At 41.3% G+C, this 144179-nt stretch overlaps 4 protein-coding genes across 5 annotated transcripts; 3 read left to right on the forward strand and 1 right to left on the reverse strand.

The window, feature by feature from the left end:
• The first annotated feature begins 13572 nt into the window (after positions 1-13572).
• Positions 13573-19965, forward strand: LOC139660538 (protein shisa-like-2A). The gene is made up of 3 exons (XM_071538713.1): positions 13573-13754; positions 16164-16300; positions 19781-19965. Exons 1-3 carry the CDS (start codon positions 13573-13575, stop codon positions 19963-19965), a joined length of 504 nt encoding a protein of 167 aa, XP_071394814.1.
• A 6392-nt stretch (positions 19966-26357) lies between these two features.
• Positions 26358-30714, reverse strand: gpx7 (glutathione peroxidase 7). Its single transcript, XM_071538705.1, has 3 exons — positions 30515-30714; positions 27483-27744; positions 26358-27016 (listed from the first exon to the last, which is right to left on the reverse strand). Exons 1-3 carry the CDS (start codon positions 30644-30646, stop codon positions 26853-26855), a joined length of 558 nt encoding a protein of 185 aa, XP_071394806.1. The 5' UTR covers positions 30647-30714; the 3' UTR covers positions 26358-26852.
• Positions 30715-33733: 3019 nt separating this feature from the next.
• On the forward strand, positions 33734-47985 carry tut4 (terminal uridylyl transferase 4). Of its 2 annotated transcripts, none has more exons than XM_071538703.1 (30): positions 33734-33842; positions 34458-35017; positions 35170-35321; positions 35515-35631; positions 35764-35941; positions 36216-36304; positions 36842-36893; positions 37266-37335; positions 37942-38068; positions 38734-38853; positions 40069-40263; positions 40532-40706; positions 40799-41355; positions 41614-41764; positions 42271-42357; positions 42461-42564; positions 42670-42727; positions 42828-42931; positions 43055-43144; positions 43252-43365; positions 43495-43572; positions 43790-43967; positions 44086-44133; positions 45071-45153; positions 45289-45404; positions 45551-45705; positions 45990-46087; positions 46250-46817; positions 47153-47347; positions 47472-47985. In XM_071538703.1, exons 2-30 carry the CDS (start codon positions 34540-34542, stop codon positions 47558-47560), a joined length of 4626 nt encoding a protein of 1541 aa, XP_071394804.1. In that variant the 5' UTR covers positions 33734-33842; positions 34458-34539; the 3' UTR covers positions 47561-47985. The 2 variants fall into 2 exon arrangements, with proteins under 2 accessions (XP_071394804.1, XP_071394805.1); XM_071538704.1 differs by having other exon boundaries at positions 47153-47323.
• Positions 47986-89573: 41588 nt separating this feature from the next.
• On the forward strand, positions 89574-107734 carry rhpn1 (rhophilin, Rho GTPase binding protein 1). Its single transcript, XM_071538711.1, is given in 17 exon segments — positions 89574-89597; positions 89811-89903; positions 92020-92135; positions 100224-100352; positions 100819-100850; positions 100853-100893; positions 101330-101407; positions 101861-101985; positions 102503-102669; positions 102885-103072; positions 103172-103328; positions 103975-104100; positions 104392-104586; positions 104677-104753; positions 105156-105302; positions 105794-105946; positions 106074-107734. Coding segments are annotated over 17 exon segments (2058 nt in total). The 3' UTR covers positions 106284-107734.
• The last annotated feature ends 36445 nt before the right edge of the window (positions 107735-144179 follow it).

Raw genomic sequence — 144179 nt, forward strand, 5'->3', positions numbered from 1 at the left:
GTACTAGTTATATACTTCTAGCCCACGTTTTAGTTTAAGAAAGTACACTTTTAAGTACACTTTAAGTGTAAGAGTAGTAAACTTAGAAGTAAAACGAGTACACCACTAGTTTACATCTAAGTTTTATTTTGTACTGCAACTATACTGTGAACTATACTACAAGTGAACTTATAGGTATACTGTTAGTGTACTAGTTATATACTTCTAGCCCACTTTTTAGTTTATGAACGTACACTTTTAAGTATACTCTCAGTAAACTACTAACCCTTGCTTTTACAGTCCCCTAATTACTAATTATTTACCTGGTAAATATATGGTAAATTATAGTATATTATTGGGTAATTACCACTGTAAATAAGTAGGTAAATACAGAGAAACTACAGCTGAAATACTAAGAAAAACCTCCACTATTACCCATCAACTCAACTAAGTACTGTGTAGGCTAGTTGTTGTCCCCCAACAATGTCCCCCTTTGAAATATGTGACTGTATAAAATTACTACAACTCAACACCAGATACTTAAATGCAAACAAATTGCCTTTAGTTATGCAACTAGCAAGATGTGAAATATAAAAACAGAAAATAAAAAACAACTTACAATTATCAAAGCAAATACCCAGATATTCCAATATCAATCTTTACATTCCACAGAGGCTTTAGCTTATTCTCAAATGAAATACAGCAATTGTGGATACACACCAAGGAGGTTCTATACACACACTCAACAACAGTCTTTGGAATAATAGTAGGCCTACAATAGGCCTTAAATTAATAAAAATGTCCAAATGAAATAATCGTTGCAGGCCTGAGTCGTTGCTGGGGTGTAGAGGTCTTTAAAATGAAGATGATATTGCGTCCACTTCACTTGCTCCGAGCAAGGCAAAAACAAACTCACGACTTGATGACAGAGTTTGTGATGGTAGACCTGATTAGGGCGATGCAGGAAAATGGCGCATGAGGCCGACTGCAGGCGGATCCAAACAGGCTAACGTTGTCCTCCCGAAGCGAAGCATGTGGAAACAGCTGGAACAGTTGTGTTGTCCTCCTGGCCCACGGAGGATTTCCTGCTGCTTTCTCTCCCTATGTGGTACAACAGTCCAGTTCATAGTATATGCATAAAATCCAACTAAAAATCAAGTACATAACACAAGGATGTATCATAATATATTATTAGCTTACAGGCTATCTGCTGGCTCGTTCACATAAACAAATAGCCAAAGCTATTGCTATGCTAATAACGCTAGCCGCGATTAGCATTTCTTTTGGTTTAAACCATAACATTTAGCTACAGTACCACACTTAAAATAATAAAGTCATGCTTTACCTTAACAGCATTCACACAGGTCTAACATGTCGTCAACCCAGTTAGGAATATTATGATGGTGTTTCCAGGACGGATAGTCCTTTCTCTGCTGCTTCCACATGTTCTCCGCGCGCTCTACCTAGTTTCTGCAGTCAGCGCTAAGTCCCGCCTCTCTTAAATTCCGATTGGAAGATAGCAATTTAACCACCAATGGATTTAAAATATCTACCCCTTTGGCAGTCAGTGGGTTAGGCTGTAGGCTACTACACACATGCAAAACCAATTTAATTTCAATCCAATTTAGAATTATTTTATAACTATATATATAACTTATTTTTTTAATATAAACTAACTAAAATTCACCCTGGGCTACACCCTCCCCCTTCTAATTTTTTTTCCTTTTTATTTTTCTTACTTAGTACTTTTCCTAGGAAGTACGCAATTATATCTTTATTTAGTTTATTTAGTTATTACCAACCTAAAACGGTCACAACTACACAGTTGAGTTGATGGGTAATAATGGACGTTTTTTTTAGTATTTCAGCTGTAGTTTCTCTGTATTTACCTTCTTATTTTACAGTGGTAATTACCCAATAATATACTATAATTTACCATATATTTACCAGGTAAATACTTAGTAATTAGGGGACTGTAAAAGGAAGGGTTAGTAGTTTACTGAGAATATACTTAAAAGTGTACGTTCATAAACTAAAAAGTGGGCTAGAAGTAGGCTATATAACTAGTACACTAACAGTATACCTATAAGTTCACTTGTAGTATAGTTCACAGTATAGTTGCAGTACAAAATAAAACTTAGATGTAAACTAGTGGTGTACTCAAAGTTTACTACTCTTACACTTAAAGTGTACTTAAAAGTGTACTTTCATAAACTAAAAAGTGGGCTAGAAGTATATAACTAGTACACTAACAGTATACCTATAAGTTCACTTGTAGTATAGTTCACAGTATAGCTGCAGTACAAAATAAAACTTAGATGTAAACTAGTGGTGTACTCGTTTTACTACTAGGTTTACTACTCTTACACTTGAAGTGTACTTAAAAGTATACTTTTATAAATTAAAAAGTGGGCCAATTTAGTCCCAAGAAGTATTGAAGTAAGTATATAACTAGTACACTAACAGTATACCTATAAGTTCACTTGTAGTATAGTTCAAAGTATAGCTGCAGTACAAAATAAAACTTAGATGTAAACTAGTGGTGTACTCAAAGTTTACTACTCTTACACTTAAAGTGTACTTAAAAGTATACTTTCATAAACTAAAAAGTGGACTAGTATTACATAACTAGTAAACTAGCAGTATATATATAAGTTTACTTGCAGTATATTTAAAAGTATACTTTCATAAACTAGAAAGTGGGCTAGAAGTATATAACTACTACGTCTAAGTTCACTTATAGTATATTTCACAGTATAGTGGCAGTACAAAATACAACTTAGATGTAAACTAGTTGTGTACTCAAAGTTTATAATATAATAATATACTATAATTTACCATATATTTACCGGGTAAATACTTAGTAATAATAATAATATATATATTTTATATGTATATATATAAAATATATATGTATATATATATTATATATATATATATATATATATGTATGTATACATATTCTGGTAATGGCTTATAAATGCTTGTAATGGCTGGTAATGGCTTATAAATGCAGCCAGTATGAATCAATCTGTTACTCTCACACCTTGGAAGAATTGTCAATAAAATCAGCCAAATGTTTATCTGTGTCTGTGTGGGTTAATAACACTGTGTACATAAAATATCAGGTTCAGTTCCACCCATGTACTATTTACTCTAAGCTATTCCACCCCAAAGCTGACTTGTAAACTTCAACATGTAAGTTTATAAGATAGTATGTAAAACATATGCTGAAGTACTACCTCAAAGAAGCCAATATGTGTAAAAAAAAGTATTTAATAGGCTACTCTATCAAAAGAGTAAGCACAACCTACAAGCCAAGTATACTTAAACTTTCTGTATAAGGCAAGAATACTTAATTATACTTTTCTTAAGTATATCTCGATCAAAAGATTAAGCACAAGTATAAGCCAAATATACTTAGACTTTTCTGTATACTTTTCAGTATAAGCCAAGTATACTCAAATATACTTTTGTTAAGTATATCTCTGATAAGTACATAAAAAGTAAACTGAAAGTATACTCTCTTATTTTTTAGTTTAAAAGAAGTATACTAATAGCACACTTGAATAAACTTCTTTTTTGTAAGGGTGCCTTTGTGATAAGTAATTACAGACCTATTTCCAATCTCCCTTTTATTAGTAAGATCCTGGAAAAAAGTTGTCTTCAACCAGCTTAATAACTTTTTAATTTCAAATGCCCACTTTGACCATTTCCAATCCGGATTTAGACCTCGTCATAGCACTGAGACGGCTCTTATTAGAGTTGTGAATAATCTTTGTATAAACACAGATTCAGGCAAGCTTTCTATCCTTGTACTTCTGGATCTTAGTGCTGCATTTGACACTGTTGATCACACAATATTATTAGATAGACTATAAAATTGGGTTGGACTCTCTGGCCCGGTAGCATTCACTACCACAATTATGCAGATGACACTCAGCTCTATATATCTCTTTCTTCAAGTGACTTTGGTCCTGTAGATTCTCTGATTCAGTGTATTGAGGAAATTAATGACTGGATGTGCCAAAACTTTCTTCAGCTAAATAAAGACAAAACTGCTGTAATTATCTTTGGTACTAAGAAAAAGAAGCAGACAATTAGGGCTCACCTTGACTCCCTGTCTCTCAAGAGTAAAGACCAAGCTAGGAATCTTGGTGTTATTATGGATGCTGATCTCAATTTTAACAAACATACCAATACCATTACAAGATCAGCCTTTTATCATCTTAAAAATATAACCAGAGTATGGGGTCTTATGTCAAAACCTGATTTAGAAAAGCGGATACACGCTTTCATTACCAGCAGGTTAGACTACTGCAATGGTCTTCTCTCAGGTCTCCCGAAAAAAAACTCTGGGGCGGTTACAGCTCATTCAGAATGCTGCTGCCAGAGTTCTGACTAAGACTAAGAAAACAGAACACATTACGCCAGTTCTTAGGTCACTGCATTGGCTTCCAGTGTGCCATAGAATTGATTTTAAAATTCTGCTGCTTGTCTTTAAAGCGCTAAATGGCTTAGCTCCAAAATACATTTCTGACCTGCTCCTAGGATATGAGCCACCCAGACCTCTGAGGTCATCTGGGACCGGTCTGTTAGTTGTTCCCAGGGTGAAAACTAAATCAGGTGAAGCTGCTTTTAGTAATTATGCTCCCAATTACAGGAATAAACTTCCAGAAGCACTGAAATGTGCTCCCACTGTCAGCTCTTTTAAAAGTCGGCTCAAAACATTCCTTTTCTCTGTGGCCTTCTGCTAAATCATCTGTATGTAGATGTAACAGGTGTTATCTTTATTTATTTATTTGATTTATTTGATTTATGTTTTACATATTTTATACAAAATCATTTGGCATCACGAACAGGATCCCAACAGGAGTCTAGAGGAACTCTGGTGAGTAGTTTATCCGTTCTGACGGGATCCTCAAACCTGTATTGAGAATTTAAGGATTTCTTGAAGTTTATAATTGTAATTGTTTAGATGATCTGTGTATTGTTCTAAAGGAACATTTACAAGTCCTATAGGGGCTGTGGGGCCTGCCTATAGGGTGGGGTAAGACCACTGGAAAGACTCTAGGCTCCTTCAAAGAATCCTTCAGGATCTCATCTAAATTGATTTGCTTTTGAGAGGAAAAATCGAGGGAGTCACTCTCAGAGAAGTTATACTGGCTGACCAGAGGTGTCACCAGTGTGAGAGTGACTGCTCAATATCTTTCTTTGTTTCGTTTTTAATGTCATTTTATGTATTTTTTCTGTTTTATGTGAAGCACATTGTATTTGCCTTGTGTATGAAATGTGCTATATAAATAAAGTTTGCCTTGTCTTGCCTTGCCTTGGCAAGTAGTAAATATATTACATTTTAGGAAGTTTTTGGAAGAAGATATCCATTGTTTTGACAAATGTACTTTTTTCCATTCATTCACAAGTACAAAATGTCCTGCCATTACAGAATCAGCCCAGAGCTGAATAGCTGCTAGACTTTTAACCAAATCTAAGAGTCGACAACATATTACGCCCATACAAGCCTTCCTAGACTGGTAGCCAGTTCGGCTACATATCCAGCTACATATCCAGATACATATTATAATCTAAGTTATTGTGTTGCATTTATTTTGTAAGGTCTATTATATATTTAATTATGAATACATTTCAACTTGATTATTTGGATTATTATATAGACCATACTAATTGTTATAATTATTATTATATCACTACTAATATTATTAATATTATTATTGTTATTATTAATATTATCATTATTGTATAATTATAAGATTTTATTTAGTCAGTCCCCCAGAATAATTTTAGTTCCTACCTGTAACTTGTGTGTTGGGGACATTGTTGAAGAGACATGAGATTCTCTGTGCACATGTGAGAAGCTAATGCTGAGTTGTTAACTGCTACTGACATTGCCGTTTTGGCCCGGTATTAAAAAGAGGATCAAACAACCACTGTAGCCCGATTATTGCCCACAGCCTGGAGACTGGAGTCTTCACATAAAACTTAGGGTTACAGACTGGTAGCAGCGGTTTTTCTTCTTCATATTACGCCGAAGCCAGGGCAAGCAACTACGTACGGCGGTGAGTGATTATCACAGTGGAAGCTGTGTTCGCGCACGTGAACATGGGTTTCGACTTTCCAGTTTGTATTGTATGAACTGTTGGAGAAATACACGGACAGTTTGTGAATTAAGTAACACTGACGGAAGACAAACACAAAAGCCTTCCTACCGCCTGTTTCTAAGTTGGACAGTAGAATAATCGACCATGTCGTTTGCATCGTTCGTGGATGATGTCGAGGAGGATGAAATAGATTAACCTGGCCATTTCCTTGGCTCGACACAACACCAAAAGAGTCATTCACTACAAAGTGAAGCTGCCTCTGTGTTTTCACAGGGATAAGGACAAGGAAAGTTTTTCTCTGTGGAAAGCTAGATTGGAGCTTGCAGATAAAGCCTGTGCAGATGGACAACAGCAAAATATAGCCACTGTTCTTCCTACTAGACTTAGTGGGGATGCCTTGGAATACTGGCTATCATTACCACCAACAGTGCAGCAGAACTATGAGGAATGTGCAGCCAAGTTGAATGACGTTTTTGGGAGAAAAGAATTTCTGCTACATTTCCAGATTTTTGTGAATGCAAGGCAACGCCGACCTAAGGAGCCATTGGAAGTGTATGCAGCTGAAATCACAAGGCTTGTACTGGAGGCATTCCCCAACTATGGTGGGCCGGCCATCGCCATGGAACATTTCAGACGGTTCATAGCTGGTATGGATCCAGTTCTTCAAGCAAAGTGTCATGAGCATGGAGCTACTACACTTGAGGAAGACTTAGCTATTGCATGCAAATGGGAGCGGGCTCAGGAAGCTTTGGGGCTTCTTCCCCCACCTGCTCTCATGCCAGCCTGCACACAGGGTGTAACTTCCTCTGTCCCTCAAGGTGAGCCACTCTCTGCTATGGTGTCCACAAAGCATGGTGTATCTCACTCAGATCAATCTCCTTACCTTAAGAATGCAGTCGAACAGCTATCAGATGATGTCTGTGCACTCAGACTGGAAGTTACTTGTCTGTGACAACACCGTGACCATTCTGCCACTTGCAGTTCTCACTATACAGACTCTTACAGAGGCAGGCCTGACTCATCTGATTAGTCTAGGTTTGAGCGGGGCAGAGACAGACATCGCTACTCTCCACATCGCCTGTGCGTTATTCCCACTCTTCTGCTTCCAGCCATCATGGATCTACCAGGCCAAGTGGGGACTATCCTCACCGCAGCTACTCGCCTGGTTACCGTGTGAGACATTGCTCGCCTACACCTCCATCTTCTCCAACTCCTAGTCTTGAGTATCATCCTACTGGCAGCTATGATTGCTTCTCACACTCCAGCCCAGATCGGCAGCGATACTCCAGCAGCCCTGGCTCCAGCTATCCAGAAAACCTTGGCTCGCACAGACACTCCAGCTATTCCACATCAGAGCCAGCCAGGACCAGGTATGGCTCACATGGCACCTCCTCTTCACGGAAGAGGCGACCCTTGTCCAGAGAACGTGATCATCATGTGAGCTTCGATGAGGACATCTCTCGTCAGGGAAATGCATGGTAGCAGGTACTACGGGCCAAGTGTCTGCTACTCCTGAAGATGAGGCCCCACAACAGATACCAACACCTCAAGATGACACGCCCACTTCTTATGTATTTGCTGTCATTGAGAACATTGCCACCACAGTTTTGCTAGACTCAGGTTCAAAAATATCTCTGATCAGTGAAGCCCTGTCAATTCCTTCCCTGAGAACAATGCCTATTCAAAAGTCTTACCTGTCTGCAACGGCAGTGACTGGTGACTATTTAGACACATTGGGCACGCTTTCCATTACCATTAGGTTAGGTGATGAGATTTCCATTCACAATGTCCAAGTAGTCAGAAACACTACACAGTCAGTAATCTTAGGATGGGACTTTCTTCACAAACATCATGCCATTCTTGACTTGAGGGCAGGCCAGTTGAAAGTGGGGAGTCATGCCATTGTCCCTCTCCTACATGCCACCCAAACTGCTCCCCTCAGTTGCAGTGCTGTGCTGTCACTTTAGCTCCCATAGTAGTCCCTGCTATGTCACAGATTAACATTATAGCTAAAGTCCAGCCCACTACTTGTGAGCCTGATGACATGTCCAACTACACTGGCATCTTAGAGCCAGGACCCCCTAGCTTACCAGGTTTGTTGGTAGCACACACACTGGCTCCTGTAAAAACAGGCATCACTTATGTTAGAGTAATGAACCCCACCAATAGTGATTGCCATGTACCATGTGACACAAGACTAGGAGATTTTCACTCACTAGGCAGTCAGGAGAGTGAGGAATTCTCCATAGAAGAGGTCGCAACAGCCACAGTAGCTGAAGTAAAAAGCCAATCCCAATCTCAGTCACTTCCCAGAGTTGATCTTAGTCAGTCTGCAGTTAATGATGAACAGCGCCAGCAGTTGGAGGCCTTACTTCTGAGTTACTCGGATGTTTTCAATGCACATGATCAGGGTTATGGGTACACTAATGTAGTCCAACACAGTATCAAAACAGGAGATTTTTCGCCCAGCAGACAGCGAGCATACAGGACTTCACCCCATACCCGAGCTGAGATAGACAGGCAGGTTCAACAGCTCCTTTCTCAAAACATTATTGAAGAAAGTTGTAGCCCTTGGGCTTCCCCTGTCGTTCTAGTAAAGAAAAAAGACGGCAGCTACAGGTTCTGCATTGATTTTCGGAAATTAAATGCAGTCACCATCAAAGATTCATACCCGTTGCCACGTCCTGCAGATGCCCTGGATAGCCTATCTGGTGCATGTTGGTTCAGCACCATGGACCTCTCAAGTGGGTACTGGCATGTCGAGCTCGACCCAAGCGACAAAGAGAAAACAGCGTTAAGCACTGGAAGTGCGTTATACCAGTTCAAAGTCATGCCGATGGGTTTAACCAACGCCCCACCTACATTCCAAAGACTGATGGAGCTTGTGCTCCATGGCCTTCCCTGGAAGGAATGCCTGATTTACCTGGATGATGTTCTGATGTTCAGCCGCTCCTTCACAGATCACCTGAAAAGCCTTGGAGAACTGTTCAGCCGCTTCCACTCAGCTGGCCTTAAGCTGAAAGCCAGAAAGTGTCAGTTTGCATGCACCCAAGTGTCCTTCCTTGGACATGTCGTGTCCAGCCAAGGTCTGCAGCCAGATGCAAGAAACCTGGATAAAGTCTGTGAATGGCCTACACCCAGAACGACCACGGAAGTGAGAGCATTTGTTGGATTATGTTCTTACTACCGTAGGTTTGTCAGGAACTTTTCAGTCATTGCTTCTCCACTCCATGCCCTCACACAGAAGGCTTTATTCAGATGGACCATTGAATGTGAGGATGCCTTTCAGTCACTGAAACATGCCCTGACTAATCCTCCAATCATAGCACATCCCGTTTTCACACAGCCATTCCTGTACACAGATGCTTCACAAGACTGCATTGGATCTGTGCTTGCTCAACATCAAGACAAGAAAGAGTGTGTGGTTGCCTATTCAAGCCACACCCTCAGCTCTTCTGAAAGGAAATGGTCTACCTATGACCATGAGCTCTGGGCAGTGGTTTGGTCTGTGATACACTTCAAGCATTTTCTATCTGGCACCTCTTTCACAGTAATAACGGACCACAAGCCTCTACTCAGCCTCAGGAAAAGCCCAGTGGATAATGATCTCACAGGTAGATGGAGTCGCTGGATACTTGAGCTGGATGTTTATGACTACAACATCATTCACAGAGAAGGAAAACAACATGCTAACGCGGATGCTATGTCCCGATGGCCGACCAGGGAGACACACACTAAAGCTGTTCAGTGTATCATCACTTCTCACAGTCCCAGTGAAACAGTGCCCTCCTCTGGCAGGAACGGGAATGACACTTCTACATCAGTCATTCTTGACATATCAGCCCCACACTGTCCATTGACTTGGATGAACTCCGCCAACAGCAAAGTGCGGATGAATGTCTCAGCAAAGTCATGGCTTGGTTGGGGAGAAGTAAAAACAGGCCACCACTTGGCCGTCAACCTCTTTCCTCTGAGGGATCAACGTGCCGTACAACAGTAGCTAAATGTATTTTTGAGGACTATATCGGACAGCATGGCATTCCAGAGCCAGTCCACACGGACCAAGGCAGACAGTTTGAGTCAGACCTGATCAAACATCTCTGCAGCTCACAGGGCATAGAGAAAACTCGGACATCTCCCTACCATGCCCAATCAGACGGTATGGTGGAGAGACTGAATAGGACACTCAAAGACCAACTTGCTAAGTACATGTATCAGAGTGGTGGTGAATGGGACCAGTACTTGCCACAGGTGGAACTCGCCTATAATTCCGGCATGTAGTACTGGATTTTCACCTTTCTTTCTAGCACATGGGAGAGAGCCAAACCTACCAGTAGATATCATGTTGAACTGTGATCCTGCTTTGACATCTTCTACGCCAGGTACACCAGCAGCATACGTCAGGGATCTCACCATGCGTCTGTCACATGCTTTCAGGGACGCAGCTCAGAAGTCTGCTACATCCAAACTACACCAGAAGCACCAGTATGACAAAAAGGTGGTGTTTCACCCTCATAAGGCAGGTGATCTTGTGCTCTTGGATGATCCAGCTCATCGGATGCACAAGCTTGCCCCCAGATGGAAGGGACCGTTTGTGGTTCTGAGGAGAATGAGCAGGGATGGCAGCCCTGGTGTGACCTATGAGATCACAGATCCAAAGAATGAACATTCAAGGAAATAGATAGTTCACCACAATAGACTCAAAGTTTACACAAAGTTGCCAACCTTACCTGTCAGCAGCCCTGTGCCCTCTGTGCCAACTAAAGTTGGTACAGCTCTGACACCAGCCCTTCTGACTGCTTTGTCAGGGGCCCTGCCCTTTCGCCCTCCTACCCCTCCCCATTTACCTGCAAGGACTGTTAAGCCCAATGTCCACCAGATGCAGCACGGAAGCGGAACCGCTGGGGCACGGGATCGGAACGGCTCCGGAACGGAAGGCAATGTACACCGTGCACGTTTGATTGAGTCGTATGCATCACCTGCAAGTCAATAAATGCATTTTCATGTTTGTCAGATGCAAGCAGATCCGGCAAAAATAGACCAGATGCGGGGAAAAAACGGAGTGGCAGAAATTGCCGTGCAGGTTCCGGACGGCTTCTGTGCCGCTACCGCAACGCATCTGCACCCGGTGGACATTGTAGCGCGAGTCTGTTCCGGCACACGCATAGCTTCCGTGCCGGAGCTGTACCGCATCTGGCAGACACTGGGCTTTAGGTGGCCTGCACCTGCCACTGCTATGGGTGCCCCTCAATGCCGATCGCAGCCCCTCTCAGCCCCCCCTGCTGTGTCTCGCCCATCCCCCTTGCCCTCCCCCTCCCAATACCAAGGTTCCCACTGACTCTAGCGGGCTCCCCTCATCTGCCCATGCGCCCCTCCCCTCACCCTTGACATCCCGCAGTGGGTGCATGCTTCGACGGCCCTCGAAGTATAGAGACTTTGTCACTTAATGGGTGATGTTGTGATTCTGCCACTTATTTTTGTTTGATGTGTTTGGTTTACTGGGTACAGTCCCTTTGTTAGTTGGCATGACAGCCCAGGGATGACGAGATGTTTTACTTCATGAGACACTATGTTAAAAAAAACAACAACAACACACATTTGGAGATGGTATCCTTATGGCCACTCAGTGAACACAGGGAGAATTGATGTTTTGGGAATTCTTTTGGGAATTCTGAATGCTTTTGGTTCAGTGCATGTTATCTTGTGCATAATGTTATCAGTTTGTCATGGACAATTCATAGTATGTTCATTCTTGACAGTGCTATACCTTATTGATTCTGTTTGAAATGTGGACATTTCTTTATGTAGCAGGGGAAGACTGTAATCTAAGTTATTGTATTGCATTTATTTTGGTCTATTATATATTATTTGGATTATTATATAAATCATACTTATTGTTATAATGATTATTATATCACTATTATTATTATTATTATTGTTGTTGTTATTATTAATATTATTATTATTGTATAATTATGAGATTTTATTTAGTCAGTCCCCCAGAGTAATTTTAGTTCCTACCTGTAACGTGTGTGTTGGGGACGTTGTTGAAGAGACACGAGATTCTGTGCACATGTGAGAAGCTAATGCTGAGTTGTTACCTGCTACTGACATTGCCGTTTTGGCCCGGTATTAAAAAGAGGATCAAACAACCACTGTAGCCCGATTATTGCCCACAGCCCGGGAGACTGGAGTCTTCACATAAAACTTAGGGTTACAATATTATGAGCCAGTGCACAGCCTCAGATCCTCAGGGGGAGAACGCTCCTGGCCGTTTCAAAGTCCAGGCTAGTCCAGTTTTATCTTTTAAATATCACATTAAAAAGCATTTTTATGGACAAGCCTTTTTATAATTTCAATTTTTTTCTTCCATTTTATTGATTTCTCTCATGGTCTGTTTACTTTCTAGCACTCACGTACAAGCCTTTTCTAACTGAAAATTGTATAAATTAATCTTGTATTTACCTTGATATTTATTTATTCACTTGTATTTTGCACTTGATGACTCTTCCCTCATCCTTATGCTCTAAAGCACTTTGTACCATTTGTTTTGAAAAGTGCTATACAAATAAAGTTTGTTTGTTTGTGAGAAGCCCCTTTGTGTCTTAAATTAGATGATTGTTAACGTCTTATTATTGGAGAGAAAGAGAGATAGAGAGAGAAAGAGTTTATGAAGACTATAGACAACATAAGTTGCATAACTCACCACAATGTAGCCTATAGATTTTAGTGAATAGACATACTCACATTTCTTAAAGGTCTCATTTCAAAACTTTAACGACTACTTTAACTATTCTATAGGCATGTGTATCTGTGTGAACCTTCTGCTTCTGAGCACAGATATCAGTAGGCTACTGGCTAATTAATTAGTGTGCATGTGCCCTCAGTTTTGGTATTTATCTAGATTTGTCCAGTGGTTAGTTTTCCTGCTTGCTACCTGCTAACCCTAACCCTTTATTTGAATGTATTATGATTAGATTACCATAGGCAAGGAACAAGGAGGAGGAGCAGTGCCTAAATACCAATGCCATGAAACATGTGAGACCAACATTGCCACTTACTTTTAAGAGTATTACTGGTGGGTTCTTTTCATGAGATACATAGTTAGGGTGGAGAGAGGCACAAAAACTATATTAAGCCTATATTTTGTTAAGGATACTATACAAGAAATTGGTCCATTATAGGGATATTTTAGTCAGTTTTTGTTAGAATAATAACAATAGATGGTGCTTCTTCAGGACATTGGACAGCTCCTTTCTGGGAGGGGGAGAGAGGGAGAGGGAGAGAGAGAGAGAGAGAGGGAGGGAGGTGGGCTGTAAAATTAGACGAATCAAGTCAGAGTCCTGCAGATAATAAATAAACAGTTTCACGGACGGGCGATTTGACCTTCGCGGCACGAAATGGATGGGGTGGGATTTCACTTTAAATGAGCAATTCTGCACCTCTTATCTGACTGTGGAATCGATTTCCCAGTATGAGCTCGGACTGCAAGAGTTATTACAGCGCAGAAAAAGTGTTTGTGGAGGGCTTCACGTGTCCGAAACCGGACAGTGACTCCACGGCACTTTTCTGCTGCGGCTTCAACGACATCAAGTATTGCTGTGATGACCCCAACAGCTTTTTCCCCTACGAATATGGATACATGTGGTGGTTGAGGTAAGAAGAAGAAACCAAACTGTTGCTTATAATTTTCAACACGGGTAGGCTATATGCTAAATTACAGAGATGCTAGTGGAGGGTAGCTAAACTCACCTAAACTAATGGACCCGCGTTTTTACTTGCCGAGTAGTTTACCATTTTAGGCTGATGTAAATCTTTATGATGTAAATTTATCGTATGCCTCATAATGAGTAGTATAATAGTGGTTATATGGGCATATGGTGTTTTAACGGAAAAAGCAAGAATGATCGATTTTCTGAAAATACAATTTACTTTGTTTATATTGATTGATATTTTTTGAATGTCATAGTTTATCCATCCATTTATCACTGATGCCAGCAGTAGCCAACCTGTTGATTCACTGCTTTGGTTGTTGATGGCATTTCGCTTCATGCTGTTGAGATCCACACTTTATGAAGTGAGATCTCAAGGGGTTTGGAAGAAAGACTCCTTTAATGTATATAGGTAGCCTATATAGGTATGTATGTATGTATGTATGTATAGATGTATAGATGTATATAGGTATATAGGTATGTATCCTATATATATATATATAGATATAGATATAGATATAGATATAGATATACATATGAAACTCAGTAAATAGACTACAAAAACATTAAGGACATGTCTTGAAAAATTTGTGGGTGTGGGTAGTTGTGATCAGAATAGTAATGACTTTTATTTACCATATATTTACACATTATACCAAAACTGTAAAAAAAAAAAAAAAAAAAGCATGCAGGCAGGTTAAAAATATACCACAGAAAATACCATAGGGTAATACCATAGGAGATCAAACTAAATAATAAAGCACAATAAGGGCACCATAAACTCACCATTGAGTACCACAGACACACTATAAAGTGGGTTAAGTGCCTTGCTCAGGGGCACCTCAGTGGTAGATGTCCCTCAGTCACCCGACTCAGATGTCCCAGCCTGGATTCAAACCAGCAACCCCCCAGACACAATCTCACTACTCTAAACATTAGGTTACTGCCAGGCCCACTTGTTCAGCAACTTATTTCTCTGCTCAGCAGTGCCTTTTCTCTCTTTTACATTGTACTTACAGAGCATTTCTCCCATCTTCCTTCAGAGAGTGCCCAGCAGCCGGCCATACCCAACTACACATTAATTTGCAGTGTTAAAAGCAGACAGAATCTGGCCTAAAAGTTAGGCACCCTGCGTTTTAATTCTTTCGATTTGAAGTGAGATTTTGTTTGTTTTCTGTCTTTAGCTGTAATGGAGGGAGGAAAATTTTTGTGATGTGCCACTGAGAAATAAATTATGGCTTAGCTACTTTCCAGGGAGGATTTGTATAGAGTGAAATGTGAGAATGCGATCTTCATTGAAGATGAAATTGGAAATGAAACAACCCTTGCTAGCCCCTCTTTCACCCTTACTTCCAATTTGCAGACCCATTGTGCCATTGACTTGACCCTCAGAATATGGGAGGTGTGATGTTATAAATGATTAAAAAAAACATAGCACAAAGGATATCTGGTAAGACTAGATGCTGTGTGTAATATTGACGTGCTGATAAAGTAACAGTGTAAAGCCAATACTGTATGGAGAGAGAGAAAGAAAAACCAGGCCTTTCTGTAAGTGTTTTCATCATCAATGGAATCAATCAATGTTTACACTTGTATATAATCCTACTGAACCCCAGTGTGGCATTTCCTAAAATGGTGTATTTTATATCACTTCACAAGGCTGGACAAAAAACACAAGCATTTATATGTATTTCAGCCAAACATTGAGCACAAGGTAAGAATTTAGGGAGCTGAACACTCTACTGTATAGTTAATGATATGATAATACATTGAATGTAATTTTCTGATGCTTGCTTGATCATGTTTTCTAAGAAAAATGTATCAATGCTTCAAATGGTCTGATAATCTGTTTATAATGGATCACAATGCAATTCAAGTAATCGGTTACCGAATCATCTCTGTAGGATTTTTAGGCCATTGAAATTAGGCATCATACATCTGGCCATTATGTGTCATTATGTGTCATTATGTATCATTATCTGTCATTACTGCATGTGTCATAAGACTTCCACTGAAACACACTAGTGCTTTTACTGGGGATCTCAAGATGTTCCGTAGTTGTTTACTTGGTAAGACACGGTTGCAGAACAATGTTTATTTTAGTATGCTGCTTATTTTTTTAAACACCACTCTAACCAATAGGTGCAGAAAGAACTTTTTCTTCCCTGTTCCCTGTTCCCTTCCTTCCCTTTTCTTCTGTTTTAGTTTTAGCAAACTCTAACAGTCTTATTTCCTCTTAAACCTTCATATGAATACCACCCCCCGGTCTACACCATGCATTGTACAGTATATTGAGAAGATAGGGGAGGTGGTACATCTACTGTTCTGTTCTTCTCTGCCCTCTGTCTTATAGTGTCGGAGCACTTGTGGGCCTCTCCATAGCAGCTGTGGTTCTCCTCGCATTCGTCATCACTCTGTGTGTCCTATGCTATTTGTTCATCGCCACTAAACCCAGAGGCTTGGACAACGGGCTGCCACTTAGAGCACCAGGTACTGAGAGTGGTTCTCTTTGTTGTGGGACAATTCTACCAACATATCTATACAATACAGTGGATACACAAAATATTAGGGACATCTTGCTGATTTTGAGTTGCAGCCCATTTTGAACAATCCACATTTCAATTGTCTCAAAGCTTAAAAATCCTTCTGTAACTCATCTGCCTCTCTTTATCTACATCTCCTCCTTTGTGATTGGTATAGATTTAATAAGAGAAATCAATAAGGGATAATGGCTTTTACCTGGATTCACTTCATCAGTTCATGAAAAGACTATGTGTCCCTAATATTTTGTACATTCAGTGTAGGCTAAATGCTTTCAAAGTACCACATCTCAAATGCACATTTCACACACTGAAAGATTTTGTTTTGGTAGGACATTTTCACTCTTTACCCTGCACACCTCTATCAGACTTAATGAACTTTCAACCACTGATATTGACTCCTCTAGATCTGCAGTCACCACCACTCCCCCTTCTGAAAAACTGAGTATCTTCTCTAAAAATTATACTTCAATCAGAAAAAATCAACTGGAGAAAGACACTCACCTAACCTTGTATTTTTCCATATACAAGGCTATACTTCAGATTTGAAATGAACATGTTTGCAAGAGTGGAGAGTAAAAAAGTGAAAATATTGCCAATATTGTTTTTTCCTGAAGCTAAGCGCAATATAAAGAGAACTTTTAAATTGCTGGTGCAATTTAAATATTGTTTCTCCCTGAAACAATATTGTATCACTCTGACGCTAAGAGAAATATAAAGAGAACTAATTAGTAACTTTGCAGGGTGCTACTTAATTTGTTTTCATGAGGACAACAAATAAAACTACAGCCACAGCTCTTTGTTAATGTGATGAAAGGCTGTGGAGATTTCTTAGCTTAGGATGCTAGACCTTACTGTGAGGTCCTTTTACAACAAAAAGAGCATAATATTGACAGAAATCAATTTTCAACTGCAAGGCATACTGACATAACTTCCCCAACTTTAGGGAACTTCTTTTAGTATCTCCATGTGTTATCTGTAACTTGATAGTTCTGAATCCAGACACACAATCACTTTAATTTAAAGTAATATATTTCACCTTGGCAAAAACACAGAAGATGTACATTTCAGTATTTATTTTTCAATCCAGTTTCTTCATTGACCTTCAGTGTAGAATTGGACAGGACAAAGTGCACTTGTGTGTTGTAATGGGAACATGACAATATATTTTTCCATTGAAATTCCTGGAATCAAATCCCATCCATAGATGATGCTGGTATTTCATACTATTTCTACTATTTCAAGAGGATGTATAGGCTACTGCTATTCTGAAGCAGAGGACATGCAGTCCTTTGCTTTAAAATCCCATTTAGATGTATTGAAAAGACGTAAGATGTCCTTGAAATAAAAATTATGAAATGTTTGATGAATGAACAGATTTGTGCCATTGACACAATTATGCCCAACTGGGTCAAGGGATAAACACTTTTAGATGTTTTAGCATCAAAAGATGAGAAGCTATTAATGCATTACAAGTAAACATGAAGAATATTGCTAGTTTGCTGAGCTTGATAGCAGGGCAGACAACCTTATTAAAGGTAAAGCAAGCTAGAAAATCATTTTACAAGCATCTCTTTTAATTTGTCAAGTCTCTGTTCATCAACGAGAGGGGTGGTAAACTGAAAGCAACAAAGCGGTAGGCAGAAAATCACCTAGAAAGACACACAATGGAATGGCATAGAGAGATGGGACTTCCTTCAAATATCCCATAAATCAAAGAGAAAGGACACAATTTGGATGTTAGCCCACCAAAATGGAAAGAGGTGCAAAGTGCAGTAAGAAGTGCAAGAGCATTTTCTGCCCCTGGGTCACATATGTCCCCTAATGGTTACACAAAAATGCACCATATCACACTTTTATGGAGGCTTATGAAAGGAGCATATCAGGAGCAAATAATCCCCAGGAATTGTCTTTTAGCAAAGATTTTATTTAGTGAGATAGTACAGAGGTACAAACTACTGGAACCAGTTATTTGATACATCAGTGCAATATGCAGAGGTACCAGACTTCTCGGGGTGTGCAGCATTTAATTTCTTTAGACTGTCAAATATAATCAAAACTGGTTAAAGCCTTTTTCCTATTTCCATGTCATGCAAATATGCTTCATAACATTGAAATTTAACCCAGGAGTGCCTGGAAATTGGTATCATGGCAGACTGCACAGTCTCAAGGCAATTCCAACTAAAGTGAAGAAGCCTGTCAAATGTTTAGGAAGACAGTATAACAAAGCTCTAACAGATAAGACAGTATTTCCGGGCAAGTTTAAATTACTGTCTACTGTTCCAGATGGCTCCTTGGCTAATGTTGCCATAGATGGTATATGAGATACCCATTAGTAAGATAGAGAAGCAAGTGGATGGCTAGGAGTCCCAGTTGTCTTAGAGATGTAGCGCTGAAATGTGAGGGGTGTTCATATACAGGTACTGTATATAAATATATACATATACACACACAAACACAGTGGCTATAATGTGTTTGTGATATCAACAGAATGAATGATCCTTAAGTTTTAAATCTGGGATGCGTAACCACACGATTTGGAGGGTCCAGAGTATGTACATTTTTTTTGTTTTTTTTCTTATATATAGACTGTACTGTGGCACTGAAATCCAGTACCTTTAATTTCAAGGCTGACCTACTGTTAGGACCGTGATCAGCTTAGCAGGTATTAGGTATTTTAGTGCTTGGTCTAGCTGTATTGATCCTTAAAGTATCAACCCTTTTGAAAGTGTCTGTCTGTGTACCATAGACTTTGTTATCGTAGCACAACACAGAGCAGCTGGCACCCTGAGCAAAGGATTGAGGGTGTCCTGACCCTTTGTCTGAGATGCTCCTCTCCTTGCGGTGGAAGTTCTCCAACCCAACTAGTGACGGGTGGTTTTCTGGATCCTTTTTGAAGCCCCTTCCTAAATCCCCATTATAAATAAAATCCTGTGTTTTTGCCAAACCCCTGATTCTGTGTCAGTGGTCGCTGAGGTTGACAGAAGTTTGCTCTAGAGTCTAGACAGGACCCGAGTCCTGCTGGTGCTCAACCTTGCCATCAGGTGGCGTAGTTGTTTGTTTAACTGTCTGTGTGCCACATACAATATCTTGGATGCCGCTGATAGGATTTTGATGAAACTTCGGGGAATGATGCATGTCATTGCACTGTTCTGGCATTTTTAAAATTACACTGATTGGCCTTAGGTGGGTGCTTTAATGTTTGTTTAATTGTCTGTATGTCATACACAACAACTCTGATGCCACTGATCGGATTTTCACGAAACTTAAGGGAATGATGCATCTCATTACTCCGTTCTGGTATTTTTTTTTAAATTGCACTGATTGGCCCAAAGGGGGACTACGTCATTCGTGGAGGTTGACATGTTTAGTGCTGCCTTGTTTTTCAAATATAATATCTATAATATAAAACACCTTTTCTGCATTCCAGGCACTGTATCCAGTTCACAAGAAGGGCCAAGCCAACCCGCTGCCCCTGCTGGTCCTCAAGGGTTTAGGAAACACTTCTTGAGGGGAAAGCTGGACTGTGACAACCAGCCGCCAGACCCTGACCACCTTTTCCAGCGTTGTTTCATGGCCACTGTCACAACCATCAATGTAGAAGGCCCTGCATAGACTGGCTGATAGTGGAAGCCCCATGGCTACCAGGGGCTTTGCTTGTTTATGCTTTCTTTCAAAGTAATAATCACTTGAATAATGGAGGTGTTGTGATACAATGCATAAAGCAAGAATGGCTTAAGTAAAATGCAGTTGTTATGTAAGTGAAATGAATTATGATGCTCCAGCTAGCTATCTGAACTTTAAACTTTAAAGTGGTGACACAACCTTTTTGTCCTGCCACTTCATGTTGATTGCTTAACAAACCAAAGAGGCATGGTGGCTGCCAACCTATTACCACTATACTTTAACATTCCTCACTGGAAGCATACATGTTGGGTTAAATAAAGATCTCCAAATAATCAAACACAGATGTACAAGTGATAAGAACTTTGAGAACTTCAGTTGTATATCATAATAAGAAAAAACTGTAGCAGGCGAATATGAGTGATGGAGAATGTGACCTCAATACAGTTGTTTTAAATTCGTATTTTTTTTATTTTCAACTGGCTTTGGGGATATATAAATATAAATATGTGATTGCATGATGTGTGTGTTGCAAAGTATCAAAGCAACATGTAAGTTCTCTTGCTCCTGTGCATCAACACACACTGCAATGAGAAAAATAACCTTTTATCAGCTTTAACTGCAATTTGTACATTGTGTTTGTCAGTGAAAATGCTGTTTATAAAGTCTAACTCTCATTGTTGTGCTGTCTGTCGCAAAATGAGAAAACGCATCAATGTGCCATTGTTTCAGAACAAAACTTCATTATTGGCATCTTCAACAATAGGCAACAAAACGTAACAAGGCTTGAACTACAGTATGACCAAATACGCCATGATTGTGTCGAATACCAAATATTTTTATGATGGTAAATCTACTCAAGAAAATCTCTGGAAATTTTGTGACACTGATTCGAAAACGCACAATAATTGCAAAATTACAAGATCATTTGAAATGTATGTTTTTTTTATCTTCTGAGGAATGTTGGCCTTGAGATAGAGGTTTAACTAAAATGTTGTAATAAATGATTATTTCCAAAGAAACAAACAGTCCAAAGGTTGTTACCATCTATTATGCATGCTTTTTATAACAGATTGCTCTAAAACTGCAAATAAAGTATGTAGAATTCACCCCTTGCTTTCAGAATGTATCCACTGAGAAGCAAACATGTTATGTTCTGTATTACTGAATGTAACCAATTAGGTCACAGCATGAGACTCAGAAGACTCAGAAGTTCCATTTTTAAACCTAAGAGACGGAGTGAGTCAGACAAATGACAGATTTCACAATGGACTGTCTGGCTACTGTTACCTTAAACTCTTGGCTCAGTAAGTTCACCCTATTCACACACGGACCTGTATTTTCAACTTTTTAGAATTCGATTTTACAACCTGTGTTTGTTCTGGTTGGTACTCATTTAACTCGCAGCTTCCAAAAAAATTGTGCTGTCACAGTGCTGTTGAGATGATCAAGACAATGCCAAGTAATAGCTGTTTGTGTGTGAAAATCTCTTAAAAGGCTAATCTTTCCTGAAGCATAATTCATCCACATTAAGTATGAACAATGACATGAACAAATCCTTCCCAAATCTAAAAACAAGAGATCCAAGACTCTAATTTTTGCCTTAATCAAGAGACAAAGCTTAAATGTGTTTGAATCAATGAGAAGCTGACTTTTGGACACTGAATGTAACCTGGAAGATTTCCCAAGGTTTCTGGTTCAAACTTGTTGGCAATTTTATGAAATAAACTTCATTAGAGATAAAAGCTCAAACAAACCTTCTTTATTCTAATTTATTGATGAAACACATATGCCTTCACTGTTGTCCACTTTTTAAAGTGTGAAAGCCAGTGGAGAGTTATGGATGAGATACAATCTGGATGCATCCCATACCTCTATCAAACTAATCTAGCTATCAAACTAATGCTGATGTTTTGGGGCCATTTGTGTGTGCTGCTATGACAGTATAAGATAAAGAAGAAACAATTGCTTAGCATATTGTTGTGGTAGCAGTGAACGCTGATATTGGTGCTATGCATTCTCAGTTCAGTTTAACACATCACAGATTACACATTAATAGAATGCATGAGGCTAATGGTAGTGTAAAGCCACTGCCAATACAGAGAGTGGATTGTGTGAATGAGCCTTATATCTCCAAAACGTCAGTCATCTTATATGGAGCAGCTACAGAACCAGACCTGTCTCTGGATGACATCACAGATTAAATGAGTGCCGTTCAGGACATTCTTTTTCTCCGTTCCATCTTTTATACAGAGGTTGAGGGTGGCATGGGTGTAAAAATGCATCCACATCTTAGATAAATATTGTAAACTTGTGCTGATGTAACAGATGGTGATGACATGTATGGTGATGGTGATAATGTCTTATTAACTTGAAAGGTGAGACAGGAATTATTCCATCATGTGTCTGTGCTGCATTTGTTCTCTGTTATTATTGCAGTGGGTGTTGCAGCTTATTCTTTGCCAGATGTTAGGTGGAATTGAAGAGGTTCTGTTAATTAACAAAATCTGTGTCCCTGAAACAATTGGGTTGGGTTGGCAGCCCATTCTTGTCCTTTCTGACAGCTGAAAAGAAAGGTAAATTTGCCAGATGCCGATGTGATCCATTTTCAGTTTCAGATTTTTTACAGCTTTTAGGTAACAGGGCAGTGTTAAGATTTAAAAACATCACCTTGAACTTTTTCAGTTATCATTGTCTTAGAGCGATGTACGTAGATTGAAACCTTTTCCCATAATCTCATTATAAGTTTCCAATTTACATAAATCAGGGAAAAAAATGCTGCATTAACCAGCAGAGTTGAGGTGGGTTGGATCGTTGAACTGTAATATTTGCATTGGATATGATTTTGAGCAAAATACAATACAATACAATACAATACTTTATTGTCCCTCAAAGTCTCAACAATGTACATGGCTTGAAAAGGACCGTGGCCAATTGATTCAAGTTCTTGCTTTATTGAGACTTTCAACAGGGAGAGTGCGTTACAATAGAATGAGAAGTTAGGAGAGAAAATTCTTGCTTCATTCTGCAGGGTCACAAATGGCTCGAAAATAAGTAAACAGCTACACCATTACTGGGAACTACTGATTACTTACAAGAACAGAAAAAACTCTAGGATGAACTGAGTGACTTGTCTGTCTGTCTGTCTGTCTGTCTGTCTGTTATCTGTTATCTGTCTGAGGAACCTACTGTAACGCTTTAAGATGTGCTTTAAGATAGAGTTCATATTAATACCACTCATGTGTTATGTAAAGACAAGTATGTTGACATAGAAATATGTAATACATTAATTACCTTAATTAGTGGCCTCATTAACATAACTGGTTTTGTTTAGTATATCATGGTAATTATGGCGGGACATTAGGCAGCTCAAGTACCTCTTGTTTATCTGATAAATACAATTTTTCCTAGGTTATGAAAGCTAGAACTAGACAAATAACCATGTGTGTTGTGTCATCTTTGATGCTACCCTTACCTTTGATGTTCAGGTGAAGAGAGTTGTGCAGTCCTGTTTCATTCAATTAAGAGATGTTTTTATTGTTCAGCAATCTGGAGAATGTTTTTTATGCTTTGATTCCCTCTCACCTTGACAACTGCAACTCTCTTTTAACCCCTTATGAACCTGAGTACAACCTCAGATACCCAGGCAGGGGCCGTCTGCTTATTCCTTTAGACTAAAGGGGGCTGTGTCTTCTTTTAAGTCACTTAAGACCTATTTCTACAGATGTGCTTTTATGTAACAATGTTTCCATTCCACTATTGTTGCACTACATTGGGTCGTTGGTATTACCTTAGCCCCTTCCCCCATCCCACACCCTAACCAGGGTCCATATCCCACGCCCCACTGTGAAGGCTGTGTCTTTGTTTTTACCACTGTCCTTTTCTTGTGTAACCTTGTTTCTGTGTGTCTTTTGATTGGCTTTGGAAACTGCTTTTAAAAAGTGCTATACAAATAAAGTTATTATTATTATTATTGTAATTATTGTTATTCTCATTACCATCTATTTTGAATCATGAAATTGTACATTTGTTGCATGTTGCTATTTTGTTTAGAGAAGATGGATATTTTAGCCATATTAATTCACCATTCTTGATTTAATCCTTTATTTAAATCAGTTTAGTATGGCGATTTTGTGATCATAATGCATGACGCTTCATAGTTTGTTTTTGACAATAGATAAGACCAAACAACTCACACATCATCTACAACTGCAATAATGAAGAGCAGTTGCAGAAAAGCCTGTAGTTTGGTCCTGTTTCTAGAAGCAAATTCAAAACAAGACAGTGAAACACTGAGTTCCTTAAACATACCATAATCTGAATACACCTGGCAGCTATGAAGTGATGTCAGAGTAAGTGTGCTACATTTAGAACATGTATATTATGTTAGACAATGATACTATACAAAGTTAGAATTCTATCACAGGCTCAACAGGTTTTGGGCTGAGCCTGGACAAAATGCAGGCAGTAGCAGATTGTGGGGTCACCTAACCGAACCCCATCTTAAACAACACCTCCCACCCCTCTATGTTGAACTGATGGAGCTACAATGCCTTCAGAAATTCTTCAACCCCCTTGACTTTTTCTTGGATTTTGTAGTGTTGCAGGTTGAATACAAAATTGATTAAATTGGGGTTTTTTTTGGTCAATTTATACAAAACAATCTATACAAAATACATCATAGTGACAAATTGAAAACATGCTTTTAGGAGTTTTTCTTGCAAATGTATTGGAAATTAAATGTAGACATGTGTCATTTAAATAAGTATCCAACCCTCCTAGTCAATACTTTGTAGAAGCAGTATTTTGTTGAAGTTTGTTAGTGATTACCACTTAGAGATCTGGATTTGGGGTTTTTCTCCTATTTCCATGAGTGGCTTCCTTCTGGCCACTCGACCATGCAGCCCCAGTTTGTGAAGTGCTACACTGACTTTTTGGCAACATCTCTCATCGCAGCCAAGGACCTGTAGTTCTGTCAGAGTGCTCCTTGGGTTCTGTCAGAGTGCTCCTTGGGTTCACCCCTTTGACCAAGGTCCTTCTTGCCCGGTTGCTAATTGCTCTAGAGTCTGAGTTCCATAGTTTTTCATTTCCTAATGATGGAGCCTTCTGGGCTTTTGTGAACTCCCAATACTTCAGAAATTGTACCCTTGCCCAGATCTACGCGTCCTCGCAATTCTGTCTCTGAATTCTATGGACAATTCCTTGGACTTGATGGTCTCTGCTCTGCCATGTAAATCTACATGTCACCTATAAAATGTAAATAAAAAATCACTCTGACAAAAATTCTTAATTTAATCAATGCAAACATGCAGAAAAGGTCAATGGGGTTGAATACTTTCTGAAGGTATTGTAGATAGCATCTTCAGCCTCTGCTCATCCCCCCAAGGTGCAGCTCAGAAACCTTTAGGCACTCATTTGTGTCAGCAGCCATCAGACCGTACAATTCTTCTTGCCCCAACCTCAGCTAACTAGGAGGGTGCTGAAGCAGGGCAGCTGCACTGCACTGTCTGTGCAAACTGCACTGCTTTTTGTCACTCCTATGTTCTTGGATTAATCTATACATCAGCATGGACTTTCAATAAATAGTACATAATAATAATAATACATATTTCTGGACAAATATCTGTGTGTGTCTGCTACATCTGATGTAAATATGTCCTGATAATGTGAGTAGACCACAACACAGCTGCTACCGTTAGGGTCAAACAGAGTGTGACAGTGGAACGAGTGGGATACCTATGCAAGAGCTGTTCTGATTGTATGATTGGTTGGGAGTAGAAAAAAAACGTTTTTTTCAACAGGTGTTGGCATTGATGATAGCAATCACATAATGTAGGTTTGCTTCACCCCGTAGAAGAAATAGAAGAAAACGAGCCTATTTGATACAGATTGGCTGTAATCAACAGCAGAACGCAGTTGGAGGAGTGTTTCACTTGGGGAAAATCACTTGCTGAAACTTCTCCCGACAGGTGGTTCTTGGATTCTTGGTGGTTCTTGGATGTGTGTGTGTGTGTGTGTGTGTGTGTGTGTGTGTGCGTGTGTGTGTGTGTGTTTGTGTGATTAAGGGAGTGGGCAATCAACTTTTTCTCTTGCATTTGCAAAGACCAAACATGTTTTAGCCTAATTCTGCACATCCTACCCACTTTTCAGATTTTGTTGAGCGATTCAGAGACTAATGGATAATAATGAATGATGGACTGGTAATGAAATGGCTATTCAGTCTGAATATCAGGCTACCTATTTAACCTTAACTCCCACAACCAGGTCATACTGACCCAAACATTATCCAGGCATGCTGTGGGTACTTGCCTCTGATCAAAATATATGTTTTTTTTTTTTCATGTTCATTACACTAATTGAGGCAAGCAGAAAAGTTATCATTCTGAAAGAAATATATTTAATACCAAATGGGTCATTTTGACCTGCAACATAACAGGGGGGTTAACTCAACAGCAAGGCATTCTCATCACAGTTATGGTTTATTCCAAAAATAAACTGAATGAATAAAAAACAAACACACATAAGCCACATGACTAACAAAGAGGAGACCTTTGACCTTTCATTGTGGCTAACAACAGCATTAGCTCCAAATGTCAAGTGCCTGTGATAAAACTGAACATCTCATCTAACAACATAGTGGTATTTTCTGCTTTGTGATTTTTTAAATCAGTGCTTTCAAAAGGCAGTTCGATTTTGCTTTCATCATGTGACTTACATACGTTTAATGTTTTCTTCTTACACAAGCAGATTGTACTGTAGAAAGAATGCATAATCTGTTGTGTTAATGAATCCTAATTTATCCATAGGGTACATATGGTAGTGAATTTCAATCACATAGAGCACTGTGTAGCGCAGGTACTAGTATGTTGAAGTCCGGGTTAAAGCTCCTCTTTCTTCTTTAAGATTATTTTCCGTACCATCTCAGCTACTTTGGGTTTGATTTCTTTGACAGAAACACTTGGTCCCCATGCATCAACTACTTTGCCATTTACATCAATAAGATACTTCCAGAAATTCCAGTCAGGCTCCTTTGCAGATGACTCTGTAAAGAATAAAAAAAGAACAAGACATCTTATGAAGTACAAATGCCTAGCGGTATACTGTACGCTTAACAACCTTGCAGTTTTGAAACATACTTCCGAACAACTACCATCACTTAATCTGATTTCAGCCATTCAAAAAAGTCAGATATGCGCTCAGTGTGACCTATATATCATCCATTCTAAATATTACCACTTTTATTTTATTCACATCATCTACATTCCCTGAATAGCTTACGTATACAGTTTTGCATATAATAATGCAATCCTCAAGGTCTTCTCCACCGAGGGTTTGAAACCTCACTGGTTGCCTATCAAGCTCTTTCCTTAAGGAGACACCTTGCAAGTCATTCCCATAAGAAATGAAACACTCATCGGCATGCATAAACACACACACACGCACTTATGGTTGGAGGCATACATTTGTTTATGAGGCCACAAAGGTCAAAGCTCTGCAACACAACTCACCAGCGAGGTACTTGTAGGCATTGTTGGCTCCAGTGCCGACCACGGCGATTTTACTGAACAGGGGGAAGGAGACTCCATAGACTCTGCGCACAAAATTGTCAATCTCCTTGTCACTGCCAGGTTCTTGCTGGCCGAACTGGTTGCAGGGGAAGGCCAGCACATTAAAGTGGTAGGGCCCATAGTCCCGCTGGAGCTGCTGCAGATCTGTGTAGTGTTCCTCAGTGAAGCCACACTCACTGGCCACATTCACTACCAAGGACACCTGAAATCACAGGAACACACTGTGAACACGAAAGCAAACCTACAATAAAGGGCATAAATTATGATGCAGCCCTGACACTGTTACAAATCAATCAACAGTAACTCTGAGCCCGGCAACAGCTCATCACATTCAACATAGCCTGTATGAGAGAAGAGGGCATGCTCTGTGCACACCATTCATTAGTTTTGTTAAAGATAATATTTGCGGTGAGTAGCAGGCATTTCAGGGACGATCATGTGTGAAATGAAAGACTGAATGGTTTGATGGAGACATTCAACCAGTGAACAATGTAGGGGGGATCTTGAGCTGGTGCCTTACTGATCATCTGTCGCTTTGTTTAGACTCAAGGATTCATTCAACCTTGAATCAGAATACACTTGATTGCTTGGTTGTGCTTAATTAAAATGTTTGATAAAATGATTTTAAAGGAAAAAATGAAACCACACTGTGACAATGATTTGACTGAATAGTAAGCCAAAACATTAGGCTATAATAATAATAATTATTAGCTTTATTATTATTATTGTTATTAGCATTATTATTATTGTTATTATTATTATTAGATTTATTGTTAATAGTGTGTGTGTATCATAGGAATGGTTTATATCGACCAAAACAGATGCTGTGTAGTAATTCTCTGTGACTGTCAATAGAAGCTGCTCTGGATAAGTAAAATGTAAGTAAGTAGTAAAAGTAGCTAAAATGTTAAATGTAAACAGAAAAATAATCATACAAAGTGCTGTTTAATAGTCTTAAGCATGAAAAGGAGTGATGGTCACAAAGGTCTGCAGCTGTTTGTTTTCTTCCTTTTACAGCTGAAGTCAAATTGCAAATTTGACTATAATATCACAGCAATTAAATTTTTTTTTAATATTTTGTTTTTATTCTAGCATTCAACCATAACAAATTCATTAATGTTTTTGTAATACACACCCCATCCAAAAAATAATGTGCTGAGGTTTAAAAATCCTTCTATTGTACATGATCCCCTTCAATCATGTTTTCTGTAAAATAATGTTTTAATGGTTGTACTAAAAGGTATTATGACTATTTTGTAATATCTGTAGAGCATTTATCTGAATTACATGTGCTTTTGTGTGTCTGTTGTTTTGTCTGTTTTGTCAATTTGTCTAATAAACACAAACTGTTATGCTAGGACGAGGCTAATAAAATGAAAAAAAGAAAAGAAAAAAATTATATAAATCACAGAATTGCATTTGTTAATTCCTGTTCCAACAGTCACTACTCTACTATTCTGTATGTTATCATTTGAAAAACCCTGCTGATAGTCTACTGCTGAATGAACCCAAAGTGGTTCAATCTGTCCGTTACACTGTTGTTTGACTTAATGTATTAATGAGCATCCATGAACATGTAGGCCTAATTACTTGGCCATTAAACGGGTTCTTGAAGGTACAAATAGCACCATACATGCACACATGCAATACTAGCAAAACACACCCCAAACTTTTTCAACCTTCCAAATTCTGCAAGGAATTAACAGCATTCAGTTGGTTCCTGGTAGAGTTCAACTGTCCAGAGCTTTCATAGAACCACTAATTACACACTGACTGCAAGACTTGTGAAACCAAGACTGTTACTGTGACACATCACAGTAACTAGGCTACAGTCTTGGTTTTACAAGCACTCAGTAAGATGTGTTTGATGTGAAAATATAGACAACAGCAAATGGATTTTTAAAAATGACTTCAAACATGCTGAGTCATACCTTTCTTTTGAAACAGAGATTAGCCTCTGTATGTATCTAAACAATTCCTTGTTTTTTTGTTTACCTTTTGATCTTAAGTGTTAGTGGAGAGATCAAAGGTGGACCTGTTCAGGTAAAGGGCAAAGAAATAGTTGAATATGGGAGAGTGGGTTAATACATTTGTTAATCCAGCTTTGTGCTACAGCTCACAGACAAAAAGGGAGAGCAACAGTCATGTGTGTGCAAAGGAAGAAAGAGTGGCTGCAAAAGTAAGTACATGCATTGTTTGAGTTTATTCCCCCCCCCCATCAAACTTTTGGTGATCCCATTATCCAGTGTTGACATCTAGTGTCATGATGAAGTAATCACAAGTGGTGCATCTCAGAAAAGAAAAGTCATGTAGATTATAAAGACCAAACAGAAACAAAATACCTAGAATACTTATTAACATTATTGACAACAACATCAACAAGAAGAATATTTATAATAATAAAACGTATATTAATAATAATACTCACAATAATAGTATTAATACTAATAATCATAACAACACTTGCCTAACAATACAAGCCTACAACGGTGAGTCTAAATTAATCTCTGACAAGCCTATGTAAAAAACTTACCTGCAAACAAAAATAATTTATGGTCAAACCAATCAAATAACAGATATGCTGATAGAATGCTGGCTGTTCCAGGTTATGTATGTGTCTATTACCAGAACAAGACTAAATATGATGCCAAATCCCATATAATGGTCTACTAAACCATACCTTGGTTTGATTGAAAATCTAGGAAGCTCCTAAGGCTATAGGCCTCTTGCCACGTAGGCTAGCATGGGCTACATGATGGACAGCTAGAGCAGGCTCCAGTTAAACTGCTCCACATCATCAACTTCTACAAACAAAGTGTTATTTCATGGGGAAAAAAAACAAAAAACAAATATCCCCATCCGATAGACATGCATGGACCGGGTTGACATGCAAAGGGAGGCTGCATGCAAATACGCCGGTCCATCGCTTGTGTAAACTGTAAATATGTTATAACCGGCTGCTCCAGACTTACCGAGCCCCGGTATTTCTCCAGGGACACTAATCTGCCTCTGCTGTTAACTACTTTGAAAGTATAGAAATCTTTCTGTTTGCTCTCGATGAGACTGAATAGAGTGATAAACACCGTGAGCGCCCCGAGCAGCATTGTTCAAGTAAAACAGCCAACGCAACTTTGGCAAACTCCTTCCAACTTCAGCGGTTCCTCGTCCCGGCTGTCCGTCACTAGGTTGCGTATGATGCGTCAAGCTAGCGAGAATAACAAAATAAGACTTCCGGGACGGTCATAAATTTCAAAATAAAATGAAATAAAACAAAGGCATTGCAACGTTTTACGAGCAATTGGTATCAAAATGAAAATGAAGAATGATGAATGAATGAAAAAGTTTAAGGATTAATATATATTTTCTAAATGAAAATATAATCGTTTCTTCCCCAAAAAGTCATTTTCACAGCATATATTCACAGCTATGCCAGATAGGCCTAGTAAAGCTACGTTTTGCTCCATATTTAATTTAAGACAATGATTCCACTCAGTATTTTTCATACAACAGACTCTTTGTTGCTCTGCACACCCTAATACATTTATATATTTTTTATTTTATTTGCTGTTGTTTTGACGCATCTGATGTGCAGCGCGCTGGGTGGGTGGAGTTTGTTTGCCCTACTAAAATGATTTCAGATGGAGAACAAGCGCATCCCGACTCAGCTCATTAAGCTTCTGAGGCATTCATGGCCTACTTTTCTAGAGGAAAATAGATGAATAGATGCCAAAAATACAGAATGAAACCTGAACTTGCTATTTTTAATTGTATCTTAGGCTTGTTTGTACATGAGCAGTTTTTAAAAACTTCTTACTTGTGTAGGTATCACATTTATTGTATTCACAGAGTAGGCCTCACAGATGAGATGGGACACAGGCTATTTGAATATTTCTGTGTTGCAAGGCTTAATTAGTTCAAGTGTGATGTAGCCTATATAGGTGCCTTTTTGTCTGGGGAGGTTGTGAGGAACAATGTCAGTAGCACAGGTCATATGGAAAATGTGTTTGTAAATGTGTGCAAAGGATCCAGATCTGATACAAAAAGACTTTCATGAAGCCTAGAGACAGAACAAAAAGACTTGGCTCAAGATCAGTTTATTTTAAATTATCAATCTCATGCAAGAGTTCACAATTTTGATGGAATCCCATTTCGGATGACGAATTTCTTTAAAAAAAAAAAATAATAATAATAATAATTAAAAGTGGTATTTTAGGTTGCATTTGATAGTCCAACCATGCCAACTTGCTCACTGAGCTGGAGCTTTGCGCTCGTTTCCAGCTCCACAAGAGGCCGGCTGATCCTGATCCTTGGAGCGCCTCGAAGTCCCTCTTTAAGTATCCTGCTTCCAGCCCATTAGGCTATACATAGCCTACTGTAAAACTATGACTTTAGGAACATGATGAGTCAAGTTTTTAGTATAGATCTGAGACGTTATGGTTACGACTGGCCCCCAAAGTCACATGTGGACATAAAAACACAACAAACAAATAAAAATCCATTTGCTACACTTTATTTGGCCCTAAATTCCTCTAAACCCAGTACTGCACCATCACACTGCACGTAATGCACCATCTAGTGGGCAAAAATAAAAGTGCTCTTCCTGAGTGGTAGATCTTCAAGTGCTGTCGGAAATACCTAAATTATGAGTTGAGAGCACATGAGCAACCCAAGAAAATGGTAAAAACAACTAGGAAAGTCGGTCTTTTCTATGATGGATGGAAGCCGTGTCAAACATTATTAGTAAATGTTATGTATTTTAATATTATTCAGTATTGATTCATTGTTTTATTGTTATTAATTATATGTAAATAATGTGTATTATTGTATGTTTTTGTTTTCACTCGTTGTTTGACTTTGAGTTAATTAATAATGAATTATTAAAAACAAAAAATAATTACCTAGCCTAATTAAAACATCAATTACATGTCACCAATAATCTAATTTTGTTACAGCATCTATTCCTTATTTCTGAACAGTCACTTAAATGCATTAGAAGTTGTATAGAGGTCTTTCAGGTGACATCAACACCCTCTGCCAGCATATTGGACAGTTCTTGGACACATTATTTGTACTTTGGTCATTACCTTAAATATGTCCAGGGCACAAGAACAGAAGGATGAGGAAGACCTTACTTTCCCAACACGGCAGAAACCCATCACCCTTCTCACCCAGTCATCTTATCTTTGAGAGACGCCCCTCTGGCAAGAGACTGAGGTCTATCAAGACCAGAACCTCACAACACCACAACAGTTTCTTCCCCATGGCAGTGGAGCTTACAAACAATCCCCGTCTTTCACTGACTCTGGCCTGAATCTCTGAGCACAATTCCATACAAATTGTATATCTGTAAATACATAGTCGTATCTATCGTATTTGTGTATAGTGACACTATTTATTCATGTTTGGTACTTTGGTCAGACACTAAATGCAACTTACTACTGAGCTCTTGTACAAAGCCCCTCGATAACCCACTTAGACACCACACTTATTGTATATAGTACTGTATATATTTCAGGAATCTCTTCTTTCTTTCTACTTTGTCTCTGATGTTTGATATTTAAATTCAATTTGTAAAGCTTTATTCTGTCTAAATTCTTGTATATTGCACTGCACCAACCTCACCAAGTGAAATTCCTAGTATGTGAAAATGTACCTGGCAAAAATAAATCAGATTCTGATTCTCTGTAATGACAAAGGCTCATTGCTCATTGGCCAGGTGGACTAAATTCTAATCTAATTCTGCTTCAAAGTAAATGGATATTATGGAAACAGAAACTAGTAAATGTCATTAACATTCCCCCAATCTGTTTATGGCCCCACTTTAATAAAACAGAAACTTTACAAGGCAATTGTGGAATCAGAAATGCAGAAAAGAGAGATTTCTTGGACACATTAAATTCTCACAAACAAAATACCAACAAATACCAACAAACAAATAGCTAGATACTCTAGCCTGAGCCCAAATGTTGGTTCAGGTATCTTCATTGCATTATCGACGAATGGCCAGCAGCAGCAGGATGCACTAATTCTACAATGGACCTCCAAGATGGTCCCAGGCCTGATGCAGCTGCTCAGAACAACATACCTGTATTAGGGACTTTACAAGGAGCACACGAAGGCAGCATTTGACACGCCCCTTTACATCATCACTGGCACTCCCACAATGCAGTGGGGGAATGTATTAACATGGCGTCAATGGTAGCTGTTTTGACCAGGGCCGTGGGATTTGAAAAACAATATGCCTAACAGGAATATGGAGATAGCGAAACAATAAGTTGAAATATAATTTTGATTTTAAAAGTAAGTTAATATGTGTTCCTCCTTGTTGTAATTGTCGAAATCATTTTTTTGCTGTCTTTAATAGCTTGCTGTTTTGTGGTAACTGTGCCAGTATTATTTATCTCACGGTAGCTAGCTAGATAACTCGGTACAGTAGCTAGCTAATGGAGACAGCTAATAGCAAACTAAGCTAAGCAAACAGACCCCAGGAAGTAAATGTGCAACTTTGCTAGAACGCAGGAAATACATTTTCATTATACTGTTGATTTTTGTGGATAAACCGACGACAATATCTAATGTTTATCTGCGAGTGGCACTGTGCGTAATCGCCCCTTTTCGTTTCTGTTTTGGAAGTTAAGCTAGCTACCAGCAGCATCAGTGTTACTGTCTGGCTGGACTCTGATTGTATGTGGTGTGTTTGTGAGTTTGGGGGTTCAGCTAACGGCTCTGTCACTCTAACTATCGTTAACATTTATAATGACTTACAGTACAGGATACAATCAGCATATGCATGGATTTGGTCATTCATCTTGACATTATTTGATAAAAACAAGATGAAAAAGACCAGCACAATATTTCATTTTGTAATCTGGCCAGCTAAATTAATGTAAATGACATCTCTGTCTGTCTTTCTAGATTTCATTTTTCTTGTCTCCCTGGTCATCCTCAACGTGGTGTTGTTGACTCCACCAGGGACACGAGCAGGAGGACGAGAGGCATGGATGAGTCCACAAGCCCAATAAAAACAGTCAAACCATCTCGCAACGAGGCAAGAGGAGCCAGAGCTTTGCCCACCAAGCCAAATAAAGAGGCTCCAGCACAGAGAGAGGGCATCAAGTCTGCTGGCCGCAATAAGGAAAGCCTTACTACTACAAAGGATGACCATAATATAGGCAGCCAGGGAAGTCGTGGGCCAGGCAAGACCTCCACAGATAGCCCCCAGGACAAGGGGAGAGGAAAGCCCCGCAGGCTAACTGGGAGAACCAGCTCTGGGGAGAGAGGCAAAGGAAAAGTGGCAGGCCCACAGCAGCAGTTGGCAGCGCAGGCTCCTGACTCCAAGGCTTCTCTATCCGCAGGCAGGAGCCCCTCAGGAAGCAGAGAGACCAGTTCTGCTGCAGTGCCTAGTACACCTGAGAAAGGCCGCACAGAGCAGACCAAGGCCACCAAGGCCACTCTAGTGAAGGACAAGTCCCACGGTGGGTTTAGTTACAATATTTCTTTTTATTAACTACAGCTAGGGCTGTAGCCTGTAATATCTTATCTTTTCATGACAAATAGGTCTGTGTATAAATATTGCCTTAGATGACCAAACGCATCTCTGGAACATTGTCTGGTTTGTTGTGTGCAGGGTCGAAGGCTATGGCATTGATGAGTCAGTCTGTTGAAGAGGGCGCAGAGGTGGGGGCTGTCCGGGAGGAAGGGACGCTGACAGAGCAACAGCTGGGCCTCCGGCAGGCAGAGGAGCGCCTCTACAGAGACTACATCCACCGACTGGTGAAAGTACGGAGACAGTCCCTTCAGAATAGACATGAATGGAGGGGAGGAGTTGGTGTTTTCCAAATGAGTTTCTGTCTGATGTCTTTAGGTTACTGTAATTTGCATATCTATTTAGTAAAGGGTGGCCACTCGTGAAGGATTAGACAGTGGTACAGGATTTGAATTGATTGCTTTTGCCTCTCTTTTGTTTTCACAGCAGTCCCCTGAGTACCCAAACTTTCAGTACTTATGCAAGCTCTGTTCCGTGCACATTGAGAACATCCAGGGAGCACACAAACACATCAAGGAAAAGAGACACAAGAAGAACATAATGGTAAGTTTGTGTTTTCACTCATCCCAGGACTTGTGCTCGTGGTTTTCTTTTTCTTTTCTTTTTTAAGGAAAAGGAAAGATCAAAAATAAAGGCTTTTGAATTCAGCATTTTACACTGGTTCTGCTATTTCAGGAGAAACAGGAGGAGAATGAGCTGCGTGCCCTGCCGCCCCCCTCCCCTGCCCAGCTGAGGGCAGTGGACGCATCTGTCCTGGACACAGCCAAGCAACAAGGGATCTCAGAAGAGGACTTCCAGGTTCGGCAGGCAGTGGTCACCAGGATGGAGCAGACCATCCAGCAGCACCTCTCAGGTAGTCCTCCATGACGCCACTCACCCTGGTCCATGGTTTTATTCAACAAGTACTGTGGAAGAGGAGAGTTGCTTTCAGAACAGTTTGTTTTTCAAGTCCTACAGAAGTCTGGATTGTTATGTGGGCCCAGGCCTCGATGATCTGCAGAGTCTAGCTTTCACCGGTTTTTACAAACTAAAATGGACACCTAGTCACAGTCTATAATCCTGATAGTTTTGGGAGTTACAGAAATATGTAGTTATATTTGTCCAATAACAGTTGTTTGGTTTTCCAGCTTGTTCCCTCCGTCTTTATGGATCATGTCTTACCCGATTTGCCTTCAAGACAAGTGATATCAACATTGATGTCACCTACCCTTCCTCAGTAAGTCTGCTTGTTTACACAGTCACAAAATAGTGGTGTATGTGGACTGATACATCCATATTCATTGTTTTCTCCATCCTAACTGTAAATATTCAGAACATCATTTAAGGGTGCTATGTGTAGCATTTTTAAACACCAATATATCATTGTCAAAATAACTGTGATACATTGGTATAATTCCCTTGAACAAATAAACCATGGTGAAGACAGTTGGTAGCCTCTATATCACGCCAGTGGTATTGTTAGTGCTAGTATTTGTCAAAATTAAGACCACATTTTCCATAAACCCTGTTGCTTTCTGTCACAAAAAGGATGTTGCCACTTGCTCCATTTGCACTGGAAGAGCAGCATCCCTCTTCCTGTTTTGTGCTGTAAAGCAATCTCCTCAGTTATACTAGTGTCTCAAATTGAATGTTGTAATTATTTATTGATTGATGATTTATGTATGTAAAGGACATTGGGGAAAAGGGTGGAATCAGCCGTGATGTTTGGTGGTGTTGATGTTCTCATTTTCTCTTGCTACTTTTGTCTGTTCAGATGACGCAACCAGACGTGTTGATTCAAGTGCTGGAAATCCTAAAGAACAGCTGTAAGTCTTGCCTATTACATTTCAAACTTTGAGTTGAGACACGTTCAAGTGGCCTTAAGTTGTATAAACCCTTTGTCTTGATTGTCCGTAATTGTTGTATTTGCCTTGTTGATGCATTTGTCTGAAAGCATTTGCAAATTAGACTTTTCAGAACATTTTCAGAATGCTTAGAAATGTCATATTTGTTAGATGTTGTGGTCTGGAATTTCAGTAGATATTACATTTATCCAAAAATACATTACACCCAAGGGGTTTGGATAAATGTTACTCTGTGTAGGTCCAGTATTTAAGTGAAACTGCCCTATTAAATTCATTTCTGTTTGTGCAACTTATTTAAGGTAATTTACTAGATTCTTCAATCTTTTTCCCTAGCTGAATTTTCTGAGGTTGAGTCAGACTTTCATGCCAAAGTTCCTGTTGTATTCTGTCGGGATATCAGCAGGTTAGTGTCGGCCTGAACACCTCAGTGCAATGTTTTTTTTATGATTATGACAGTCTATCATCATTGCTGTTTAATGTATATGCCATACATGTCTAGAATGTATGTTTTTGTGTGTGTTTGTGTGTGTTTTTTTTTTTTTTAATAATTGCTTCCCTGCCTACATCACAGATCAGAAGAGGGAATTCTTATGATGTAGAGCTATCCTACAACAGATTGTGCCATCCCAGTCAACATGGAGTCAGCTGAGTTAGATTATCTCATTTTACAGTCTGCTTATGTGGACTGAACATTCTTATAGTGCATATCAACTCTTAGTTAATTGATCAGTTCCAGTACTAGTTTGCAGTTATGCACCAACTTTGGTTCTCCAACAAAATAGCCTCAAATGAAGTAGAAAGACAGTACACAGTAGAGATATAGGTGGAACATTATAAATTTGCCTATGATGGTGATTTTCTTTGGAACAGATAGGGATAACTGTTTATATGGAGCCCTACACAGCGGCATTAATGCAAGACAGCAGCTAGCATGATTACGTTTTTTTTTTTTTTTTTTCAATTGATTCAGTGTTGTGTTCATGTGCCTGATGCTTCTGTTTGTGTGCAGTGGGCTGATGTGCAAGGTTAGTGCAGGCAATGATGTCGCCTGTCTCACCACCAATCACCTGGCTGCCCTGGCTAAACTGGAGCCCAGATTGGTTCCCCTGGTCCTGGCCTTCCGCTACTGGGCAAGGGTAAGACTGCTGCTGAAACTGATACCTAAGCTCAAAGACGAGAGGATAGAGAGCGCTTCTATTGAGTTTGGTGTGTGAAGGAATGTGTTGAAGGTGCTCTTTGGTTTGGGGTTGTTGCTTATTGAAAAAGTTCCAAGGCACTCTTCCGGTAAAAACTTAAAAAGCCTTAATTTCATGGCTAATTCAGAGAAGAACATATTGGAAACACCTTCCAATGGTGTTTTGGCCGTGTTGTGGCCTTCATCAGGGAGTAGCACACCACACTGCATGAAGAACAAGATGGTGGATGCGGGTAGGTCCATTTCAAATGTAGGTCAACAACATGCATTAGAGTTGTTTTTGATATGCTCTTTTGAACTAGCCATGAAATTAAAGCTTTTTAAAATTTTGCCTGAATAGTTGCCTGAACTTTTTTTTTTTAATAAAGCATCTACATTTCTTCAAAGACATGCAATACCTCATATGTATTGAAAACACTGCAAATAGAAAAGAAAATCATGCTATAAATGTGTATTTCCACATAATAAAGAGTTCATGAATAGACTATAATGTGTGAGGATTTGGTACTTTAACTAATTAATTTGAGTTATACTATTTTATTTTGATTAAGACTAAAAAGCAAACTAACAAACAGCAAATGTTTTCTTGCATGTTTATCCCTGTAGTTGTGCCACATTGACTGCCAGGCAGAGGGTGGCATCCCCTCCTACTCCTTCGCCCTCATGGTCATCTTCTTCCTGCAGCAGAGGAAAGAGCCCATCCTCCCAGTCTACCTGGGCCGCTGGGTAAGTGAATTCTCATGTCCTGCCACCATGATACGTGGAATGTGGGACATTGTGTTGTCATGGTGGCATCTGTGTCTGTCTTTCTGTGTTTGTAGACGCATTCTTGTGAACACTCAAGAACAATACATGACAGAAACTTCATACTTACACCACAGATTCCCTCTATAGAGCAGACGATTTGATTACATTTTGGAGCACCTCGCTGCATAAATTTGCATATTAATGAGGAAAAACTTGAAACTACTCCATAATGCTGTAAGAGAACTTATTAATGCCACCCATGTATTATGTAAAGACAACTATGTTGACATACAAATACAGTATATATAATGTCATATTTTATAATGCATTGGTGTCATTAGTATAACTGGCTATGTCTAATTGTTTCATGCATCATGGTGATTATGGCGAGACATTAGGCAGCTCCTCTTGTTCAAAATGGTCTTACCAGTATGAACATGGAACCAGTCACATATTTCAGCAACATATTTAGATTTATGTTTACTTGATCATTACATAGGCTGCACCCAGTAGTCATGGTAGTCATGCACTGATGACTACCACTGCCATAGTCATAGTGTTGGCCATGTATTCAACTTAGCTAAATGTTATTCTGACATTGTTTATAGTTAATGCTAGCCAAATTCTGACTTCAGCTAGTTTCCAGATCTGAATTACTTTAACAATGTTTTTAAAAGGTCTTTTCAATATGTCTACAAGTTAGCAAATAAGAGATTTGGTTATTTTTATAAGGCAGGTAACCTTGGTTGAACAAGGACAAGCCATTATTTTGGGGAATGTCATTGGATTCAGTTGCTGCTGAGCAGGAAGAGCACTGCTCAAACTGTCAAATATGCTGCAGTGGTTCAAATGAAATCTATGTCATAGTTGTGTTTCATTAGGTTACACACATCTATTGTACATACCGTAGATGGTGTCTGGCTATGCACCTACACTACAGTTTATAGCCTGTCTGCCGTGACTGAGATGCAGAGTGTAATTGGCTTTAAAAAACAAATATATTTGCACGAATTAGACAGCCACCTATTGATACTGGCATGGCCAGCCCAGAAGCTTATCTGCATTTCTGTTCTGACCAATCAGGAATTGGCACCAGTTCTCGATCTATTGATCCCCAACTCTAATTGTAGCTTGTTTGCTTAACCTCAGTTTTCCTCTCTGTTGTATCTGACTTCTTTTTTTTGCTTCTTTCAGATTGAAGGCTTTGATGTGAAACATGTGGATGAATATCATTTGACTGGAATCAAGTTGGACGTATTTGTCAGATGGGAACACAGACCTCCCAGCTCCACAGAGGGACGAGGGGACAACAGAGGCGAGGCCAGGGGAGAAGGCAAGCCCAAGCCAGAGCAGAAGAAACCTGATGACAGTCAGTATGGAGAGGGCTTGGTGAGTAGTGCAGATGAAACATTTTTCAGAAGAAAAATTTAGATCTTCTGCAATTCAGATTTGAAACTTAAGGTACTCCAAATTGGAACAAAATATTTATACTCACACAAATGTTAATAAGACATGTTATATCTTTGAGTCTTCAGTTTGTATCAAATCACACGACTGCAGATGCCAAAATTTCCCCTGGTTTTGTCTCCTGCCTTTCAATTAAACAAATTAATTAGGCCTGTATCACCTAATATTCTCCTGTTGCTTTTCCCTGAAGACCCGCTTGACCCTGGACCTCGGTAAAGGTGTGTCCCTGGGCCAGTTGTGGTTGGAGCTGTTGCGTTTTTACACACTGGAGTTTGCCCTGGAAGAATACATCATCAGCATCCGCCTGAGGGAGCTCCTCTCTAGGGAAGTGAAGAACTGGCCTCGTCGCAGGCTTGCCATTGAGGGTAAGAGACCGTTCTACAAGCCGGCTGGCCTTATAGGTCTGAATAGATACCAGAAAGTCACTGTGAGTGTTTTTTTCTCCTTTTTTTTTTAGATCCTTTTGCCCTGAAGAGGAATGTTGCACGAAGCTTGAACAGCCAAATGGTGTTCGAGTACATCCAGGAGCGCTTCCGTACGGCATACAAGTACTTTGCTTGCCCTCAGAGCAGGGGCACCGGGGGGCGCCAGAGAGGCAAGAAGGCTAGCAAACAAGACATGAAGTTGGAAGGGGTTGAGAAGAAGGAGGCTGTATTTGTAAACACAGAAGAGGATGATGGGAAAGGTGGAAAAAGTCAGAGCGCTGGAAGAGGGCACCAGGAGGTGAAGGAGGATGAAGAGCACGAGAGTGACGAAGAGGATACTTCAGATCCGTCCAGAAAGAAGGGTGAGAAGACATTGGATGCCACCCTCATGGACATGGTTCTCAGTGAGGGGGACAGACCCACCGAAAGGCCCACAAACGCTCTCTTCTCCCCCAATGGCCTGCTGGACAGTGACAAAGAGGGGGAGGGGGAGGAGGAAGAGGAAAACAGTGTTTCAGAGACGGAGGGGCTTGTTACACCAGAGGATCTGCACTATATATTTGATAGGATGATTTTCACCGGTGGCAAGGTAATTCAAATAAACACCATTCACCTTTTTGTCATTTCAGAAAATCAATAACATGATAGGATCAAGAATTATATCAGCCTGGACATTTTCACAATTTTTGAATTGAATCCTGAATTAAATCTTAAAGATTTTACTCCGACAATGGTAAAATTACTTTAGATTCTTGTTTTTTTTGTAACAATATTTAATTCTTATTTATATGATTATCTTGCAATCGCTTCTTTGAATTTGTGTGGTCTTTAAATTTCTTCTCTCCAGCCTCCAACCGTTGTGTGCAGCATCTGCAAAAGAGATGGTCACCTTAAGGATGAGTGTCCTGAAGACTTCAAGAAGATAGAGCTCAAGCCTCTGCCCCCTATGACTGAACACTTCCGGGACATCCTCGACGGGCTTTGCAGACTCTGCTATCGTACGTATTCATCGGTGCAGTTCAAATATATATTTAATTGTGGTCTTTTCCAGGGGCTAATTGCACAAAGATTTTTGGAGATTTTATGACTTCAGAGTAAAACACTCAAACAATTTATTGGACAGATGGTTTTATATTTGTTCTTCACATCGGATACTTAGATATTGGCATTGGATAATATTCCCTACCAATACGAGATTGATGATTGGCCAAATGAAATGGTCCAGTCTAATTTTGTGAAGCAGAAACAATGAACTGTTGGCATAATTTGTTGGCTAGCAATCAGTGTCTTATGTTGCATGTAATCTGAATCCATGACAATTTATTATTATTATTGCAGGATCATATTTATCCAAGGAAGCATTTTGACAAAAAAAAAAAAACAACAACCTCAGAAACATGCTGCATATTAATACATCAGTATTATAAAGATAACACTCAAATTTAGTGATAAATATCGGATCAATTCCTGTTGGAGATGTTCCTAATATCTGTTGTGTTTGTAGATGAACTGTCCCCTTCTCTGCTTGAGCAGCAGAAGAGAGAGCAGATCCTTGGTAGCCTGGAGAGATTCATACGAAAGGAGTACAATGGTGTGTATGAAGCTTAAGCCAATGATATAGCACATGCAATCCACATTTGGATAGAAAACAGAATATAAAATGTAACGCCTTGTTTGTGTGTCTGGACCCACAGACAAAGCTCAGCTGTGCTTGTTTGGCTCTTCGAAGAACGGCTTTGGTTTCCGTGACAGCGACCTGGACATCTGCATGACTCTGGAGGGTCACGAGACTGCAGAGGTAGGTGGACTAAGCACGCTGCCATTTGATGTGATTTTGACACTTCCTCAGTGGGATTAGAGATCTGTCAGTGTTCATTTTAATTATTTCTAATTGTCTAAACAGAAGCTAAACTGCAAAGAGATCATTGAAGGCCTTGCCAAAGTGCTAAAGAAGCATACAGGTAATTCAAGGTTTTACTCATTATGTGATAAGTCAAGAATATTTGTATCAAGCATGAAATTCATGGCTGGTTGTGATTGCCCGTTTTCCCCCTGTCACAGGTTTGAAGAACATCTTGCCTATCACAACAGCTAAAGTGCCTATTGTGAAGTTTGAACACAGACAGAGTGGCTTGGAGGGAGACATCAGCCTATATAACACCCTGGTGAGGGAGGCTTTTGTACCAGAACCTGCCTTCATTTTCTTTATTTATTTGTTTACTCTTGAAACAACTTAGTGGTGCACTAATTTGTTAAAAGTAATTAATCTTGATGGATCATCCCTGTAGGCTCAACATAACACCAGAATGCTGGCTACTTATGCAGCTATAGACCCGCGTGTGCAATACCTGGGATACACGATGAAAGTCTTTGCAAAGGTGCGTAAACATTACAAACAGTTGTTAATTTTAATGGATTTCTTTTTTCTCTTCACGTTGCTGTGTTGCTGCTTGCTGTGTAACTAATTTGCCTTGTGTGCCCACAGCGCTGTGACATTGGGGACGCATCCAGAGGAAGCCTCTCATCCTATGCTTATATTCTGATGGTGCTTTACTTCCTGCAGCAGAGGCAGCCCCCGGTCATTCCCGTCCTCCAGGAGGTACCTATCAGTGGTTGAAGATCGTACCTCTAAACACTGAGAACAAATGCGTCATACCTAAAACATGAAAATAGAAATAGATATTTCTCTCTGAGGAAAAACACTCAGCTCTGTGTGATGTCTTCTTAGATCTTTGATGGGAAGAACGTTCCACAGCGGATGGTGGATGGCTGGAATGCGTTCTTTTTCGATGATCTTGAGGACCTGGTGAGTTTATTGGAATTATTTTGCATACGATTTATCCAGCATGGGTGGACATACGCTGTCAAGATTTCTTAAATGCTAACTTACTTTCCTAGACAAGTTTTTACTATTGGGATGCAGTTTTGGGACAGCATTGCATTATTTGGGCTAAATCTGGTCCAAATGTTTCCGCTCCAAATCACCTTCTCCCTTGTTCATTCTGTTTCTCCTGTCTACACAGCGTCGACGTCTCCCAGAGCTGCAGCACAACAAGGAGTCAGTAGGAGAGCTATGGCTGGGCCTGCTGCGCTTTTACACCGAAGAGTTTGACTTCAAAGAGCACGTCATTAGCATCCGCCAAAGGAAACGCCTCACCACCTTTGAGAAACAGTGGACCAGCAAATGCATCGCTATTGAAGGTGTGCATGCAAGATTGCTCGGCGCCTCTCTGTTTACCTACTGCTTGTTGTTATGTTATGGCTGGTGTCATCTATTCCTGTCACCCACTCACTTATTCACTCACTGTGTTCTCCTCAGATCCCTTTGATTTGAACCACAATCTTGGTGCTGGAGTTTCTCGCAAAAGTAAGTGCTTTAGTCCAAAGTACTCAATTACAGCCAGATATATGCTCTTTGAATTCGCCAAGAGCGTAATTTAGAGATTTCTGGTATAAAATTATATAAAATGCATGTGATGCCATCAAAATTTGCCAGCATGGGTGTTGATCTTGTGATTTAGGTGTCGTCATTCCACGCACAAAGGGGTTTGGCTTGTTTGACAAGTTGGTGTCGGGTGGGTTACCGGTGCTGTCAAGTGAAGTGAAAGTGCTGTCTAAACTGGCAGTGGCAGTAGCCATATTGGTGCGAACCATAAATGTTACTATGGTTACAGATGTTATTTACAGCCATTGTGAGATCGGAGGAGTAGATTGACTCCCATTGCACATACACAGGGCAAGGCAAGGCAAGTTTATTTATATAGCACATTTCATACACATCGGCAATTCAAAGTGCTTTACATAAATAAGAGAAAAATAAAGACATGTAATAAAATATATAAAAAGTGAAAGTGTGTTAAAGTCACGTTGGAAAAAATACATTTAAAAAGATATAAAAGATAAAAAAAACAAAAAAAACAATACATATTCCAGTGCAGATAAGCATTGCCCTAAATTTCTTAAAAAGCCCTGGCAAACAGAAAAGTTTTAATGTAATGTGGTCTATTTTCTTAGTCCTGGTTAGGACCCTGGCACCAGTAGTAATCACTCTTCTCTAATGTGTACCATACAATGACATTCACATGAAGTAATTCATTTATAAATATAGTAGTCGCACCCAAAAGCTGAAATGTGTACGTGGCCATTCACACCAGGACTAACTTATTTGACTGTTATTTGTGGCTTATTTGACTGACTTTAAAATTCATGCTAGCCTTTTTATGATTTGAGGAAGTTCTCCATCTCAATGTTGTTGAATCCCTGAAAACACCTCACTCTCTCACCCTCTGTTTTTCATCCCTTAGTGACGAACTTCATCATGAAGGCCTTTATAAACGGGAGAAAGTTGTTTGGTACTCCATTTTATCCCCAACCTGGCACGGAGGTGGTACGTCACTCATGGCTTAACTGCTGTGCATACACAAATGGGAATAAAGTTGAGATTTGAAAGGTGTCTGCTTTCTGTTCTGAGGAACCTATCTTCTTCTGAAATGTCATTTGTGTCCATTGTTTTCTACGGCAGGATTACTTTTTTGACTCCAAGGTGCTGACAGATGGGGAGCTGGCGCCCAATGACAGGTGCTGCAGGATCTGCGGCAAGATTGGACATTACATGAAGGACTGTCCCAAGAGACGCAGGTATATGGGCAGCACTTGGATCTATTTGATTATTAGGAGAGTGTGTACATTTGCTTCATATTTATGTGTGTGTATGTGTGCGCACATTTACGTGTGTCGGATTTATTTAGCCCTTCTTTTTGTGTCATGTACTTTTTGCCTGCTAGGATGAAGAAGAAGGAAAATGACAAAGAGGAGGACATAAAGGAGGAGGAGCGGGAGCCAAGAGAAAGGCGCTGTTTCCAGTGTGGTGACATGGGTCATGTACGGAGGGACTGCCCCGAGTACCGCCATCTCAGACAGAGGACTACTGGAGTTCCAGGTATACTCAAAGACAAAACAGTTAGTCTGCCACATCTCTCAGAGGTTAAGTTATACAGAAACTGACTTCTAGGGTTCTAGAGTGAAGTCTATTCATTCAAGCAGACAAAATGTTAATTGTAAAATATCAAAACCACTAGTATTTCTGTTGTCTTCCTAACCCTTGTTGTTCACCTTAAGAAACAGTCATTTAAAGGGGCTCTGTAAATCAAGGTCTACTTTACACTTACAAAGTAGGTCACAACTAATGTCCTGACCAGAATGCGGCTGCTTGTTTTCCCCTAGCTCCCCACATGGTGCGAACCATTGTGAGCTCCCAGTCCATCCCCATTCCCCAGGCAACTCCAGACCGTCCTGGAAGGACCAGACAACCTTCTGAATGTGTGAGTAGAACAGCTGGACATCAACCCTCTGTTGATGCTGCAAAAATATATACAAAACAGAATTTTGAAATCAAAATTTAGTAATGTTTACTCCAAATGTGGCTTTGTCCTATTATTGATTCTAATACTTTATTTGTGTCTCTTTTCTCCCTCTGTTCATAGTCGGATAGTCGCCAGACTCCGCCCTACTCTCCCCAGCCCACCCCATTCTCTCAGAGTTCCTCCCAGTCCTCCAGCTCCCCCCAATCTTCCCAGAGTAAGACCAGCTCTGCTGGTCCCCCTAAGCAGCCTGCTCATCCCCAGGTCCCCTTGTCTCTCTTTAGCTTCCCCACCTCCCACCCAGGCCAGTTCCACCCGGGGGCGCTCACTGCACTGGGGCTTCTTCCCTCCCACCAGCACCAGTCACACCAGTCCCAGGGGCAACCTCATCACGCAGTCCATCTCCCTTCCACCTCCTGGCCCATCCATGGACCGGTCCTCCCAACTTCCTCACCCACTGCCCCCTCCCCGCCTGGTCTAAAATTCCCCCTGCGTCCGGCCTCCGGGAATGGGAATCCCGCAGGCTCGGGGGGCAACCCCAGCCCCATGAATCTCAATGACCCCAGTATAATCTTTGCCCAGCCGGCGGGGAGGCAGATGGGCATGGGTGGGCCGGGACGGGACGGGCACTGGCACAACCACCTGGCACAACCAGGGTCACTTGTGGGCAATGGCACTGTAGGCAAGTCAGGTACTCACGGGGTGAACTTTGATGGCACTGTCTCTGTCTGTGATTCTGTCTGTTACTTTGTGTCTTTCCTTTTCTGTTCTAAGCCTGTACCTGATGTTCAGCTGGCTGGTTCTCAAAATTGATCAAACTTGATAATTCTAGGCAGATTGTCTCTCAGTTTATGGTTGAATGATTTAACATGCACCAGTTGCTTGGGACATGGGTAATGGTTAATTACAACATTGGTGAAGGGATGCATTCGTTTTGTGTACACAAAAAGGAATAATACGTATATAATGTGTTATTGTTAGATGATATTGTTATTGATTGATTGTTTCTTGATTTTGTCTCTACAGAGCCAGGCTACCCGGCCCAGTTTGGGGGTGTAACCCAAGGCTCTCGGACCTGGGAGCATAATAACACACCCCAGTACACTCTGTCGCCATCCTGGCCCTACCGCATGCCCCAGAACTTCATCCAGCAGGGCAATGGAGGCTTCCCACCCGGCAAGCCCTTCATGGCCCAAGGTGAGAGAGACAGGATCAGACAAGGCAAGCTCTTGTTTTCTTATTGCTAGCGCTAAATAATTTTAACTGAATCTGATGCCAAATAACCTCTCAAGCTCTGCATGTCTATTGACTTTGAGTTTTTGTTTCTTTGTTTTTTTTCCATTAGGTTCTGTGGTGCACCCCAATCAGAATTTCCCAATGGTACCCCATGTCCGGCACCATGTAAATCTGAATTTCATCCAGCAGAAGAAGTGAACTTGCATCTCCATTTGATTAGGCTTATGGTCAGTACCATGACAAAGCAAAATAATGTAATCTTAACTTTGCATCATTTGGTCACAAGGATTTTTAAAATGAATTTTATCATTTTTGTACAGTTTTTATGTTTTTTTGTCTCATTACATTGATTTGTGATACAAATGTCAAATATTTTAATACCCCCATTTTTGAGGGGGTCCAAAAAGTGTTTTTATTTTATGTGTAAAGTAAGGAGGAAAAATGTAAACCTTTATTTTTATTAGCTGTATTCATACTTTGCTTGCCACAAGACGAAGGCTTTGAATAGACATTTGTTTTAAAAACAACCTAACATGTCACCCCTAAGTATGTAGTGCCAAAAACAGGGATAGCAAGAAAAAAAAAAAGGGAAAAAACATAAACCCTAAAAAAAAAAATAAAGAAAAAGCAAACAAATTTGTTGTGTGTCTATGTTTTGGTTAACAGCTTGTGTACATTTAAGGGCAGCACTGCATGACCCTGAAATATATCAGGTATTACTGCACAACATAATCCCTTATGGTTATGTATATAGTATGGCCTGTAGTATAGCCTCAGTTGAACTCAAATCAACATCAGCTCCCCACTGTTCTATCTGCATTTCTTGGTTGTCCATTAGATTTACAGCTACCTTTCCATATGCGATAAGCTAAACCTCCCCTTAGACCTCAAGCCTTTGCCTCGGGTTGGACACCTGCTCATAAAATGTTGAAGGAGACCTTCAGGTTTATTAACGAGGTGATTATGGTCTTTCACATTGAAGTATAGAAAGGTTTATAACTGCTGATATATACGCAATTACAGTTTTAATACTGCTTTATAAGAATGTCCACACTGCTTTCGGCTTTGCCCTGAAGAGGCTTTCCTCTCATGCCCGTGTTCTCTCTTTAAAGTGACTGACAGACAACCCACCTTCCATGTTTTTGTTTTGTCTGTGCAATACTGTTTGACCGCCATGGCTATGAGCTTGGTTCTGACCATGGATGTTTTAATTCTCCATATCCAATGAAAGACTACAACTACAAGACAATCTCCCATGCCATGTCAAATCAAAGTAGCTACTCCATAGAATTGGAAAGGAGCAGTTTTCGTACCTGTGTTGACATGTAAAACGCCATGTTACAGTCAACTGAGTGAGGTGTTCTTAATTTGCTCAGGCAGACTGTCCTACATAATGTTAGTAATGCACCCATGCACCACTGGCACAAACCTAGAGTCATCTTACTTGATTAAAGTATTCTCAGGATATGCATCTTTATGAGAAACAGTTTCATTAGCAGCATAGTGCTTTCTTAAAACTAAAACTAGGATATGAAACAGTCTAAATGCAGTATTTACCATAACTCTTGACCATTCTCAGCCCTGCTCATATTTTCCTAGTCGTAGGATGTTTCACTTTATTTTTACACACCACTGATGAAAAGAAAACAACAGGCATACAGCTGAACGCACACCCTCCGTGGATGACAGAACTTTTGTGTCTACACCACCATCCATGAGATCCAGAGATGAGGGAATATTGTTCTGCTGGGAGTGACCTATGATGCCACACAATTGATGGGCTTCCACCTCAGGTATTTTGGGAACTAAAGGTTCTTGAGAACACTTTGCACTAGTGTGGACTGAAACTCACTTGAGAGGGACAAAAAAAAAAAAACACCCATACCTGGCTGAATGATAGGCTATGGACTATTTTTCACTTGTACAAAAATTGAATTACTTGTAGTTGATATCCTCTAGGGATGCAGGTTTATGTGAGCCTTGCCTCAATGCTCCATGATAAAGACCGTTGTAAGTATCCGAACACCTGGAGTTCTTTCTTGTTGTCTCTGTCGATGGTCCCTCTTCAGTCCTAACAATGCATTTTATGATATATGCTGTATGTTTATAACCTTGAAAGCCATCTGGATCTCCTGGAGTTCCTTTTCATCTTGAGAATGGAAAAGAAGTTACAACATCCAGATGGTTCAGGAAGCTGGTATGATTATGGTTTTCATAAGAACCTTAACAAGCAGTAAATGGAGGTTTCCCAGAGCGTTAATCCTGAATATCCTTCCTCCTCTCTTCGTCTTCCATCTTGTTTTCCACACTTCTACTTCTCCTGGCGTTGAACCCTCAGACATGAAGGGCACCTTTGGTCCAGTGCACAGTCCTCAACAATTTGCCATGCCTTGCCAAGGTCAAGAGGAGGGAAAATATACCTCTTCTTAATTTAACAGAATCTAATAGAAGGAAGTTGTTTTAATGTGAAAATATAACTAATTTTCAGACTGTAGCTGCAATTTTTTTACACAACTCCATATTTCTCTTCTTAAAAAAAACAATTTAATTTAGATGATGTCATATAGCAAAATCTTTCTAGTTGTAAGACAACACATACCCTTTATAATATAGTACATTGCTGTACAAGCAGTGCTTTCTATGTATGTAGCCTATGCTATAGTATGTTTGATAACAGTAGCCTAACTACTCCCTAGGAGAGATTGATCATTATTCCAGGGATTACTTTATACACATTTTGTAAAAGTGTGAACTTACCTAAAACTCTTATCATTCAGTCATCCTTCCAGCCATTGCAAACTTTAATACAGTCCACATTTTAAGATGGCAGATGTTTACATATCCCATAATCTAAAGGCTATGTTTAGTTTAAAACATAGAGGTTGTTTCAGAGTTATTGTAGCAAGGAAATGGCTGTGCAACACTACTGGCAATCTCTCCGACCCACTGCATTAGTAAGCCTATAGGCTTATTATGTCCAGGGGCTGGTCGAGTCACACATCAGTGAGAGAGGTGAGCAGCTACCTAGCAGAGGGATAAAACATCTGGGACCTCATGATGGACAAGCAGGGAGCAGAGTAGCTGTAGCTGGAGCAGAATTATTTCATTTCAGGGGCTTGATGCAGGAAGAGGCAGGAGAGGTGAGACCTGCAGGTATATGGCAGAATGTTCTGTATTTGGCTGCCTCCCAGATTAGAGCCACTGTGCTTGGAAAAAACCCTCCTAGCTATGTTTTTGTTACAGTTGGGTATGGCCAAATACAGGTTGTTGCATCAGAAAAGGATGAGCGTCTTTGACATGGATGCTCTATTCATTCTTGTGGGAGAGTGAAGATGCTTTGGGGCAGGAGCAGTGCAAGCCCGTTACCATGTATTGCAACAGCAAGACCAAGTTAACTTCCCAAAAGCTTGTGTGCATATCGTTGTCTTGAACACGTACTGGTGGACAAATGTATACAATTTAGTGGATGCTTTTATCAAAAGCACCTTACTGAACTATGGGTGCGTTCATTTGTTTAACATGGGTGGACCTTGTGGGAATCAAACCCTTAACCATGGTGTTTGGGGCATACTCTAGCCATTGAGCTACACAGAAATTAGGAATCTCAGCTGAAAATTCTTTATGATACTATTATGATGGAATAGTTCTCAGGCAATTCCAAATTCTACTAAAATTACTGTGGAATATGAGTCAGCTGGTGAAGCATATTCAATATAATGTCCTCATATTTCACTGCCAGGAAGAATTCCCTCTTCAATGCTTTTATGTCTGTGGATTAAAGTTGTCAGCGGTCCATTTACAGTATGCTTACTCAGGTTGCTCCCTCTAGAAAAATCATTTCCAAGATGTTGGAAATGATGTTTTGTATGCAAAACTTTTTACTGAAGTAGGGAACTAGGAACTGCTGATGTTAATGCAATGGATTAAAAAGCAGGGTAATTGCTTTGAAATGTGGAAAAGTCATGTCAAGTATTAAGTTCCCTAATATGAAACAATCAAGTACTGAATAAGGACCATAGTTGAGTATAACTATCTACACCCATGAACATGATGAGTCTCATAGCTCAGATGCAAGGTGGACCGCCTGGAGACGCCAGTATAGGTGTCAATTTCCTAGTAGATCATAGGAGATTTTATTGTTCGTGCACTTACCCTCTGGACACCAGAAAGACGAGTGAGGAAGTATTAAATCAACCGAGGTGAAATATGGGCAGAGAAATACTGGTCTGTACTCTGAAATGTTGTCTCCTTAAATCTAGTTTGCCCACTGAGATGTAAACTGGATTGCTGACAAAATTTCTAAACCTGTCAAGAATAATCTTTCTTGAGTCAAGTCAGTGAAAATATCAATTCATTGTATGGGATCTGGGATCTGAAACTTACCAGCCAATAGCAATGTTCTCTCTCTCTCTCTCTCTCTCTCTCTCTCTCTCTCTCTCTCTCTCAAGCAACAATATGAATTAAAGGGTTTATTGACTTCTTACATTGTTGATGATTTATTTAATAGTTCAATGACTGTCTGATAAATCACATATATGTCAACTTTGACCGACCTCTAAATAATAATGGATGACAAGACCTGTTCCTGTCATTCCCTTTCTGATATTCACAGACCTTCATGATATTGAGACTCAAATCTGCTCATGCATACACAACAGTTTCTGTCACTCCAACACTAACAGTAATTCATAGTTCTTTGAGGTGTTGCAGAGCAGTGGCCAGGTGAATCTGACTCTGGTTTCTCGCTGCATGTGTTGCCTCGCCAATTTTCAGTGTGCTCAGATTGAGATCCAAGATCTGGTTATAGTTTTGAATCAGCTGTTTGGCTTTGTTCTTATCCATGTATCCTGGAATTGCAGAAAGGTGAAAGGGGAAATGGTCAGTTTATAACAGTTTGTCGCTGCTTTGTCTCAGTGTTGTCAGTTTTATATATTTTATGTTTTTTATTACCTGTCTTCTGGGTATCACTTAAGTGCATGGCTCGCTCCAGCCTGTGGAACCGCTGGAGCCAGGTTTCCGTTCCCACAGGTGCTGCACAGATTGGTGTGAGATTTCCAACTGAGGCTGAAGCCCGGGGGATGACTGATGTTTCTGACATGCACCTAGCTGCTGCCTTTGAAAAGAGAGGGCTGCTGAATTTGAACATCATATGAACAAAATCATTCATTCTGTTTTATGTGACTTAAAACAGAAATTTGCTTTGTGAATTTGTGAAAATTGTGTTAATTTACCTTGCTGTCACTGTGGAGTTCCTCGGGAAACACAGCGCATCTTATGAAATGTAAGAGACTTTTGTAATGAATCTATGAGAACAAAAGCCAACAAAATGCTAAATTACTCTGACTGATACAACACACAATAAAAGTGTGCAATCACTGATTCAGTAACAGTTATGACTATGCTTCACATGCTTCCCATGCATTTTAACAAGTCATTTATTCTATTATTGAGTCTTATAATCCTGTTTTTCTTGAAACAAGTGAAGAAAAAAATCTGCCTTGTTTTGAAAATCTTCTTGAAACAAGTGACAGTATCTTTAAAGTAATATACAGTATATATAAGTATAAGTACAATATGACATACAAAATACAAAATACAAAATTCTTTAAACACATTGAGTTGCATTGAAAATAAGTGAAATTGTCTCATGCCATTAGTAGATTTATTTTAATTGTTGACTACTGGACTACATGGACTAAATGGACTAAATGATTTGTTATGGTTTTTTGTAGTGTATGTCAGGCCTTACCTGGTCTGGATAGTTTTTATCCGAAAACATTTGGAGAAGCAGATGGAATGTTGGTAACTTCAGTGGAACCTCATTTTTCAGAAACACATAAGTGATCTCAGATTGATTCAGTATCCCTCGACAGGTGGGATCAAGTGCAACTGCTTCCTCCTCCACTGATCTCAAGGAGGAAGGCTGCCAATCAGACAGTTCCTCACTGACAGCTGAGGAGAGCCCTTCCTTATCTTTCTCCTCCTCAGGCAGACCTTTCTGGGAAAACACAAGCAGTGTGATTATATCTCCAGTCATCCTCGCACTAGCCTAATTCAAAAGCAGTGCTAAGTCTAAATCTATGAGGCACTACAATGCATCTTAGAGTAGAGATATTTCATCTTAGAACTGACCTGCTCCATTTCAGTCTCTGATGCCCTTGCTGCTTTCTGTTCTTCTGTCCTTTGGAGAGTCTTTGGATGAATGTAGGACAGGGAGCGATCACCAGATGGCGCTGTCACACACAACCTGTCAGGGGCCTGAGGGGAGACACAGCAGCAACCCAATTGCACATTGAAATCCCTTCGGATGTAACTGTCTCCTCGCATGTGTCTGCATATGTGCACACTTCACGCATGTATTGCATAACAGCAAAGTGCCCCAGTTATGAGTTGTCATCATCATCTGCCATGCTGAAGTGTCACTGAGCTCCAGCTGTGTCTCTACGCTCTCCTCTGACCTCCTTGGAGGGGGAAAGCAAACATTGTTCCCTATAAAGTATCAATATCACACATTCATTTTACCTGGTCCAGCGCAGCCCAGAGCACAGAGTCCACTCTGTCCTCTATTTGTCTGGGAGACTTGGACACCATAATGTCTTGTTCAGCCGGGGTTTCCTTTAAAATATTATCCACAGCTTCAGGAGGAGTCGCTTCGTCTTTCTTTAATATGTCTTTTGTATCTCTGTTCATGTAAAAACACATCAAGATATGGTGAGTGTTGTACTTTTTGGTGAGAGGTTGGTGAGTCATGTAAGTCGAGTCAGGTTAGGTCAGCTTTATTTGTATAGCCTGTAATCACAGTTACAGTCTCAAAGGACTTCGCAACACCCACATTATGAAACAATAAATGAAACTGACCCTCAGTGAGAACCAGGAAGAACTCCCACAAAAACCTCTGTGGGAATGTAATGTGTCATAATTACTGAAAAAAGTGATCTAATTTGAAAACAGATACTTAAAAAAAAAATCACTGATTATTAATGGCATTACACAGAGTACGAACACCAACATTTTACACAACACTAAATTAAATAATAATTATTTATATTATTAATTATTATAATTTGTAGATTTTGATAAAAACAATTTTCAAATTATAGCCGAACATCAACTCTCAGATTACAGAGTTCCTGCATTGTATGGATTGCATATTCTTAGCAGGTAATAGTGATTACATTTTGAAAGCAACCTTATCCAGCCTGAGAATAAACCAGCGGTACAGATTCAAGCAGGATCACGGTCAGCCTTGTTGTACTCACGCTTCTGGCTCCTCAATGAATTGCTTGACTTGTTTGCCGCCTATGATCTTGACAACAAGTCTGGGAATTGCATTTGTTCCAGACGCATTTTTCTGAGCCATGATACAGGTGATGTGATCGGGATTCCCTGGGGAGAGAGGGAGAGAGAGACTCACAGAGCGACGGTGGCAGAGACAGAGACACTAGATACATCAATCAAGTAGACGAGGGCTGGCTCCAATCTTCATTCAATTGATAAGAGTAAAATAAAAAACGTCTGTATATCAGGGAAATCTCCCCCCCTCCCCTTTTTTACATGAATCCATTACAGCCAGCTGGGACCACAACACCTACAATATACTGTAGATCATTATACACAGATTAGAGGATATCTTTAATTTTCCCTAATTAAAAATTAAATTCTAGGCCTATATAACAATGTGCTACTTACATGTACAATCATTCCATTCCCAGATGAGTTCGATCTGTTAGGTTTACTGATACCCAGCTAACTTTATCATGACCAAGTGGATCCTGTCGGCTTGTGCTGTGTGTCCCCCTAGGTGTTGGGCTCCGGTGTGCGCTGTTTCTGCACCATGGTTACTGATCTCTTCCCACCCCTGGGCTGCAACAGCACCCTGCAGAGGACTGGGACTTATTTAAGCATACGTACACTTGTGATTTATGGCTGTGTGTTTTCTTGACTCTGCCTTCACTGTTGCAACATGATAAAACTGGGAGGGGAGAGAACTGGAAGAAGGCAGACGAGAGATACTACTTTGGCCAAAAGTTAAAGGTGAAACAAAATTACCTGTATATATATGTGTTCAAAGTAGGGAATTGTTTGCAAGTATCTGAGTGAGCTGTCCCAACTCTGTACTCCTCTTTATGTACTTCTGGCCAACAACTGACAAGGGAATCAACTGGCTGAGGAGACTAAGTTAACTTTAATTTCATAAAATCATTAATTGGAAAGATTTTCTAATTAAATTTCCACAAGCGATAAGGAAATACTGCATGATAAGAGGCCTGAGCGGAGATAGAGGGTCTAATTGCATTAATTACTCTATACCTTGAGGAAAACTCTGAGTCAATAAGTTCTACAACCCTGTAATCTTTTCATAGGACAAAGCAGGAGGTGGACCACCGTGAGGCTGGCTTTTCCCCACATCTGGCATGTGGCCAGGTACTCGCTGAAAGAGGGATGCAGCTAGGCCTCCCTTGGTTTGATTCGCAGGAATTAAGCTATTAAACGGTCCTAATGACTGTGGAAATGACTGCTCATTCTTCTTGCATTGTCAGTCTCTACACGTCACAGACTCCTTTAAATGTCCTAATATGGTTGAAGTGTGAAAGTCAAACACAAAGTCCCAATCTTAATGATCAAATGAGCAGCAACAAAATGGCTCCGGGATGTTTGCAGCTGTAAGGACGGAGGCATCTGATACCAACCGAGGGCCCGATTACTGACAACGGAATCCTCAAAGGCCCATCTGGCAACGCTGTGAAATTACTTACCTTGGAAAAAGGTCCGCTTCTTCTGTGTTCACATGCTGCTTAATACTATTAAGAGCAGTCCAGGGTAGCTGGGACACAAAGAATTAAGATGAGCTGTTGGTTTGAATCCATTTTTTACACCTTTAAACACACACTGACTTCATATGACATTCCTACTTAGATTGTATTTGGGTGTAAACATGAGCAGCACTGTTTGTATTTAAAAATACCTCACAAACAACTCCTTAAACAGGTTAGTTAAAACAGTTGCTAAAGTGGATTTAATATCGATATGAGGGACAGGTTTTAACTATAATTTTTTAATATATATATAATATATATAATTTGTAATAGTCTGGTGGAGAGGTTACAGTAGAAGGCATTTTGACAGGAAAATTAGCATTTCATGATCAAATTGAGCGAGTTAGATTGTTAGGTTACATTTTTTGACATACTCATTGATAATTCTCAGTGTGCTTTTTCACTCTGACTCTGCCTAATCAGTATTGATCTGGTTCCCTGATTATCTCGGGAGAGGAAAACCTTTACAGTCTGTGAACTGAAATCATAGAAAAATCTTGCATCTTTAAAGTATGCTAATGTGGTGCCACTGAACTAGTGAAAACTTAGGCCTAGTTGCTAAGCCCACATATTTGGTTAGCCTAGATTAGGACAAGCAGGAAGATATGAAATGTGAAAAATGTGCAGTGTGTAGTTCTGGTTTGTTAGATCTCTCACTGATGTCTCACTGGTAGCCTCATTTATGCGCTTGGCTGTGGGGATCTGTGTGCACAGGCCTTAATTGATTAGCAGCCCAATTAAACAGCAAAGATGGGGGCCCAGGGTGGAAGGGAAGGTGACAGAATCACGGCGCTCTCCTCTCCTCCTGAGTAATTCCTTTACTGAGGGTCTAAATCGGGTTTGCCTCAGACTGATAATGGATGTCCGGGCTATCTAAACATGCACCCAAAAGCCAGCTCAATCCCTCAGTTGAGATAAAGCAGACAAATTACACAAGGAAGAAAGTACAAGCAGCTAAAAAAAAAAAAGAATTCCTGCAGGTTTTTATCGGGGGTGTTGGAGTGTTTGTGTATGTGTGTGCACGTGCGTATGCATGTGCGCACGTGTGTATTTGAGTGTGTGCTTGCATATGCATGTGTTCCTGTCCGTAGGTGCACCTCTGTGTTTGTGTGTGTGTGCCTGCATGTGCACGTGTATGAATGGGATTTTTGGGAGGGAAAAGGACAAAATTGGAGATAAATGTTAGAATGATTAATTGATAATTTAATGGGTTATCTCTCTCTCGTTAACCTTCGTCTGCGTGCAAATGACGCGTTGGATTAAACAATGGGGTTTGAACATGGCAGGCACTACATCTCCTGGCTGGCTATGGGGAGAGACACATTGATCAAAGCGTCACGTCCAGGATCTCCAACACTCCTGCTGCGCTCTGGGTCATCCATCACCACTCCCTCCTCTGGTTCAGAGGGCAGTGTCATTTAACATTTTTATAAATGCCTTCTGCTCAATATACCTGCCCAGGAATCACAGCACATTCTAATGTCCTTCAAGAGTGTAATGGTCACGTGTTTTGGACTCCAAAAATACAACGGTGAGTTCAAAGAATATCGTTCAAAGAGAAAAATGTGTCCTGTCCAGACTGCATAGTATTATTTTTGATTTTGGGGAAGGAGAAAAAGCTTTTGATCAGCACATATCATCATTGCCTGTGTGAAAATGAATGTGATCTTTACACATATAATCCGAACTTTCAGTGCTGCTGGATGTTGTTTGTTTGAGTCAAGGTGTTGATGGTTGAACATCGATGGCTCTGAGAAGCCTAAGCAGGCCGATGGCAGTATCATTATTCAGAGAACATTGTGTGTAACCTTCGCAAATGGCAGCTATCATCCATTTACAATCTCGGGCCTGGACAGAAAATATCTGATGCAGCGAGACTTGAGCCTTCGCTAGAGCCGCAGAGCCGTACGACTGCCGTCTTGCTGAAGGTCACCGGAGATATTTCTCTCAACTATTCACAAAGAAATATGTTTTGGTCAAACTTTAGTTGAAATATTAATCGTCTGTGAATCGTCTGCCTCAAGATCAGGACCCATCACTGAATAAGAATGATTTGACTGTGTTTATGTTCATCCAAATGAACAGTAAAAAAAACTATAATAAATAAATAAATCAGAGGCATGTATTAGTATGTACGGGATTATAAATCTCGTTTGTTAGTCGGCAGGCTACAGCGCGGCGATGCCTCTCTATTAAGGGGGTGTCAAAAGTGATTGGAGAGTGCCCGCCCTTCAGGGAGTGCGGAGCAGGAGCGCCGCTTTGCTCATCGCCTCTCCACACACTGGCCCCCATGTTAAAATGCAAATTGCTTTTTCCTGACCCCTGCACAGTGGACAGGGAGGGCCTGTAGCGTTCAAAGTGACCTGCTTTTTGCTTTAAAAGGCCGCACACTACGATGCACCAGGCACTGACAGGGCTAGACAGCTTAGCAGATGATATCGTCCATGGCAACAGAGCAGCAAGCAAACCAGAAATAAATGTTATAGTCCCACATAGTATATCTTTAAAATTCTCCCTCTGTAATGAGCTCTAAAAGCAGTATCTAATCTTACCTGATATAAACTTCTTCTTATCAAAATTTAACAAGTAGCTGCTTCCAATGCTCAGCATGTGCAGAAATCTGTTCAAAGGTATTTTTTTCCATCATTATCTTTTATCTTTTCTCACTCTTTACCTCTTTTATTTCATTTTTTTGAATCACAGGTGGACATTCAGTTATTACTAAAAGCCTTTTCACAAACAGAAGATGAAAGCGGTTTGCTAAAGCTATTAATATGGAGGGAGTTGTTTATTCACCTGCTGAGAGATCCAGCAGTGCTCTTCTGTCCTGCCAAAAGTGAAGAGAGCTGGTTTTATATTGAAGTAATGTGAAGACTTTCAACATTCACGCCGGTCGTCCGCAGGTTTTGAAAAGAATTAATATTGCTTGGCAACGGGCTGCTTCTTCCCAACATTGTGACAGTGAAGAGTCTACAAATGATTATGTGGGTTAAGTGGTAACAGGCCTTGTAGTGCTGTAATAAAGCACAGGTCATGTATCTGCAAACCTGACTGATTACTCCAACTCTGGAATGAGCAGCATAGTGCCTTCACTTCACTGATGAAGTCATCTCATTCAGAATGGATGCAACTCAAATTGTAGGATGAAATATTTAAATAACATAGCATGGTTTGACAATAGGCTCAGCCCAGAGGATGGCTCCTATTCAGAGCAGCTGAGGTAAGGCTGATGTAAAGCTGGCCTGAATTTCTGGAGCTGACAATCATCTGCAGCAGCGGGCCTTTCTGGGCCCCTCCGCCTGCTCTATCTGCCTACCTGAGCATACCCAGGAGACAGAGCAGTATAATAAATGTGTGAGACGAGCGTCTCGGGAGACTATCCCCATGCAACTGCACAACAAAGCCATCCTCGGATGTTGTGTGGAAATGGCGCAGAAAAGTTATTCCAGAGGAATGAAAAAGTAAAGACAGGATAAAATGAAATTCAAATACATGTGATACAGAGAATGATTTGCCACAGTCCTCTTTTATGATATTGCCACCGTAGCCCTTTGCTTAGTCACGGGTTTACCGCTTTTTCTTCACGTTACCAATCCATCGTCTGGCACTCAGATCCCCAATGCACAACTTTGCTCTGCCTCCTCTTTTTAATTGTGATATGAAGTTTCATCACTCAAGGCTTTGATTCATCTCCAAATTAATCAATTATCTCCCTCTGCCCCTTCAGCTTAAAGGAGAAAATGCCCTGCTTTGTGTCTCCATATGAGGTTATTTATTTACTGACAGAATGGCTGTCAGGCGCAGGCGCAGCAACAGGAAGACAAACGGGTGCTGTGTGCACCCTGTACATCCAGTAGAGCCCGCAGCCAACTGACCAATCTGCCATGTGCCACGGCTGCTTTGTTAGAGGGAGAGCGCAGGGAAAAAAGGTTAATAAGGACATCTCCCCTTTACCGGAGAGACAGCGCCGTCACTTTGCCAATGAGGGAGCCTCGAACAGGTCTTTGCCACATGCGGTGCAGGAATATTTTAGAATATTAATTGCACACTTAGTATGCTGTTGTCATATGGCTTTTATTAGTATTCCATCAACTCAATGAGCCGTGAAAGGGCCAGATGCCGTGTCCTCATTTATTCCACATATATTCTCGTCTTTTGTCAGTTGTTAGTGCATTTAGTGTCAGTCTACTCATCAGTTCAGTGATCTGATGTCTTGTATTTATTAATTGGGCCGATGAGTTTAAATGTGGATTATTAATACTCGGGTCTGATCTCTATTATCAGAGTGGGTGCTGCAGCCTTTGGTGTATCGTAAGGACACAGGTGACAGTTTGCACGCTCCCTTCCTCATTGCTGTACACACACACAATGCAGAGTGTACAATTATTACAATTAAATGCAGAGTGCTAACCCAGCCAATGAATAAACCCTGACCCCCATCCACACACACACCCATCCACTAATATATACTACCTAGGCCTCAGCTAGCCATGTGTGACTGTGATCACTCGTGTATACAAACACACACACACTCACACACACACACACACACACACACACACACACACACACACACACACACACACATACACACACAGTAGATCACACACGTTATTGGTAATTGGTAATTTACAAAGTTTTGTACAAGTCTGTACACTAGGACTTAGTGATGTACCTCAATGGAAGTGATTTCTACAACTGCGTTAAAACTGGGAATCGATGGATAAGAAGCACATGAACGGAGGTCTTCAATAACATTATAACTCTTCTTTACGGCACTCCAGAGCCGTGAGCTGGTGGCTCTGAGCCAGGCTATAGAGTTGGAATGACAGCAGCTGGAGGAACAGCCCTGCCGCGATGCCTTGATTCCTCCTTCAACCTGTCAGTATCACAAGACTGGTCACCTTGCTCTGGAAGAGCAGATAACATCAATAACACTTCTGATTCTTGTTTTTTTCCCTCTCTGCTATAGGCAATCCACACTGTCATAATCAATTGCTGCCGCTGAGAAAATGTGTCTTTGAATTTCATTACAAAAAAAAAAAATCAATCGTGTATCCAGCTAACAGGTCTTAAAAAAGTACTTTCCACTTCCTGCAATAAAATCTGAGATGCAGGATTCCACAGATTGTCTTGACTGAATAAACAAAATCTTTGTCAGCTGTTTCTAAGTTAGGCCGATAAAAGATATTTACTTTTAGAAATGTATAGTACCTTCCACTTCCATATTGGACACACACACACACACACAGTGCAAGTTTCTTAGTTCATTAGAGTTTAGATTGGAATCTGTGGCTGTTAGTTGTGGTGGCTGTACTTTGTCCCCAATAGGATGGGAGAGGGAGGAAAATTGAAACCACAACCTTTGGACAAGAGGACATTTAAAGCCTTGTCAGAGAGAGATAGGGCTCCCCAGCCCTGCCAAACCCTGACAGCTGACTCCATCACTCTTGATATCCTCCCTCACTCAACCAACCTTCCCATAAAAAACAAAAGGAGATCCAGAGAAGAGATAGCAGTGGAGTTTCAGCTCAGAGGCAGCAGAGATACAGACATTTCCTGACTATTTCCTTCCTCCCTTACAGTTCACCAATTCTTTTTAGCGGATCCACTGGCAGACTACCACTCTCTCTCTCTCTCTCTCGCTCTCTCTCTCTCTCTCTCTCTCACACACACACACACACACATACACAGCACACATGTTAGCATGGAAGCACACACATTGTGCCTACTCAACACTGAATACATCAAATAGAGATGATATTGGTTGTTGGATAGACCATTGGCATCTATGACTCTGGATTCAACAAGCATCAGGCTGCTATTACAATGAAGTAATTATTAATGCCTTTCTGCTCACGCATCAGAAAGAGAGAGAGAGAGAGAGAGAGAGAGAGAGAGAGAGAAAGAGACAGACAGGGAGAGAGAGAGAGAGAGAGAGAGAGGGAGGGAGAGAGAGATCCAATTTTGTTTATATTCCTTAGTTGCGAGGTCAATGACATTGCCAGTCATTTTCATGCAGGCTGCCAGCTATTTCCATCAGTGTCACTGTAATAAAATTAAATGAATGTGATTGCTGTAAGTAAATCCACATTATTGGACATAATTTTTTACCATCCTGACATCCTATTCTGTGCAGCGGCTATTTCAGTCTCTCTCACCATTATCCTACATCAGTCAGCAGGCTGCACATCTAACATAGATGGCTTGGTAAATGGCAGGGGACAAAACACGGCCAGACGGAGGCATGCTTACTGGTTTGATTAGAGGAAACCCCATCTAAACAAGACAGCAACAATGACAACCACAGCAAGGACAGATGTTCAACCACATAAATAGCAGCAAATAAAAACTCCTGTGAGATTAAATTGCCGCAATTTTCATTTTTGACCCCACAGTTACACAACACACCTAACAATAGCTACATAAACATACACACAAACATAAGTTACGCAAAACAGCAACACTCCCATCCTGCAGACATTGATAAATGGCATCATTATAGAGAATAAATTGGATTTCCATTATGAACACAAAAATCCTTACCATATGAGTCATTGAAAATGCATTGTCTCCTTCCTCATTCACCTCCTCTCTCTCCTACAGATGATCCAGTAACAAATGTCCTGTCTCCATCCCAACTATACTTCACAGTTTATCACATTTCATGGGTGTGGGTGTGGGTGTGGGTGGGGATGTACAGGGGTGGAGGGGTGAAGGTGGGGTTCTGGGACAGTAAGGGAGGGCGCTCGTTTCAACGCACATTACCTCAAATGACATTTAATTACTAATGCCAATCCATGCATGTGTTGATTGAAATAAGAATAGACTCCTGGGGAAACAACGGGGGTTTTCTAGTGACCCTGCGTACAGCTCAGTCTACTGTACAGGCTCCTGCACATGTGTTGTTCTCTAGTCACTCTGCACTGCCAGAAACATCCATCTTAACAAGTCATTTAGTCTCATATTAAGCATTTAAATCTTATTTTTCTTAAACCAAGCGAAAAATTCTGCCAGTGAGGTGAGATAACTCCGCTTGTTTCCAATGCAATTTCACTTCTTTCAGGAATTTTCTAGAAATGAGTGTCAATATCTTGAAACAAGTCAGATAAAAGCAGATCAGTCACTAAGTAGAAATTACAGAAATTACAATTGATTCTGCAAGATTCTTAAAACAAGTTTATTTGTATTGGAAACAAGTTAAATTATCTAGCACCACTGGCAGATTTTTTTCACTTATTTTAAGAAAATTACTAAAATTATTGTTGAGTCAATAATAGACTAGTGAATAGTGTGCAAGCAGAGTACCCAGCCTACCAAATGTATTGAGATGGGTTAGTGTAATAATGTCTTTGTGCGCTCAGACAGGGGGAATCACCCTGAGTGACTGAGCAGGGTGGCCGTGTGCATGCAAGCCCGGCTCCTCCGCTCCTCCATTTGTGATAATTACATTTCAGAGAGTAGATTCTGTCTTTCTGACACCGGAGAGGAAGCTGCGAAAAGACCATTTCCCTGTGAGGATGTCTGAGGAGGACAACCCGCAGAAACAAATGTGTTTCATCAGGGAAAGGACAGCCTGGGATGGCTATTCAAAACAATTCCATTTGTCAGAGCTCCCCATTATCACATTTGTGATGGAGGGTATTGGGAGGGGAGTGGAGATCAACAAAAAGCAAAATAAATCTTTTCTAAACCACAACTGCATGAGGGGCCCAAAAATATATTCCCCAAAAAATGTTTACTTATCTCTAAAAGGAGGACAGCGTGGCTTTTTGTTACCCACGATTTGTTTCAGCTAGAGGGTTTTCTTGATCGTTATAAGAATTAAGAATAAGAGAATGTTTTTTGAATATTTTCATTTTCCGCTAATAAACAACACAGTCTAGATTTGATTTCATACCTGCTGACACTCAGCAGACATTCCCGATGTCCGTGTTAAGAACGAAATCAAGGTCAGTTCACTCAATTTAATCAATTCAGGAGGTGTATCTCCTCCTCCATTCAAATGCAATTCAAATACTAAGAAACTTCTCATGTCAAATCGATATAAAATAGCCTAGATTGAATGCTGTATCATTAGTGATTTCATTGCTTTAGGTCACAATTTGAAGTAATTGAATTAAAACTGCGCTGACCCCATATGTCAGGGAAATCCCAACATATTTTTGCTGCCTTGTACTGGATACAGCAGAGGAATGATTGAGTGTTAAATGATTCATGACGGTGGTGACTAAAGAAAGAGAGTGACTTTGCTGAATGGGCTGAGACAGGTACCCTTGGAGTCTACTCTTAGGAGAGAGCACAAGGAGAATGCATTAATGCGGTATTGATCACAGTGACATTACTATCAGCTGAGATGAACAGAAAGGTCACAGTCACTCACTCTGACTTTACCTTGTATGTCCACCGCTCCCACGCTGATAGAGAGAGAGAGAAGTGAATTGCTATAAGAATGACCAGATCAAGTCCTCCATCCATGAATTACGATCCTAAAATATTCCTATAGTCAAACTCCAAATCTCAGTATGTGTTAGAACTATGCTAGGGTGTTGAGGTACTCAAGCAAACGCAAAACTACTATTCACAACATAGTCTGTATGTATATTTATGCACTCAGTAACAAATCAAAAACGTTGTTCCATACTGTTCTGAGTTAGTCATATCTTTACATTTTCAGGCCATCAAGCTTATTCTAAAATCCAGCTCTTCTTTCTTGATCACCTACATGAGCCATAAGTTATCACACACTGTGAAATGATCATAAAACTGATTAGGTTGATGTCAGTGAAGGCAGCAGTACTAATCTTTTTCAGCATTGTGAAAAGTGTGACTCTTTAAAGCAAGGAGAAACCATGGGGAATCTCTGGGAAATGCAGGCTGCACTTTAGCCAGCAGACCAAACTTTTACGAAAGGTTGAGACTGTAAAAGATTTCAAGAACCTTGTCACCTGTTACAGTCCTATGAGTCCTGTTCTCTGCACCATAGTAATGGGAAAACTTCTCCCTAAAGAAGGCAAATGAACCTACCGCCATAGCTCCTGAACTTATTTAGAGCGGAGATTATTAAAATCACTGAAACTTTTAAATGACTGTGTTGTAATACTCTATCCAAAATGCATTCATTATTCAATGTGAAACCTATACCCATGCATACTGTATTTCAAAATGCTTAGCTGATAACAGTTTTGGTCTAAAGTCAGCTATTCTAAAAGAAACTGTCTCCCAAAAGATACATTTTTTGCTGGACAGTGTGTTTGAGCATCCAAATGAATGCTGTTTCTCGGCTACATTGCCTCCATAGCATGCTAAAAAGAGGATTTGTGATTGGGAGGGTTTTGTGAGAAGGCAAGCTGTGCATTTGCAACCAACAACTCTTTAAACATTGCCCTTGATGGAATTTGTTTCATGGAAGGAAAAGCTAGCAACTGTGGGAAAAAAAGTTGAGCTCAAACAATGCTACTTTAGAAGGGTATTAAGTCAGTGGAGATGCATAGGCACAACATTCTTTCTTTTTCCATTTAAAACTGTTCTTTGTGTTTAGGCATTCATCTTGTGTGGTGTCAGAGACAAGAACCTTGATCAGACATACTGTATAAGTACTTACAAAGAGGAAAAAGTCTGAGCACAAGCAATTACAATATGTATTTACAAGGGTGGACAAAATAATGTAAACACCATGTGAAAAAGGACTTTAACTTTGAAGTAATTGAATCACAGTTACAAGTTATACAAGTCATACTGTATTAAATTGAATGCCTCCAATGGGGTTCCCATATGCCAAGATGATAATGCCCCTATACACACACACAGCTAAACAAATTCAAGAGTGGTTTCATGAACACCAGGATGAAATCAAACTCCTTCCATGGCCTCCCCAATCACCATAAATATCTACTGAACCTGTATGGGATGTTCTGGAGTGTGAAGTTTATTTCCAGTTCCTTCATCCCTCAAAGAACTGGAGGTTTCATTCTTGAGCAATGGTTCAATATCCCACTACACACAGTTCAGGACTTGTATAACAACAAGGAGGACTGAAGCTGTTCTGTAGGCAAAAGGCCCCACCCCTTAATAGTACTTGATCATCATGTATTTTAGGTGTTTTTGTTATTTTGTCCACCCTTTGTAGGTGCAAATATTAAATTCCACATTGGTCAGGCTTACTATATGAGGGGAAAAAGGTGTGAACATCAAAAGCAAAAATAAAATAAACATCAAAAATGGGAAAATGGGGCAAATGGAAAGAAAACAAATCTTTATGTGAGTATTTGTGTATCTGCCTGTCTCCTGTTCTCCCACTGTTGTTGCATATCTGATATCGGACCTTGTGACTACATCTTGACCTTGTGTCATATTTTTGATGCCACAATAAAAGCAACAGTTTTTAATAGAGTCTTGTGCTTGTCCATCCCTATTGGCAAGCTGGGCTCCGTGAGGATATCGTCAGCTCCTGCAGACCGTTTGCAATTTTAGTTAAATCAAATGGGCCACACAATGATTGTTCACCATAGAAATACTCAATCATTGCAGAAAATAATAACCGTGTGTGCTACAGATCTGTTATTCAGCACAAATGGTTTGGATCATTAGGCTTGCTGAGGGGGACTCCCTGCGCCAGATGTGAAGTGCCTCTGGTTCAACACTGGGACAGAGATATTAAAACATTAACTGAAACGCTGACAGTATCTCTTCATTGCTCATCACTGTTGATAATTAGCTCCAGACCCATGGAAAACCCGATGGGAACTTATTTGAAAAAAGACTGTGTGCAAAAGGGAGTATTCCCATTACTGTTCAGTTAAAATCACTCTCCTGCCCCGAGCCGCATCCAAAACAGCACCATGATACAACATATAAGTTTATCTATGCTGGAGCATAACCAGTGGAGAAAACCCCCTACTATTAAACTGCAGAGAGAAACAGAAGGTTTTGCACCCCCTTTTGATATATTTCCATTGTCAACTTTTTTTTGCATTGTCTCCAACTTTCAATTTCAGAGCAACAATTGATAGCTCAATTGAAATGCAGCCTAGAGTCCTCCCCCACTCAAACAGACAAAGCCAGAGGCCTCTTCTCATGGTATTATGCTGTCTCCCTCCGGCCTATTATATCATTTCATAATCACTATTTGCTGTATCATGCTGCTATATCAATTTGTAAAATTGCAGTGAAAACTATTGTGTCAGAGTAGAGACTATTCTCTCAAATCTGTGTAGCCTAATGGAATATGTCCTTGCTCAGTAGATTTAAGAATTGATAATCCTATGATACCCTTGATTATTGAAATGTGTATGATGTGATGAATGTATAATAATTGAAATAGAAAATCCCAGTGAAAACATTTGCTCAGTCTCAGATATGGCTGGTTTGTAGGTGCTTCTTAACTGATCCCTTAGTATACAGCTGGCATGAAGTTGGAGGTGGAAGCAGCAATGCAAAAGTTCAAAGGTGGAAAGGGTGTTGGCCTTTGCCAACTGTCAATTGGTTCCCCACGAAAAGCCCACCTGGCACAAGTAATGGCACTTGACCTCACCTAGCACAAGATTGTACTAGAACACTGCAATACCCCAGTTAAAAATGTCATTTTCCAAGCAAGTCTAAATGAAATACAAAGGTATTGTGACATGGGTTGGTAGGAAACAAACAACTCACTAAACAGTGTATTCATCCAGAAGTAAACAATAAAATATAACCATGATTCACTTCATAAATTCATGCCTGCCTTTCTTTTTCATTTGGAATATTGAGCTCATAGGAAACATGAGTTAGAAATATATCCATTTTGAGATTAATCTTCTTTTGAATAGGGATATCTGCTTTGATGTGTTCTAATGTATTAGAGGTGGTTCCTGCTTGTCAAGAAAGAAAATAAAGATAACAAGAATTAAACCCAGATTTTGTGTCGCCTGTAGCTGGCCCCGGGCTCTTATCAGTTCAGACCTGGCACCTGCTGTCTCAAAGACACACAAATAAGCATTGTAACTATGGACATGCTCACTGAATTTAAATCTTTTTTCAGTGGATCTCAAAAAATTTAATTCATTTTACTGATGTATTTAGTCTTAGATTTGAGGAGAAGAATAAACTTGCAGAGGCAAGGAAAGAAGGGAGCAGGGAAGGAACATAGCTGCCTTGGCAATCACAATGTACTCAGTGCCAGGACAAGGATGTCAATTGCCTCATACTTCCAGGGCCACACAAAGCCTGCTGTCAACTGACAGCTTGCAATTTCCATACTAAGTGATGCAGGCAACAGGTAGAACTCATTTTATCCAGATTAGTGCTTACTGAATATGCTTTTTTACAAGCCTAACCTGCAATCTTAATATGGAAATCCCTGATGAAACATTGTTGCCCCACTGCTGGCTCTGTTTACATAGTCATTTATTTAATTCAGGATTTATTTTTAAACTCTGAAATCCATCCTCTGACCTTTTGATACAAGGGCAGTGAGAAGTGACAGGTACACATGAGTTTTATATGTATTTTGAGGATGTATAAGGTTTGTTCACTCTTGTTTAATTCTTGTTTTATTTATTAAGTCAAGAAATCCTCAAGAAATATGAAGGGTCTCATGTCAAAATGCTATACTGTACATCCATTTTGGAAAAAAAAAAATTGACACCCAAAATTCATTAGTTCATTCATTATTATTTCAAAACCACCATTCTATCCATAAAAATTATATTCTTATTCTTATTCTTATTCTTTTTCTTATTCTTATTCTTATTCTTATTCTTATTCTTATTCTTATTCTTATTTTTATTCTTATTCTATTTTATAAACTTAAGTTTCAAGATGACTCACAAATATAATAGTAACCCTTAATATGCTTCACTTTCATACCAGCAATCATTTTGTAGGTTGGTAGGTGTTCAAATTGTGGATATCTCATTTTGGAATGAAACACATCATATGTAAATGCACCCAAAATTTAGATGGAAAATAAACTGTATCTTTAACACCAGTTTGACATTTTCTCCACTCACTTGTTCTGTCAGGTACTCTGACAGAGAAAGGTGCAACACTACCTTTGCAGTTTGCACATGCCCTCACCCATAAGCAAGGTTTGCCTCATTTTCAACATTTCAGTGTTAGAGGTAAAGTGGTGACAGAGAAAATAAAGCCACTACTTGGGTCTCAAAAACTGCTCCCTGGCCCCCATACGAGTTATTCCACCTCAACCCAATCCCCACAGCTACACATAAAATGAAAAGGCCGAACATTTGATTGACATATTGACATATATTCACAAATTTGGTTACCCAATGTTGTGGTTCTTTCCTTGTTTATTAAAATAAGATAAGTTGGTTGCTTTATTTAACAATGATTTTTGTCAGGTCAGCATTGTACTGGTCAAATTATATAGGTAGCTTTTAGAGGAATGTAAATATGACTTAAGTGAAGTGTGTCTCTGAACTACAGTTGAGTTTGAAGAGGATGCTGTGGATTTGATAGAGGGCTTCAAAAATGCATCAAGCCAATTTCATTTCATTGGTGGAAAATCAATATGGCCAAGTGTCCTATTTACCTCCAAAATATCTAGAGAGAAACAGAGCAGTAGACGAAGGTTGACCTGATCCTGACATGATTACACAGATATCCTCCGGAATGAGTCTGGGATATACATGGGTGGTTTTCAAAAGAAAAATCTACCAAAACTTAATAAGAATAATTCATATGGTTCAAAATTGACTTACTGACAAAAAGCCCAGTGAAATTTAATCAGTTGTTCTGATTTGCATTCTATTCTATTCTATTCTATTCTATTCTATTCTATTCTATTCTATTCTGTGTGTGTGTGTGTGTGTGTGTGTGTGTGGGTGTGACATCTCAATTTCGTTCAAGACTTTGGAAACATCTGCTAAAGATCACTCCTTTTTCTCTGCAAGGCATGTAGCTATTCAGGCTTAGATTATGTATTTGTTTCTTCTTCATTGCTGACATTCGTCACCCTTACTGATTTTATTCCTGTGCTCATCGCTGATCATTGTGCACTTACATTACCAATGCAACTCATGCCTTCTCTTCACTCCTCACAAAAGAAGTTGTTTCAGTGTGTTGTATTGCAAGATTTTATCAAGTTCTTAGCACAGGCCATTTCAGACTTTCTTGAGATAAACATCACAGCTGATGTAAACCCTCATTCACTGTGGGAGTAACTCAAGTGTCGTATCAGAGGTACATGTATCTCCTTTGCATCACCTGTAAACAAGTCAAGGAATTCTGATACGAAAAATCCAGAAAATGAAATCGCTAGATTTTACATTAGATTAGATTAAAATAAGATGCAGTATGCAAATGCAGCATAAACTCGGACAGACCAAGTAAATTCTTTGCATCTAAGCTGGAGCAGGCCAAGACCTTGAAATCTTTTGATGCTATAATGATCATCATGGCAAATTATGCATCTCCCCCTCTGAGGACAATAATGCTTTTACAAAATTTATGTATACATCTGAATCCTCTTTTAATTCAGAATCTCTTGACGAATTCTGAAACAGCTTGAATTTGCTGATACTAGCTGATACTATCCAACAAAATAAATCTCACGGTCTGCATGGCTTTCCACCAGAACTTTTTTATAACTGTGTGGGACGCTTTTTTTTTTTTTTATAAATTGATTTAATTATTCACTTAGGGCTATTTCCATTGTGAACAAATAACAGCCCTCATTACCTTTCTTCTTGAAACACAATATAGAATACACCAGTTACAAGTTCTAGCCAAGAGAAGGCATTGCACATGGCATAAAGATCAGACTGGTTTTATTACTGGCAGACCTGGTGCTGCATCCGCCATCTCATAATTATAGGTAAGTGTTTTTAAAATGTTTTTGTTGTTGTTGTTTTTTTTTTTTTACAATTTATTTATCCATATTGTTCAAACAGTATATAACAATCCTTTAGCAAGAGTAACTACAGGCTGTTTTTTGTCCTCTCTATTTTTCATCTAAGGATAACGGCAAGGATCTCTACTCTCTCCTCTGTTATTTGCCCTTTCCCTTGAACCACTTGCATAATCCATAAGGCAATCTTCTGCTGTATCTCCTATTGTCATGAAAGATTCCATTCTTCAAATTTCTATGTATGCAGATGATATTCTTCTTTATATACAGTATCTATCATTTCCACCTCACCCCATGTGTTTTTAGAGTTTTTGAGGAGTTTAGCTTCTATTCAGGCTGTAAGATCAGCTGACCCAACATAATTATTCAGCTTCCTCGAATCTGGTCAGTTGGTTGTTACAAGCTGTTAATTACAAATTAGTAGCAGGCTGTAATCTAAAGCTTTACCATTATTGGTATATAATGAGTTATCTAAGATATGTATAGAGTTATTATTATTATTGCAGTCAATGTGATGAAAATGCTCTCACCATCAGAAGAGAAGAACTTCACCCCATGTTAGCCAGCTCACTGAGAGAGTAGTGAGGGGTAACTGAGGTACTTCAGGAGTGAAGAGGAGCTGATTAGTGATGAGGAACAGGTGGGATAGCTCGCTGAAGAGGAAGAAGAGCAGAGTGAATGAAAAACAGGGGGAAACTGAAACAGCACAAAATGGCGTAGAGCAACATTTTCCAATGTGAGGTGGGAACAACACCTGGGTTAGGTTTGCTAGCTCTGCACAATATTATATTTATCTTTAAGTTAGTCATATGCTGCGTTAATGTCAGATTGTGTTTACTGTAAAAGCTACTGATTGAGAAAAAATGCTCACGCCAGCCTCTTAGTGATAATCATGTGGGATTTTTCTTTTTGTTGGCTCCAATATCTCCCACTTGGCATCACCAACTGCAGAACACATTGCAGCAATTCCACAAATCAGCAGTCCAAGGTAATAAAAATCAATATTATCTGTTATATTCACACTAATATAATCAACTCTACATACAAAAAGGGAGCAATGTCTGCTGCAGGCTGTTTATGGTTGATTTTAAATTCACAAATGCAAATTATTTTGGCTGTGGATGTTGCAATGAAATAAACACATAAACGCTTCCAAGTTGCAGCGAAGAGATATCATTTGGTTCTTGTGATTCTTCCAAAATAACGTAAGGCAATGGACCTTGACATGCGTAGTCAGGCACTTCCAATACACAATTACACATGTTTCCTGAGCTTGTGATTTCTTTCAATCATCTTCCTTACACACTCTCTATGGTATGGTATTACTGAACTGATAATGTAATCATTAACACATATTCATCCTTTTTTACACTCGCTATCTTAGTTAATAATATAATAATAATATAATAATCAAACTGTGAATGCATGACAGTTCAATAAAACCCAATAATGTAGTAATTATCACACTGACAGAAATGCAGGTAACATTTATTACATTAATGGAAAATGGATTATTCACAATTAGCTGCACATTTTTATTACATTAATGGTTTATTACATTAAGTTATTTATCAATTCATTACATTAACAGCAAGGTTGTAATGCACAAGACTGTAAGAGATTACTGCTTAGAAATCCTTTGACAAAAATTATTGTTCCGCATACTGAATTGATTTCATAGCTCCAATTGTCCTCCAGTAGCTGAGTGAGAAACTATTGTCAGATTCTAAAAACTGTCTTGTATTTAATACCCACAAGATTCTTTGTGCCTGCTGGCCTGATCAGGAATTTACCAGCCTCATAACCTTGGTGACGCCAATAAAATGTGACATAGCAGCACAACGCCGCTGCCATAAATCCAAACATAAAACCAGAGCAGAGGGTAATTCATGATAAAGGTTTTGATAGATGCGGGTATTGAGTGCACATGACTGTGTATAAAAACTGGAGGGCAGCTTTTTATTTTAGTTGACGGGGTCAATCAGTATAATTAAGATTAGCAGGTACATTACATTTGCTGAGGATCCATTGATTAGCTTTGTTTCATGCTTTGTTTCATGCTTTGTTTCATGCTTTGTTTCATGCTGGTCTTTCTGCTGCCAATCTAGAAATGACTTTGAGAAACGGTTAAGAAGACTCACTGGCATCATACTTTCTAATTGTTCTTTCACAACTTTACGCTTCAGAGGAGTTGATTCATCCCCACCTGATTTCACCAGAAAATCATAGAGGCTACACATGATTCAGATGCTCAGATGATTACCTAACAATTTTAGTCTCTGCCCCTTTATTTTTAGATAGAAAAGTCTTGGTGACAAAAATGTATTCTCTTGCACTAATATGTTCGTGTTGAGACTGACACTTGACTATTGGTAAAAATGCCACTAATTGTAATTAAATGCCAGTAGTGCTTTATGGTTCTGAGGCTCTGACAAGATTTTCATCCCTTACAGGTGTGCTGACAGAGAAACAAAACAAAAATCTCCCTTTTCCCACAAACACTGCATAGAAATAGTAAAGGAAATGGGAAAATGCAAAACAGCAGATCCACTGAGATCCACATTACAACTCATTTCCCTTTCTAGGTCAGCTGTGGAAAGGGCGAGGGTTTTGGATAAGGATCTGAGAGAGTGTGTATTGAAAGTGAATCCACTTCCTGGGACTGAGCTCACCTAAGGGTTGGTGAGGATTAGGATCAGACATGAGAGAGAGTCTGACCGTGATGGTCTTAGGGAGAGAAAATGACTTTCCAACCACACGGTCTGCGGATGAGGGGAACAAGAGAGGTGTGACACAAGAGAGCTTAATTCAACCTGGTGGAGAGGAGGGGGTGTTACAGGGAATGGATGATCAGAGAGGTGGAATCAAGCATTTGTCTGGCTTGGGTCATATCTGATTAAAGTATATGAGTCCAGAGTGAGGGGTAATTTTCATCAGGCAGCCAGATAAGCCAGAGCCACACAGACAGTGATTGTTTGTTATGCAGCAGGACTCGATCGCAAGCGTGTGTCCTCCAGTGCCATCAGAATCCAGGCTGATTAGCTAAGGAATAGAGATGATGCTCTATTCCTCTCTCTCTCTCTCTCTCTCTCTCTCCCCCTCCCTCTCTCTCTTTCTCTCTCTCTCTCCCTCTCTCTCTCTCTCTCTCTCTCTCAAACATCGCTGCTCACTTTTTTTTTAAATCACGCTTTACATGCGGGGATATGTGGAATGGAGAATCTGTTTCTCCATTTCTAGAAATTTGCCTGCAACAACTCTGCATAATTATTGCATATATCTCACGCTATATCATGATACGTTCATACAGGCTATTATTATGAACACAAAAATGTTATAAATAGGCTCCTCTCTCTTCTATAAGTATAATTTCTGCAGAGTGTTTTATCTTACCTGAGCACACAGCAGCCAGAGGTACATAGAGCCCTAGGGACAAATTAGCACAGTTTTCAGGGGATTTAGATTTTTGCATAAACCACTCTCATATTCCCAGTGGATTATCACACAAAAATATCTCCCCCTTTAGCAGCAAAAAAGCTTTTAAGTAATTGCTCTGATAAGAAAGCATAGTCCATTTTAGTGTTTAAAGGATCAACAAGGGAGTCCATACATAACCAGTTTCATGGATAGCAGCTTTCTTCTTGTCATGTTGTCGGCGATACAACATGTTAAATGCAGCCCTGACCTGAAACATGAACCATGCATATTAAATGTGTGAGACACATACACACATGCATGTGCACACCCACCCACCAATATGTTTACCTGCATGTGCACTCACACGCTCAAGCCTGCACACACAGGAACACACAGTCAGACAGACAGACAGGCTTGAGCACATGCACACACACACACACACACGCACACACATACGCACACACACACACACACACACATGCACACGCACACGTATATCTTTGAAATGTATCACCACCAAAACACATAACCGTTAAGTATAAGTATGTATCCTGAATTAAGATTAAGTATGTATGACTGCTCTACTAAGAAAACAAGCAGGAGCTGATGTGAGACTGAAACCGTGCCTGAGAAATCCAATCAGAGAAATATTAAAGATCTCATTCCCTTTCAAGTCTGGACAAATAAATTGCACAGCAGCAACAACTGATTAATCTCTCATTTGATAACCACACCAATGCACAGGCAAAGCTACAAAAAGACAACATCAATTTCGCGACCGCTGCTGGACGATGTTGAAAATCTGTTGTCTGTCCTCTTCGGTCCAGTTAGCTGCACTATTGAAAGCCACGCTGGCACCCAGAATGACTCACTGGATGCCATGATTTATTTAAGGGTCAGTGAGTCCAATACATTTCCTCAGAGCGGGTCTTTGAAACGGCTGATGTGATCTTAATTGAGTCTAGTTCATCTTCCCAGGAAAGAGAGGGAGAGGAGAAACACATGGTCCTCAGAGCCACAGAGGTATAGGGAATATCACCAAGATAATTGGCAGCAGAGGGATCACCAATAGCCCAGAAACCTCCTCCACAAAGACATAGAAAAAAAGGGGAGGGGGGGAGTGTACTAGTCACAACTTGGTGACATCCCCTGTATCAGCAATGATCATCACCTTTAGCCCACTTTGAAGAGAGAGGTCAGTGCCGGCATCCAAACAAACACACACACACACACACACACACACACACACACACACACACACAGAGGCTGATGTAAGTCCGGCTACCGTTCAGCTGATCCTTCCTCCCCTTGCCAATGCAACCATTTACATGCAACACAGTAAACAGGTCATGCATCGGATGATAAACATATCATCCAGATAACCGCACGTTGGTGTTTGAAAGGATTATTTGCAGGAAAAGACAGCTTTAAAACTGCAGCCATCAGGTAAAGTTTCCATAGCAGGCAGAATTCTGGAGGCTTCAAGGTTAAAGTGATAAAGCGCTTTATGTCTTCACGTTTACTCTTGTTTGTGCCATACTGCAGCACACAGTCTGACTTCTGTACACAATAAGCCTCCACAGTAAGCCCATTTTTGTAGGTAGTCCAGCAGTTATTGATTACAAACAGTGTGTGATTGGAATTGAAAAATCAGGATCATTTAAATCAGTAGCTTTTTTCTGATATGATGCACAGGATTAGTGAGAAGGTGGACAGCGTTATGTTTTTCTGTCTTGGTCAACATTGGTTCTCTCTTTTTTGAGGTGAGTCACCATCAATAGATCTATAAGTTTTAAGTGTGTGTGGTGAGTGGTGTGTGTGTGTGAAACAGAGGAAGTGAAAGACAAGCAGACTGAGCCTTCCCTAACTCTCTTACTCCTCTTATCTGCTGACCATTTGTGTACCCAGGGTGATGATAATTTCATGATTTCATTTTGATTTCATGTCACATTTTGATGTTTTTCCCCCTCCATTTTTATGTTAATTGGCATAGTTTCTTTTAAATTTAAATAGCATTTTATTTACGTTTTATTTTATTTTTTAATGTTGAGATACAGGATGTGTCCAAAATAGTTATGTTTATGTGCTGAATCTTTTTTTTTTTAAGTTCACAAACACAGTCATAGTTTATTTAATGCAGTATTAGTGCATTAGCAGTATATGTGGGGCTTTCTTTTGTAGAGGGTTTTTTTTTAGGCTTATTTAGTTTTTGACCAATAAACTGCAACCAGAAATAATCGTGAATAATATGATTTTAATTTTTATTTTAAGTTAAGTGTTTATAGATTAAGATTTAGTTTAAGATTTTTTCACACCCCGGTTATGTTTTTCTTTTTTGTTTTTGTTTTACCCCATGGTGTTTCAGTAGTTTCTGTATAGAAGTAAAGAAGCATGTCCGTCCAGAGAGCGCCATCTCTCTAATCTTACTTACACATTTTAAGTCAAGCTTACTTCAAAGAACAGATCACTCACAGTTTGACTTGTTCCTTCCTGAGCTCTAAATTCCCCTTCAAAAACAAGCCTGTACAACATCATACACCAGACTGTGGTAGAGTAAAGAAAAAGACATATCAACTCACCTCAGGCTGCAGCGTCTGGAGGAGCATCGCCCCATCTGAAGTGGAGAGGAAGGATGAACCAGTGGCCCACTGTGTCCCTGTCGCACCAGCAGCCCATTTCAGCACTGGACAGCGCTCAGTGCAGCAGACGTCGTGACTGCTGGAGCTCTACCGGACCGTCCTCTCCTCTCCTCTCCTCTCCTCTCCTCTCCTCTCCTCTCCTCTCCGCGCTCCCAGCGAGGCTGCTGTCAGGACTTTTTCAGGAAACAAGTGTGGCTCGTGTGTAATTACCAGCATCATCATTTTGACAGGCGGGAAGGAACACTCTGCGGCCTCACAGGACAGTATCGCGCAACCTAGTCCCAGATGCTTGGCTTATGCATGCAAAATGTACACGTGTTTAAGGTCGTGAGGAAAAAATGCTGCTGAGACAATTGGTGACATGTTTCTTCCCCAGGAGGAGCGACGCGATGACATTGTAGCCTTTCTCCCGTGCCAAAGGATTTTAACATATCGCATGGAAATAAAGACTCGACGGGCAGCCTATATTCGTGCGTAAAACCATGTAGCCCGTCAATGAATGACGCGTCCTGCGTTTCATCAATGAAAGTGGGGTAAGTTTTCAGAAGCACTGATGAGCTGCTGTCGGACGCGGTCTGTGGCGTCCGAGGGAACCTGTTGGATTTATCAAACACACAATCTGTCACTGTCAAGGACAACAGTAAGTTTGGAGAGTCTGCTGTTTCTTCTGCCTGTAGTTGCTTCTCCAACGGGATTTTGCGCTTTGGTGACCTATCATTAAACGCGGTAGCAATTTCTACCCTTGTTGTGGATACTGTCAAGAAACCATGTTTTTATGCAACATCAGTGCTATTAAAGACTGGAGCTATTTTCTGTCTCAGATATTACCTCTTCTCAACAAAACAACGGGCTTGGTGAACCGGGGCATTGACAAAGCGGAGGCTGTGACGACCACTATGGTGACCGCGCTGCAGCCGGACAGCGGCATGAGCGCAAGTAACCCCCCGCTGAACTCCAACCATACCTCAGGCATGGAGCACGTCTTTCAGTACTCTTACTCGGAGAGTGACCTTCTGTACACGGACTACAGGACACCTGCCCGGGACTCTATTCCGCTGCCCAAAGCTGTGCTCTACCTGGTCATGGCAGCGCTGGTGGTGGTGGCAGTGGCGTATGCTATAGTGGGGCACCTGGTCAAAGATGTGGTTAATGACTTTGTCGGTATGTGACTCCTTGTGTGTGTGTGTGTGTGTGTGTGTGTGTGTGTGTATGTGTGTGTGTGTGTGTGTGTGTGTGTGTGTGTGTGTGTGTGTCAGCATGCATGTATTCCCATTGGGAGCAACTATATGATAAAATATATGCATTTATGGTAGCCTACTGTAAGGTCCACCAGATGACAAATGTTATTTGAGGCAGAGAAACTGTAGATTCCTGTTTGAAACACAGAATCCACACATCAACAGAGAATCAAGTAATTTCAAGTGATGAAGTAACACTAGGTACTTTATCAATGAAATTTGTCCATGGGCAATTATTTCTGGACTATGCATTACACATACAGTAAACAGTGGAGTGTATTGTATCATCCTAAAAATACCAAGCGATTTTCATCTAGATGTACAGTCTACCTCTCATATCAGACAATGACCTTGTGAGAGAGACACAGCAAGTGTCTGTGTGTGAAATGGAGAGGAAGTCTATTGTTTTCTGTGTTTGAAATGAGGAGAATGATGCTTTGAACATAATGAATGGATAAACACATGTTTGTATGTTCATGCCACGTCATCCAGCAATATAGAGTTGAAAAACAAATGCTGCATGATAGATTATTATATCAGGTGGACTGCATTTTGAAGAGCAACAAATAACAGATTTCATTCAGAAATGTTGCTACTGATGCATTTATAATTACATCTGACCCTTCTTCTTCACCCACATCACCAGCTCCTGTCTACCCATGTAACATTTGGCTCTGTCGTTCTGCTCTGTCTTTATTAGTAAATAAGACATAGAGGGAGTCTCTGGAGAGTGCCTAACATCCCTGTTCACTTGCTCACTGCATGTAGGTGGAGGCAGGCCTATTGTTGCTGAAGGTGACGGTGGTGAAACCAGTGAACCAGGTAAAAAAGTCCATGTGGAACAGAGTCTGCAGCACTTAGCTTTGCCACAGAGACATACAAGCCCCCCCTCCCCCCTCCCACCTCCCAGTCAACTGTTAGAGCTTATCTGTCTGCCTCCCTCACCTCACTGTAGTACCCCTGACCTTCCCACCCTCAAACACACACACACACATACACAATATCTGGGCTCCTGGGCATTTTGTCGAGGTGTAAATGCGGAGAATGTGTGTGGTGCGGCTGTCTCCTCCTCCCAGGGGCCGGCTGGAGGGACTGTCTCCAGTCTCCTGGCTCCAGCGTGATGTTTCACTCTTCTGACATGGTGCAACACTAAACCAGACGACTGGTCTAGACACACATTATTGTCTACATATAAGGAAGAAATGGGAATTGTATACCTAATTTCTGATTTGAGAACAAAACATAGGATAACATCAGGAATGAGTACTGGGGGGCACTCCTTTTCAAATTCTGTTCCACAAACTTTGTTATTATTATTATTAGTAGTGGTAGTAGTAGCAATTTAGCAAAAACAAAACTTTAAATGATTGCATCTTCTCTAACTTAGGGACCATTTGTATTTTTTTACAGAGATTAAGATTTAGAAAACTGATATTCTATAAAAAGAACACCCTTATAGCACCACATTTAATCTAGGGTTTGAGTCTTGGAGACCCCTTTATTGTAATTCTCTTTATGATTCCAATTGTGTTCTTTTGACCATCAGATGGAGCTAAACAAAAGCTTTCCAATGATACATAATACTCATTTTCAGCCAAGATGTCATTAACACACCTTTCACACCAAACCCTCGAATGCAACACTTGAGGGGGATTTAGTCACTTGCGTTATCACAAGATAAAGCAGAGCGATGACCGGACACTGCATAATCTGGCAATGTATCAGCTGTGTGGGTCTGCTCTGTGAGCGTGTGACCGTGTTGAGGAACACAGTTCCTCCACACACGGCGCCTTCTGTCTGTTCTTCACACTCACGTCTGTCAGCCTTAATCTCAGATCCTTATCTGACAGAACAATGATTGATGTGTCCCAATTCAAAAGGCTCCATCACACATGATGGGGTTGGTGCGCGGCAGACATCTCCCCAGAAACAATTTTATGGTGCTTTGCCTCTAATGGAATTATGGAGGCTGAACCCATCATAACTTTCTGTCAAATGAAGTTTGCAGTCTTGTTCTGTTCATGTTATAAATACTTGTCTTGCTTGTTTTTGCCCTCTGCGTGAATGTTATACTATCGATGTGGTCATGCTGTATACCTCCACTCCCTCTGGCCCTTAGTTGTGAATGCTTTTGATAAACCTTGGCTAAACACCTGTATTTCTTTATCGAAACAGTGACTTTCATCTCAGTGAGATGTCTCTGCATTGACTGCCAGGTAACACCAACAATGTCCCTTTGTCTTCCTTTAGATTGGGTATTCAGCTCACGTCGAGTTACCAGCCGCAGCAAGAGTGACATAAACTGTATCACCAACAGCATGAATGAGAGGAGTGAGCTGAACGAACGGCCACGATTGGTGGAAATGAACTACATAGCCTTGAACCACACTAATTGCCTGGGTTCCAACAAACCGGAAGAGCTGGTGGTTACCATAGACGAGACGTTACAGCAGCGACCTCCAGACGCACGCTCCGGGACTTAACCATCTGATACGCCCACTGCTGTTGTCCTGTCCTGAGAGAAATAAAGCAGCACATTTGCTTGTGTTTCTTGTACAAGTGGATTAATCAGTGTGATACGAATCAAACCTCTATCCACTGTTTCATCACTTGCAGGTGTGGTGTGGTATAGTACCTGTGTAATGTTGGACAAGGAAGGGCAGACTGCTTTGAGATGTCTTAAAGCCTGTGCCGGAATATTTGAAGCATCAGATGCTAACGTTCTGTGTTTGACTGGACTCCTTACTGTGCAGATGACTGGAGAAGAATGCAGTTTTTTTGGAAGAGCAGTCAAATTAAAATGGAGTTTTTTTTAATAATTTGTCATCATCATGCCCCTCTTTCAAGTGGCCTGTTCATGGTAAGCCTCTAATGTGCAAGTACCACTCTGTTAATGTGACACATGTAGTTCACTGTAACCACTCTTCTGCAAACAGTATGTAATCACTCTAAATATACAATGCAGTGGTCAGAGCTTATTGTAATAATGCTACTTGCAAGGTTAAGAACATCATTTTAAGAAAAATATAGCATCAGCTAATGTTTTATTTCCCATGGTGATGTAAGACATGAATAACACTGTAAAATGGTCACCTGTAATTATCCTACAGTTTGTATCAAGCGCCTCAAGATACAGGTACAATGTAATATGATATGATAGTTGCTTTTTGTGTAGTAATGCTGTAATTACTGGGGTCAAAAATGTTATTAATTTGATTGTGTAATGATTAAATGGTATTTTGTAGTTTCATGTTATTAGCTTGATGTGAAAAAGTGATAAATCACCTTAGATTGCAATTGCACTTGAATGCGAAAAAAAAAGAAAGTAAAGTGCCAAAGCCATTATTCATATGAAAAAAAAAAAAAGAATCTTACTTTGAGTAATTTCAGTCTTGCTTTGAAGAGCAAATTAATCTAAGGGTTATGGACATTTTTCTTGGTATTCATTTCTCTGGTTAAATGTTTGAAAATGGTACCGCCATTGAAGCATTTCAAAATGGTTCTGTGCTTGTTCATTTTTTTTAATGTTTAATATGTATTGTAAAATGGCTTTTTCCAAAGCCCTTGTTTACCTTTATTACCTCACTGTCAAGGGCTATGTACCGCTGCTGCTGAGTCTGTGACACCAGTCAAAGCTACAACTAAAGGGTTTCTTTCTGTGCATGCTCTGCTTGCTATACTCCCACTGCCCACACAACTACTGTATGCATTTGCGAAAGCATGTTGGGACTGCATTATTGACGCAATGCAAGGGTACAGACGAAACGTAACACTTTTTGGGGCAATTGAGAATAGAATAGAATCACAAAATAGAAAAGACTATACTGTCTGTTATACCCATACCTGAAATTATGTCTGTACTATACTTTCATTTATATCCAGTATAGACACTTCCACACATTTGGGGTGGAATATGGTAAAGTGGTGCTTTAATAGGCAGGGTGGGGACTAGAGTACGTCTCTCAAGGGCAGTTTAATAGAGATGGTGGTTGGTAGCAGAATTCTCCAGCAGTATTCTGTATGGGAGGTTGTTTTCCAAACATTAAGTGTGGAGGCTCACAATTTGAATTGGTAAACATGTTCAGTGCTTTAACCACTTGAATACTGTTATTCACTGTTTTCCTATCTGGTCATCTAATAAACATTCATTGGCAGAAGTGTTTCTGTTCATTACTTGTTTTTATAGACTTTGAACTCTGCGTATGTACAAACAAATAATTCCTTGGTGGATTTCTGCTATTTACTGACAAGTACTGTACGTTTACAAAGTGATTACAGTAGCTAATTTAAACACATTTAGAACCATGTTGCTTTTCCTTTCATAATGTTGTAGGATGCTTTAGTTTATTTAAAGTGTATGGTGTGGGATCATTACATAGAATATTCCTTTTTTGCAGTTAGTGCCATTGGCTTTTTGTAATGGGCAGATAATAAGTAAATATCTAATCAATCAATAATCACAGTCAGAATCACTTCAATCATGAAGTACAGTAAATGTACAGGAGTTTGTAGCGATATTGGCGCACAGATATTTGACAATGTACAGAGTTTCAACATACAGTATGGAAAATAGGACCACACAGTCCAGTGGAAAGGGACAGTCAATATACATTCAATATTCATTAACTATGTGCGTAGAGGAATTGTAGAGAGTGTCCAGTAGTGGTCCAGTGGTTCAGTGAGATATTTATATTGAAAAGAGCAAGAAACATGAAATAAATTACTTGTGCTTAGGCTGAAAAGTGTCGTAGTGTGCAAAGTTTGAAATTACACAGCCTTGTATAGATATTGTAAGTGGTGCAGAATCATGCAAATACTGCTTGGGTAATCATAAATGTTGTGGCAATAAATGCCAACAGTAATAATGAATACAGGTGTTTCTATATTGACTGTTGAGGAGGAGCCCAGAGATTGTGGAGGCTTGCACTGGATGAGTCTTAGCAGGACTTGTCAAGTTAGGTGACAGCTCTTGGGAGGAAGCAGTTGAGGTGACAGGTGGTCTTACTGAGCCACCGACTCCCAGGGGAAGGTTTTGGGAACAGATGGTTACCTGGGTGGGCAGGGTCGGTGGCAGTCCTCCCTGCCCTTTTCTCAGCCCCTGGTGTCATGCAGTTCTTTAATGGGGGGCAGCTGACAGCCAGCAACCCACTCAGCAGTTTGGACAACATGCTGGAGCTAGTCCTTAGAACAGAAGAAGGCAGAGCCACATCAGACTGTGAGGATGCTTTAAGTTAATGATCTACAAATTTAGATCAGGGTTGGTTGTGATGTCTGAGCTGCCGCTAGAAGAATATCTTATAAGTGGGAGATGTGGGAGATGTTTTCATCCCGTTTCATCCCTCTTCCGGTCACTTCACTGGCCTCCCATCTCTGCTCGCATCAAATTTAAGACACTGGACTCACCTACAGGGCTGCACCAGCTACTTATTCCTATTGAAGGCTTAGCTGATGAAGAGTGTGATATACAGTTGGTTTGACTAACTGTTGACAAAATGCACTTTTTGTAAGTCGCTTTGGACAAAAGCATCTACTAAATGACGCAATGTAGGCCTAATGTAATGTAATGTTTGAGGGTGTTGGTAATGATGAACTTGAATACGTCTGCTGGATTCATGATGGAGCCATTGATCTCCAGAAGGGCATGGACAGGCAGATCAAAAGCTGATCCAAATCGCTGCAATTTAAACTGTTTAAGCCGTGCCCAGAGATAGTTAGGTGACAAATTTCCATTTCTATTTGAAATAACTCCCACCAAAGTTAATTATCTCCTGTCTTCTCTGCTTTCCAGCTGTAAATATAAATAAAAATGTTAATGTAACTGATGTTAAGCTGGGACCGACTGGTGTGGAGCAGATCTGGGATGATGGTGTTGACAGGCACTGAAAGGCCTTCATTAAGACTGAGGTGAGTGCCACCAGCCTGAAGTCACTGAGGCAGGTAACTTTATCCCTCTTTGGAAAAGGAATGATGATGGATTATTTGAAGCATTCCCCTCATGGACGGAGTGAGGGTAAAAATGCCGCTACACTGGAGCAAGCTGGTTTGTGTGAAGGGAGACTCCTTCAGGCCCTGCAGCTCTTGTCTTGTTTTACTACTGGAAAAGTCTTTTTACTTTCTCCTGGTGGAGGAGGGAGCAGCAGGACAGGTGCTGTGCTCTAAGGCCTGGAGACTGTTAGGTAGTTGGGGGAGGGGTGGAGGAGTAATAAGTAATGTAGCATGCATTTGGCAGGATACACCATCCTCAAGGTCAGGTTACCCTAGTTCCATCTATTTTGTGGTTTTCTTGTTTTGCTTTATTGTCACTAATTTTACAGTAGTATTTTCTCCCAGACTCAGTCATTTAAGGAAATGTTATTTTAATGCTTTAAGGAGAACATTATGACCTATAACAGTTAAATTGGCATTTTAGACTACCATTCATTATCTGTTTCTACCAATTTTTGAATAAATGTATAAATATGCTGTTTGGTGAAAAAAAATATTAATATATCAATATCATTGTGTTTGCATATGTCAGGTGTGGGAGTGAAGTGTATGCCTCCATGTTCAGGTTAAGGATTTTAGGTCAGTCCACAAGACAATCAAAAAAGACAAACATAAACAAACATATCAAACAAGCAAAGAAAAATATAGTCATCAAATATCTTTACCCTAAAATAATGATAGTTTAGAGCAAATAGTTTCAATGTTTCTAAGAAAAAAACAAACTGTAAGATTGCTTTCAATAAAAAAGGACAAATTAGTTCTTCTGGATCTCATGGATGACTTCTTGACATGTTCTCCCTTCTTACTCATTCTGGCATAGTGACCCACATTAATTCATGCTTGGTCCATTTCTAAATTTAATATAAACTATGAGGTGTGAGAGAGACCGCTGATGAAGCTGTGATTTCAATTCATTATGGCCTGATTAATTAGTAGTGTTTATTTGTGATCATGCCGATAGAAGGAACCTAATAGTACTTTAATATTTTCTTGCATTTTCTTGTTACTAACTGAAAACCTGAAAAATATACTTCATAAAAATGCACTTGGATTTAAAGACAAATGCTTCTTGTTTACATCTGTAGTTCCTAACTGGTGCTGAGGCCCACTGGTGTGCTACAGAGTGACTTTGGGTGCATCTTGAGAGTTTCCTCTAATGCAGAATGAAGCTGAAACAAGTTATTACAATCCTATGATCACAACTGACTGAATAACTCAAATGACCATCTGGATTTGATCTTCCATTTCTAATGCACAGCCTAAAACCAGATTCAGCATGTTTACACTGGTAAAAAAAAAACCTTTTGCTATTTGGCCTCATTTACACTGTGAAAATGTTCATTCTTCCCACTTGACTTTCAGTCCTTTAACTAAACAAAGACATTTTTCATCATATCAACTGGTGCTCCTCAACATTTGGTGTGCTGAAGGAGAGAGAAAAGCATTGATTGCTTGAAAATGTCACACAATGCCTTGTATAGGCCTACTAGAATTAGTATTCGATACGCTGCTGGTGATCGCTGTAAGTGCTTGTAGGAAAAGTTTGATTACTAAACTACTTACATTTTAATCAAGTAAATGTCATAATTTTGTTGGATATTGATTTTCACGACAAAAACCCCCCAAAAAACAATGTGTACCTGCTCAGTCTTTGTCATACCAGTGTGACTCATCACACTGGTTGGTGTGAACAAGCAGCATTTTGATTCAAATCCAGTAAATCGGATTTGACTTTAGCTTTGGTTCATAACCTCCACAGGTAGTGAGTCAAAGCAGAGTACAAAAGATAGATTCTGCCCATTTATAGTTCAAAAACATAGCAAGAGAGAGATGATGAAAGGCAGAATCACACATATAATATCTTTTACACTGTAGGTTTAATGGTTCCCTAATTTTAGATTAGTGCTGTAATCTACTGTAAACACAACACAAGTGCCTCCTCTTCCCCAGCTTGCACAGTCAATGTATAATAAAAAAATGCAATATTTAAATGCTAAAAATGCATTCCAAATATTGTGTTAATATGTGAAAACCTTTTAAATGTGTTAAAAACAAGCTTTTGAAATGCCATTTGCCATTTCACTGGGTTATTAGCAGGGCAAAGGTGTCCTCAAGTGGCCAAACGGTAGAATGCCTTCAGTGAAATTCAGTTGACATATAGGCAGTTTGGTGTTCAGAAAAAAGTGGAGTCCATTCAAAAGGAGTGTTGAAACATTAATTAAATTATTTGATTTGCATACATTTAGCAAATTTCCAAAGTTGTCTAGCAAATTGGTCATTGTAACAAACTGTAACAAAAAAGTAAGAAATCACATGTTTGTGATTTGGTAGAGGCAGGAGTCTCTGTAATAACCAGGCTTAGGCCTTGGAAAGCAAAGATTAAGCAATTTAGTTAACATGACCAAAGTACCCTTCAGCAGAAAAAGATAAAAGAGGTATAAGGATGAGAAAAAGTGATTTGGTTGTGTAAAAGATATTCATGTGTGTTACAGTAGACTTACAGTCATAAATATAATTCTTTGAAAAAAGTATATTGTCATCATCCTACTCTTATTCATTTTACTTTATTGTTTGTAATGGATTGTGCAAAATTGACCTAATAGGTTTTCGAGTTCCATATTTCAACAATTTGATGTTGGAATCCCTTGAACATTTGCCCATATATTATATATTAAAAACAGAAGAGTTTACATAATGGTGCCATCATGTTACTTATTACTCTCTGAATCTTTTCACGAGTTGCCCTCTCAGGGCTACTTTGAAAGCACTGAAACTAATAAAACGCCCAATTTCTCTCCATCCTAAACTGAAATCCAGATACCAACTCATCCACAGCCCAACACTAATTAGTCTCCCCTAGAGGAACTCTGTCCCAAGAAAATCCCTGTATGTGAGTGGTCTCAGTTCAAGGTGGCAGCCAAGGGTATAATGGAAGATGGCCTCTGCTCACCACTTTCCAGAAGGAGCTGACCAGCTGCCAGCATGGGCAAAGTCATGGATTTCTGGGAAAGAGCTATGATTAACCGGCTGGCCAACATGCAGGAGGATGAGCCACATGGAGATGTGGCTGCGCAAATTGAGGAGCACCGAGGATGAGTACCAGCCTCTGTCAGATGGCAACAAAGCACAAAAAGAGTGTGAGAAGGAGGTCACCTCATTTCATTACGTCCACGCCACCCTGAACCGATCTAGTCTCCTCCAATCTCATGAAACCAAAACAAATTGGATCAGGATGAATTAGTCAGACAAGAATTATATGAGAGTTTGGCAAACATTGCTGAGATAGTGAATAACAAAGGTCAAATCTTGCTGGACAAAACAGAGCATTGTGAAGAGGAAAATCGGCAAGAATGTTGGAGAGAATAGCCTCCTGCTGGAAACTGAGTCTAAAAGTCAAAAGGTGAAGTATGAGACTTTGGGCAATGCTAGAAGAATCAGACTCAATTTCTGGATCCACTCTGACTTTTATGTTTGGTGCCTTTTTGGAGAAGCCAGTTCCTGTAGAGCATAACAGAGACTAAAGCTGCACAGCTCCATCCACTAAGCCCCCCACCCTCCTCCTTATTTTTCTGCCATCACCTCATCAGCCCAGAAGGAGTGTCAAAAGTACTAATTAGCGATGAGGAGACAATGATTACGAAACTGAATGATAGTGACTGATAATGAAATTCTAACAAAAAACATTTGGAGTCCAAAGTTGAGTTGAAGCAATCGAAAAACAAAAATAATAAAAAATGCAGCAATGGCTAAATTTCAAGAAGGAATACCAATGTTCTGATGCCAGAATAAACTTCTGCACAATGCACTACCTCACTTGACAAAGTTGTTTTTTTAATTTTGTATGCTCTGCTATGCTGTTTGCGATTTTGAACACAAAATTGGGAGTATGGATATTTGCAGGTTTTGCTCATTAATCTCTGTTGTGGAAATGGAGACATGGAAATCATAAAATAACCCAATTACACTGATTTGCAGAGAATCATAATTGCTGGTTGTGTGGCTGTATTGTTGTATGGTTGTTTTAGTCTACAGGAATTAAGTAATTATTGTCTTAAATGGAGAATATTGTTCACTGGCTTGGACTGAGTGGTATTCTGTAAATTCTTGTTTCTTGGAATGAGAGCAAAAGGTGTAGTTAGCAATAAATATCTATGGAAAGTTGAACATAATCACTGTCATTGCCTTGGACAGTTTGTGCATTGATTATTTGGGCTACTGCTTATAATTCTTGTCTCTCTGGAAGCTGTTTAGACACTTTTTGCTGCTATATTCTGTATGAACAGTATTGCATGTGTGCACACAATACAGCCTTAGACAGTCCAACCATTATTGTGAACATGAACAACTCTCACACAAAGACAAAGAAGCAGAAAACTAAAACTTTATCTTGTGAAAAAAATGAGGCTGCTTCCATAGAGTATGAATCATCATCTTTCGCTATCATTCTGTGTGGAGCAGCTTAAGCTTCTCAGTCTTGATAACATCACAGTCTTGAGTATAAAGCTGAGCACCAGGGACGTTGACTGGGGTGAATGAGGGTTCAGCACTGATACTACAATAGAATAAACATAATTCAAAAGTGTAAAAAGTCAAACAACCAGTTTATGGCTCCCCCAAAGTGTGGATCCCATTTATTGTCTACGGATCCGCTCCATATTTTCAGGCCTTCATATTAGTGACAAGACTGGGGCAACTCAGTTTGGTTTCTGACTTTTAGAGATGAGAGAGAGATGGTTATGTGTGCAAATGCTGATTGTGCTGTCGCTTACTTTCTTTTATATTAAAGTTGTCAATCCTAGGGAGAGGTGGAGCCTCTAAAATGTTTGACTATTCACAGTACGCCCAAAGGAGCCCACACACAAGCCACAACCCTGACGTTGCCATAGCAACGGCCCGCGGAGGGAGGGGATGTTTCTTATAAGACTTACAATTGGTCAGGTCAGGCTGTCAGTTGGAAAGAATCCTCGTTTTGATTTGTTACGATTAGTGTCGCTCTCGTACAGTGCGTCGTGATTGGCTAGCTTCGACATTTGCAGACCGCCTCACTGAATAAGCTCACGCTGCACAAGAAGTGGAAGAAAGCAAGCGGAGGAGGTGGTATCATAATGTAGTGTGTGGTAGAAGCGTTTTGAGTAGCGTTAGTAAAAGTTTTCTGGACATCTACCCGACCGTTGGAGCTCTGTATTCATCTAGGAATAGTCAAAGTTGCCGAAAAAAGATTGTTCACGAAATGTAGCAACTTCTTCGCCGCCAGTCCCGCTTTGCTTCACGATGGAGGAACCTGCGACAAGGCAAGTGGTAACAGCGCGACTAAGGTAGCTAACGTAACGCTTGGGCTTGATAAGGGCAAGATAGCTTCTAAAGCTATCTACTTTGTGAGATTTTAGGGCTGAAAGTTGTCTGTCTAATCCAGGGTAATCTCAAACCAGCATGTCTTAATAATGACACTGTAAATTATGAGGAAATTAACGGTACAACAACACCGATATGGACATTCCCCTTAGAGAGCTTGAGATGTCCCTGTCAGACGCTGCCTCGGACGACGAGATGCCTTTAACATTACCCACAGCGGAGGGCAGCCACGGTGGGAGCATCCGAAAGGTGAGACACCTAGAGATACACTGCAGTACTGTAGCTACACACACACACACACACACATACACATACACATACACACACACACACACACGGGACGGCGGTAACCTTGGGCTAGGGGTCTTAAAATGGGATCCGAAGACCCCCAGTGGTCCTTGGAGGGATTCCAGGGGGTTACCAGCAAAAAGAGGAATAAGTTAACTTCTCTAGAAATTGCCTCAGTTAGATAATGTATAAGAATGATTGTTCTAATCATAGGTTTCCTCCCCTCCACCATTATCTCTCCACATATCGTGTAGACAGGTGTACAATTCAGTACTAAATCAACAACAAGATAAATCGTCCCACTTCAGGCTCCCTGGGACAAAACCTTTTCAAATCAGGGTCTGTGGCGTATTGTGTGGCAATTTGGGGTCCGTAACATGAAAATGTCAGAGAACCCTTGACCTAGAGGTTAGAGAAGAGGAAGGTCACTGGTTTGAACCCTCAGAACAGTTGGGGAAATATAGATGGGGAAAGTGAATGAGTAACACTTTCCAGCTTTCCCAGGTGCCCCTTAGCAAGGCACTTCACTCCCAACTACTTCAGTGGATAGAAGACTGGGGTTGCACTGGGTGGCTTGCAGGTGTACATGTGTGTAACTGAGTGAATCTGAAGCCGCGTGACACTGGAAAACAACATGCATGCTTGGTGAATGTTACCTGGATAAATAGAGTTTTTTTTTAAAAAGCACACAGACTTTATCCGCACAGATATCGAGCAGCGAGCGCCTCCATCCTCCACCCTTTCCTGCCCTCCTGATGGCAGAGCAGAGGCGGGAGTACGGCCAGAAGCCCTAATCCACACAGGCACTCTGAGGATTACTTGACGTGGCGCTTGCTAAACAAACACCTTAACTGGGTGAGAGGGAAAGAGAAAGATAAAGGGAGAAAGTCAGACAAAATGAGAGAAGAGCGGGGTGGAACGAGTTGGCTGCGGGAGGGATGGAAGAGGTGATGGAGCGAACCAGAGGGATAAGGAGAGGGAGTATCCAGCATGTTTACAGTATGGCCACTCCATCCGTCATGTTACGGTACATTTGTTTACCCTTTAAGTGTGAAGCGGTGGTGCATTGTATGATAGATAGATGATTTTAGCAGGCAGACATTTAACAATAATCAGCTGCGGGGTAGCTGCTCTTGTGGTGTTGGCAAAATGCCTTTTTGAAGCGAGATTTAAGAGGCCTTTAAATCTTCGGACAGATATAAGGCTCTGACATATTACTAAGTCGATTTTCTATTAAAATATGATCCTTTTAGGGAGAAGGCCTAATGGTTGCTCACCTCCTGCTGTACCGTGTCTTACCATCTTTAGCATCAGTTCGGCCGCTCTCCTGAACCCCACATCTGTGGCATGTTGTCATAAGTAACATAAACTGTATTTTTCCTTGCCAATTCCAGTTGATATATATACGTATATGGTATGGCTGTCCATGTGTGTGTGCTGGGCCCAGTGTTTAATGGTCCTCAGATTACTTATTGTTCAAGTATCATAACTGCCCATCAAAGTTAGACGTTTTGTCTTATTCAGACTTTCTCTTTTAAACTCGGAGCTGGAGTGTTAAAATATGCTGTGCTGGAAAAACCAAAACTAATCCTGCGAACTTCAGTTGAAAAAATCAACTCTTTAGATTATGAACGGCTAATAAAAGTCGTCAAACAACCAATAGGCTCATTGATTATTTGGCTATTGGAAGGCCTCCTAGTGTTGTGCTCATTCTTAGTCTCATGAGACTTGGAGATGTGGTGATGTGAGACCAGTTTCACGTTTAAAGTAGTCTACGCTGAGTGTTTTCACCTGGGAATCTTGTACTACAGGGATCCCGCTCCATATTTGCAGCAACCTTATTTCATGCTCACTGTACACAATTCACTTTTGTGACATTCACTCAATGACACAGTAGAGCATGTAGACACAGACTTCTGGATTTGCTGATGTAATTCATCATGCTCTCTCTCACTCACATTCACTCTTGGCTGTCTCTGTTTCTTTCTGTCTGTCTCTCTCTTTTTCTTTCTCTCTCTATCTCACTTGCTCTCTGTCTGTTTCTCTATTTCTTTTTCTCTTCTCTCTCTCTCTCCAGGGATGTGATCCCTTTGCCCAGACTCAGCGCAGTAAGCTGCAGCACCGGCGAGCTCGCATCAACCAGCAGATCAACAAGGAGATGCGCATGAGAGCCGGAGCAGAGAACCTCTTCAGGTGAGGTGCCTGGGATGGGCCACTGGAGGTGCTCCCCGGCTGGGGGCTAATGGCATAATATAAGAATAATACTCAAGAGGGCCCTCTTTACTATTCTGGGTACACCGGTGGTGTGATTTGGTATGAGGCACTAGCCTCAACATGCATCTTGGGTGTTGAGATTATATTTGGACAATCCACGTACAACTACGTAAACAGAAATAAATGTTTGCGCACTGATCCAGCAAAGAGGTGCATACAAAGCAAACGGGTGGTGGGCAGGTGGTATAGCAACTTAAAAATAGCCAGGAGGGTTGAAAATTGTAATTTATTGGAATGAGTAGTCATTGTACTTGCTGATGGGGAGCGATGAGACCACGTATCTGATCTCAGTTTGGCATGGCAAAGCTATGAATAGTAATGACAGTAGCTGCATAAAACTGCCTTACAGTATTTCTGCTGTCTAAGACAAATTTTTCCTCTGTTTTGAGAAGTGAGAACTGAGAAAAACTGCATATAATAGCTCAAATAGCTCAAGCCCTAGTGCTTGCTATCCTTCTAAAAGATTAAAATATTTTCAGGGGAAGTGAAAATGGAAAGTAGAGTGCTGTGATCTATGCTTTGTAAGGGAAAAGAGCAATCCAATTTCTCTGTGGACACAGAACACGCATTTTCATGTCAGGTGTAAATGTGATCCCTCTAAATTATTTCTAGACACTGTACGGACACAAGACACCTGGGGGCTCAAGAGTACCAAGAATAATAAAGAAGAGAAATCGTAAATGTGGGTTAACTGGCTGCCTAGTTGCCACACTAGTCAGCATAGCAACAGATTCTGTTTTTTTTTTTGTTTTTTTGTGTAGCACCGACTAGCTGTGCTTTACAAGATCATAAAGCACAGTTGGATTGCCTGTTTGACCCATCGTTTGGCCCGGCTCTAACTGTTGTGTAGACTGGTCATAGAATGGTCTTACCTTTACTGCTTTACTCTAGTTTAAAGAATTTCCATTTGCACAGAGTTAAGACTGACTTTGTGCCAGAAAAGCTAACCAAAGGTTAGATTGACCCAGAGGAGTATTCCCTGATCAGAGGTTGTCATCACAGAGGCAGAGGAACTCCACATGCTGCAGAAACTCCATCTTCTATCGAGTCTTAATATTGTGTTTTTGTCAAACCAAGTGAACAAAATCTGTCAGTTGGGCAAGATAATTTCACTTGGTTCCAATGCAATTTCCTCTGTTTTGAGAATTTTCCTTGAAGCATGTGACAATATCTTGAAACAAGACAGATCACTTGATCAGTATCAAGATAATATATTGAAACAAGTTGTTTTTCATGTGAAATAAGTGGAATGATCCTACCCATTGGCATATTTTTTAAGAAATAGGATTTCAAGACTATACTTGATGGAATGGCTTGTTAAAATGGATATTCGTTGCAGTGATAGGCCTGCATTCATCAGCCATTTCAAATTATCTGATCTAGCAAGTTGGACCCCTCGCTCATATCACTCATTTTGATGTGAAAGGCAAAACTTTCTCCTGGATCAGCTCTCCTTCTCTCGGGCATAATGATAAATGCTGTTCAGCTCTCCTCCAGTTCTTCTGCCTTAACTGCTCTTTGTTAACTTGCTGTCCATGTCAGCTCTGTCATACATATGGTAGAGTCCTGTGTTGTGGCTCTTTGGTCCCAAAGGCTCTCAGGCCAACCCCCCCAGGCCTGTGGTGGGAAAGGGTCAGGGATCACTCCCCTCCAAACACACACACACCAGCACCACCCAGTTTTATGGCTCTGTTTGTGTTCCACTGTGTGTTTGCGTGTATGTCTATGCGTCTATCTGCTTGTGTGTCTTCTCTAATTGTGTTGTGTGTGTGTGTGTGTGTGTGTCTGTGTGTGTGTGTCTGTGTGTGTGTGTGTCTGCGCACACACCTGTTTTGCCCGTTAATGTTTTCCAAACTCATCGCATAACAGTTATTATGTGCAAGATCTTAACAGCGGCATGAATTTGCAGCCACCACCTAGGCTAACCGCAGAATACACAGAGCTACATTGGCCTTGTGTTTTAAAAGCAGCCAGCTGTCATTCACACAGCAAAGCGAGAGTTTTATTGGTGAAGAAATGGAGATATAAAAAAAAGAAATGGTGGCAGGACATCAAAGTGTTCGCTCTGAGAACATTAGCGTCATCTTTATCCCCTCCAGTCTCCCAGCTTCTCTCTGTTTCTCTCTGTCTCGCTTTCGTTTTCTCTCTCCCTCTCTTTCTCTCTCCTCAACTATTACTCAGGCTGTACTGTTCATTGTTCACTCAGCAGCAGGTTAGTATAATACCGTAAGTGCACCACTAATAATATGTGCATACATACATTTGCTAGATGCTTTTATCCAAAGCGTCTTACAGTTGTCAGTAAATTTAGATTTCTAATATGGATGGCCCCTGTACAAAACTCTCTGAAAACACACTTGCCTTAAAATTAGATACTAACATTTTTTATCATTTAGAAAGGTTACCTTGGGTTATAGTGGCATACACATTTGTGTTGACATCTGTGTGTATTGTTAATTTGTATGATGAAAACAACTAGACAACAGCTGGTTGTCGTGTAGATATCTACTGTAAGTAGCCTTGTAGGACACCTAGAAGTCTGGATAATTTGAATGCGTTGGTTTGGTGGTAAAATCATCAAGTCTCGTAACTCAGCAGATAAACTGTTTTTAGCTGGGCTGACACTCTCTCTCTCTCTCTCTCTCTCTCTCTCTCTCTCTCTCTCTCTCTCTCTCTCTCTCTCTCTCTCTCTCTCTCTCTCTCTCTCTCTCTCTCTCTCTCTCTCTCTCTCTCTCTCTCACATAAAGATCCACAGTAATTTGAGAGTAGAAGGAGGCGGAGGAGGTGAGAGATGTGGATCACTTAATTAAGGCTAGGAGGTACTTTCTGCCTCTTTAGTGTTGCTGTGTCAGAATCTAATAAGATCAACACAGAAAACAGCAGTGCCTTTAATTAAAAGACAACCAACACCACCCCCCACCTCCACCCCATCACACTTGTTTGGCTACAACTAATTAAGTTTCCAGAAGAGCTTACTCGGGGAAGAAAAAAATATCACATTGGGCTAGTTATTGAATTAGTAGGGATTTTTATGGACCTTTGTCCCTGACAGTTTTTTTATTGGTTCAGGCTATCTGAAAGAGTGATGACTCAGAGTAGGGGAAATAAAACAACTACTCCTCCCCTCTCTATTGGGACGGCGGGTCAGGGAGACAAAGAGGACCCCCACACAGCCTGCCTCTAATCAACAGGCTTTGTGTCCGCCTCCCCTCCAGTTCCCATGCACAGATTCCCAACAGAGCCCCGGGAAGCTCATCCCCCACTTATTTGTCTGGCATTGTCAGACATATTTTTTTTTTCCTTTCTGGTCAACTGGAGTAGTCCACACACACACACACACACACACACACACACACACACAGACAAACATACATTTGTATACATTTGTCTCTCTCTTTCTCTCTCTCTCTCACACACACTAAATTGCTGTGGAACTGGATTGAGGTATGAGTGGTGGTGGTGATGGGGGGGAGAGGGGGCTTAAGATGCTAATTAGAGATGAAAGGGGGGGGGGCTGTAACTCATCAGAGGTTTTGATTGGCTGATGGAGACGTCATGTTATGTGCTGGCATGTGCTACAGGGTGTGTTATCTGTGGGAATTCAGCTGAGGGAGACGCTAACTAGCTGTAATCCTGGGCTGGTGGTTGACACCACCAGTCAGTTCAGTTCAAAAATATTACAAAGTAGAAGGGTCAAGTTCTGCCTCAGTGATACTTTTGCCTTCTCTTCCAGCCAGTCCATACACAGAATTAGCTGGACTTTTGTCTTTCCTCAATTGCTACAGTGTGTTGTAGAATGTGCGTGCATGTGGGTGTGTGTGAAGGGGATATTTGGCAGCCCATTTAAAGCTGACTAATCAGATTGTCCTTGGCTTGACCCTAGAGATGTGTGTGTGTGTGTGTGTGTGTTATGTATATGTGAAGGAGGGAGCGAGTTAGAGAGAGATGAAGAGAGAGGTGAAGGTGAGGTGGTCTAACAGGACAGATTAACATTAATTCAAGGGTTAGGGCTAGCTCAAAGGTGAGGTTCAGCAGTGCATTTGACTCCTGAGTTTGTTTGTACGTGTGTTAAGGATTCACATTCGTTGTTATTTCTACAGGTAGACTAATGATCTAATCAACTGAATTGAATAATGCCAAAAATGTAAGATAAATTATTATATTTTTAGAATATCTGCTTCATATTGGGACTGGAAAATTAATTGCATGTAATCATATATTATGATTTTTGCTGTCACAGATAATATTACAGATTTTGACAATGTTGATACATTTATTTTTATTTTATTTGCTTTAGAAGGCCCTCTATAGAGATGTAGGAGATGTTTTCTAAATCATAGAGACTAGTCATTTTGATCACAATATCTAACAAATGCATGTGCTTGTTGATGTCGATTAGCATAGGTAGATGCCCTGGTAACCCCATAAATGGCATGCTGACTGGAAAATATCACTTATCAGTCAATGCACCATGCATCTCCAGCAGTATCCTTGTCAAGACGTGTGTCCACACCAGCGACCCGTGGGTCCCTCCTTGTCAGCAGGACACATTTACCTAGTTTAGGTGTCATCACAGATCAATCGCGTGTTTATGGAGTGTTACTGCTTGCAATTTAAATAAGGAAAGACTTTTGGAGACGGTGCTTTGATGTGCACATATGTGCAGTCTGTTGCTCCTAAGGTGTTTGGCAGGCCAGCAGTAGCATGAAAATCCCTTTTTGATTCTGTTCAACTGCAGAACATGGGAATTTGATATATTTTTGAGCCACCATAATGATGTCATCCACCATATTTGGGATTGTGTGCGGCTGACGGATGCCTGTGATATGCCGGCCCAGAAAGGCAAGAGCAGACAGCACCTGGAAATGTGGACAGGCTAGGACCTTTTTGTTCTCCTGCTCAGTTGTGGCTCCAGGGTGTTGCAGAGATCCAGGAGATTGTACTGGGTAGTCTAAGCACATTATGAGCCATTCATCGCTGTCAGGAGCCTGATCTCCCAAAGTTTCGTGAAATGAGCACAATGTCTTAAAATGCATGCACAAAAAATGAGAGAACTTTGTTTTCCCACCACAAAAGAATTGCATGAAGGAAGCGTGACTGGAAACAGGTAGTGGTCTGACATTGAACTTGGTGGTGGAAAGCAAGGGCATTGTGTTCAGGGTGGTGGATGGGCGTACACATCTGTCTTCAACTCCAAGGACCCAACGCCAAGACGGTTTCTACTATGACTGAAGTTATCATTTTTAGTAAAAGTGTGTCTTATTGAACCATGACCAGACCCTTACCTTAACGTCAACCAAATTGTTTTACTCACCTAACCTTAACCAAAGTTGTTTCAGTTGGCTAACCTTTTTATGTGACAAACGGAGAGACAATGATGTGTCCAATTTGTGCTGTGTGTCCACAACACATAATTTGCATTTCAGAGTTAATGCTCATTTCATGAAATGAGACTGTGTTTCTCTCATATATACAGTCCCTAAAGACAGGTCAAAACGTTGTGTACTGTGAATAAATGTCCTGCAGCAGTACGCTGTTGTGCCGATCAACCTTTTACTGATGTATTTCTCTAACTTGCAGCAGCACTAAGGTGAATGTGTGCATAGCTTTGTATATAATATGGTTGTATTTGTAGGCTGCTTACAAATGCATTGATACACATTTTGTTGTTAATAAGAGGTTTGTAACTAGTTAAAGTGATTTTGCATGAAGCATAAAACCTCTTCGGCCCTCATGCATGATTCCAAACATAGATTTTGACCGTACCAAAGAGAAAATTCAGATGAGAAGAAATTAAGATTGCTGAAATGTTTATGAAAACGTTCGTAAGTACACTTTAAGCTCAAATCTGATCATAGACACATTTCATGAATGAGGCCCAATGTCTGTTGAAACCAGTAGGCTATTGTTAGATTTTCAAAATCACACAAGGAAATAGAAGTTATAACTACTTTTGGCTTATGTAGTACACAATAAACCTTGGCTATGTGATATGAAATGTTAATAATTTAATCATGCTTGCAAGTTTTTCAGTTGTCTATAGGCCTATATTTATTTTTTTTATCCTTATTAATTTGTTTTACTGTGTCACAGCTGAAACTGAGAAAGCAAATTAAAATTTTTCTGAGGATGTAGGCCTATTTGGTTTCTATGCTGTTTGTATTTGTGTTCTGTTGTGAAGACAGCCTATTCCCCCTAACAATTGAAACTGCTGATGAGTATTGCCAGTGGGCCATCATTACATCATTGTGTGTGTGTGTGTGTCTGTGTCTGTCTGTTCTTTGAGAGGCTCCCGATCAGCTTTAATCCTCTTCTGACAAAGGATGACGCTCTGTCACCCATCCAATGCTTAACTTAGGCTCTATTCATCTGTAGTTTTTGGAGAAACCTGGTTCAATTATACATGCTATGTGGGAGGTGTTGTTTGTGCATGTAACACACACACACACACACACACACACACACACACACACACACACACACATACATACACACACAGTGCCAATGTGCTACTCTTACCAGGCCCTGAGATGTCTCATATCAATGGGCCAATGAAATGCTTGTGTGAGTATGGAATTTCCCAGGCCACTTTTCCAGCAAAGTGTGAAGCATCAGTTACCATGGCAACCTAGTGATGCCTCAGAGTTCCAGGAACATTGTGCATGACATCAGACCCCCCATAGCAATGTGAGCTGGCTCCACAAAACCCTTCCCCTATGTTTTGAAGAGGAGTAGAGAGCAAGGGATTGAATGAATAGAGGATGATGGAGAAGTGGGTGGATAACTGCATGAATAAATGACAGGGAGAGGTTTTGGAGTGGTACGCCTTGAACAAGGGGCTGTTTTGTGTGGCCTTTTACGTAACAAGCCCACTGTCTAATACATTTGTTGTGTTAGTAAAACTTGTGCCTACATCCTACATTCATGAATGTAAATTCAACCCTCAAGTCAACTTTCATCAAGGTGCACTATGTAATTTCTGATAGAAGTTGTGTGCTGATAATGCAGACAGACACAATAACATAATGCACACTGACAAGAACTGTTTTCTGTGGTAATTGCCTGCAGTACTAGCTAATTAGTTTAGCTTTGCTAGCATGGTTTAATTAAAGGCCCAAATTTTTTTTTTTTTTTTTTTTGCATTGTCAAATTCACATCTGAATGTTTTTCATTCTCAAATAACAGGGTTTTTAGACGTAGTAACAGATGTAAAAAAAAAAACAAATGAGGAAAAAGACACAAATAAATGTTTTATTGAAGGAGGCCATCAATTTTCAAAAAATGGCATCAAAAACTGTGCATATGGAAAATGTATGCATGTGCAAAGTTTCTATCATTAAGATTTCCAATGCGATACCCTGCTGAATACCCCTTAGGGGAGTGTGTACTCCCCTAAGGGGTATTCAACAGTAGAAATTTGTATTTATTTGTTTAGTTTTCATGCAGTTTCATGCAATATCCGTATGTGTTTAACCTTTTTTGGATCAGTAGTTAATCTCTCAATAGATTTTAGATTATATGTCTTTGTGGTATGGGTATTTTTTGCTATCTCTTCAATACAAGGACTGACAGTATGACGACTAAATATAAAAATGAAATGAATATGTAATGAATCAAATGTATATCAGAGGTCAGCAGATGTGTGATCCTGTTGGTGGCCTGTTGGTGATCTCATCTCATAAAGGCCTCTTGAAATAGCTAGCATGCTAATCTGTGTGAAGTCAAAATAATACAACTTTGTATCACATCACGGTGATCATCATCAGATTAATCAAGGTGTGCTGCCCTGAGAGCAGGTTGTGTCTTCACACTTTACATTTTCAGGGGAAAAACAAGAATATGTAGCCTAATTGGTTTAGGTACACAGCTGAACTGCTCGTGTTTTTTTTTTTCCTTTCGTTTTTTATTTCCACCATGGGTCTCATCTATATTATTTGACTGTTAGAATGGACAGTATGTGATAATGAATGACGGATAGAATCAGATGGATGCTCTGTTGTTTTCTAGGGCCACAACCAACAACAAGGTGAAGGAGACCGTGGCTCTGGAGCTCAGCTTTGTCAACTCCAACCTGCAGCTGCTCAAAGAGGAACTTGAGGAGCTCAACAGCAACATGGAGGTCTACCAGACTGACAGGTATGCAGCTCACACACACACGCACACACACTCACGCAACCGCACCTCATTACTATTCGTTCTTTGCATTCCAGGCCACCCTCATTAGACTAACGAGAACTATAATTAGAGAAAACAAGCATCCATTGCATTTTGTATCACACTCTCACTCTGTGTGTATTTGGCCAGGCACAGCTAGGAGATTTTTTCCGTCTGCAGCCCTGGGTCATGGGAGGGATAAATCCCCTGATTAGAGTGTCATTAATGACCCCATGGAGTGTGTGCATGGTTTTTGTGTGTTGTGGTGGTGCGGGGGGCCTTAAGGGTTAATACTTGGCTTTAGCTTTGCTGATTAGGCGGATGAAGTACTGAGCAGTATGCCTGCTGGGTTTGTGGACAAGCAGATGGCAGAGCAGACTTGACTGTGGCTATATGCCTGTATGTGTATGTGTACATGGATATACACAATATGAATTTCTTTTCCCAGTGAGGCAGTCAACGTTCCCATGATCCCGCTCGGCTTAAAGAAACCAAAGAGGTGGACTTCACCGTTTCTATCCAGGTGAAGGAAGTGCATCTGTCCATCTGTTCCCCTCCTTGATTCATCTCCCCTGGCTTCCTTCTCTACTTCATTCCTTGACAAATGTGCAGACTTGAGTAAAATAGTGGATGAATATATTTAAAATATTCAAAAAAGGTAAACGAGGAACACTGTTTTGACCGTGTTTTACAAGCAGTGTCTCCACCTTTGACACTAGCTCCAAACTAGAGGCAAAGGTATGAATTCAGTGCAAGAACATTTGATAAATTGGTGGCCTGATCCATCCAGGTAACAAAAAAAGAACATATTAAGTTGATGAAGTTTTTTTAAAGGAAAAATCGAGCACTCCACAATTAGTTTAAATATTACAAAAAAATTATATAATGTAGGTTTCCCCAGGTCTGCTGTTGTGTAACAAGTCTCTCATTACATCCCACCCTCTGTCTCCCCTCTCTAGGACTTCATCTGTGAACACTATGGAGAGGACAGCTCTGTCTATGACAAGGAGATCAAAGAGCTTATGGAGCTCAGACAGGTTAATAAACGCATTCATGCAACTTCATAAAAAATAAACATTCATCGAATTAGTTTTAGCAAATCAGTGTGCGCCTCCTATAGGGGTGATGATGGAACTGCAGGGAAGATGTGGAGGCAAGTGGAAAGAAAGAAAAAAAATCATGGTTAAAGGAGACATGGCTTAAAAAGTTTGGGAACCACTAACTTAAAATCACAGCCAGTCTGAATTACAAGATAACAACATTTTTAAGTGCTAAATGACAATACTGTCACCTTTCTCCGGATAAGCAGTCAAAATTAATTAGGGGAAAATGTGACAGCTCCAACACCATTAACACACCCACCAGTTTCATAGATTTCAACATAAAGCTGTGTAATCCCCACTTTTAATTACCATTATTTTGAATAGTTGTCTTGGTTATCCATCTGTGACATTGGATGCCTGTCAACATTGTGTTGTTGTTTTGGCCAGGCCATGCGTACACCCAGTCGTGACCAGGCTGGCCTGGAGCTACTGATGGAGTACTACAACCAGCTGTACTACCTGGACCAGCGCTTCTTCCCCCCACACAGGAACCTGGGGGTGCACTTCCACTGGTCAGACTTATACACTTTATTTCTGCAAGATGTTACAGCAAATGGCTTGGGTTAGAGAATTCTGTACAAACAGTAAAGCAGTATGAATATGTACACAGTAGTATGACAAAGTGGGACTTTATTCCCATTTTCATTGTTAACCAGTTAACCATTTGGACTTTGTGACCCTATGGGTCCAGCAGTGGTTTTTCACAGCAGAGTCAGCTAGAGCATATGAGCAGTGGGCATTTAGATTGGACTTGCACGTTTATGAGCTGGACACCATTACATGAGCAAAGCAGCTCTGTGATTGGTCAGGAGTGATATGCGCTGATTGAAGTGTCTTGCATCTATGCAATGATGAATTCAGGAAAACAAATGATTCATGGAACAGCTATGCCAGTAATTCAAATGGTAATGTAATTTAACAAGGAAATACAAGTTGAAGCAAAAGTGAGTGATTCATGGGGTATAGTTAATGACACACATGAACACAGAATGTAGAGAGTCATTTCATCCATTCTCATCTATCCCGCAGGTATGATTCTCTGACAGGCGTCCCGTCGTGCCAGCGTGCGTTGGCCTTTGAGAAGGGTAGTGTGTTGTTCAATATAGGTGCCCTCTTCACACAGATCGGGGCACGGCAGGACCGCTCTGCAACTGCTGGCATAGACCGAGCTATAGACGCCTTTCAGAGAGCAGCAGGTACTGAAACGGCACACACAGTAAATACTTACATGTACGTACCACAGCAAAGGGGTAGGGTACCCAGACACAAAGAACACAACAGCAGCTGTGCCTATTCACCTTTTCTACTGCTTGAAATGTGGTTTTATGTGTACCTATATTTTGTATATATTTGTGCATTTAAATATTTTGCATATTTGCGTGGTCATGTCTATTTTGTTGTGTGTTTCTAGGTGCCTTTAATTATCTCAAAGAGAACTTCTCCAACGCCCCAAGTCTGGACATGAGCGGGCCGTCGCTCTGCATGCTGGTGCGGCTGATGGTCGCCCAAGTGCAGGAGTGTGTGTTTGAGCGTGTCACACTCACCACACCAGACACACACTTCACCTCGCAACTCCGCCTGGCACAAGAGGCCGCACGGGTGAGCACAATGCTGTTAAAGCACACACATCTCTGGTTATTGTTTATGTTGTTACTGTTCATATTGTGCGATACTAACTCGTGCATGTGTATCTTGCAGGTGTCAGACGTCTACTCGTTAGTGCAGCAGACGATGTCCCAGCCCCTGGTAAAGGACTATGTGCCATTCTCCTGGGCATCCATGGTTCAGGTCAAATCTGAACACTTCCGCGCCCTCTCCCACTACTATGCCGCTGCTGCACTCTGTGACCACACACGTGAGTACCGCTGAACCACTCAGTGGATTTAGTCAAGTGTTTCTTAGGGTGTGGTCACACTATTCCTAGTGCAAGAGCAGAGCATTTTGTACTGATAGTATGGAAAATGAGGTTTTGCAACACACCCGTAGAAAAGAGAAGACTGATTGCACTGTCTTTGGTGGTGGAGTCAGAAGCATGTCAGGGCAGGGCTGCAGTCAAACTGTCAACTAGCTATGGAAGATGGCAGAAGAAATTCTGCCTCCTCTTAGTTATGATTAGACGTGTGACAAAAATATGCGGTCCAAAGTGGTGTTTTTTTTTTTTCCAAAGTGAAATAATAAAGGCAGCAGTTTGAAAAACAGGGAATACTGTGGACAAGCCTTTACCTGGACTTCTCACTCTCCTTGAGCATTCTCCTTTTAGCATAACATTTCAGGATTTAAAAATAAATATGTATTTCATGTATTTTATGACCATGTATTTTAGAAATTATACAATTGGGTTTGAATAGATTTCACTGGCTAAAACATCATGAAAAATATCAAGCACATTAAGGACTACGTAAATTTTCTGTTTTGTTTTGTCTTGTTCAGGAGAATTGTGTGCACTGTATGTTATGTGTGTACATACAGTATATGTATATTTTGTCTATCTTGTTGTGTAGAGACTGCTGAGGAGGAGGATGGTAATGAGGAAGCAGAGAAGGCTTTCCTCCAGTTCCATGTCAGCGCTCCTGCAGGGCCGCCACTCAGCCAGGTTCTGCGAGACCCAGAGGAGAGACGAAAGCTAGGTGAGCTAGATTATTTAAAATGATACTATTATTTTTTTTTTTTTATTGTTATCTTTTCATTTTATTGGGCCTGCTCACATCACATACTGAGGAAAAGGTTTTATTTGGCTCTTTCTGCAATAGATGATCTGTCCTGTCCCATCTCTCATCTGAGTCCCTCTCATCTCAAGTGTCACAACACAGATATTTAAGGTGGCTGAAGGAAGAGGAGATTCCTGTCTTTTTTCAAATTTCTGTGGCCATTTTGTTTTGTGTGTGTGCGTGTGTGTGTGTGTGTTTGCATGTGTATAGGTAAAGCTCACTTGCGACGTGCAGTGATCAGACATGAGGAGGCCATGCGTGTCCACAGTCTGTGTAAGATCCTGAGGAAAATGGACATCCTGCAGGATGTGCTGTCCCTCATGCACAAACGCTCTTTGGACAAGTACTCTGAGCTGGACCGAGAGGACGACTTCGACGAAACCGCTGAAGCTCCAGAGATACAATGTAAGTATCTTCTTTAAACCATATACATTACAACAGTATTGACCACATGATTAAATGGCAGTAAGTGATTGTGGTTTCTCGTGTTGACAGCTCAAACCCATCAGAAACCAGACATCACTCCGCCCAACTTCTCTACTGTCCAGGTTACTGACATCTTCCAAAGGCTGGTAAGAGACACCATATTGCAGTGTTTCCTTTGTATTAATTAACTGCGATGGCCTTCCACAGATGGATAATTGCCCCACAGTGAATAAAATATAAACGGAATTCATCATCTGGCCGCAGCCCACCCTCCAAAAAGTTACCAATTACAAATTATATAATTGGAACACAACTGTCAATATACCATGAGACAAATAACCAAATAAGAGCCATTCTTAAACCGCAACGCCTAGCGGAACTGATCCTGGAATGGGCCCAGGACCAAACCTGAGTCTTGGAACCAAAATTACCTCGAACTCCAACATCTACAAAACACTTTGCAGGAAACACTGCTACACTGTTCAGTTTTGATCAATGAGGATTATGATGATGATGATGATGAGGGTGGCTTCTTTCTTGTGCTGCAGGGTCCTCTGTCAGTGTTTTGTGCGCGGGCGCGCTGGGGCCCAGTGCGAGTGATCTGTCTGCAGAGGAGAGAGGGCGGTCTGGGCCTCACGCTAAGAGGAGACTCGCCTGTCCTCGTGGCCGGAGTGGTGCCTGGGGGCTGTGCTGCGGTGAGATGGACAACACTCGCCTTTTATCCACATAACTTCAAACAATCCTGCTCATGTCTTCCACACACACACACACACACACACTTCAAACAATCCTGCTCATGTCTTCCACACACACACACACACACACACACACAAGCACACATTAGGTATGGGTTATAATGCACATCCTCCTGTCAATCAATCATCATCACATGTATCACCAATCACAATTTTATTTGTCCATGCTGTGTGGGGACAGGCACACACACACACACACACACACACACACACACACACACACATACACACACACACACAGAACAGTGTAGACGTAATGAATTGAAACATACTGTAGCTTTTAAGTGTACAATGAAGGGGCATTTTTACATTTTGAATTATAGTATAAGACCTGGCAGTCAAGAAAAAAAAATTGTATGAGGTGGTGGAATCAAATGAATAATCTGGACTTTTACTCTGTCATTCTTCAATGTGTGTGTGTGTGTGTTTAGGAGGCAGGACTGAGGGAGGGAGACTACATAGTGGCAGTGGATGGAGAGGACTGTAAGTGGGCCAAACATGCAGAGGTGGTGCACATGCTCAAGAGCTGCAGTGACAGAGGAGTGGAGCTCAGTGTTGTCACACTGCACTCACATGACATACAGGTAAGGGTATGTGTGTGTGCATGTGTGTGGGGTATGTCCATGGCTGCTGTTTCAGTATATGTACGCACATGTGTGTATAGTGTCCCAGGCGGTAACTTTGTGTGTGTGTTGGTGCGTGTGTTACCAGGTGGAGAGGAGGTCTGTCATGCTCTCCCACAGCAGTGATAAAGAGAACACTCGGCAGCGTCTGATGGGCGGATCCAAGGGCCAGAGCTCCGCCTCCTTGCTCAACTGGAACAGGAAGAAGAAGAGGGAAGGGGGTGGGGTCACTAAGAGACTAGGAAGCACTTTCAGTTTGACGTTTGGAAGCATCCGAGACACTGAAGCGATGTACTGAGACACGACCGTGCAGAGGAACCACTCAGGGAATCACAGCAGTGGAACTGGTTGGAAGAGCACATATCGCCCAAGTCTTCTCTGTAACACAGCGATCCATGTATTGTCAAAGACTAATAATCCTTTTGAATATTATTGTGATGGGAAAGATGTGCTCCAACTTTTTTGAGAAACAACTGAAAGCAACATTTAAAACAAAATCGATCCAAACAACTAGCTGACTAGAAAATTTGAAGTAAAATAAAAACTGAACAACTGATAAGTAATCTAATTGACAAAAAGGGGGCAGTCCTCATCCAGTCTGCAGCACTTTCAACTTCAGGAAAGAAGTCCAAAATTTGCAGGTGCAATTTGTCATAGAAATAAGGAGAGCATCACTCAAAGCTCCTTCCACTACAGTATATCATTCACATAATGTTATGTAATGTAACATTAACGTAGCTACTATAGATGTGCAAAAGTATTGAGAGAACCATGTTGAATTTAACAACCAAGTATCACTTCTGATTCTGACACATTTTCTGTGTCTTGCATTATCCTAACGTGGCCTCTGTGGTTACAGAATGCTGTAACAGTTGCCTGTTAAACCAATGAAGCACACTCAACCCTTAATCCACTCACAACTAGATGGAGACGGTCCTGTAGCTCGTCTACGGATTTGGATTAGTTCCTTCTTCCGTTGACAGTTGGACTCCGTCCTTAAATCAGTGTTCTTGGTATAATACTAGGCTTTGTTTGTTTTTGTCATCTCTAGATGGGTAGGATTACCCAAAAAGCACTTCAGAGGTTTGATATCTTTTTAAAAAAAATTCTAATATTTTGTAGTTTTGTTCATTTTAATGCACTGGGACTCTATTGAAGAGGACAAATCTACTCTTAATAATGTAGTTCTGACTGAATGTTGCAATACTGAACATGTAACGCTCATAATGAGAGATGTTTCATAATGAGAGAGATTTTATGTCTTTGTAATGAAATGCGGTACCGAGAGACCCTGCGGGGATGCATGAAACTTGTGTACAAAAGGACCCTCAATGTGATATAATGGCTCTAATGTGCACAATGTTGCATTGTTCTGAGGAGTTTTATATTTTCTTATGTCTGTCATGTTCATGACAGTTTCTGAGTCCAGCCACTGTATGTTACTATTAGCTAATAGTAGGAACTATAACTAAGGCTGTTTGTGGAAAAAAAAGTTTTTTAGCTAACATTGTTTGAACTTTTATCTTTGTAAAATTTTGATACAACTAGAAATTTGTGAATTGTAGCGCATTGTTTGGTCCAACTCAATGCCATGTGCTTTGCCATGGCATGTGTATTTTTGTTCAGTTTATACAGCTTTGTGCCATGGCGGTCCATGGTCATGGGTGTGTTGTCTCTACTTCGTGGGAGAGTGAGAGTGAGTGAACAAACTGTTTGACAAGAGTGTGTTTGTAAGAGAAATAATTGTTTTTTTTCTCTATTTCTTTTTGTCTAAAAATTCTGACCATCCCCAATTTTCTCTTTTTGGGGATTTGCACAGTATTTTTTCATGTGTAATTACAATAAAAGTGAATGATACAATATTTTGGATAATATACTCTATTGTTGTTCTGATACATTGTGACCAACAGGGGTCAGTATACCCCTTCATTGAGAACTGTCTTAATATTATGCACGGGCAAAAAATGAAATGATTGTTATATTAGAGATCTGAACATTATAGGTCATTAGGGCTATCTTCCTCCACCAACTCAGCTGCAGATAGATAAATAAAGAAATGACTAGATAAATAGGCAATCCGCTGCCAATTCTCCTGAGGCACTTATGGCCTAATGCTCTCCCCTTTTCCCCTGTATGCATTAATCCACATTGATGGTTATGCCTCTGTGCAGCCCCTTGTGTGTGTGTTTGCACACACAGACACACACACACACACAGACGCTGTGCTGGCTGTAAATTTAGTGAGATGTGTGTTCCCCCGTGACCTTCTGTAGAAGAGTGCTCCTGTGTTTACTTTCCACAGCCAATCATTTTTCAATCAGTAATCAATAAACAAAGCAGCTGGGAGCTATTGACTGTAGCTGGGCCGCAGCAGATGATGATGGCCTCTAGTGTGAGTGTGTTTGTGTGTCTGTGTGTGCGCACGCACAACTGCTCTACAGTGCATCATAGATAATATTATGTGATACACAGAAATACCGTTAAAGGTGACTTTTTCCCACAATTAAAAATCAATTTTCATGGTTTTTGTCCATAGTTTTCCCAGGTGATTTCAGAATAATTGAAGTGTTTTGTTAGTGTTCATTCCAATACAATTCAAACTCAGGTGTTTACCATGTTTTGTTTTCCATACAAAAAAGCATCAGTTCATATGTAAAATCGCTGTATTTAGATATGTGTAATTGTTAGACCTTACAATCCTTAGTTTTGTTAGATTTTTGAACAGCTCATGTAGCTCAAGTTGAAATTTCATTTAGGTTGTTAGTATATTTTTCAGTATTTGATGTTTTTTTGCAGACCCCTCTCCCCCCTCAGATAAACACGGGATAGGCCTACTGTACATTTTTTGGCAGAGCTTCTGTGTTTTGCCATGCTGTGGGGAAATACATCAATCAAAACCCTTCAAAATCCTTACATTCCTGTCCATAAATGAAAATATTTATCAGGAAAAGTACACAGCTTTTTGTTCCGCCTAAGGCTACAAATCTCTTTGGAGCTTTGATGTAAATATATTGTTACTTTCAGTTGGCTCCAAGTGGGAGTTATCAGCCTGCTTTTGTTTCTGCTAACAAGCTATTTTGGCCCTCCTTTTGTTCCAAACGCACAAATGCCAAAAATGCAAAGTTGCATCTTTCAAAATGGCAAAGGGGACAAGAGAATGCATAAACCAAGGTTGGTATTGTGCTTTAAAGAACGTTAAGAGTGTCTTTATATAGCTTAAATGTATTATTCAACACATTGCCTTGATTTTTGATTGAAATGAAATACTGGGATCAGGTGTGCAGTTATGCTATTCCTTCATAACATAAATTTAAGTTGAAATACACAAGCATACATTTCAATGTGTCAGGTAGGCCTGCATCTCTTACTTCATCTCTAATGATCATTGGTTGGAATAGGTTTGGGAGGAAATCATGTCACTTGGGAGAAGACAAAGGTGACAAAGGTGGTCGATTGGCTGACAGATGTATGTAGCTGTGACAAGAAGAATGAAGTCCACATTCCTTTGATGGCGAAGGCCTCAAACACCGGACATGGAGTACAGAAGTATAGAAGATTGCCCAGCATATGTTTTTGCAGTCATACTTTCTTTTGTTTTCTTATGCTGATTCAAACTTCTCCATTTGAGCGAAACAAAGACAAAAATGAACAAGAGGAAAGAGGAATTACCCTCTCAAAACTAGCTGTTCAGTTACTGGAGACCAGTGTGTCAGTTTGTTATTTTCATCATTCAGCATATTCTAACACCATCAAACCAATCAACCTTTTATTTTTTCTTTGTTTCTCACTAACACACACACAGCAATCTAGTACATCTTCCTATGTTGAAGAGAGGTTTGGAGCTTTATCCCTACACAGCTATCTTATAGCTCTTCTCGTAACAATACCCATAGTCAAAATAAAATGTGTTTTATTGATGTCTAAAAGTCAGTATTTCTACATTTGGACAGCTAATGTATTGAGGTAAATTGATACAATTGTTCCATGCAACTGAAGCCTAAAACCTTTTTTTGTTTTACTGCACAGTTGTTTACAACAATTGTAAGAGATGCTTGAAGATTTTCATTTCTACAGCACAATGTTTTATCAGGTGAGTGTGGTCCAAACTCATCAGCCATGGATGGTCAGATTAAGATACATCAGACTTCTCTTTCTCGCAGGTACATCGTTTTTTGCAAACCTTGGATTCAATTCCATCTTCAAGCTCCTCTGGAATGAAAGTATTTTATAATGGTCACTGCTGGAAACTTGCAGCCTGTGGTTTCCCCATTGGTGGAGATGAGAGGGTGGGTGAGTGTGACTTGGATGTAACTCACGCTCTCACCTGTTTGTTTTGTAGTTTTACCAGTTTATTGTAGATTGATAGCTAGTATGCAAGACTGGGTAAATGGACAACATTACTAAGAGGAAGCTGGGGAAACTTCAGAGCAGAAAGAAGTTACCGAAGAGAACCAGGGACCAGCTGGATGAGACAGCGGTGTGTAGAAATAATTTCCTGAGGATGCTCCTCAAGACCGAGGGAAAGGGAGAGGAGGTGAGGAGAGAAAACTGAGAGCTGGTCATTAAAATGAAAGTGGTTTACAATGCGCCCTCAAGCCCAGCCAGGGGACTCATATTTAGAAGCTGTTATCGCAAGAAAGGCACAAACACTGACGGATCAATTCAGGGTCATTTGCAGTTTATATTACAATGAAGCAGCTGCGAGTTTGATCATTTAGGATATCATGTCACTTTTTGCTTTTTGGTATGAAAAAAGTGGGTCAGGTGATGCCAATAATAATAAAAATGGTGATCATAATTGGAACACTGTATAGGCTAACCTACAGTATATATATATTAGTATGGCACACAATAATAATTTACCTGTAGTTATAACTGTAATACTGTATATCCTGTATAGCTGAGTATGGCAACTATTTCGCTCTACAAAGCCAAAGCAAAGTAACTGTATGAATAGTGAAAGTGAGAAAATGACATCAAACTTTATCTCCTGTTCTGCCAAAAATAATGTTGGCACAGAAGTCAACTGTGTATCATTTAACAGCATTGATGGATACACAGTATTTTTTGCTGATATGAAATCTAAACCCCAGTCATTGTCTTTGACCTTTAAAATCAAACCGAAAGTAATTACTGCTGTTTGTCTCTGTAGGGCAAAATAGTCTATGGCAGGAATTTACTGCTTTTTAATGGTGTGTGCATCTGTGTGTGTGTACGTTAAAGGTAAGGGTCACATTATGCTACCCTCAGCGATGGACCGCCACCCTATCTTCCAGGGCAACTCCCACAGCCAATCAGAAGCCGTGTTGATGTTGGAGCACGGCAGGGGGGTCGGGGTGTTTCTATTAGTTCTACATTGATCCGGAACCAGCAGAGTTTCCGTCTGATCTGCTGGGTGGAGGTCGGCTCTCTCACCCTGGCTCCACCTCAGGCTTCAGGGTATCAGCTCGGCCAGGTGCAGCCACAGTGGAAAACACACACAGAGGAAGCAACAGGGCATCACACAGCGGACGTCCCATCAGCACAGTCTGCCTATTGTAGAGTGCTAATGGAGGGGGAGAAGGGGTAAAAGCACTGATAACTGTGAAAATTATTTTGTCATTGGGTTCTTGAAAGATTTTGTGAGTAAATAGGTGTATGAGGTTGAATTAATCAGTGTTGTGCTACTTACAAAGATTAGTTTTCGTAACACTTGGACATTGGAAGAGCGAGAGCAAAACTATCTTTAAGAGAAATATAGTTCTAACTAAAGATGGAAAAAAAATAGCTCAAGCTAATTTGTAAAAATGTCTACATTGGCAGTGTCATGAAATACAAAATCACACAACTGCAAAATACCTCTGAATAGGATGATCTGAAATAAAGTATGTTATAATGGATCAGTATAAAGTGCTGTTATTATAATGCCCACATCCAAACAGCTGCCTGCCAGACACTAGATTCAGGATGTAAACACAAATCAAATAACCCTATAGAAGTAGATTTTCATTGAGACACCTGTCTGCCAGAAGCTACAGTCTGGACCTGAACCCAAACCAAAACACCCAATTTGGATTCTACACAGAATAAAGTGGAAGGAATGTTAACTTTCTGTTGTATGTAAATATAAAATAATAAGAAGAAATAAATGGATCTTTGTAAGATCTAACTTGTACAACCAAAGTAAAGAGTAAATTAAAATAAAAGGATGGAAAATGCAATTCCCTTTTTTTCATTTAGAGCCAGAAATAGTTAGTAGTTGCAATGACTAACAGTTCACCTGATAAAATGGTAAAAACAGTACCTAAAATTTAATTTATTTACTTCAAAATCTAGTTAAATTACTAGTGTAATTATATGTAGTGAAACTACTTGCCAATAAAGAGTAAATTAAGACACTATTCTTTATATTTTGTGTCATCTGTTATATCAGAAAGTGATTTATCATGAGGTTCCTACAGTTTTGACTGTGACCACACACACACACACACACACACACACATCTCAATCCTCTCTGCTGTCTGCTCAGACTGTTTTCTTGAATCTACTTTCTGGTTCTGTCTTTTTCTTTCTTTTCTCTCTCTGACCTGCTTCCCCCTCCCTCTCCCTCTCCTCTCCGCTCTGCATTCTCTCGCTCTCTTTGTTATGGAGGTCCTGGAGGATGTATATTTTATGTGCGGCTCTGGAGGCTTTTACCATTAATTATAGAGAAACACTAAGCTCTCCATTTGCCGGACAGATGTTATTTTTTACTTAAGGAGAGAAAGGGGACTGTTCCATAATTCAGAGGTAATCCTGTCCACCGAAGAATAAATAAATAAATAAAGCAAAGCAAAAACCACAAACATTCGTACACTCCTGCGTGCTCAGACATGTAATACATGCACAGCGACACACGCACAGATTCCTCTTACACTCCGAGTGTTCAGAGTGCGAGTGCTCTCAATGCAATAAATATGGAATAGCTCCTGTGTATTATTTCATCTTTTATTAGATCTATTTCTGTAAGTGTTTCCACAAATCACACACACAATACAACCTTTTTGACTTAGAAATAAACAAAAAGTTTGTACTAATAAAGGTGTTTAAATCTGAAATATAGTGAGCAAATCTGGCAGACATCCTAGTTTATTTTTCAAAAAGGAAAAAAAAAAGGATGTCAGCAAATATAATGCATTAGCAGAAATAAACAAATTTAAATAAAGGTGAAACTAGTCAGAATGCATTATTTTGCCAGATATTAAAAAGTATCCTGCTGCAGTTGGAACAAATACATCATATTTTCATGTATGCTTATGTTTCATAGAGATGAGTGTATAATGTGTGCAATGAGTCTTGATTTCAAGCCTTGGGGTTTGGGGTCTTGGGACCACTCAGTTGCCCTCCCTCCGGCAAGCTGAAATCGCACCCCTGGGCCAGTGGCTGACCCTTATCCACACCTCCTGCACATACTGCACACACACATACACACACACACACACACACACACACAGCTGAGCACTCACTCTCACACACACACACACATACACACACACAGTGAAAAGAGTAGGGGTTGGCTAGAGGGTGGCTGGCGGAGGAGGAATCCCATCGTTTTAGAGAGGGATCCCATTAAAAGTGCATGAGTGTGTCTGTCTAGGAATCAAGACACCCGCTTTCTTCCTCAGCCGATAGCTCTGTATGTATGTGTGTGTGTGTGTGTGTGTGTGTGTGTGTGTGTGTTATTTATTCATGCACAGAGTTATTAGGGCAACCCATGGTGGGCATCACTCTGCTGCATGCTGGACACAACTGATACAAATGAATTGCAAAAGGTTGAATGAGTTCTGAGTGTGTCGCTCCTTCATTTCCAGCTGTGGGATTTGAGGTCTTGGGAGCGCTCACTTTGCCTCCAAGATGAAATCGCAGCCTAGACTAGGTAATGACCCCTCTTCACACATGCTGCACACACACACACACACACACACACATAGACCACACAGAATCTTTACATTTTTAACATATTCAAATACAAAAAGAAATGGCTCACACTCCAGGATTTGCAGTCTTGGAGGGGAGGGAACCATGTTGTTGATTTTCACATTGAAATCTATGGGATTGATCAATTCTGCCTGGCATAGCTGCAGGAACCAGACATGAGGTGTGTGTGCTCAGCTCCTGCTGGCTCGCCCCTAAAACTGAACGGCTGCCTATAAACACATGCTGAACACCCAAACACACAACCAGCAACACCAAACCAGAGAAATGAGGGAGATGACAATGAAGTTGTTGGACTGAGGGATAAAAGTGAAGAATTATGAAAACTTTGGTTGTGAATGTAATACAAATGATTTTTAGATTTTAGAATTTGAGTTAATTCACCAGTCATGTTGCAGATGCAGTTTTGAAAATTAAATGAGAGCTTTTAAAAATACACAGATGCATGTCTAGCTATTATTAACTAAGTTGCAAACTGTATAAAAATATGATCAATCAAAATATGAATTAAGAATAAATGGACCTATGAATTGCACTATATTGTTGAATTGCAATATTTCTTATTTAAAATTGAACCACACAACTACCAAAGTATTCATAATAATACACAATATTTATTAGTTATTAACAACAATAACTATTATTCCTAATTATTGGTGTTGGATAATGAAACCATCAATATTTTACTTTGATGAATATAAAAAACTCATTCAAATTTATATATTTACTGAGTTTGTACACACCTTACTACTGTACAATTCAATTATAATGAAGGCTTCTTTTTTCATAAATTATCTCTTTAAGTCACATCACATTCACAAACGGTTATTCACTTGTGGCATGTTCCCATAATCTATGATTTGAATATCGTAATACTAAATAGGCTACTTAACACTAAATCAACTGACTAGGAAATCACTTTAATGTGTGTTCGCTCCTCTGATTGACGTCTCAAAGTCTTGACACCTTACTGAACACACCAAGTACTTTTCGACTCTCATGCAAAACAATTTAAAGGCAATAAAACTCATCCTTACTGATGCTCCCAATACAGAAAATAGACAAAACCGTTAGTTTTTCCGTCGTTGGGTCTCACGGACAATAAAAACTCACCGGTATGCATGAGACGAAGCAGCACCGAGCACTGCGGCAGGCGGCGGTCGCTTTTTTCCCTTCCGCCTCCTGCCAAAAGGCGGCGCTGCCTGCACACAAACCCAGCCGGTCCCCGAGGCCACGGAGAGGCCAAACAACAGCAGCGAGCCCCAACGCCTTCCTGCTGGGAGTTCAGAACATGTCCTTACAATAAAATAAAACAAAAGCACAAATTATCTCCAGGAGCTGAGCGGATTCATTTCTGTTATTTTGTCATGTCAATGGCTAATAGGTGAGTAGGGCTATTTTGCATTGCTGATTTACTGCATCTATTTTGTTTGTAGGTCCTTTCATCACTTTGAATGCTCTGAGATTAGCCTATTATGCTACAAAAAGCCTTGCCTTGATAGAATCCATCATCGGCCTCATTTAATTATCACTTTTCTTTTTTTTTTCTTGTTACGGCACTTACTGTATGTCATATTTCTGTTTCCCAAAACACTTCTAGACACATGTAGTCACATCTGAAATCATAAGAAAAAAGGTCATTGTAGTTTGGGCTGTTTCAGATTGCCCACCAAGTAAATGGCACAACATGCAAATTATCTCCAACCAAACCTGTGAGAGGAGTTAGGAAAACTGTCCAGCCTCTCCTCTCCTCTCCTCTCCTCTCCTCTCCTCTCCTCTCCTCTCCTCCTCCTCTCCTCTCCTCTGAGGAAAGTGTCTCCCATGTGTCCTGGCTGCGCTCCAAGGACGGATGGAGGGGGAGCATCCGGTGTGTGCTCAGTGGCGCTGACAGCTGTCACTTTGGCTGGTGCTAATGTAGACAGGCTAACCTGAAATGAGCAGGGACAGGCCCAAGGCTCAGCGCGTCACCGGCTGCCCCGCCGCCTCTCCACCCCTCCCCTCCGGCAGGGAGAGCGGAGCGGAACGGCAAGGAGTGTGTGTGTGTGTGTGTGTGTGTGTGTGTGTGTGTTTGAGTGTGTGCGCCGAGGTGTAGGGTGCAGGGGCGGGTTGGGAGAGATAAGGCAGCGGATATAAGAGGGGTCAGCGGGGTCACAGTGTGGTTAGCACCGGCAGCGGGGCTCTGAAAGCGATCTAGCACCAATACGGAGAGGGAGGAAACAAGACGGGGCGAGGGCGAGGAAAACGGCAAGACAGAGGGAGAGGAGGAAGGAGAGGGAGCGATGTTGGATGGGGGGGGTATAGGAGGATGGTAACCATTAGAGAGAGAGGATGAAAGAGAGACATAGGCGTGCGGAGGGAAAAAAGTGTGAGAAAAAAGAAGGGAGAGGAAGAAGTGACAGTAGAGTTGTATAAGGACTCCTGCTCATTATAATGCCTGGTGTCTGTCTTTTGTCTCTCCTACTGTATCTGTAGGAATGCCAGATGCATGCTCACTTTAACAGTGTGTGTGTGTTAGTGTGTGTTAGTGTGTGTGTGTGTGTGTGTGCAGGCATCCCACTCTATGCATATCCTCAGCGCGTGCTGATTCAGCTCGTTATCTGATGGAGCCGTAGACAGAATGGGTTTAAATCTCAGCATCGCCGCAAGGTCCTTCACAGCTTCATCTACTGTTTGCTCTATCTTTCTCTCCGTCCCTCTCTCTCTCTCTCTCTTGCACATACACACACACACACACACACACACGCACGCACACACATATATTGTGCACATACACATAAACACAGTCATACAGATGCATGCATGTGCTTCACCCTTAAGGGAAGGGTAGACATAATAAATGTCACAAAAAGCAGTGTTTTACAGTAAGATTTATGTGGTTTTAATAATATTGCTCTTAAGCACTTTCTCCATTGCTCTGCCTCACAGCTTTAACATACTCATTTGTTGTCAGTGCTGAATCCGTATTAATGTAGTCTACTCACTTTCTCAGAATGCACCTTACCACTGAAACTGAAGGAGACGCAAATGCAAAGACAAAAGAAGCACGGCACGGCACACTAAGTGACCAGACAGTTAACACATCCGGTGAAGGCTTGAGGGGGTAATGACACTCATTTCGGGATTATCCCAATGCAAAAAACTGACGAATTTTAAACCAGCTCCTCTTGGTAATTTGAGCTCGGGGCCTGCCAGGCCTTCACTGCAGTAATAATCAGGATAATCTGTCTGTAATAGGTGGATTACAGCAGGTTAGGGAGATTGGACTCTTTGGCCGAGCCCCCTTTGGATCTAAACTCTAATTCATTAATCAACTAATGCTCATTGAAGGCCCGCTTAGAGGAGCAGAGAAATTCACTGGCCCGCTCTGAGAGAGATACCCTCATGTTTACCTTTGATGTCGGGTGTGTGTGTGAGTGTGTGTGTGTGTGTCTGCACCAGGAAGATGCTGTAGAACATGGGTTACTGGTCATGTCCTATGAATCTCTGTCTCTCTCTCGCTCTCCCACACACACACACACACACACACACACACTGCCAAACGTACTGGGTCTGTGGCACTTCGCTCCCTCCAGCCCTCCCCCATCCACCTCCTGTCGCTGCCCTGGGCCCACAAGTCCGGTGTGAAATGCACGCAAACGTTTAAATATTTCAGACAGTACTCTCGCTCACCAACCACACACACCCTGGCATGGCACAGCTGAGAGAGAGAGAGAGAGAGAGAGAGAGAGAGAGACGGCGGTGACAGCTTCATAAATAGTCCATGAGGAATGGCCCCTCCTCACCACAACCTGTCAAAGGCCCACAATGATTTATTGATTTCTTTATTTGTCACATAAAAAGGGAAACTCTCTCCTCGTGTCTCTCTCTCTCTCCCTCTTTCTCTCTCTCTCTCTTTTTCTCTTTCTTTCCCCTTCTCTCTCCTCCTGTCTCTCCTCTGACAAAAAAACAGCAGAGGACAAATCGCCACTTGACAGGTTGAACAAGGGGGGAATTCCCTGTCTGATACTGTCTCTGTGAGTGTGTGTGTGTGTGTGTGTGTGTGTGGGTTGGTGTGAAGGAATTGTCACTGTTAACTGTCCTTTTCTTTCTTTGTGTCTTTCTTTGTTTCTGTCTTTCTTTCTCCCTCCCTCTCTCCCTTCCTTCCTTCCTTCCATCATATAAAAGCACATTTTCTCAAGCAACATTAATCCCTTACTGACTGTCATAAACATCGCTGTCAAATTGAGCCACATGTTACTAATACTATCCATCTAGTAAGTGTCACAATCAACCACCCAACAGATTCTTGTATTGATTAAACTTTAGCAGCTAAAACACTAAATAAAAAAAATTAAAAAATTTTTTTAAAAAAACGTTATGTGAACTGCCATTGTGTTTTCATGGTAGCGCCACATGCTCCCGAAGGTAACGGCTGACAGGGAGAGCTGGGCTGCTGTGGACACAAGGTTGACAGAACAATGAAGCGTCTTGAGGTTGTTAAAAAATTCCCTCAAGACTCTCTTCTCTTTCACTCACCTTCAGCCCGTCCTCTCCTCCGTACCTCGCTTTCTCCCATTTATTTATTTAGAATGCCTTCTTTTCATTCAGCCCCTTCTATTTCCCACCTGTCTGTTTCTCTCTTCCTGACCCCCACCCACTCCTCCTCCTCCTCCTCCTCCTCCCTTCATCCCTGGCTGTCCCTCTCCCTGTCTATCTATCCTGCTCTGTTCCCCCTCTGTCTATCTGTCCCCTGCTCTCAGTCCCTCTCTGTGGGTTGGCAGGCTGTCGATGAGAAGCATTGGTTGGCGGCAGGCGCAGTCGATGACCCTGACAGTGTGCAGTTATCGTTCTAATTAAGATGCCACACTTGAGTTAAACCGCAGCATTAGGATTTGATGGGGAATTGATCAGGGTGTCAGAGGCGGAGCGGGCGTGCGAGAGAGAGAGAGAGAAAGAGAGGGAGAGAGGGAGAGGGAGATGGGGAGGGGGAGATACGGTGAGAGAGGGAGGAAGGGAGAGGGTGTAAGACTGTACTCTAAGGATATTTGGAGCAATGGAGAGGGGGCAAGAGAAAAATAAACAGGGTTAAAAAGAAGTTGATTGAGAGATAGAGAGAGAGAGAGAGAGAGAGAGAGAGAGAGGCTATAGCAGTTAAGTTTGTCACAAAGCAAGCCAAAATAAGTAGAAACATGTCTTTTTAGGTATATATATATGTGTCCTTTATAAGTGTGTAAAGGTCTTAAATTAAATCGATAGATAGACATAGAGAGTTTCTCACATCTATTACATACTATATACATACTATTTATAACATAATACATGTACAATATGTACAGCTTTGTATTGTAGGCCAATTGTGTATTTTCTTTAATCATTTGATCATAATCTTATGTGTACTTTTTACACTTTAGTTTTATTATTTATCACCAGCTGTTTCTCTTTCTTTTTCCTTTATTCTTGTATTATTTGCCCCCTCTATTTGCCTTGGCAACTCAGATGTGTGTACATGTTCCTGTATCCTTATAGAGTCTGAGGAATAAGAGGGCAAAGGTTAAGATAATCCGTGCTTCCACTTGATCACCAAGTCAATAGACTTAATGACAGGAGTGTGTGCACGCGCGCGCATGTGTGTGTGTGTGTGTGTGTGTGTGTGTGTGTGTGTGTGTGTGTTCTCTGCACATTAGCCTGAGGCTGAACAGTTAGACAGTCTCTCAGTGTTTCTCTCTTGGGGCACTGTAGAGTGAAGAAATCTACACACCACACACCATAAAAGACAGAGCCCCGACTTCATACCTGTATCAACAATAAGTATAATAAATCAAAATTGTTAGCTAACACTTGCATCACCCCAAGAAAACACACCGCACACTGCTGTGTTCGGTTGTTTCAAATTAGAAACCGTAAGCGTATGATTACATGCACTTGAACCAACACAGATGTGTGTCCTGATGCATATATACTGTAGATATACTGTATATGAATGAGCAGCAGGCCTCATGCATTAAAGTGGGTGCGATGATGCATATTCACTCAGCTCACTGCACACATTCAAACACATTTTAGGCATCACACAGATTCTTATATAGGACTCCACATACAACGCTGCACGCACAACACACTGAGCGCTCTAGATAGATAGGACTAGTTGGGGTTAAGGAGTTCCATTGTGGGTTGGAAGTTGTGTGTGGGTGCATGTGTGTGTGTGTCTGTGTCCTCAAACCAACATCAACATCTTCAACAGCGAATTCCTTGTTTCACTTGCATCACAATAATTGACTGCAATTATCTCTGGCAATTAATTTGCCACAGGCTGCAGAGACCAGGTCTTACCAGGTCAATACAAACGTGAACAGAGCAGCACCTGGGCCTATCACAAACCTGCGTCACTACTGAGCTGAGCAGTATCATTCAGGCAACACAGATCACAATCAGAAACACAATCACTTTATATGCCAAAAGCAATAAATATACAGGACCCACCCATTTCAGGGGAATCCTGGTGGCTCAGTTGGCTAAAGTATCATCTAACTGTGTCAGCTCAGGTTTGAATCCTGCCAGAGATTCATGTGTCACATGATGTAAACATATGGCTCCCAATCAATCAGTTTCAAATTGTAAAGCAGTGGTTATTATCGGTTTATCGTGGAACATTTATTTTCAGTTATTTTATTCATATATAGATAACGTATGCGTACCTCTTTAAGAAAAAATGTCAAATTTTGGATTTTGAAGCAATATAAACGAATAAAATAAAATAAAAACAAAACATTTTATAAGGTAATTCAAATTTAAATTGATCTGACCTCAAACTTGGATTGAAGGTTGCACTGGTTGGTTGCATGTCTCAGATCGATAAAGGCATCCACTGGAGGTATACGCCTGGCTGTTCTACAGCTGGAGGAGAGATGACCGATGCCAGCCGGCTGTCAGGCCACATCTGGACCGGACTGTCATGTTGTGATGTTTACCTTATGTCTGTCCTGATAACTCTGACGTCTGAGTGGAGGAAGGACACAGTGTCATAAAGCACCTGAGGGAGGAGGTCATCATCAACACTGACAGCATTTCGCAGCCCTGAACAGACCAGGCCGGGCACTTTGACTGGCTGCATGAATGACACCTGACACATGGCTGCACCCAGAGTGCTGTCTGCCCCTAACAGCTGCCGTGAAAGGCCTCTGATTGACCGCACTTGACGCAAACACAAGTGAACACACATACGCAAATGTAGGCATGCAGACAAACACATAACCCACACATACACATGCAAAAGATGTGACACAAAGCCGAGAGGAATGGAACAAAGAACCAAGAGTATTTAATTCTACACTCCAGGACCAAACCAATCAACTGAAACAAGAATGGGCCGACAGTAAATAACAGGCTCAGCACTAAAACATTCCATACACACAAGACACTTGAACAAATCATTTACGAATGATCAGTTTGAAAAAAAAAAAAAAGAGAGAAAAAAAGCTTCTTACCTGGTAGCGATGTGACCCCTCGCAATGTCTTACAAGACTGCCATAACGAACCTGACAATGAAATGTCGTTTAAATCGAAAATGCTCTCAATAACATTTAACGCCCTCAAGGCTATTCCATTCATTGATTACCACTGATGGCGATCATTTACATAAGTATGGGAATGTTCAAGGTTAGTTCATGCTAAAACGATTTTGTGAGACCGTTTCAGGTAATCTTCAAAAATAATGCATTTCCTATATAATATCAAGGTCCATGCGTGCCCATCTCCATGCTCTCTCTCTCTCTCTCTTTCTCTCTCTCTCTCTCTCTCTCCCTCTCTCTCTGACGGTGGAGAAGAGCTATCGACTAACCATCAAATCTCCTATCTGCACGGCGGGCCATTTCTCCTTGTCTCAGCACTCCACACCTCCTCCATTATAGCTCATAATCTCATCTGAACAGGCAAATGACCCTCTGAGACGTACAGAGGGAGAGAGAAAGAGAGAGAGACAGAGAGAGAGAGAGAGAATGAACAAAATGAGCGTAGTTTAATATAATCTCCCAGTGATACGGGAAAGGGCTACAGTAAAAATGTAAAAGAAGAGGATAACTAAGCAGATGCGGTCAGAGGCCTCGCTCGATCATCCTCCTTCCATCCTCATCGTTTCCTCGGTAACACCATCTACCTGTCATCCCCCCTTATTTTCTCCCGGTGTTCTCTCAGTGGGAGGCTAACCGCCGGTGCCCCCCCTCCATCCTCTCCCCCTCCATTGACCATTGATCAGCGGTGACAGTGATGTCTCTACTGTGGCTCTCAGACAGCGTTGTGTTGTCCTGGCTGCTGTCCACCCAGGATCTCTCCTGACCCCCCAGCATCAGTGCCTGCTGGTTACCGTGACAGCTACATCCTGAGTAGTGATTGGTTGTTGCCTGCCTTGCCTGCCTGGCTGGCTGGCTGGCTGGCTGGCTGGCTGCTCCGGCACGGCTTCTGTTGGCAGCCATAACTCCTGGCAAACGAGGCTTATGATCCCTCGCCTCCTACGCCCTTTATGGGTGCTTGGGGAGACAATGGGGCGATGCAGACCCCCCCCCCCCCCTCCCTCTCTCTCTCTCTCAACTCTATTTCTCTTCACCCCCTTCCCTTCCTCACACACATATATATATATGGCTGAAAGTGGTCTATCATCCCAGTAACACCCCCCCCCCCTTCCTCAGCTGCTCAGTGATGGATGGAGAGACAGAGGAATTAACCTTGGCTTTATGGGGACTCCTCTACCACTCTCCACTGCTGTCTGAGATCCCTGTTTGCCTCTCTCTCACTCTCTCTCTCTCTCTCGCTCCTTCTGTGCGTGTGTGTACGTGTGTGTGCGTAAAGGGTTCCTCTTAGCGAACGGCCCATGAACAGGGCAAATGATGCATATTGAGAATTGCTTCCAAATGAGGAGCGATTTGTCTCTCCTCAACTGGAGGCAGTTAGTCAAACAGAGAGGGTAGTAGCCATGGCGACAGTGACAAAGCCTCGAATACGGCTGACAGAGATGACAGGGGACACATGTGACGGATATTGCGTATTGGCGACTCAGAATATTTGATCCAAGACGTGTTTTGGTGTTTTTTGACCCACATACATCATTCATCTCAAAGAAAACAGGGTCAGACTGCACATTCAATATTTTGCGTCTTTCCTCAAAAGTGTCATCTAAGAGTGAGTACCCCCCCTCTCTCCTCAGCCCCTACTCCCATCACACACACACACACACACACAATACCACTTACCTCCAAACAATATATTGCGTGTGTGTGGTTTTCATCATTCAAGGCGCCGCTGCTCCTGCCGTGTGTATTACCAGCTACAACATGATTGCACCCCCTGTATCAACGGCTGTATCAATCCAATAACCGAGTACTTTCAGGCAGAGTGATCATCGCCCCTACATGCCTATAAAACCACCAGGGTGACATGTCACATAAAGCCACCGACCCTGCTTTTAACCCCTCTCTTTTTGGCCTCCGCCACCCCCCCGGCCAGTCAATTCCAGATAGCGATGGAGGAGTGGAAGAGTAGGGTGGGGGCAGAGGGGAGAGAGTGACAGGGGCACGGGGGCGAGTGAGGAGGAGGAGGGGGGGTGATGGAGGTTAATAGTCCGTCTCCCTTTACCGGCCGTAAAGGGCCCAGACAGTCTGTTAGCGCTTTAGTGCCAGGTCAATCGTACATGTCCCTTTGTATTAAAGCTCAGAGGTGACAGACAGGAGGAGAGGTAGGAGACAGCAAAGGAACGGGTGTTGGGGTGTGTGTGTGTGTGTGTGAAAGAGAGATGGTAGTAGTATTAGCTAATGCAGATTTCAGTCACAGCATGATAGAACAAACCCAGCACTGCCAGTGGCTGAGGTGATGAACCAGCTCTGTCTCTCTGGCTACGGTTACACTTGTCGTCTCCATGCGACTTGTATCATCTCATCATGCCAGGACGCATTAACTGAGGTATCTGGATGCACAAAAATTGGATTTTGCTCACATTGCTATCCAAGCTTCAAAACCAGATATGTCAGTAGTCCGGCTCGCATCGTGATCGGAATTGTGCGTAGTCTGGATGCAATCCAGATGGAGAGGGAGAGCGGGAAAAAGTAATGCCGACACAGGTTTAGATAAATGCATAACAGCCACTTTCAGGCTGTGTGGACGTACAGCGATATGATCCCGTAAAATCCATTCTTTAGAATCAGATCTCAAAAATCACTTTGAGATGACTAGTGTAACTGTAGCCTCTGTCTTCAGCTATGACCTCTGTCTCCAAGTGTTTGTGTTTGGGTATGCACATGAGCATGTGTAAATGCATGTCTACCTTAAGCAGGCAGTATACTGATGGGTGGAACTTCAGGATTTTGGGCACTATAGCCCAGTGGGCTAGTACAGTGAAATTTCTGCTAGCCCAGACAAAGTATTACAAGCCGAGTTTAGATAATGAAATATTCCACAAGGCAGATCATGCTCTAAAATTATATACACACATAAAAATCAAAAGTTTGTGTTTTGTTGTATGTTTCATATTTCATTATTACTATCTCAGTATAAGTAGGCTAATGTCATTTTCAAGATTAACAAGGTACATCATGCTTTAAAATTATATTGTTCTACATTAATATTACAATTATATACATTATATTACAATGACATGAGCAGGCTGAACACCAAAAGTGATTTTATCTGTACACAGGCAGGCCCTACCGGTCTTCCAGCTCTCCACAAACCCCTTACTCATTTTCTCTCCATAATTTTTGAAGGATATTTCTTTTCCGGATGTGGTGGCAGTGGTGGTAGATTTGCAAAAAATCAATACATTTTGGTTTTGGATGAGGTCAGTTTGTAGTGCTGCTGCTGGTGTTGTTTATATTAGCTTGCTACTTCTGTCAGTGAGCTAAAGAGTTGTCTACCTGTAACGATGTCTCTTCAGCCTTGAGCGTTGGCACTATGGCAACAGTGCAGAGTTCTCATAGGCAGGCTGGGGCAGTGAGGAGCCTTTTGATTTTAAGTTGGAACCGAAGGAATATAATACAGGCAACTGACTGAGAAGCACTGAATTTTATACGACACTTAAATTAAATGTTGGTGTGCATGGGACTGAGGATCTACTGCTCAATCTCACTCACCAATTGGGCTATAGTGCTCCATTTCTGTACTCACCCACTTCTAAAATCACTCGCTTCGGGCAAGCTTAATTTCATGTATAGGCTACTTGCTGCAGAAACAAACTTCAGCAGGTTCTTATAAACAAAAGGACAGGTTTGGGGCAGTCTACACAGGCTTGCAGGCCAAACTAGGCAAATTTTTCACACACCAGCCCCATTACATGACCGTCTGCAACTGGTCTAAAATATCACCTGTTTGTTTGTGTTACCTTGTGGAAAACCCTCTCCTTTCCTGTTTCTTTCCTGCTTTCCTTTGTTTACATGTCTGCGCTAACATCTCATGCTAATCTCTCTGTCTTGTCTCCTGGTTTGACGATCTAACATACCATCTCCTTTTCCTATTTTTTTTCGGTGCAAGGTATTATATAACGGCTTCTAAATCCTCATATTTCCTCAGCCGCTGATCTTTCACCGCAGCCGTTGTTGTTGCTGTTCTCTGAGTTTTGGTCACCGCTGTTTCCCTGGGTCACGCTTGTCTCTTTAATCTTCATGCGCCCCCTCAGGCTTGGCGTGTAAATAAATGAACAAGCAGCAATGAGTATGCACAAATTTGTATGTGTTTGTGCCACGCTTGACTTGCGTTCCTATTCCAGGCAAGTTTGACTTTATTGTGAGCATACCGCCTCCTTTACCCGCCTGCCTGCTTTCATATGTGCATTTCTGCATGTGTGTGTGTGTCTGTGTGTGGGTGCAGTACATGTGTGTGTCTGTCTGTGCGACTTCCTGACTACTTGCAGCATGTGATCCGACCTCAGAAATGGCTGAATATGGCTGTCAAATGTCACTGAAAACACACACACACACACATACACACACACACACACACACACACACAAACAAAGACGCACGTCGGAAAATCCACGTTTATGTCATCTGAAGCCATCAAGCTGATTGTCTGGGTGTGTGACAGCGAGAGAGAGGGAGCGCTCGGTGTGTTTCAGCGAGTCTCCGTCCTGCGACTGTCTGCGGCCGGCTACATGATCAGGTGTGGCGGCTCGGCTAGTCTGTCTCCCCATCAGCCTGTTACCGTGACGATAGGAGCTGATCCCTGTCCCCTTTTAGTGTCAGCCCCGGTGACATGCATGTCGAGGCAGTCGGACTGACAGACCGAACGGCATCTGTGTGTGTGTGTGTGTTGGGGGAGCAGCTGAGTGGCCCTGGCAGTCTGTCCCTTAGGATCAGTCTTTCCTGCGTGACCCGCTGACCCCTACCACTGTCCTGCACTTGAGACACACACACACACACACACACACACACAAACAAACAAACAAACAAACACACACACACACACACAAAGGTTTCCAACTGAGTAGTGCCATTGATTTCATCTTTAACCATGTGTGATTACATGAGGTGGTGTGAAAAAAAACACGCTCGCTGAGGAAGAACCGTCTTTGCTTTGGTCTTGTTACTCACACACACACACACACACACACACACACAAATGGAGCAGGCAAGTGTCTGGCAGACAGGAAGGAGAGACAGTGGCCAAGATGTGGGGGAGGGAGGAGCTGGTCTGCTATTTCCTGTGTCTGAGGAGGAGCATTAGACCCAAGACAATGTCACAGCCAATCACCTTCAGCACTGTCACATGACTCCCCGCAGTTGGCCGTCTCGTCCTCCTTCTCCTTCTAAGTCTGCCTGACAAGTCCCTCTGAAGGACTACAGCTTTTGGAGTCACTTGTCCAAGCGCTCCTTCTCTCCTCCCTTTATCTCTCCCTCTCTCTCTCTCCTCTTGCAAACTCTCCTCCGCTCCTCCCGTCTAACCCCACTTCCCTCTCTCTCTCTCTCTCTCCGTCTCTCCTCTCCTGCCTCTGTGTCCATGCCAGCTCATTGATCTCTGTCAGTATTGAATGTCAGAGACACGTTCAAAGATGCTTTTCGCTCTCCATTAATAATTCACACTGCCTGAATCATCATCAATAATAATTCTCACAGAGCAATCATTCAGCTTTACCACCACTCTGTCCCTCTCGCTCATCCCTCTTCTTCTCTTCTACTCTTTATCCTCTTCCTGCCCTAGGCCATTCTTTCCTCCCCACCTTATCCCCTACTTAAACTCCTTTCGCTCTCTGATATCTCTTTTTGCTTATTCGGCCCACTTTTCAAACCCTTTATATCTATCATATCTTCTTCCTTTTCCCCTGGCAAGCACTTTTTCATCGGGCTGGTCAGTGCTTTTACAGTTATGGATTACCTAAACATGAGTGATTCCCACAGTATTGTAATGCTAATGGAACAACCAATCATGTTGTTTATCTTCACATACATTCCTGTTGTGATCTCCCTCATAAGAGTCGTGTAATAAAATATTACATTAAAGGAACAACAGACCAGTTCTAGGGCTAATCCATGTCGGCCCCCTACTGTGGTCAATGACGGGCTTCTTTTAACTGTAGCGATAACTCACAGCCTGTCAATCAACTGTTCAAAAATGAATGAGGATGGACTATGTGTCACTGCCCAGCCAGTATATATTTACTTTAATAGATATAGTGGAGAGGAGGAAGAGGAGGAGGAGGACGAATAGAGGCAGAGAGCCTCTCTTAATGTACATGTAAAACTCTCCAGTGGGCCCATGCCAAGTGTAAGTGGTTGAGTGATATTGGCAAAGGGAGAGAAGAGGGGATGGAGGGAGAGAAAGTGTCAGATTTAGGCATTTTCCTTAATGCTATAAGAGCTTATTGATATTTTGATTTTCACTGGGGGCCAGCAGGTGCTGAGGCAGCTGCTTTTCACTCCGTCTCTTTACGGGTGAGAGATGCGGAGTTCATCCCATCCCGCTCGCGGAAAAACCGTCCGGAAAACTGTCTCCTGGGAAAGCCGCCACGGGCCGGAGAGAGACAGGGAGAGACAGGGAGAGAGAGACAGGGAGAGAGAGAGGTGCATGCTGGGGAAGCAGGGAGTGGGTCATCTAGGGTCCATCAGTTTGAGGACTTGTTCGACTTTATTTTTAAGAGTAGTGGCCCCTGTCATAGGGAGAGCTACGTCTCTGCGCCTGATATCCCGGCCTGGATTGACTGCAGGCGAGCACAGTGTGAGAGTCACTGAGATGTGCCGGCTTTTTGCCTCCTTCTCACAGAAACCAGGCCTAAGAGTAAGAGTCCTTTTACTGCAAGTGAGCAGTCTGCCGCTCTTACGCTATGAATAAAAATGACATTGATCATTCACATTTTATGTCATCGTTGTGGAAACTGAACAGAAGAGTGGATAATATTCCACTAAAAACTAAATATACTTGGGTGTACCGTGATATCACAAGCAATTACCAGATTACTGTGTAACGGAATATGATGAATACAGACAATGGGTTTAACCCGGCCAAATTTAATAGATATATAAAACATAACATGATTTAACATGGAATTAACTAGAAAAGCAAAAGATGTAGTAAAATGAAAGCTGATAAAATACAGTGACATGAACAAGGAAATTAAATTAAATTGCAAGTATTCCACACAGTATCCATAATAATAACCATTTCAAACAGGACCCTCCCCCTTCCACACACAGACACACACACACACACACACACACTCAGTCCCATCGACTGGCTGAGTTTTAGTTCTGTACTGTAAATAAATATAAGGACTCTTGTGTCTCATTAAGAAGCGGAAGCTTGAAATCACCCCAGACTCTTTACGACCCGACCCCCCCCCCCCCCCCCCCGACCCAGTCTCCCCAGCCCCCCCAGCCCACCTTTGGCTCTAATTGAAACCGCTCACTAACAACCCTCTCAGGGATCCAGCCCTGTTTTTCACATTCTCGCCCCTTGAGGCAACCGCGGCCACGGTGGAATATCATTGAAATACAAAAACCCATCTGAGTGACTGCCACACACACATTTTCCCTATCAAAGTCTCAGCGTTGAAGAGGTCAAGGAGAACCAGGGAGTCGGTGTCCAATCGACTGCTGAGAATGAAACCGTCCTGATCTGACTGGTACAGGGCAGAATCAAAGTCGAGACACTGCGTCTGTGTATACTATATCTTTAAATCAAAAGACTGTTAGATGCATTTCTTATCATCATAAAAGAAATCATTTGAACTGATATACTCACTTTGACCTCAGAATCAGAATCAGAATAAGAATTAAAATCAGTTTAATTCACCAAGCACAGTGGGTGAACAAGCAGTCTGACCTGGTTAACTGGTGCTGACAGTTGCAACACAGAATAGGTCAAAATTGAACAGACCCTCACATATAGTGCAGACAAGATGCTATCAATAGACCGATTGAATCATTGTTTATCGTTAATAAAAGAAAGCATAAAGCAAAAACAGAAATAGATAATGTCAGTAGTGTGACTGAGCTGTGTAAAAGGAGTAGTGTGTGGCAGAGCTGAGTAAGACTGGAGTGGTTTTCCTCTGGCTGTGGTCACAGAGTGCTCTCTGGAGCAATGCTGATTTGCACATTTACAAATCAGTTATACGAAACCACTAAATGGAGGCAAATGGAAAGGGGCTGGCTTGTTTAATTACAGTATCACTGTGTAAACCGTAATGTGATAAATCACAGCCTTTCTTAATATCCCTAAGGCTATTTCCTAATTCTCTCACCACATTCACTCAGTGAAGATGGAATGAAAATAAAGGTTTTTAATTCATACATGAATATTAGTATTACTCAAATTCTAGGTGCAAAATGCAAAGCACTCTACCGGTGTTTAATGGTGAAAACGCATGTGTGTATGGGTGTTTACCACACACACACACACACACACACACACACACACACACACACACACACACACACACACACACACACAAACCTTATATTTGTAGTCCTGGCCTCCCATATCTATTGCAAAAGGATTGATTTATGTGTCTAGCTCTTGACTTTACACAGCCTGAAATATGTGACTCTCAAGCTGAAGGTACTGTATATGATAATGATGCTAAAGATAACTGAAATGAAATCTATTCCAAACACCGTCAAATGAAGCTATCGATAGAATTGATTTCCAAGCTCATTGATTAAAGCGCAGCCATGCTCTGGCCTTGGCTGCCCACACAGGAGCATTAGGCTGTAATCCTTCATATAGCTGTAGGAAAACTACAGGTATGTTTTTCTTATTATTAGTGCAGGACAAGTTCTTCCTTCATTCTTTCAAAAAAAATAAAAAAATAAAAAAATAAGAAGAGTATTTAATTATCCTTTTCATTTCACTGAAAATTGAGAATAAGCATATTAAAAAAATGCCTATCAGCAAAATTTAAACAGAAAATTTGCAAATGATCAGCTATTTTGTGCACTTAATGTAATAATGGTTGAGAGACCCAATAGTGAAGCCAGGTGGGTCATGTTCATGACGGCTCTTCATTCTCCTCTCTAACCGAGTTTGGTTTAGTCATAAATATTTCATTGAAGTTAAGGGTCAAGGTAATTATAATTTTGGATTTTTCATTCGTTTTTGCTTTTATATAGTTTTTGATTTTTTATTTACATTTCAGTTTAGTTTTAGTTTAACTTTCAGTGTGTGTTTGGCAATTTTTTTTGCGTGTGTTTTTTTTTTTTAATGTTTAGATTTATTTAGTTATTTATTTCTAGTTCTTCAGTTCTAGTTCTATACTAAAACCTGTAATAAAAACATATTGACATTAAAGGAAAAATCCACCCTAAAACACTTAAAAGTAAAAAATAGTTATTGGCAATGTATTTCTAGGTCCATTTTGTTGTTTGGTGGTATACTTTTCTTATTCCCCTGGATAAGTAGCCCAATGTAGATGACGTGACGTCATGTTGATATATTTCCAGCACAGCTACAGTGCAGTTCAATAGGAGAAAAATGTTAAACAATTGAAAACATCAACAGTAAATGTCGTTTGGTGTCAGTCCCTCAGAATCAAAGAGCGAGAGCTTCTGGAGAGAAATTCATTGTAGAAGAGACAGAGATACCAACTCCAACAATAGCCTCAATAGACCAGAATGCAGTGCAGCCACAAGACATGTTGAGTTTTGAGTAAGGGACAAGACTTTTGCTTTTTATTGACCAGAAACTCTCGCTCTCTTGCCGTTACTATTGCTGTTGCTATTGCTGTCTCCACCTACACCTAAAAACCAGATGGATGCAACAAGTTCATGCTCCTTTCTGTGGCTTGTCAAAAGTCATTCTGGAAAATGCAGGAAATCACTAACTGAAGTAGAAGTAGACAAGGCAGGTTGAGGGAAAGTGGGCACACCAAAAAAGTTTATTACAACATTTCATTACAAAATAACTCCTGGAATGCATTTGACGTTACAGATTGATGATATAACACAAGTAAGAGTGGAAGAGTATCCGAGGGTATAATTTTCCTTTAATTTTGTAAAACATCTGGGACCACTTGATAAATAAAAATACGAGCTGAAAACATTTCACTTTTATTTATTATTTTAGGTATTTTAAGTGCACAAGATTTTTCTTGATTTTAGTTCAGTTTTAGTTTTTCACAGTCTAGTTTTTCTTTTGATTTCAGCTTAGGACAATGTTTTTTTAGCATTAATATATAATTAATTGTTAATATAATATACAATAATAACCTTTGTATGGGTAATTTTTTATAATCTTTTTAGGCAACTTTGTGGATGAAAGGTATTGTGAGTGCCGGTGGCGTTGCAACTTACCCTTAAAGTTCCAACCAGTGAGCCTTCCGTTACTTCTTCTTCTTCTGTCTCCTTCCACACATGCAGTGTGTTCACGGCAGCTGGGGTTAACACAGACGTTAATAGAAACAATCGATGCCTCTCCCCCGGCCCTCGCCCTCCAGACAGCGGCACAGCGGCATGCCAGAGTCCCAGTGAAGCCCGCAGGTAAGGGATATTCAACACCAGGGAGGACACTTTCACCTGTGTGTCGCTGCTGTCTGCATACACAGTAGGTGCACCGTGCTTATGTGTATGCATGCGGCGTGCCATGATGTGCTTTGTACGCCTAACCAAATGCTTTGTACATCTGTGATATACCATGTGTAGCGTATAGGTGTAATATTATCTATCCTCAAGAGCGTGTGTGCAAGCCGGGTTACGCGTGTTTATATACAGTGCGTGTGTGTGTGTGTGTGTGTCAGAGGGATAGGTGGTAAGGGATATCTAACACCTAAGAGGACGGACTCACCTGAGGCCGGTGCCGGCTTCACTTCCTGTACTTATCGACAGCTGCTTCCTGTTGCAGGAGGAAGTGGCCACGCAGCACCCGCCCGGAGTGAAACTGGAGAGAGTGTTTGCACTGCCACGCTGGGATTGTGTCGGCAAAAAATCAGCCTCCGGATAAATTATGAATGAGCGTGATGGAGGGGATAAGAGGAGGGGAATGGGGGGGGGGGGGGGGGTGTAACTAGGGTTGGGAGGACAGAGGTAGCCAGAGACGGAAGAGCGGGGGAGGTATGACGTTATAGTGTTATCTCCTGTTTTACTGAAACAGCTGGAGAGCTGAAAGGGAGATAAGTGGCCTAGACACACACACACACACACACACACACACACACACACACACACACTTAGAGACATAGAGAGCATAGTGTCCTGTTCTCCCATGTTCTCCTAATTGTAGTAAGACACTGAGAGTGAATAGGTTCAAACACAAGCTCCTTCTCACTGTTGTCCTGTGAAAACCATGTAAGTCCAATTTTGGTGATTTTCATATTTTCACTTCAGTTGAAGCATTACATGCTACTCAGAGGGTTGAGAAAATTCTCTGACCTCTTGGGCTTTGTGAAACCAAAAGAAAATCCACAGGATAAAGTCAAAAATGCATTGTGATCGAGCTAAAACAAGCCGATTTTTCGTAGTTTGTGAAAAGTTGGAGATTTTGGAGATACAGGGTTTTCACCTGACAGCGACGTCCTGTGGTTGTGCAATAGGCCACTTCACTTGACCCTGTTAAATCCCTGCCTGTGATATCGTCACACTGGCGTACAGGAGGACAGACTGTTTAGAGGGATCGCTGCGATGAATTAAAGAGAAGCCCCTCATTTGATCCATAATTGATTGTCTTTATATGAGATGGTTGGTGAATAGAAAAGAGAGGAAGCGATAGTCTGATCTCGCCGCGCTAGATAACAAGCGCACCTCGCACCGTGACGGCTGTACGTGACCGCAGGTTGGAGAGAGGCGAGCGTGCAAGTGCCTCGCTTCCATCTCTTGATGTTTTCCCTCTTTTCTGTTTTAATGAGTGTCAGAATGCTGCTTTTTTTTTAAGGAAGAGAGAGAGAGAGGGGAGGGGGTAGGGGGTAGGGGGGAGGAGGGGGGGGGAAGTAGAACAACAAAACAACAAGAAAGCAGAAAAAGACCAAAAGAACAAGCGTTTCTGATAAAGTGCTTACGGAGCGTTTATAGCAAGTTCTGCAGACATGCGGTTGAGCGCTGATGTAGGGCACAAGCCCACGAGTCGCGCGGGGGGTTATCTCATTGATTAGAGACACAGAGAAGGAGCAGGGAGAGAGGAAGCACAGGTGAGCCTGGGCAGAAAGCATCAACACCATCATGTGTTTTGTTATAGTATACTCAGTTGACCTTATTTAATATAGTTTGGTCATACAATCTTACAAGGAAAGTATTTTTTATAATAGTTTTAATCATCCCATTTGTGTGACTCTGATGGAGTGACTTTGCTCAGCTAGGACAGACTCCGTTTAGGATTAAAGACATTCACCATTCCTCCATGCGATGTTATGTTCTTGGCCTGTCACAGCACGGCTCACACACACACACACACACACACACACACACACACACACAGTGCTACTGAGGAGTTCTTGTCTGTTCACTAAACAGTTGTCATCCCGTGAAAAAACCTCTCCGCTTCCCCTTTCCATTGACTACAGGCTGAGGGATTTGTTTTCCCCTCTCTTCTTCACAAAGATGGAGAAAAGAAGAAAGAAGTAGGAAACAAAAGGGTAATGGCCCATCCTACAGAAGAGGTGTTTGTCTCCTTTAAAGCCATGAGTCGTTATTAATAAAACAGCAGGCGCTGTCACGGTGCTCGCTTCCTCCCAGACGGGACAGCAGTGAGAGGGTCTAACGTGATCACAGGCCCTGGAAGCATCGGGCCCAATAATGCGCGGCAGCTATCCCTTTCCAGAGCTGTAAACAAAACAAATAAGGCAAATGATGAACACTGTTGTTAACTGTGTGAAGGGAGCGGATCATAACAAAATGCCAATGAAAAAGAAAGAGAGAAAAATATATTTAATGATTCATTTCTGTAAACAAGAGGCCCTCCGTCTCCCTTCATCTCCCCACTCCCCCCCCCCCCCCCCCCACCTGTCCTCTCCTCTTTCCTCTCATCTCCCTTTTCTTCTCCACCTGTCTTTTCTCTTCTCAGACACGACCGCCGCTGACTGCCGGAGACAGCGGCGCTGCGATGAGCTCTGACTGGGAGCGCCGTGGGTTCGGGGGACGCTGGGCCATTGTGACAAGTGCTGTCCTGGCCCTGCCTGGCCCTGTCTCCTTGGTGACACTGCGTTTGTGGTGACTGTCTGTCTCCATGGTGACAGAGGCTGTCAGAGGCTGAGCCAGATGGACCAGTAGAGGAGAAAAAAAAAAAACACCTGCCTGTTACCTAACCGGTGCTGCGTAGGGTTTAGGACACAGCTACACCGATCTGCTCTAATTTACTCCGCTCTGCTCACACACTTTCCCACTCTCGCTCTGTTACACGCATACACCAACACACGTGCCACACAGCCGCATACACACCAGGTTGGAAACAGCAGGGCCAATATATTGTGGCCTATTCATAAAGCAGATATATAGAATAGAGAGAGGCAAAGTGACAGTAAATTCCCCCCTATCACCACAGCCTGATTAAGCACTGAATAAAATCATAAGTGTCACCATACCCCCGCCAGAGCACCATTAGATAAATGCAAAATAAAACCCTAAGTGCCATAATCACCAGAGTGCAATTAAATATGAAATGAAAATGTCAGAGGAATCGCCACCAAATGGCCATAACCGCTGTCCCATATCAGCATCGCCAGGCCGGAGCAGTAAAGCCCTTGTTTGTTTGCTCCTCTCTATTTTACTGGTCTGTTTTTTACGGTCCAGGCTCAATCATATACAGTATCTTAATGATGATGGTAATTAGACAGGGGAGTGTGCAGGGATGATTTAGCCAGGAGAATGATATACTGTACAGAGAGAGGAGGAGGATGATGGAGAGAAAACAGAGAGGGACGGAGGGAGGAGGAAGAGGGAAAATAGAGCGAGCGGGTCGATTGATCTGTGGGTCATAAACAGCTTGAGGTCAGAATCATGAGCTTCTCGTTGGGTTGGTTAATACAATTAGTCTGGCTTTGCTCTGTGGCTTCATAAGTACATAAACACCCCCAGTGGCCCCGTCTTAATACACAAGGGGATATCAATGATAAATAAACCAGGGCTTTGTGTGTGGTTTGTGTGTGTGTGTGTGTGTGTGTGTGCGTACAAGCAGGTGGAGTAATGATTAGATTTCCATTAGTAAAAGCGGTAATGAAGGCCTTGTGTGTGCGTGCGTGTATGCAAGTCTGTGTGCGCGTTTATGTGCGAATGTGTTGACATGTGCGCGTGTGTGCGTGCACATGCATATGCGAGCATTATAATGTCTGTGTGTGTGTAGTAAGGGGTGAATTAAAAGCGCATTGACTATGTGGCAGCACATGCTATAAATTAGGGCCAGGCACCGCCGGCCTGCCAGCGGCCCCAGCCAGAGGACCTATTCATCTTCTACACAACGCTCTGCCCCCACTCCCACGATAAAAACCACTGCCCCTGAAAACCACTGCCCCTACACACCCACATCCCACTCCACCTCACCGTAGACCCCCCCCCCCCCCACCTCCACCTCCACCTCCCCCGCCCCTCCACACACATAATCAAATTAATTAACATTCCTAAGATCCCACGCTCGTTAATCTATCCATAGTGGTCAGCGAAAAAAGGCAGGCAGGGAAGAACTGTGGGCATGGCTGCGTTCTCCAATGTGAAGAGCGCTAGCAGAAAAGATCCTACTTGATCCTATAATGACTAATGGTAATACATATATCGCAACATGTTTACAATGACTGGTCAATAATATGATGAATATTCAAATGTTCTAGCTGTCATTAATCCGTTCTTAAACACAAAAATACACCCTGAAACACAACTACTACTGTATGTCTACAACATACTGTATGCTGTCTGCAAGTGCCTGCAAAACACAATATGTACTGTAAGCAGTTTCAGACACACATGGTCAAACACACACACAGAGAAATAGAATAGATTGCATTTTCAAATGATCCCGAAGTCTTTTTGGGTAACCTCAGTCAAGATGAAATAAAGAAACAAAACCTGCCCTCTCTTGTCAATCCTCTCCAGCTGTGGAGTTTATTTTGGAGCATAACTCCGTCTCACCTTTTTTAATGTATTAATATATGATACCGCAAGGCTGCAATAGCTGTAACTGCTAATGAATTCTTTCTTGAGAGAGCTGTAGGAGATTGATTAATTCATCACAGGTAGCTGTCTCCCGCGGCCCCCCAGGCTCCCCTGTGGCCCTATCCCACCTTCCCCTGCTCCTCCCCAGCCCCTCTGCCCCCCTGCTCACTGTGGTGTGGTGACACCCACACCCCCGCCTCACCCCACCGCCACCCATGTGCCCCTGCTCTACCTCTCTCTGCTCCCTCTCGCTCCGCTCCTCTGGGACGGCTCATGACAAAAAAGGAAACTGCCTTATTAATTAAAAGTTCTGAGAGTTAATTGCTGTAGTTTTCCTCTCTTGTTCTATTGTTCTTGAAAGCGCCCACCTGTGCTGATGGCTCAAAAGTTATATTTGGAATGATCAAGGGAGTAAAAACAACAGAAGAAGGATGAAAGACAAAAGTGACAAAAAAAAACAGAGAGGGTGAGGAAAGAATCAGAGAGAGCCGGAGTGAGTTTTCCAACTGTGCCGGAGTGGAGGCTCAGCCAGAGAGACACTCTGGCTTCCCAGAGAGGAGAGCTATTGATCCCTCTCCCCTCTCCTCTAACAAGGGAAGATTTGAGCAGATTTCCCCTCCATGTCTGGAGGAATACATCCCTTTCATCCCCCTCACTTCTCCCGTTTATCTCTCCACTCTTCCGAAGAGCACCTCCAATCCCTCCACCCCACCCCCAAAGCCAGGGAGAAGGGGGAACCCTGTTTGTGAAGGCTGCAGTAAGCCTCCCGGTGCACACACACAAATGTGTACACACACACGCACGCACAACACGCACACATACATGCACACACCTTTATATGTGCGCACGTACACACACACACACAGACACACAAACACACACCCTTACTTGCATGCATACACACTCACACACACATATGCATATGTGCACAAACACATACACACACACATGCGTGCACACACACACAAAGCTTCTTTTGCACCTCTCCATCTCGTGCTGCAAATTACTCCAGGTATGTGAAAACCAGCCTGAAACCCAAAAAGAAACCGGGGGTCGCTCAAGCCAAAAAAAAAAAAGAGATGCTGAGACTAGGACACACAAACACCCACACACACACACACACACACACACACACACACACACACACATAGTCGATATGGCTTAGCTGGAGTCTGGTAATATCCTCTTTGTGTTTGTCATCTCCATTAATGTGCTTTGTGGGGGAGTGTATGCAATCAATTTGGGCCTATCTCCAGCGTGTCTGACTACTGTCGCTACCTGGTCACCAAGCTGAGGCCGGACGCTGTGTTTTGGCGAGGATGGGTGGGGGGGTGGGGGTGGGGGTGGGGGGCACCGTGGGTCTTAAATGTTGTGGATGAGATGAAGCTCCCTACACCAGGGGACAGCTTTGTGCCCCCCCCCCCCCACACACTCCACCCCTCCCCCTCACCCCCCCCAACCCCCACGACTCCCCGGAGAGGCAGCGGAGTCATTTGCTCAGCCTTATGATGTCGTCACGGTGTGTTAGCGGCGAGTGGTGAGTCCCCACGCCAATCCGGCCCTCCCCGCACCCCCCGTCGCTTCTCCGTCCCTGCCGCTCGCCGGCTCACCGCCACCTCCTCTCGCTTCCGCCTCCTCTTGCCGGCATGCTGACCCCCCGCCCCCCCACTTCCCCGACCCGACCCTCTCTCCTCTCTTACTCCCCAACCCCCCCTCCCCATCCCTCAGTGGTCAGTGCAGGGAGAAGAGCTGCTGACGCAGGCCAGCAGAGGTAACAAGCTTACCTGCGGATAATCTCCTAAGAGAAATTTCAAGGGAAGAAATAAGAGAGAGAGGGTGATAGAGAGAGAGAGAGAGAGAGAGAGAGAGAGAGAGAGGAGCGAAGGAAGGAAGGATGGAGAAAAACTTAGCGAAGTTTTTAGTCCCTGACTTGCTGCGCCAAGCACTTCTCATTCTCCAAGCCAACTTCCCTTCCGTGGTCAAGCACTTACTGCTCTTACAATGCCCTCAGTGAGAACAGGGGAGAGAAGAGGAGAGGAGAGGGCAGGGAGAGGAGAAAGAGAAGGAAAGGAGATAAGTGAGGATGCACGAGGAACTCTCCAAACAGGACATGGACTGTCATTCTATAACCTCTCATTGCATATAAGCTCTAAATCTTATGGGAGACACCAGCATTAGGAGGTAGAAAGCATCTTGGATTAACAAATGCCTAAGAATAATTTGATGTAATTGTTATTCAGGGTTTTTGAATAACAATTAGAGAGGGGACTGGAAAATAAATCTGCTTCTAATGTTTTTTTTATATTAAATACGTATATGATCCACGATTTTACAATTTTGTTGTTTTTTTGCTCAGTTTTCAATGTGAAAAACTCTTAACACAAAGAGTCAAATTGAGTTGCTGTGCTTACATACAAAATGCACGACTCAACAGTCTCACTTCTCAGCCACCTTATACAATATTCAAATGCATATTAGTCATGTAGATTACTTAATTTTTACACTTATTTTCAATCATGTCTCATTGCTTCATTCAACATTGCCAGGGTTACTACTGCAACACATGTCAACATTTCTTTAATTTATTATAAATGTACAAAATTGCGTTGTACTGTATTATGTCTGTTTTGTGTACATCTTACAATATTGTGCTGCTATGGAAATAGTCACTGAATTTGCATGTACAAATTTTTGTGAATTATTGTATTTGTTAATGTGACCGGCTCAACTAGATCTTAGCTATAGACCAGATAGACTACGCTACCTTGGGACTTTCACCCAAAGAACTAGCTGGTTGAACGGGTAACCAACCAAAGAGGGTTTCTACATACAGGTTAATTCTGCAGAATTGAGACAGAGACGTGTGTTTTACAATAAAACATAGAATTTATTTTCATCCATCAACCACAAAAGTAGCAGCACACAATTACTAGTTCTCTTAAAACAATTATGCTTAAAATAACTTCCACGTTTACCAAAGTTTACAATCCAATTGGGCAAATGGAGGGCTGCAGGCCGACTGCAGTGGGGGGGTCCTACAAAATACAAAAAGTTTGTTAGTTGCTCTGTTGAGAGCACATCCACACACACTGTACACTAAGTGGGATGAACTAATGGAGGTTACTTCAGTGGACACAAACACATTTGCTGTGTCTCCTATCAACCATGGATCTCCCAGCAACCTATTGTGGTGGGTCTATGGTGGAAGGCCAAATACAGCAGTACTGGAACCTCTGAAACATCAATGTAACAATCACTAAAATTAGCAGTGAAACAGTTGCAGAAAACAAAGGCTACACAGTAAAACATACCTCTCAATGAGGGACATCAGAGCACAACACCCAGGGCAAAAGGGGAGAGCATTCTGGTAGTGCCTCTACCTGGGGAGGTATATATCTATACCACACACCCCTGCTAACTGGATGATTGGCGGCATTCTGGTGTGAAGCTCTGAGGAAGTGGGTGTGTGGAAGTCTGAGGGAGTGGGTGTGTCTGCCAACACCACCCACACTAGTAACTCTACTGGTTACATTAATCTTCAGTGATTGCATAAATAGATGCAGACTAGAGATGTACAGTAAATTGATGCCAGAAGGTGCAATCACTGAATGTGTATGATCCCCTTTTTCTATCAACTTTTGTGTTTTTCACATGTGGTTTTCCTTTTTGTGTTTTGCATCATTATAGACACCATTGTATTCATTTTGCCCTGAACACCAGTATACAGGATTTTCATCCAAAAGTCTGATCTCTCTCTCTTTCTCTGACTCTGCAGCAATGAAATTTCAACAAGGAACAGATCTAATGTTCAGATGCTATAAACCTTTTGCATGATGCACTACCCCATTTGACAAAGATTTTTATTTTGCATGCTACAGTATATGGAATTTTGAGCCCAAAATTAGGAGTATGGACATTTGCATTAAGAGTTTTGTCCATTGAAACTCTGTTGTGAGATTGAGTAAAAATAAAAACTGTAAAAGTTGATAGAGTAAAAATGCAGGGCTTGTCCAGTGGACCTGGGGGACGGGGGGAGGGGGGTAATGTTGGGCTGGTGTGGGCTCTCTCTCCTTTAATCAAGCCCAACTTTAATGAACTGTCTTTGTGCATCACTTTCATTAGCACATTTACTCAATCAATACGCACTGTGTATTCAAGCAATTCAATGAAAACTATAATGTGATGGTTGGATTGGAAAGGGGTGGTGTTTTTGTGTGTGTGTGTGTGTGGGTGTGTGAGTGTGTGTGCGTGCGCGTGTGTGTGTGTGTGTGTGTATGCGTGCGTGTGTGTGTGTGTTTGCGTGCGTGCATCTGTGTGGATGAAATTGTTTAGAGGCTGGCTAAAGCTTGAAGACGCTCCTCGATGCCTCCACAATTAACTTTGTCATTCCTGTTCAGCTCAAACCTTCAATAGCTATACCCGTCACTCAGCCTCTATTCATCCTTCCATCCCCATCATGCAGCAGTACCATCGCAAATGCACTGATTAGCCCTCTGACCATTTAATTAATTAGGCTCGGCACTTAATTATGACAAACTGCATTACTGCAGTGGCACGCCGGGGCTCAGGCAGGTTATGTTCGGTAACAATTTGATTTGAGTGAAAATGGGGAGCACTGATGGAGGAGGGGGGTTTATTGAGCGGAAAGAGACATATGATGAGATTAACAATAATCAGAGCAGCGGGAATAGCCCATGACCAGGCGAGGCGGGGGGAGGGGGGGCAGGAGGGTGAGTGAGGGGCTGAGATGGATCAAATTAGGTTTTTCTCTTCTCATTAGGATCTGAAAAGCAAAGTGATACTGAGGGAGTGTGTGTGTGTGTGTGTGTTGTGTGTTTGCATGTGTGTGTGTGTGTGTGCGTGTGTGTCTGTGTGGTCTATGGAATAGGAATTTAATCCTGCTCAATGCCTCCATCTCATTTTATTCTAATTGAGATAATCATCTAATCTACATTATTCCTCACTCTTTGTCAGTCTAACATTGAAGGACGCCAATAGTTAAATTCAATGGAGAAATGGATTTACCTCTCTTCTCTAATCTCTTTTCTTGCTTGCTCTTTCCATAAATCTTGTTGTTTGTCCTCTAATGCCAGGTTTAAAGCTTTTTATTGATGTCTATCTGTCTAACATCACTCTAATCAAAGTTAAAGGCCAAAAAAAAAAAAAAAGACATGACTGGATGTTAACACTGAGATTGCTGAATGTGCTACAACATGTATTGGGAAGAAGTCATGAACCAAATGTATAAAAGTGTACTGGCATCAAAGCTATTTTTGTCAAGGCATGTGCTACAGGTGGGATGCCAGAATCAAACTGCTTGATTAAGATTGATCATCTAAAATACACTAAAATATCAGGGAAAAAATATCAAACACACATGCATATGCATAACAAAACACTCTGTATGGCTGACAGTTGAAATCACTTTAAGTGTATGTACCAACATGGAAAATACTCTAATATCATTTCTAATTTTTCACAGCTCCCATTCAATAGACTGGCCAGTTTGGATGCCTGAAGCTCTGATAAACCACGATCCACAGCATGTTATGTTATGGGATCATGAATAACATACTCCTTTTTTACATTGCTATGGTTTGCCCTGATACTATTCATATCCCTTTCCCTTACAAAACTCCTGTTCTAAAGCTGTTAAAAGCTGTTTGAGGAGAGTATTTAAAGGGATGAACTCTCATTCAGACATACTGCGCATACTCTTACATCTGTACCCTGTACTTTATACCCTGCAGCCACACTACAATATGATAATGCCCATGTGAATAGCAAGGGGAGTGGGTACGGTAAATGATGAATTATGATAAATAGGGCCATAGCATAGGCATGAAGGAGGCCAAATCACCATTCTAATGCACCGTGGTGCATCTCATGTGTGTGTGTGTGTGTGTGTGTGTGTGTGTGCCCCTTCTCCTGGTGGACCAGCTCTCCCTGCATCATAGACCAAGAGAGTTGACAAAAAGAAACAGATTGGATAGAGAGTGAGGCGTGTGCCTGGAGGGAGGGAGCTGAGGAGAGAAAGACGGAGAGAGGGAGGAAGAGAGGGAGGGGGATGAAAAGGCCGTCTCCCAGACACATATATTAACCCCCCCAGCCAAGTCTCTGACACCCCCACCCCACCCCCCCACGACACCGGGAGTCTGATCCCTTCAGCTCGCTTCAGCTGCAGATTTAGCGTAGCAGGACCTCCTAACAAGGTGACAATATTAGCCTGATGCTGCCAGAGAGCGATAACATCCCCACAACGTTACACCAACACTGACACAACCTCCACCTCTCATGGAAGTGAGTTTACTCGTCTTGTCAGTCGTCTAAATCTTTTCTTCGTCTTGTCAGTCGCCTAAATCTATTCTTCTCCTTGTCAGTCGTCTAAATCTTTTTTTCACGTGTTTTTTTATGTGAGAAAACACTGTTTTCGGGAGCCAAAATAAAAACACAAAGACACATCCAAATCTCTCTCAGTCAAAAAAAACAACAAAAAACATTTCAGCTCACTGGGTTTTCCATTGCAGAGAAGTAGACTTGGCTGTAACTAAAACCCACACAGTGTTTAAAGTGTAAACACCTGCCGAAGAATAGAGATATTAAACACACTCTCTGGGAGTCGCTATGGCAATCACCAACAAATCGATCAATCCCATTGGACACGCTGATGCTCAAGCTAACGGTTCATATCCCCATTGACCGGCTCACACCACACACTGCACGGGTCCAGAGGATCAGTGCACACACTGCTCACCGATCAGTGTGTACACTGCTCCCTATGGCTAATCTATGGCTACGAGCAGCAGTTATTAATAAAACACACTATTCTGCCTAATTTTGAGCCGTACTGTTTCCCATATGGGTTTGTAAAAGAAAAATTGCCCCAACTGAAAACAATTCTGCCTAGCTATAGCTCATTGCACAAGGCATATCATGATTTTCTTGCAATACCAAAACACACTGACCATGTTAAAATGATAATAAAGAAGGTGCAGCAGTGTGATAGTAGTAGTTAGTTCATTGAAGTAAAATTTCTCAGGCTGAATGTACCTCATTATATTACAGGGGTTTGTTCCCATTATTAATGCATGTATTCTGCTACTGTATATGAAATAACACCTTTCGAACACTTGTGGTAAAATACCCGCAAGGTTTATGTTTAACCCTCCACTTCAAACACAGATAGCTGCGAATGCACTATGATTTAATGAGGTCTGGTTCTTTATTGTGCTTCCTCGGAGAGTCAGGTGCTTTTAATTTCCTTTCCTGCGGTTTATTCAGCCCCTTTATTTACCGTTCACCTACTGGACCACCCGGAGTGTTCCCTCTCTCTCTCTCTCTGTACTGTATGTCTCTCTTTCTGTCTGACTCTATCTCTCACAGTTTTGCATTTGCACACAAACATATGCACGCATTATTTGTTGTGTATAAACTCAGCAGACATGTAGATCTAGTAACGCAACAAAAAGAAGGACTATAGACTGCAAACCGCTCCCCATCCAGCGCCATTCACACACCGGCATGGTGACGGAATGACAGCAAACACAGTAAGCAAAAAAGGCGGCCTGCTGCCACAACATATTGGTATAGGGAACTAATACGTGATGTTTGGTGCGAGTGTAATTTGTGTGGCTTCATGCGGTGACTGCTCCCCCCCCCCCCCACACACACACACACAAACACTCCTGCCTTCGCACTGTGTGGTTTCCTTCCCTCCCACAGGAGTA

The sequence above is a fragment of the Centroberyx affinis genome, unplaced genomic scaffold (assembly GCF_046629955.1).
Source record: "Centroberyx affinis isolate AG114_WGS23_722 - 3 ecotype Tasmania unplaced genomic scaffold, CSIRO-AGI_Caff_v1 ptg003328l_1, whole genome shotgun sequence".
Lineage (NCBI taxonomy): Eukaryota > Metazoa > Chordata > Actinopteri > Beryciformes > Berycidae > Centroberyx > Centroberyx affinis.

Coding starts and splice junctions, on each gene's coding strand:
- tut4 (XM_071538703.1), top strand. CDS start 34,540: ATGGATGAGTCCACAAGCCCAATAAAAACAGTCAAACCATCTCGCAAC. Junction 36,894..37,265: donor GGAAATCCTAAAGAACAGCT/GTAAGTCTTGCC, acceptor CTTTTTCCCTAG/CTGAATTTTCTGAGGTTGAG. Junction 44,134..45,070: donor TGCTGGAGTTTCTCGCAAAA/GTAAGTGCTTTA, acceptor TTCATCCCTTAG/TGACGAACTTCATCATGAAG.
- LOC139660538 (XM_071538713.1), top strand. CDS start 13,573: ATGAGCTCGGACTGCAAGAGTTATTACAGCGCAGAAAAAGTGTTTGTG. Junction 13,755..16,163: donor GGATACATGTGGTGGTTGAG/GTAAGAAGAAGA, acceptor TCTGTCTTATAG/TGTCGGAGCACTTGTGGGCC. Junction 16,301..19,780: donor GCTGCCACTTAGAGCACCAG/GTACTGAGAGTG, acceptor TCTGCATTCCAG/GCACTGTATCCAGTTCACAA.
- gpx7 (XM_071538705.1), bottom strand. CDS start 30,646: ATGCTGCTCGGGGCGCTCACGGTGTTTATCACTCTATTCAGTCTCATC. Junction 27,745..30,514: donor TGGAGAAATACCGGGGCTCG/GTAAGTCTGGAG, acceptor CTGTGATTTCAG/GTGTCCTTGGTAGTGAATGT. Junction 27,017..27,482: donor TGCCTACAAGTACCTCGCTG/GTGAGTTGTGTT, acceptor TATTCTTTACAG/AGTCATCTGCAAAGGAGCCT.